This window comes from Giraffa tippelskirchi, chromosome 1, assembly GCF_054371585.1.
Source record: "Giraffa tippelskirchi isolate mGirTip1 chromosome 1, T2T-mGirTip1v1.2.pri, whole genome shotgun sequence".
Lineage (NCBI taxonomy): Eukaryota > Metazoa > Chordata > Mammalia > Artiodactyla > Giraffidae > Giraffa > Giraffa tippelskirchi.
This window is the reverse complement of record NC_137275.1, coordinates 155,701,327-155,845,505: the sequence shown is the minus strand read 5'-3', so window position 1 is coordinate 155,845,505 and position 144,179 is coordinate 155,701,327. Positions and strand designations below refer to the sequence as shown.

The 144,179-nt window shown below is 38.6% G+C and overlaps 1 long non-coding RNA gene across 1 annotated transcript; it reads right to left on the bottom strand.

Annotated features, from left to right (window-relative positions):
- Positions 1–61,469: 61,469 nt before the first annotated feature.
- LOC145510168 (uncharacterized) lies at positions 61,470–114,222 on the bottom strand. Its single transcript, XR_014056849.1, has 4 exons — positions 114,070–114,222; positions 92,172–92,343; positions 62,535–62,686; positions 61,470–61,805 (listed from the first exon to the last, which is right to left on the bottom strand). It is a non-coding gene; the product is annotated as an uncharacterized LOC145510168 (long non-coding RNA).
- Between the last annotated feature and the right edge of the window lie 29,957 nt (positions 114,223–144,179).

Below are 144,179 nucleotides of genomic sequence, written 5' to 3'. Positions count from 1 at the left end.
AGAATCTGAATTGACTTTACATAAGATCATTCTATCTTATGTAATTTCTTTTCAAGTTGATGTTTGCTCCTAGATCTAGCTCACTCCAATTACATTCTTCATTGGTTGTTTGCAAAGGGATAGATTTCTAGTCACTGACAGTAGGATTAAAATTAATGGTATTAGCAAACATATATATGGTTCTTACCATTTACTGGGCATTGTTCTAAGCACTTTAAACATATTAACTTACTCTTATAGCAGTGGATTCTCCATTATTATCTTCAGTATATGAATAAATAGTACCACTACTGGGCTAGCAAGAGGAGTCTGTATCCTGGCCCCTGTATTTTATTAGGCTCTGCTCTGGGCTCTTCTCCAGCTATACTTCTCTATAGGGTCAAGGGTGCATGTTCCACTGGATGGTCAAGAGAAAGCCAAGTGGTAGATGCTTGAGGGAGTCATGGAAGGAGTGGTGTAAATGTGGCATCCTCATTGTGAAGGAAAAGTGTGGTGGATGAAAGGAGTGTGAAGCTACTGGCCAGCTGTCCTGGTGCTACCATGTTCTGATATGATACCCCGAGAATTCTAAATGTGAACTTTGTCTTTCTAGCATGATAGATGATAAAACAGTGTACTAGCTTGAATTAGGATCTTTAAATGGACATATGATAAGCGAGTCTCCATTCATACTCTTTTCCCAGGCTGCACAAATGCTAGAGGTAGGTCTATGAATGAGGAAATGGAGCTTTATTGAAGTTAAATGATACGTCCAGTTTCCCAGTACAAGAAAGCACTAGAGCTGTGATTTGAACACCTTACACTCTGCTATTATTATAGTTGAGTTTAATGAATCTGCTGATGAGATATTGGCAAGACCTTTCACCCTCATTCCTCACCATCGCAAGGAATGGTCCTGTAAGAAGATCAGAAAGAGGCATCATAGCATGGCAGCCATTGTCATACTGCACGCAAGGAGACACATAGTTCCCTAGAGTTGGACTGAGCGGCCAGTGGACAGCAAGAGGCAGGCAGAGTTATAGACTGAATCAACTAGAGGAGAAACACTTTAAGCCACTAGAAAAATCTAGATGTTGGGTAAAATTTGGTTGAGAGAAAGTTAAGAGTTCCATTGCAAGAAAAGAGAAAAATAAGTTAAAAAGTACTGATATTATAGGATATACTTCAGTTTTTAAGTCAAAACCGTAGTCTGATCTTAACTTCTCTATTTGCTGAGTGACTCTGGCAAGTTATTTATGCTGACCAGGCCTTTGTTCTCTCATCTGTAAATATGGAGAAGACAGAAATTCCATGAAAAATTATTAGCACAGTATTTGACATATAGAAGGCACTCTATAAGTGGAGATATGAACATAACAGAAATATTAGTAGTAGTAAAAAATAGAAATAATAATAATGATAATGGCTAATGTTCATACTGTTGTTGTTTAGTCGCTTATTCATGTCAGACTCTTTGCAACCCCATGGACTGTAGCCTGCCAGGCTTCTCTGTCTGTGGAACTTTCCAGGCAAGAATACTGGAGTGAGTTGCCATTTCCTTATCCAGGGATCTTCTCAACCCAGGAATTAAACCCATGTTTCCTGTATTTCAGGCATATTCTTTACTGCTGAGCCACCAGGAAATGTTCATATAGTTTACTAAATTCCAGAAACTCTGCTCCGTACTTTCTATATTTTAGTTCTTTAATCCTTTTGATAAACCAATGAGATAGTTCTATCATTATTAGTCTTCTTTTACAAATGAAGAAACTGAGGCTTCAGGAGACTGAGTAACCTGTACAAGGTCATTGAGAAGATCCAGCTGCAAAGATAAGATCCTAAACCAGTGGTCAGAAAACTTCCAATATAAAGAACCAGATAGTAGAAGTTTATTAGGTTTTGTGAGCCAGACTCTGTCAGAGCTACTGCACTCTGCCTTTGTAGGATGAAAACAGCCATGAATGATATATAAGTAAACATGGCTCTGTTTTGATACAACTTTCTCTATGAAGACTAAAATTAGAATTTCATATATTTTCACATGCCATGATACTATTCTTTTGACATATTTCCCAATCATCAGCTTGTAGGCCATACAGAAACTAGGCAGTGGTCCTGGGCTGGATTTGACTCACAGGCTTCATAACTTGCTCTTTTCTATTCTAAACAAACAGGCCCAGAGCAGGGATGCCCTCTGTTCTTGTCCACGGGAGTTTAGCATATTGTCTATATAGTTCCAGGATCTGCCATAATAAGAAGAGGCAGGAGAAGGGGCAATTGGGGGGAAAATGAAAACCTCGATATTGTAAGGGTTTTTTTCCATATAAAGTCTCATTTTAGTGATGGAGATGCTATTAGGATGGAGAGGTCCTTATTTTATGTATAATTTTATTTATGTATTTATTTTTGGCTGTGCTGATTCTTTGTTGCTGCGTGCAGGCTTTCTCTAGTTGTGGCAAGTGGGGCTACTCTCCAGTTGTGGTACATGGGCTTCTCATTGTGGTGGCTTCTCTTGTGGAGCATGGGCTCTAGGGCATGTGGGCTCAGTAGTTGCCGAGATCAAGCCCATGTCTCCTGTACTGGCAGGCAGACTCTTTACCACTGGGTCACCAGGGAAGCCCCAGGTTGGAGAGGTCTTTTAATGGACATGTTGGTTATGCAAGATGAAGGCGTAGATTTAATGGGGAAAAAATAACTCTTGTGAGCCAGAGTGCTTCTCTTGAGGAGATTGATGCTCAGCCAAGGTGAACAATACAACTTAGCCTAACCTTGTGTTGCTGGGGCCATGGAGGGAAGCAGAGACAACATATATTTTTTAGGTCTGAGTAAACAGTTGATCAACAATAAGAAACTAAGTTTAAAAAGTCTGTTCATCCTTGCTTGTTTTTATTGATGCAAATGAAAACATTCTGATCACCATCAAAGAGACATTCATGAAGTTCTTGCAGCAGGCACTAAGTGTTATGATAGTTTTTCATAATATATAGAGAGCTTTTGTCTATGAAGAGCTCACAGTATCAATAATTCTTCCAAATACTAGGTTAGCACCTCCTTTTCACTGATGTAGATTGAGACCTGTTGCTCATGGGTCCTGTGCTTGTATAAAATTAAGACCTCGATGAGGTGGAGAAGCCTGATTAGTTCTCAGGGTGTGACCATGCCTGTTAAGAGTGGCAGGAGCTGCTAGTGCTGTCCTGTCCCCTCTCCCCACCTGCTTCCTACTTCTCCTCCCACCTGCTGCTGACTGATCATTGTAACCATTGAACTGTGTATGAATGTAGTCACTCTTTGCGTTTTTCTTTTCAAGGTGAAAAAAAATTAAGAATAACAACAGCAAAGAAAATAGAAATGGAAATAGAGGGGAAAAGCATTCTAAATCATCTCCATCCAGTGAGAAGTTTCCTTCAGACCTGGTTTCCAGGGCTTATGCTCAGGGATAAACTTCCAGCCAGGATCTGGACATGTTTAAATAAGCTTCTAAAGTACACCCAGGGTCATTTTCAATAGGGCTCCCCTTGTAGCTCAGTCAGTAAAGAATCTGCCTGCAATGCAGGAGACCTGGCTTCAATTCCTGGGTCAGGAAGATTCCCTGGAGAATGAAATGGCAACCCACTCCAGCATTCTTTCCTGGAGAATCCCCATGGACAGAGGAGCCTGGCAAACTATAGTCCATGGGGTCACAAATGAGCTTCTAAAGTACAACCAGAATCATTTTCAATAGCTTTTCCTTTCGGAGTTTCTGAGAAAGGCCCAGTCCTTCAGTTCAGAAAGAACACGTTATATTTCACATATTACCCTAGAAGTCTCTTGTAGAGAAAAGTTGGTGATTTACTGGAAAACTGCATTATCTAGATCAGAGCCTTTCAGGCTTTGTGATTCTGATTCTAGTGTAGCCATGTTCAGTTCAGTTCAGTTGCTCAGTCGTGTCCAGTTCTTTGCTTAGCCATGTTACACCTCTGTAAATTGTAGATAGTTGATAGTGCTGAAAAGTCATTCTTGCCTAGAGACAAGCAGATTCTACCCACTGACTTCTCTCTCTGACTGAGAAGAGCTAGTTTTGCCCCCATTGGCACATTGCTTTCATTGTGTCTGATCTACAAATGCCTGTGTTCTGTGGACTCTCCTTTGATCTGGTTGCAACATCTGACCAGTTCCCTCATTAAAGAGTTGAATAAAGTCTTTAATACATGTTCATTTTATATCCATGTAAGAGTCATGGGTTTCTCTCTTTCGAAAATTATCCCTGATGCTTTCTTCTAGTTTGCAGATTAGGAATCTTCTCCTGGCAAGCACCTCTGTTACCAGTATCACCTGCCAAGGTGTAGATAAATAGACAGTGTTTGCCTTTCTTATTTCTACAACTTAATCTCACCCTAATACTTACATTAAATTTCATGTTAATGCACTTGGGAACTCTGGGGAGTAGAAAATAATGATGTCTTTCTGGATTGGGGAAATATTTTTAAATAGCCCCAAGGCACAGTGTTCTGCATAGCAGCATAAAGACAGAAGTTGCAGCGTTCCTACAGCACCTCTCCTTCTTTATTACCTCCAGCTAATATGCTTTGCAGAATCAAGATTGGTTCTTCGCTGATAGCATGAAATAAAATGTTCCTTTATTTCGTTCTGCCTATCCCTCTTAAGAATCAGCACATAAATATCACACCTGTTTTGAACTTTTGCAGACTAAAATAATTGACCAAAGAAACAAAGTTTTAGAAAGTGAAAACTGTATACTTCTCTGAGAACATTAATGCAAAATGTTCTTTCTGCTTGACTGACTAGAATGAAGCCTGATGTAGAAAGAGCATAACTCTATTACTCAGTGATGGTTGTTTAGTATAATGTGGTCTCTCCTGAAATAGGTTGAAGAAGCTAATAGAATTAGTTGATTATAATTAGCGTTGATGGGATCGGCAGATGAGGTTGGCACAATAAACCATGTCTTTGAATACGACAGGCTCAGTTGGCTGCTTCTCTGGTCCTGCACTGTGTCAACCTGAGCTTATAGCTGGGCATTCTCTCCAGAGCATGACAGCCCTTCTAAAAGTCACTCACTATGTGCAGTTCCCTGGAATAGCAAGTAAATTGTGTAGTTCTATTTTATTAGGGAATGGAGCCCCCACTTCTGCTTATTTTTCATCAATTAGTAAACATTATATGACCTGCCTGGAACATTCCATGGACAGAGGAGCCTGGCAGGCTACAGTCTTTGGAGTCGCAGAGTCTGACATGACTGAGCATACACACATGCACACATACATGCATACACACACACACACAATGTGACCAGCAGTGTTCGTAAAAGTGCTACAAGGGGTAGAGAAGTATGTATATGCATGACAGCACCTGGCCCCATTGAACCAGCTGGAGAGAGAAAACTAACCAACTTATAGCAGTGAGAAAACAAATTGGTTGTTCATCTGGGATACTGATTTTAAGTACAGTAGCCATGAGTAGAAGAATGATAATGAAAAATTGCCTGAGAGAAAAGGGGAAATATGAGTTAGACAATGCAGGATATGAAAGTTGGATATTCCTGGTAGAGGATACAGGGTGAGCAGAGGCACAAAGGTGAGAATAGCATGGCGTTATGGAATTTAAGGTGAAGTGGATCTGATTGGTATGAAGAATGTAGTGCATGGAATATTAGGAAGCAAGTTTGGGTTGGAGAGGGAAGAAATGAGGATCTCAGATGACCTAGAGAAATGGACAGAGAATTTGGTATCAGAATCAATCTTGGGAATTGGAAGTAGGGAATAACACAGTGAAAATGATGACTTACACAATGATTTGAAAAAGAAAGTTCAAACAGGTAATAAACAAGGTGGACAATGCCTAGGGCCTTGAAAGGGAATAGCATTGTTGGAATAAGAAGAATAGAAAATCTAGTACTATTTCAAAGGAACTAACAATAATACTTTAATTCAATAGAATACGTAATTATTGACTGTATCTCTATACAACTTCTCAGGTGGCTCAAGTGGAAAAGAATCTGTCTGCCAATACAGAGGATTCAGGAGATGCAGGTTTGATCCCTGGGGCAGAAAAATCCCCTGGAGAAAGAAATAGCAACCCACTCCAGTATTCTTGCCTGGGAAATTCCATGGACAGAGGAGCCTGGTGGGCTTCAGTACATGGGATTGCAAAGAGTTGGACATGACTGAGAATGTGCGCACACACATTCCTATACAACAAACTATGAAAAGAATTGCAGGAAACCTTAAGAGGAACAAGGCTGTGTATCATGAGTTTAAAATCTGGAATGGGGTTTGCAGATAGATCGCAATGAGCTCAATACTAAGCAATACGAATCTGTACATACTGCTAAAAAGAGTATTAGGAGTAATCAGAGAGGATACATATGTATTTTAACTGAGGTAATTAGATGAAGTTTCATGAAGATTCACTAAGGCTATGAAAAGAAAAGAGCTGGAAAAGCTAGAAGCATCATGCACACGGCATACTTGGAGTACAATTTAGGAATACCTGCAGAGGCAGAACTAGAGTTTAGGGTATATAGTTCAGGAAGTAGGATGAGGGGATAGAGATAAGACAAAAAGTGTGGAAGTATAAAATTATAGAAGGTCTAAACCTCAAGGAGAAAAATTTAGACTTTATCATGAAGCCAATGAGGGCATCTCAAAAGCTTTTTGAGAAGAGAAATCAACTGATCAAATTGGTGCATGACAATGACTATGCCAAAGCCTTTGACTGTGTGGATCACAACAAACTGTGGAAAATTCTGAAAGACATGGGACTACCAGACCACCTGACCTGCCTCTTGAGAAACCTGTATGCAGGTCAGGAAGGCACAGTTAGAACTGGACATGGAACAACAGACTGGTTCCAAACAAGAAAAGGAGTACGTCAAGGCTGTATATTGTCACCCTGCTTACTTAACTTATATGCAGAGTACATCATGAGAAATGCTGGGCTGGAGGAAGCACAAGCTGGAATCAAGATTTCCAGGAGAAATATCAACCTCAGATATGTAGATGACACCACCCTTACGGCAGAAAGTGAAGAGGAACTGAAAAGCCTCTTGATGAAAGTGAAAGAGGAGAGTGAAAAAGTTGGCTTAGAGCTCAACATTCAGAAAACTAAGATCATGGCATCTGGTCCCATCACTTCATGGGAAATCGATGGGAAAACAGTGGAAACAGTGTCAGACTTTATTTTTCTGGGCTCCAAAATCACTGCAGATGGTGATTGCAGCCATGAAATTAAAAGACGCTTATTCCTTGGAAGGAAAGTTATGATCAACCTAGATAGCATATTAAAAAGCAGAGACATTACTTTGCCAACAAAGGTCCGTCTAGTCAAGGCTATGGTTTTTCCAGTGGTCATGTATGGATGGACTGTGAAGAAAGCTGAGTGCCGAAGAATTGATGCTTTTGAACTGTGGTGTTGGAGAAGACTCTTGAGAGTCCCTTGGACTGCAAGGAGATCCAACCAGTCCATGCTAAAGGAGATCAGTCCTGGTTGTTCATTGGAAGGTCTGATGTTGAAGCTGAAACTCCAGTACTTTGGCCACCTCATACGAAGAGCTGATTCACTGGAAAAGACCCTGATGCTGGGAAGGATTGGGGGCAGGAGGAGAAAGGGACCACAGAGGTTGAGATGGCTGGATGGCATCACCGACTCTATGGACATGAGTTTGGGTAAACTCTGGGAGTTGGTGATGGACAGGGAGGCCTGCCGTGCTGCGATTCATGGGGTCACAAGGAGTCAGACACGACTGAGTGACTGACCTGAACTGAACTGAACTGAATGATATCCTTGACCAGGCATTAACAATGAATTATGGGAAGCTATTGGAGGAGGAATTGGTGATGATGAGGTCAGCTTGAAGTTTGCTGGAAGCTGTGAAAATAATCACAATGAAAGAAACAATTTAGGAATACCTGCAGAGGTAGAACGTTAAAAGCTTGACTATTAATTGGACATAAAATTGATTGGCAATCATTTAACTAAGATTTCTTGTTTATGTAAGTGAGTGAGTGGTAACATCTGAACAGAAATAAGGAATGTGGAATTAAAGCAAGTTTGGGAGGGGCAGTCCTAAGATGGCGGAGGAATAGGACGGGGAGACGACTTTCTCTCCCACAAATTCACCAAAAGAACATTTAGATGCCAAGCAAATTCCACAAAACAACTTGTGAATGCTGGCAGAGGACATCAGACACACAGAAAGGCAGCTCATAGTCTTCGAAAGGAGGTAGGACAAAATATAATAGATAAAAAGTGAGGCAAAAGAGGTAGGGATGGAGATCCATCCTGGGAAGGGAGTCTTAAAAAAAAATAAAGCAAGTTTGGAACATATGAAAATGAAGTTTTATGTGAGCATTCTGTTTGAAATACTAAGAGGGCATTATGTTAATATATAAAAGGAATATAAAATATTTGCTCGGAGTCTAGAGGAAAAGTCAAGAATGTAGTCAAAAGTAAAAGCCAGAGACTCAGTGTTACCACACCTGTGTGCCTGAAACTTATGTTGTTATTGTTCAGTCACTAAGTTGTGTCTGGCTCTTTGCAATACCATGGACTGCAGTACGCCAGGCTCTCTGTCCTCCACTGTCTCCTAGAGTTTGAGTCTCTGGCATTTAATGACATTACTTCAGAATGAGAACATGGAAGAGATGGGGTGTGGATTGGACCAGTACCTTGGGAATAAAAACATTTAATAGACAAAAAAGAGGGGAAATCATTGAAGGAGTTAAGGATTAGGAAGATAACCAAGGATTGTGGCATTCGTAAGGCCAAATGTTAAGATACTTTCTAGAATGAGAGGTTGGTCATATATGCTGAGAAATACCATTGAGTTTAGCATTCAGGAAGCCCATGGTGATCTGAGTGGAGCAGTTGTTTGTTTTTTATAATTGAGATATAGTTGCTTTGCAACATTGTGTTAGGTTCTGCTGTACAATGAAGTGAATCAGTTATATGTATACATATATGCCCTTTTTTTTTGGATTTCCTTTCCGTTTAGGTCACCACAGTGCTACACATCAGGTTTTCATTAGCTATCTATTTTATGCATATTATATGTATCATTCTCAATCTCCAAACTCATCTTATCCCTCCTTCCTCCTCTTTGTGTCTCTGTTTCTGTCTTGCAAACAAGTTCATCTGTACCATTTTTCTAGATTCCGTGTATATGCATTAATATATGATTTTTTTCTCTTTCTTACTTCACTCTGTATGACAGTCTCTGAGTCCATCTATGTCTCTACAAATGATCCAATTTCATTCCTTTCTATCACTGAATAATATTCCATTGGATATATGTACCGTATCTTCTTTATCCACTCATCTGTCAGGACATTAAGGTTGTTTCCATGACCTGGCTATTATAAACAGTGATGCAGTGAACATTGGGTGCATGGTTAGTTGTTTTGTTTTTTTTTTCCCCCTTAATTTTGGTTTTCTTATGTTATATCCCTAGTAGTGGGGTTGCTGGGTCATAATGGAGTACAGGTTCAAGTGATTTTGTGTGGAGGAAAGTCAGATTATACCAGGTGACAAAAAATGGGAAGCAAAGCAAGAAAATCATTGAGGGAACAGTTAGTCTTTCAAAGTGTTTAGCATTGAAAAAGGGAAAGGGGACCATGTCAGCTTGCAGGGGCAAAAGAATTGCCAAGAGGAACTCAAAGTAACTTTGTATGAATGGAGGAATCAATGGAAAACAAAGACTGAAGATAAAGAAGTGATGTGGGGATGATTGATGAAGGAGCAATGTGTAAGAATGCCATGAAAGCAAACTTAAGGGGTTAGCCTAAGGAAGAGGCAAAAACACCTATTCTCCCTCTTAGCCATTGTTTGACTAAGCTCATTTAACTTTTTAACAAGGTTGTTGGACCGTTAGATAAAACTATATAACTTGTGCTTAGGGAGCCAATAGCTCTGTGCTGCCTGTGATCCACAGATTGAACCCAGTTAATTCAGTTTCATGTTTTCTGAGTTGACCCTGTTCCTCAGACTTGGCTCCGGTCCCTCAAATAACAGTCTGTCTGACAGTCTATGGACTGTATGGTTGGCTTTCAATTTTATTTTAGTAACTGGAACCCCTCTGAGATCACTTTGAACTCCATAGTTTTCATGCCAGCCAATTCCCCTTGCTCTGGTTTGCCCAGTAAAGCTCCCCGTGAGCTCACTCTGGGCCTTGTTTGTCTTGGAGTGCACCAGAGACCAGAGAGTCAACACTAGAATGAACAGTTTGAGAACTATTCAAAAGTTCAAGCATTAGCTAGATGCTGCTGCTGCTGCTAAGTCACTTCAGTCGTGTCCGACTCTGTGCGACCCCATAGACAGCAGCCTACCAGGCTCCCCTGTCCCTGGGATTCTCCAGGCAAGAACACTGGAGTGGGTTGCCATTTCCTTCTCCAATACATGAAAGTGAAAAGTGAAAGTGAAGTCGCTCAGTCATGTCCAACTCTTAGCGACCCCATGGACTGCAGCCTACCAGGCTCCTCTGTCCATTGGATTTTCCAGGCAAGAGTTGCCATTGCCTTCTCTGTTAGCTAGATGACCCTTGGGCAAAAAAACTTTCCAAATCTGAAATATTGGTGTTCTTTGGGGAAGAAGATATGCTTAGACGAAAAAGTGCTGATTAGAGGAAGAATTTATCTTTAGTTCTATTAAAATTGATGTGATTATGTAACATCCAGGCACGGATGTCCTTTAGGTAGTTTAAAATAGGGCATCGGTGTCATTGATGCCCAGATAAGCCTTATATATCTTCTCTATTATAAAAATTGACCCTATTAGCCACCTTTAAAATTAATTTACAAATATATATATACATACATACATACATACATATACACACACATACATACATACACATATATATATATATATATATATAACTTAGGGGTTGACTTGCTCCCTTTCTCTCTGTCTTCTATCTCCCTCTCTTTCATATATATATTACATATAATACATATATATGAAATGACATATATATAAGCATATATATGTGTGTGTATGTATGTTGTTGAAGAAGATGTGAATGGAACCAAAGATAATATATACCTACCTGCATGCTTGTATATATGTACATATTCAGTTCAGTTCAGTCGCTCAGTCGTGTCCGACTCTTTGCGACCCCATGAATTGCAGCACGCCAGGCCTCTCTGTCCATCACCAACTCCCGGAGTCTACACAAACCCATGTCCATCGAGTCAGTGATGCCATCCAACCATCTCATCCTCTGTCGTCCCCTTCTCCTCCCGCACCCAATCCTACCCAGCATTAGGGTCTTTTCCAATGAGTCAACCCTTCGCATGAGGTGCCCAAAGTATTGGAGTTTCAGCTTCAACATCAGACCTTCCAATGAACACCCAGGATTGATCTCTTTTAGGATGGATTGATTGGATCTCCTTGCAGTCCAAGGGACTCTCAAGAGTCTTCTCCAACACCACAGTTCAAAAGAATCAATTCTTTGGTGCTCAGCTTTCTTCACCGTCCAACTCTCACATCCATACATGACCACTGGAAAAACCATAGCCTTGACTAGATGGACTTTTGTTGGCAAAGTAATGTCTCTGCTTTTAAATATGCTATCCAGGTTGGCCATAACCTTCCTTCAAAGGAGTAAGCATCTTTTAATTTCATGGCTGCAATCACCATCTGCAGTGATTTTGGAGCCCAAAAAAATAAAGTCTGACACTGTTTCCACTGTTTCCCCATCTATTTGCCATGAAGTGATGGGACCAGATGCCATGATCTTAGTCTTCTGAACGTTGAGCTTCAAGCCAACTTTTTCACTCTCCTCTTTCACCTTCGTCAAGAGGCTCTTTAGTTCTTCTTCACTTTCTGCCATAAGGGTGGTGTCATCCGCATATCTGAGGTTATTGATATTTCTCCCAGCAATCTTGATTCCAGCTTGTGTTTCTTCCAGCCCAGCGTTTCTCATGATGTACTCTGCATATAAGTTAAATAAGCAGGGTGACAATATACATATATATGTATGTAAATATAGATAATACACTTATGTACATATTATAGTATGTAGATAATTACATATTATGTTTAGTGCCATCCTCATCTTCCACAGTGTCTCATTTTTATGTATGTATGTCCCTTTCACTTTTAACCAAATTGACTTACGCTTCCAAAGGATAGGCATTATGTGTTTGCATAATTTTCTCCAAGCAAAGAGTGTTATGAGCTCAGTTAATTATTTCTTCCAATGATGATGAATTGCTTCCAAAATGAGTGTGTAGATTCAGTCTTACTGTACTTCGTTTAAAGAAACAAGATTTCAAATAAGCCGCAGCTTCCTGCAAAGAGCTGTGGTTGAGTGTGTACTGCCTACATCCAGTCTCTAGCAGGGAGACTGAAGCAAAGTACCTTAAAAGGTTGTGGGAGGCTCTTATTACCTTGTAAGACTCAACTTTTCATTGCCAAGAGACTTCATTTAAAAAAAAAAAAACAAAGCCATAGAGCATCCTTGGGCTTTCTGTATTGCTTTCGTTTTCACTTATTGCTATAAGTGTAAGTCATTAGGAAGATTCACTCCACCAAAGGACCATGGAGAATTGACTGAAATAGAGCAAAATCATAGAGTAACCAATGGTTTTCTATTTGTACAAGTGTTGAATTAGCACATCTAAGACGTCTGTGGAAATGAGCAGATTTGATACACTCCTTTAAGGGGAGCATCCAGGAAATCCTTCTGACATGGGAACTACAGATGTGGCCCTATGTTCCCCTCATAAGAAGTTAGCCTTCTGTCAGCGAAATGTAATAATAAGAAAATATGATATCTGGCTATGCTAGATTCACCAGTGCAACTAAAGGACTGTCTGAGCCACTGAGTCTTAAAACAACCTGTTTAATCCCCTTCTAGATAAATATTCTCTGCATGCCAGGTGCCTCCTGCAACAATGGTTACAAGCTTAGCTTCTGCAATTCAACTGCTTTCACACTGCCTGAATTCTACCCTACTCGGGCGCTCACTTGCTGTGTGAATTTGGGCAGGTCGTTTGAGGCTCTCAATCTTTTTTTCTCCTTCTGGAAAATAGTCTGTGGGATTTCTTCTGTTTCCCAGTTCCAGATCCACTGAACTCCTTTCTCCAGTCTTGTATCAACACTGGGCAGTAAACCATCATAGATAGAATGGAAATTTAGTTTATTATCCGAAATGGGACACATGAGAGTGAAAGGAAAGGGGCTATCCGTATCAGAAAAGGGTATATAAACTGATCTGGTTCCCGCAAAACCCAGAAGTATGGTCATCCCTTAAATGGACTGTGAGAGTGGGTTCATTTTCCCTTTGACATTGCATTTCAGCTGGCTGCCAAGAGTATGGAAGAAGAGAAGGGAATGGTGCCAGGGTATTGATTTCCCTGATTTCTCTTTGTGATATTGCCGTCAACTGGCTAAGGCCATTGACAAAGGTCACAGGAGCAATTGGGTGGGTTTGTCCAGGCAGCTATTTCCATGTTCCAGTAACTGCTTCCTTTCCTTGGCCCTGAGGCCTAGGGATGGTTAACTGTGCCTTCTATGAGCATCACTAGGGTACCATTATATTTGTGCTTTCCATACACCATTCCTGTGACTTTGTAAACAGCTCCCTTTATAAATTCTCTTCAGATGATTCCTATTTGAGGATGCTTTATTTATTGCAGGATGCTAACTGATACAAATCCATATAGTATTTGTGCCTACTTCATAAAGTTCCTGATTGAGGTAATCCATGAAACAAAACATCAAGTAAGCATGCAAAATTAGCAAGTATAAATTGCACCTTGCAAGGCATTTTTGTATGCATTATGCCATTTGGCCCCCAGAACATGTATGACAGGAGGATAGCATTTTGTTTCCAGCTAGGAGTTAAGGAAATTGAAACTAATTTAGTTAAATGACTTATCCAAGTGTATGGCTCCAAATAATAGGTTTGATATTTGAACCCAGGACTCTTGAGTCCAAAGCCATGTTCTTCCTACTATGCTACATTGTAGTAATTTAAAACATTACTTTAAAACCAAAAAAGTCTCATCAGGTTGTTCTTCAGATTTCTCAGATGTGAAATACCATCATCAAGCATATGGAATTGCTTTTTAGTTTTAATATTTTAAAAATATCATGATTAACTTATTGGAACAAAAGGAAGGTAAGACGTACAGCAAAGGGGAGAGGGATCTACTGCAGTGATAAACTCCAAATGGCTCCTGCTCCCACTAGCCTTTTCTCATAAATGTGAAATCATGGTGATGTGTGTTGTGATTCTGAGTGATCAACTTGCATACACATACACACATCTCCAAAATGCTTGCCAAGTACTTCTGGAAATCTTCAGAAGGGTGTCTCACAAAGCAGTCCATCAACTAGGATCCCTAAAAAAACCTATTTTCTTCTACCACTACTCTTGTTCCCTCTCCTTGATGTTACTGTCTTCAAAGCAGCTTGGAGAAGTCTTGTCATTGCCCCTGCTGATGGTGCTGTGATCAGAGTGTGTGCCAAGGACACTATGTCCAACTGTTCCAGTGTTTTTAACAGAACAGACAGAAGGGCCTCCTCAGTTTTCTTAACCACACCTGGTCAGCTGGACCTGGACACAGTAATCTCTGTGCTACCATTTTACAAATTCTCAAGAATCCTTCCGTCAGTTTCTGGTCCCTGTCCCTCAAACCACAAGAACTCAGACTCTGTCCAAGAGGTTGTATAAGAAGTGGGCTCCATTCTTTCCCTTCTTTCCCCCTCTCCATTCAACTTCTTATTCCCAGTACTCACTCCATTACACGTACAACACTGAAATCCCTGTGCCTATAAACTGCTGAGTGCAGACCCTGGGCAGACCCCCAGCAGTCCCTGCATCTCAGTTCACAAACACCAAATGCTTTCCTACTGTGGCTGTTATTTTAGGTTCATTATTTTGGAGTGGGCAAAAAGCAACTACTCCTGAAACATAAAATCTCCCCAAGCAGCTCTTACTAGCAGAAAAAAAAAATGTAGCATAGTGAAGGGTCTCATCTCTCTGAGGATCAACTTGCCCATCTTCCCCCAAATACCAAGTGGTATTGATGGACTCCCTGGTGGCTCAGTCGGTAAAGAATTTGCCTGCAGTGCAGGAGACATGGGTTAAATCCCTGATTTGGGAAGATCCCCTGGGGAAGGAAATGGCAACCCATTCCAGTCTTCTTGCCTGGGAAATTCCATGGACAGAGCCTGGCAGTAGCAGTCCATGGGGTCACAAGAGTCGGACATGACTTAGCAACTAAACCACTATTGATGGGCTGAGAGGACAAAATAAGAATTTAGAAACTATATTCCCACTATACTCCTCTTGTTTGTTGACTTGATGTATAGCTTGGGACAAGTTGTTTAACCTCACTATGTCTTTGATTCCTTATCTGGAAGCAAAAAAGAACTAAAAATAGTCTCCTCACAGGGGAGTTATGTGGATTCACTAATTAATGATCTGAAAGTTCCATATAAATGCTAGGTAGTCTTACTATTCTTGCAGCAGGAGACTACCACTGTGTGCTCAGTGGTGGGTACTGCACGTTACTCATTCCTCCCTGGATGTCTCTGTTGACCTCTTCTGAACCACAGTTCAGTTCAGTTCAGTCGCTCAGTCATGTCCAGCTCTTTGCGACCCCATGGACTACAGCACACCAGGCTTCCCTGTCCATCAGCAACTCCCATAGCACAGCCTGCTCTCAAACTCCCAGAGTGGGTCTCTGCCACCCATGGCCTCAGGAGCAGTGTGAAATTCAAACTTCATGTCAACTCTTTCAAATATATCCACTGTCAGAAAGCAAAGTGTCAGCTATTCCATCTGACATGGACTGCCACTTGAGAGCAGCCTATTGGAATATCACTAGGCTTTTTATCCATTCCTAGAGAACTGCACTCCTCTGAGATAATTCCAAGGAAATAGGCTGGTTTGCTATCCGTTCCCAAATATGTTGCTGACATGTATACAGTGTAGACACACATGCATACCCCCAAGATACTTACACAGAATTCCCACGCCTGACAATACTTGTATGTGGAAAGTCATAGTTAGTCCAAAAAACCAGAAACTCCTAACACCATTCTTATTTAGATTGGAGACGTATATCACACAGTTCTTTTAGCAATTTATATTTTGCTTGGACTACTTTTAAAGATTGCTTGCTTTCCTTGGGCACATATTAGCTGTCAGGTGGCCAGCCTTCCCATTTCTGTCTGTGCTCAACCATTCCTTTTGTCACCTTCCTCAATGTTTTCCCCTCTTTCCCACCATTTTATTCTTCCTTGGAGATCTAGCTCAAGCATCTCCTCTAGAATTCCATTCCTGACTCTCATAGACTTCATATGTCCCACCTTTATGTTGCTTTAACACTGAGTAGTGTTCATTTAGTTTTTAATATTTTCCACCTTATATTGCTATTTGCCTTTTGAAAAATGAATCCCAGATGTTAATAAGGGTCTCTTGGCAGTTTCAGAGCTAAATAATAGCATCAATTTTAAACTTCATTTAACACCTAGTGGAAATTTGAAGCCATCCTCAGGATTTCCTCAAACACCTTTAGGAGTTACATTTCATATGGTCACATCCGACTTCTGGTTTATACTTCTTTTGAAATATTTCAGGTTATAGACCATCTTAATGCCTGAGAGGACTGTCTTTGTTCTGTTTGGGGTATGCATAAATATAAAATTTAGCTCCTTCTCAGTTTCCACAGAGTCTCCCTTCTTCAATGAAAGCATTCATAATGCAGTAATTATTACCAACAAATTGAGAATAATGGAGAAAGGACCCACTTCATGGCAACACAAACAGCTTCAGATTGAATGTGGGAGATCTCTATCCCTTCAGTCATCTTACCTCCAGAGACTTTTAATTGACTGGATCATGCCCCCAGCCTCACACCAGCTGTCTGGGACCTCTCTTTCCCCATCACTTTTTCCTTTCCTTCCTTTTCATAGCAGGACAAACTTTCTCTCAATTTCTCATGCAAAGTACCTAAGTCTTCACTTTGGTTGTTTGGCTTATGAATATTTCTGCCAGTTGGCTCTTACCTTCTATCCTAAAATATCAAGATTTTTCCCCCTAAAGATAGTTACTTTCTAAGGAGAATCTCATGCCAACTGTTAAGATGTCATTATTCCATATTGCCCCACACCTTCTCTATCCAATTATGTTATTAGCTCTTCTAGGCTAGACATCCCATATAATATTTTCATTATTCTTAATGGTCTGCACAACCTAGTTTCTATTAAGGCTGATTGATGGTGGTGATATTTACTGTATGCAAATACAGAAATGAATCTGGTGTGAATCTAATAGAAAAATTAAAAATTTAGGCATGAGGATGATGGTGGTAATGATGATTATATTGGTGGCCATGAACAAGAGAGTCAGGAAATGGGAAAGAAAGTATTTGCTGTTGAGTTAGGAAGACTTGAAGGTTGCCTTGGGTAGATAACCCACTACATGTGTATTTACACATTGATGATTGGAAGTAAATTATCCTTGGTAGTTGATGTATAAAATTATCTCTAAAGTGTTGTGTTTCCCATAATGAAAATCTATGCCAAATATTAGTTAAACAATTCCTTTTTTCTATAAAATTTGCCATTTGACATTATTTTAAAAATTTTACATTTTATATCAATATTTTAAAAGATATTTTAAATGTAGGCATACAATTAAAATTAAAATAGCAAACTCCTACTATCACTTCACTTGAGAAATAAAAGATAAACGGTACATTTGAAGCCTTCCAGGTGCCTTGTTGCTCTTGCTATTGTTCAGTTGCTCAGTTGTGTCTGACTCTTTGCAGCCATATGGACTGGAGCACACCAGGCTTCCCTGTCCTTCACCATCTCCTGGGGTGTGCTCAAACTCATGTCCATTGAGTCCGTGATGCCATCCAAACATCTCATCCTCTGTTGTCCCCTTCTCTTCCTGCCTTCAATCTTTCCCAGCATCAGGGTCTTTTCCAGTGAGTCAACTCTTCACATCAGATGGCCAAATTATTGGAGCTTCAGCTTTAGCATCAGTCCTTCCAATGAATATTCAGGATTGATTTCCTTTAAAAGTGACTGGTTGGATCTCCTTGCCGTCCAAGGGACTCCCAAGAGTCTTCTCCAGCACCACAGTTCGAAAGCATCAATTCTTTGGCCTCAGCCTTTTTTATTGTCCAGCTCTGACATCCATACATGACTACTGGAAAAACCATACCTTTGACTAGACAGACCTTTGTTGGCAAAGTAATGTCTCTACTTTTTAATACACTGTCTAGGTTTTCATTGTTTTTCTTTCAAAGAGCAAGTATCTTTTAATTTCATCGCTGCAGTCACCATCCACAGTGATTTTGGAGCCCAAGAAAAGAAAGTCTGTCACTGTTTCCATTGTTTCCCCATCTATTTGCCATGAAGTGATGGGACTGGATGCCAGGATCTTATTATTTTGAATGTTGAGTTTTAAGTCAGCTTTTTCACTCTCCTCTTTCACTTTCATCAAGAGGCTCTTTAGTTCCTTTTCACTTTCTGCCATAAGGGTGGTGTCATCTGCAAATGGGAGATTATTAATATTTATCCCCACAGTCTTGATCACAGCTTGGGCTTCATCCAGCCTGGCATTTCACATGATGTACTCTGCATATAAGTTAAATAAGCAAGGTGACAATATACAGCTTAGTTGTACTCCTTTCTCAATTTTGAACCAGTCTGTTGTCCCATGTCCAGTTCTAACTGTTGCTTCTTAACCTGCATAGTTTTCTCAGGAGACAGGTAAGGTGGTTCTGGTATTCCCATCTCTCTGAGAATTTTTTGCCTCATCCATACCGTATTCTCTTTTCTTCCCATCAGTGACAGCCTATCTGTGATATTTTCATTTTCTATTTGTGCTTTCTTTCCCAGATTACACTATAGTAAAAATTTGTAACACAGGCCTTTTTGGAGGCAGACTTATGGTTACAAATTCTCAGAGTCTTTATTTAACACCTAGGCCAAGATGGATTTCTAATTGTTTTCCTTTACAGTGAGCAGAATTTTGTTTTAATGGAAAAAGTGAAAGTGTGAGTTGCTCAGTCATGTCTGACTCTGTGACCCCATGTACTATAGTCCACCAGGCTCTTCTCTCCATATAATTTTCCAGGAAGAACGCTGGAGTGGTTAGCCATTCTCTTCTCTAGAGGATCTTCCCAACCCAGGCATCGCACCTGGATCCCCTGCATTTCAGGCAGATTCTTCACCATCTGAGCCACCAGCATACTGGTCTACTCTTTTATTGAAAATAGAACTCTTTGTGGGTTCTGACCTTACAATGAGTTATCCATTCCAACTTCACTCCATGTGTGTGCTGGAAGTCTGCCTTGTCTCATGGGACTGTTGGAGCCATTAAAATACAAGCCCTATAGTTATTCACCCCCTCCATCTTCATCTCCCTTTCTCCCTCCACAGGGAGGCAAAAACTTCATCTTGCATTTATATTTCTGATTTCTAGTTCTCTGTTCATTTCTGGCCTCTGGGATTTTCCCTTACTTTCTTGTGAGTTTAGCTCTAAATTTGAAAAGATGCTTATATCTTCATTTTTAAGTCTTTCATATTATCAGAAATGTAAGTGTCCCTGTAGAATTATCTTATTCAATAGTAACAATTCCGAAGAGAAACAAGTTTGTTTGCCACTTTACCAAGTTACAACCACTAGTGTTCCATACATTTCTCAGCTGCATCAAGCACATTAAGCACTTTCCCATTTCACTTTTCTCTCTACCTAGAACACTATTTCCCAGAAGCTAGAATCTTAGCATATTTTAGGGCTTATTTAGTTTCACTGTTTTCTCAATGCAGAGGCATTTGCTGACCACTCTGTTCAAAGTCATCTATAGTTGGATGTATTTCTATCATCTTATTTTAGTGTCTTTACATTTCCTTATTAGAAATTATCTTTTTATTTTTTCTATGTATTCACTGAATATAATTTCTGCTTTCTATAGTCGGAGATCTTTGAGAGTAGGCCATGACTGTCTGACTCAATAAGATATCATACATGCCTGGAATAGTCATTAGTACATAGGAAGCTTCCAATATATGCTTATCATTTCAGTCAATCAATTTTGAGTGCCTGTAATCTGTACCAGCACTTGGAACTAGCATGATCAAGACCTGCATAGACATCTGTCTTATCCACCATCCTACCTTCGAACCCCCTAAACCACAGTGGCTTTTCAGCCAGAATTGCACATTAGTATTACCTGGGGACTTTTGAAAATCCTCATGCACAGTCTCAACTTCAGACCAGCTAAGTCAGAATCAGAATTGGGTATGGCCTGAACATCAATTTTAAAAAAAATAGTTCTTCAGGTGATTTCCAGGTGCAGCCAAAGTCACCACATCCCTAACAAATGGTGATCTACCCTGAGCTTGCGTGTTCTTGTACTTTAAACTCCAAGAGGGAGGAGTTGTGCCTCTTTTCCTGCACTAGTATGTTTCCAGCGTTTAGAACAGAGCCTGAGAACTGGGGGCACTAAACAATTATTATTGAATGAGTAGAAATCTTCAATAGACTCCAAAAGCAGTACATGAAACTTGCGGAATACTGATCAACAAAAATACCCTCCTTATCCTTTCAAGGGGTATGTTGTCCTCACTTCTGATGTCTCTGTGAAAGTGGTTTCCCTAAGCATACCCCTGGGCTCTCTCCCTGTTTACTCTATAATTGAGGAAGCAGATGGCTTCTCTGATTGAAACACAGAGGGGATGAATAAAAGGCATGATTGGCTCAGCCCTGAAGTTTCTCCTCTTTGAAGTGAGAGCTGGGAGCACAAGGGAATACACATCCCTCCTTCCTCTGGGAGCACCACCCTTGTGAGGAAGCCTCCCTACCTGATGCTGCCTAAAACAGGAACATGCCTAATTCTGAGGTTGGTTTTCACACTGAGAACATCTTTCCAACTGAGCTCAATCCTTAGTAAGTAATGATTTTATCTTTATCTGACACTTCTGTGTTCTTCTTAAAAACCTGAGAACTCAAGTCGGAAAGGAGGATGCTATTTATTAGAATTCCAAATACTTATAATTAAAGTCTTCCATCTAAGTCATTATAATCTATGGTACTTATGATACATTTTGGACATTAAAGAAAAAGCCCACTTCCACCTGATGGCCTCTCTCAAATATTTAATATTTAAAGATGCCTGCCATGACTCACTTTCTGAGTTTTTTCTTTATAAAAATACATTATTCCAGATTCTTCAATAACGTGTACAGGTTTCTCTTACAATGTAGCCTCATCATAAGGCGTTTCAGTTTATTCTTCTCAAACTGTGCTGCCCAGCAATGAATCCTATGTCTCCTTTAATATATGAAATGAAAAAGAGATATTTATTTATTTTTGAGTGAGTCTACTTTTACAAACACCATATTGGAAAAGCCAGATATGTACATCTCCATTTTTTGTGCATTTATGTTTATATGCTTGCTTATTTTCCTAAATAAAGTGGAACGGATCAAACTATTGCCCCATATATAGCTAATAATTCAAAGTGGGTTTTTTATTGTAAATTGAAGGCATTTATGAATCATTCAATTAAACTAGAAAAAAAAAGCATGAGAAATTTTATCAGACCCACATTCATGGGAGCAAATAAAAAATATAAACATATGTTTACAAATTCTCAATACTTTTTAAACTAGGTAAATAGTTGATGATAGGTTCATTGATAGAATATAGATAAATGGTAGATACGCTTAGCCATATTACCTCCAATATCATACATAACTAGTGGCTAGAGGTAAAGAATCTGCCTGAAATGCAGGAGACTCAGTTCAATCCCTGGGTAGGGAAGATGCCCTGAAGAAGGAAATGGCAACCTGGCAACCTACACCAATATTCTTGCCTGGAAATTCCATGGACAGAGCAGCCTGGCAGGCTGTAGTGGAATCACAGAAGAGTCAGACACAACTTCACAAAAACAACAACAATAGTCGATTGTAGATTGATTGATAGATTATAGATAAATGGTAGATATACTTAACCATATTACCTCCAATGTTATACATACATTGTTGTTGTTCAATCTTCCAGTTGTGTCTGACTCTTTGTCACCATGGACTGCAGCACGCCAGGCCTTCCTATTCCTCACCATTTCCTGACATTTGCCCAATTTCATGTCCATTGCATCAGTGATGCCATCTAGCCATCTCATCCTCTGATGCCCTCTTCTCCTTCTTCCCTGAATCTTCCCCAGAATCAGGGACTTTTCCAATGAGTCAGCTGTTCGCATCAGATGGCTGAAATACTGGAGCTTAAGCTTCAGCATCAGTCCTTCCAACAAGTATTCAGGATTGATTTCCCTTAAGATTGACTGGTTTGATCTCCCTGTGGTCCAAGGGACTTTCAGGAGTCTTCTCCAGCACCACTTTTCAAAGGCATCAATTCTTTGGTGTTCTGCCTTCTTTATGGTCCAGCTCTCAACCATGCGTGACAATTAGGAAAACCAAATCCTTGACACTATATGGACCTTTGCTGGCAGAGAATGTTGCTGCCTTTCAACACACTGTCTAGGTTTGTCATAGCTTTCCTGTCAAGAAGCAATCGCCTTCTGATTTCATGGCTGCAGTCACCATCTGCAATGATTTTGGGCCCCAAGAAGAGGAAATCTGTCACTATTTCCACCTTTTCCCCTTCTATTTGCCATGAAGTAATGGGACTGGATACCATGATCTTAGGTTTTTCAATATTTACTTTTAAGCTGACTCTTTCTCCTCCTTCACCCTCATCAAAAGGCTCTTTAGTTCCTCTTCGCTTTCTGCCATTAGAGTGGTATCATCCACATATCTGAACTTGTTGATATTTTTCCTGCCTATCTTGATTCCAGCTTGTAACTCATCCAGCCCAGTATTTCTCATGCTGTGCTCAGCATATAGGTTAAACAAATAGGGTGACAGCAGACAGCCCTGTTGTACGCGTTTCTCAATCTTGAACCTATCAGTTGTTCCATTCAGGGTTCTAACTGTTGCTTCTTGACCCACGTACAGGTTTCTCAGGAGACAGGTAAGATAGTCTGGTATTCTCATGTTTTTAAGAGCTTTTCACAGTTTGTTATGATCCACACAGTGAAAGGCTTTAGCGTCAGAGGTAAATGTTTTTCTGGAATTCCCTTGCTTTCTCTATGATGCAGCGAACGTTGGCAATTTGATCTTTGGTTCCTCCTTTTTCTAAACCCAGCTTGGACATTTGGAAGTTCTTGGTTCTCATAATGCTGAAGCCTAGAGTGAAAGATTTCAAGCATGACATTACTAGCATGGGAGATGAGTGCAATTGTCCAATGGTTAGCACATTCTTTAGTACTACTCTTCTTGGGACCAATGAAGATTGGCCTTTTCCAGTCCTGTGGCCACTGCTGGGTCTTTCAGATTTGCTGACATATTGAATGCAACACCTTAATGGCCTCATCCTTTAGAATTTTGAATAGCTCTACTGGAATTCCATTGTATCCACTAGTTTTATTAACAACAGTGCTTCCTAAGTTCGACTTGACTTCACACTCCCAAATATCTGGTTCTGGGCGACTGTCCACACCATCATAGTAATCCAATTCATTAAAATATTTTTGTATAGTTCTTCCATGTATTCTTCCCATCTCTTTTTGGTCTCTTCAGTGTCTACTAGGTCTCTACCATTTCTGTCCTTCATTGTGCCCATATTTGGGCAAAATAGTCCCTTGATATTTCCAATATTCCTGAAGAGATCTATAATCTTTCTCTTTCTGTTGTTTTCTTCTAGTTTTATGCACTGTTCATTGAAGAAGGCCTTCTTGTCTCTCCGTGCTATTCTTTGGAACTTTGCATTTAGTTGAATGTACCTTTCGCTTTCTCCCTTGCTTTCCTCTTCTCTTCTTTCTTCAGCTATTTGTCAGGCCTCCTCAGATAACCACTTTACCTTCTTGCTTTTCTTTTTCTTCAGGATGGTTTTGTTTGCTGCCTCCTGTATAGTATTACAGACCTCTATCCATAGTTCTTCAGTCGCACTCTTAACTAGATCTAATCCCTTAAATCTATTCATATTCATAATATGATCACACATGCATATCTTCCTATAAAAATTAAATTTGCTGGTTTAGAAATAGAAGCAAGTCCAACTATATGAGATTAGTGAATAGAAGCAAAAGAATAAAGCAACTCAATAATTCTCTGTTTAGAATGAATGCAAAAAAAAAAAAAATATGCAAACACTTATACCCTGCAGCAAAAGATCACTTAAGCAGGGAGAGTCTGACTATCTATTTACTTCATGAGCACTTATCACTGTGAGCCCACAGTTTTTACAGCAGTGCCTGATTAGAATGAGAAAGATTAGCAGAGACAAAAGCAAGGAGCTGATGCTATACTATTATTTAGTGAGTCGTGGGGAAAGGCTCAAGGAAGAAATTTAGTGAGGTATTCATTAAATGTTGATACAACTTAAGTCTTCCTATTCATGAGTACTCCCCTGTATACCTGAAGTAACTGAAATGTGGCAAGCAAAATTATCTTGCTGAAATATACCGCAGTTTCCCAACACGAATTCAACACTGTCCAACAGTGACGAATTGTAGGCCCAGAGAGAAGTATTGCTGAGTCCAGCCATGACATTTCACACAGGAAAGGAATTCACATCTGTTCTTAAATGACAGTAAACCAGAAAGATGGAAGATTTATTCAGAAGCTTCTGCAAATGTTATAGCTGTTAAAGTACGTGAGGAACTAATGGCATTCCTTTCTGTAAGTGTAGACACCAGGCTAGTTATCCCTTCAGCAGGAAAATGAGCTAACAAGCAGTTTATGCTCCCTGAATTGTGTTTTCTAAACATAAAATGAAGGGCCTGAGACTGTGGTGATAGCTCACTTTGAAAGTTCAGCATTTGCTTCCATAAACATCTCTGAGGGCTGGGTGCCAGGACCTGTGCAAGGAGTTTGACATCTCTTACTCAACTTCTTAAAACTATGAGCAGTGCTGAAAATATCTGCAAGTAAAATGGTTCTTCCTAACAAAATAAGATATAGAGACACATGTCATAGTCAACATTAACATGAATGAAAGGTTACATACAGTATTGGAGATGGAGCCCACATTAAGTAAATATACAGTGAAACACACTTTGAAGTAATGTTATAATTTTGATTCAGTTAAAGTAAAAGGGAAAGAAATGAATTAAATTCCTTTTTTCTTCTGCTTCCACATTCTCTTTGTTTCTTTCCTCACTTCCTCCATGCCAATTTTTTCTGGTCTCTATGAAGAGTTATTTCTCTCTGGAAAGAACTTTGATGGATAAACCCTCAGCATTCCTATAGTAGATGAGGTTATGAGAAGGGAAATATGAAGTAGACAATGCATTATGTTCACTCTCTGGATCTGTAAAGTAAACTTCTCTGCCTTTCAGGAATGAGCAGATATACCAAGAGGTCCTAGAGAGACAAGGAGAAACAAGTATCTCATTGCTTTACTCTCTTCCATATTACTATACACCTTTCTTACTGTATCCCTCCTTTTAAAACAATACACTGTCCCCAATTCTTCTCATTTTTTTTAAAGTAGAAGAAACTAATAGATTGAATTTACCCTATATATAAAAAAAATGGTATATATATAGAATATATACTTGTACAATTATATTTTCAGCACACCTATGCAAACAGATTTTCTCTATCATTTATCTTAAAATGCCAAAAATTAAAATCATAAAAGGGTTGTCTACACAATAAAATATTAAGTAGTCATTAATTAAAATAAAAACACATACACTTGTCACATGGCCATGATACATTGTCCAAGCAAAACAGGTTACAAAACAGTATGGAAAATATGATCTTATTTTATGTTTAAGTGTGAAATTTTTGTATCTAATATAATCAGGAAGTATATACATGAAAATATTTTCAGTGATTGCATCTGAGTGATAGGTTTTTAGATCATTTTCATTATCTTCCTTATACTTTTCTGAATTTCTTGTAGGTTTATGATGTATGTTTATATTTATTAAAACACACACAAAAATGGGTGGATCATGAAAAGATTAGACAAGGTCATAATAATTAGCTGAGCAGGAGCTTGAACCCAGGCATGCTGCTCTGAAGCCTCTGGTAGATTCTACTGTAATACAGGTGTATTCAATCTAATCACAAATGCCAAAAAGTGGAAAAAACAAGTATAACAACAATAGAAGCCTGAAGAAAGGAGGGACAGAATTAAGAGGTTTAGTAGCAGAAATAAAAAATAAATTTTCAGTCATTTGCATTTCTCCTTTTGTCGTTGTTGTTGTTGCTAGTCAAAAATAAAAATACCCTAATTGATTGATTCAACAGTTAGTTTCATTTGACAGCTGTTACTTACACAATATCTAAATTATTATAAAAGTACGCCTCTATAGGACAATACAACAGGATTATGCATTCACAGGTGTGTGTGTGTGTGCCTGTGCACTTGTGTAGTTAACATATGGGAAAGCGCATATAGCTAGAGTAGTCACCAGAAAAAGAATATCACAGGTCCATCCTGAAATAACATTTTTTGCTCAGATCTCTAAAAGGAACCCTTTAAATAAATTGCATTCACATTTTATTTCCTTTAGAATCAGAGGGAACAAGTTATACATCTTTCTCAAAGGTGAATCACTGATCATCTTCAAAGACTCAACTGGGGATCCTGGCTGTTATACCAAACTTCATATGTATATGGGGCTTCCCAGGTAGCATAAGTGGTAAAGAATGTGCCTGCCAAAGCAGGAGATACAAGAGACGTGAATTCAATCCCTTTGTTGAGAAGATCCACTGGAGTAGGAAATGGCAACTCACTCCAGTATTCTAGCCTGGAAAATCCCATGGAGATAAGAGCCTGGTGGGCTAGAGTCCAGTATTCTAGCCTGGAAAATCCCATGGAGAAAAGAGCCTGGTGGGCTAGAGTCCATGGGATCGCAGAGTTAGATACAACTGAGTGTGCGCGCACACGCACACACACACGCACGCACACACACACACACACACACACACACACACACATACTCATATATATATTTCTCCCTAAAGTGATTCTTATAGAGACTAAAATCAGAGATCAGCAGAGCAAAATGTGTATGTACAGGTTTTGAACTGTATAGCTTGGAAAGTTTATTAATGTGTGTTAAAGTGTATTAAATGTTTCTAGTTGTGGCTTTTAAAAATGAAGTTAAATATTTATAAGTACAATTGTATCAAAATGGTAACAGACCAATCCCATTTTTCTTCCTAAACATAAAATTTGTCCTGTCTATAATGTCTTTAAGTCTGTTTTGTTTCCAGTCATTCTCAATTGCTTTTACATAGTATTTGCTAAGTTCTTTCAAGTCAGAGCCCATGCAAATGTTCTATGGAGGAGCTATCTACTCCATGTTGGTAAATGTGTTTGGCTTCAACAGTTTCAAAGGGTTGTCAACTAAAAACAAGCCAAGTAGTATCTTTTGGTGAAGAAATGAAATTCTTAACTTTATTATGACCAAAAAAAAATCTTCCTTCTCATACAGAGAGTTATAGATTACAATAGAATTCTATGAATCAAATAGCTTGTGGAGTATCAATAACTATCTGGTGACCAAAAACACAGAAAACTATTTTTAATTTGACATTCATGCAATAAATCTGGAGTCTAAAGATGACTTTATTGTCCTAAAATAAATAAATAAATAAAGATGACTTTATTGTCCTATAAAATAGTTCTTACATATCACCATTTCAGGATTGTTTGTTGTTCAGTCACTAAGTTGTGTCCCACTCTTTGCAACCCCATGGACTGCAGCACACCAGGCTTCCCTGTCCTTCACAATCTCCCAGCATTTTCTCAAACTCATGTCCATTGAGTCCGTGATGCTCTCCAACCATCTCTTCCTCTGTCGCCCCCTTCTTCTCCTGCTCTCAATCTTTCCCAACATCTGAGTCTTTTCCAATGGCTCGTCACATCAAGTGGCCACAGTATTGGAGCTTCAGCATCAGTCCTTCTGGTGAATAATCAGGATTAATTTCATTTAGGATCGACTGGTTTTATCTTCTTGCTGTCCAAGGGACTTTCAGAAGTCTTCTCCAGCACCTCGTTCAAAAGCATCAGTTCTTTCGGACTCAGCCTTCTTTATGGTCCAATTCTCACATCCATACATGACTACTGGAAATACCATGGCTTTGACTATACTGACCATTGTCAGCAAAGTGATGCCTCTGCTTTTTAATACACTGTCTAGGTTTGTCATACCTTTTCTTCAAAGAAGCAAGTGTCTTTTAATTTCATGGCTGTAGTCACCATCCCATCTGCAGTGATTTTGGAGCTCAAGAAAATCTGCCGCTGTCTCCACTTTTTCCCCATCTAGTTGCCATGAAGTGATGGGAATGGATGCCATAATCTTAGTTTTTTGAATGTTGAGTTTTAAGCCAACTTTTTCACTCTCCTCTTTCACTTTCATCGAGATGCTCTTCTCCCAGCAGTCTTGATTCCAGCTTGCGCTTCATCCAGCCCAGCGTTTCTCATGATGTACTCTGCATATAAGTTAAATAAGCAGGATGACAACATACAGCCTTGACATACTCCTTTCTCAATTTTGAACCTGTCCATTGTTCCATGTCCAGTTCTAACTGTTGCTTCTTGACCTGCATACAGGTTTCTCATGGGGCAGGTAAGGTGGTCTGACATTTCCATCTCTTTAAGAATTTTCCATACTTTGTTGTGATCTACACTGTCAAAGGTTTTAATGTAGTCAGTGAAACAGCAGTAAATGTTTTCTGAAATTCCCTTGATTCAGAAATTTATGATATTAAAATATTTCACCAGATAATAACATGCAGACCTGGTAAATCTCCAAGCCATGTTGTCCAATTGGGATATATGAAATATTCAGGAAGAATATATTAGAGAACATAGATACTTTTCATATCGTTGTTATTCTATCTTCATTTTTATAATATTTCATAACATTCATGATGTATTCACCTATTAGATATATTTTTAAAAATAAATGCCAATATATTTGAGTAGCATTTTCAAGGATTTGTATGCCATTCTCTAAGAAAATAAGAATAATCAATAGTAGAAGAAAAGAAACAGTTTAACCATACTAAAAGCCTTAATGTCTAATAGATTTTAAGTCAGTAGAAAAATTATTTGGAAAATAAAACAAGCATATCCATCTGGAAGAAAATCTGTATCAATTCAGGGGAGAGACTTTCTTGAAGTAACTGAATGAAGGAAATGACAAATTGCAATAGTAATAAAAAGTTAAAATTCAGACAGGGGAATCATTATGTTAACTGATTGGCCTTTTTTTTTTTTTTTTTTTTTTTTTAGCAGTTGAAAATTCCTTACCTAATGGAAATGGCATTGTAAGAAAATGTTTATAGAATTTTTTAAAAGTAACATATTTAGTCAATTGTTTTGTCATGCTACATAAACAGTGAAATCAGCATAAACACTATGTGCATGCATGCGTGCTAAGTCGCTTCAGTCATATACAACTGTTTACGCCCCTATGGACTGCAGCCCACCAGGCTCCTCTGTCCATGGGATTCTCCAGGCAAGAACACTGGAGTGGGCTACCATGCCTTTCCCCAGGGAATCTTCCCAACTCAAGGATCAAACCCGCATCTCTTGCGTCTCCTGCATCAGCTGGTAGGTTCTAGCTGGTAGGTTCTTTGCCACTAGTACTACCTGCAAAGTCCATAAACACTATAACAAATTTTAAAACTCCATCAGGATGTTGTAGACATTAACACCACCTCACAAATGTGGCTGAGTTTAATTGTATCTCTCCCTCCGGCCTGCCCCTGAAAGAGTAACTACTTTTCTAAAAGGCAGTTTCTATTGTTGAGAAAAGGAGAGGAAGCAGAGGGAGAGGAGCAATATCCTGCAAGAAAAAAGCAAGTGAAATAGGAGGATCTCTCTAATCATACTAAAAGCCCAGAGAAGAAAGGAAGAGGAATAGGGACATTGTAAAGGATGAGGTCTTGGGTATCAGGGAAGCTAGGGCTTCCCCACTGGCTCAGTGGTAAAGAATCTGCCTGCAGTGCAGAAGTCATGGGACACAGAGGTTCAATCTCTGGGTCAGGAAGATCCCCTGGGGGAGGGCATGGCAACCTACTCCAGTATTCTTGCCTGGAGAATCCCCATGGACAGAGGAGTCTGGTGGGGTATAGTTCATAGGGTTGCCAAGAGTCAGACACAACTGAAGCAACTTAGTACAGCACAGATCAGGGAGCTAAAGATGTGCTTTCGCCCCTAGTCACGTAATCCAGAAAATAACAAAATTAGAAGAGGCAGCAAGCTTGCTTGTACAGTATAAAGTCCTCCACATGGAGAAAGCTGAGGTGAGCCAGCTGACTGGTCAAGGACCTTGCCAGATGGAGGGCCAAACAATTTATTAGAAATATAGATGTAAAATATCAATGTCAGAAACCCAAGCAAATGTCTTTTGGAAGCTCCCCAATAGAGCAGGAATACCCGTTAAGCACACTGTATCCGAACCACCAGGCTTCCCTGGTGGCTCAGGGTAAAGAACCCGCCTGCACTGCAGAAGTGCTAAGTCACTTCAGTCATGTCTGACTCTTTGCGACCCTGTGAGCCATAGCCCGCCAGGCTCCTCTGTCCATGAGATTTTCTAGGCAAGAATACTGGAGTGAGTTGTCATTTCCTCCTGCAGGGGATTGTCCCAACCAAGCGATTGAACCCACATCTCTTAAGTCTCCTGCATTGGCAGGTGGATTCTTTACCACAAACGCTACCTGGGAAGCCCTAAAAATATAGATGTTAGAAACCCAAACAAATCTTTTGGAAACTCCCCAATATAGCAGGAATATTCTAAATACACTGGCTTTAAATGATGAAGCTAAAAAGTCAAATTCTACACTCACATGCTGGCAAGTAGTTTCTCTTTAAGTCAAAGTCTTAGACTCTAACAGCTGAAACCAAGTCATTTTAAAAATACAATAAAATCTGGAGCTATAAAGACTGTGGAAACTTACTTAACAGCATGAGCTAAAGATAACCAGGAATTTGCCACTGGGAACTATTTTATGCTTTTGATGGAGCTGCAGTGTATAGGGTCTAAGGTAATTGATGTACAGAAAGAACAAGCTAATAAATACTGGTTCTAGAATTTCTATGATTTAAGGAGGATAGGAGTGTTAAGTTGATGGATAAGTCCCACAATGCTTTTCTTTTATAAGGTCTGCTAAGCCTAGTTGGCAATCGTATTTCAAATCCATTCATAAGGTCCCTATAGAAGAATAAAAAGCAAGTGTCATGTGTCTGGACACTCACCAACAAACAGAACAAAAGTTGTGTATACATGCTCAGCATTCAGAAATGTGTTAAACTATTGCTTCTGGTGAATCCATTTTGCATGGTTTTTGTATACTTAGAAATTAGACTATTTCTAATCCACTGCTTTACAATATCCTCTAATAAATTCTCTGATAGAAACAGAATAACAACAGGAAGAGCCTCAGACAGGGAATAAGGAGTGAGAATTCAGGGTCTTGATAGTTCATATTTTGGTTCTTGTTTCTTGAATTCTGTTTTTTTTGTGTTAGTTTTTGTTTTAATGAGGAAGTTGATTAAGATAAGTTTGAACATACTATGACTCTGCAATTGAGGATGTAAACTTACTAACAAACTCCCAATCAGATTAGCACTGCATTGGTTAGCTATTTTTGCATAACAAAGCCCTCCAAAAGTCACTGACTTGAAATAATAACCTTCTGTTAATTCTGATGTTTCTAGCAGTCAGCAAGGATGCAATGCTGACCTGGACTGGGCTCAGTGGATCTCTACTTGGCTTGCTTGTGTCCGTGTTCAGGTGGCAGGTCAGCCGGACACTGGGGGTTCTTGGATGCCCCGGCAGGGATAACTTAAATTTAACATGATTTTTTATTTTCTAGCAGACTGTCTCAGGCTAGATCTCATGGTGGGGGTAATGTTCAGAGAGAAAGCTAGATTGAAAGGCTCAATATCTCTTGAGGTATGAACTGGGCAGTGGCCTGCCATGACTTCTGCCACAGTCAAAGCCAGTTAAGGCCCACACTTAGCCTGGCCTTGATCACAGCCCAGGTTCAAGAAGGAGGGGGAAAAGAGCCTCTATGGGAATCTTTAACACAGTCTTTAACAAGAGATGTGAATATGGAGATGGCTGCAAATAGGGTCATTTTTACAATCAATTTGCAAAAACACCATGAAGATGTAAATCCAATCTATAAAGCTATATCAACATTCTTTAAGAAGACTGAGCCACTGATACTCTTCATGAGCATATCTAGGCATAATGGAGAGCTGGTGATTACGGGTAGATATCCTGGAACTGGATTGCTTGGATTTGAAATCTACCACTAGAATTTAGCATCTGTGCAGACCTGAGAAAGTAGTTTATCTTCCACTGCCTAACTAGTCTCATCTATAAAATGAGAATAACAGTACCTTCACAGAGTGTTGGTGCAAGAATTAATATATATAGCTTAGCACACAGTCATTTAATAAATGTATGATATTTTATTAGTTGTATTATTGACAGGAAAATATTAACAAAGATGCTAATTACAAGAATAGGGAAGATCAGTAAATTTCCAGCTGAATTTGCAAATGAACAGGTGAATCAGTAGTTTGTGAAGTAGACTCCAGTACCAAGCACATACCAACCAACTCAGTAGACACGGATTTGAGCAAACTCTGGAAGATAGTGGAAAACAGAGGAGCCTGGAGTGCTGCAGTTCATGGGGTCACAAAGAGTTCGACATGACTTAGCAACTGAACAACAACAAGAAACCAAGGATTTAGACATCTTTAAACTATTTCATTGAAATCATGCTGAATTCTTCTAATTAATAAATCAGCAAAGTATATAAATGCTATGGACTTACTTCACTTTTTAAAAAATAGGATTCTGAATTCACTTTTACATACTTTAAAGAAAGGCTTTATCAGAGCAATCTATAATTATAGCAGCACTCCCCTGATAGGACCAGAGGGACATATTCTAAATCAGGTCTTTCATGAAATTAGAGAGACATGTTCCCATTCTCTTTTTTTTTTTTTCTTCCCCCAAACTTCACTTACAACTCTTTCACCCATTACCCAGTAAAATCATAAAGGAAACATCAAAAGTCCTACAATCTCAAGTTCATGTATCATAAAAAGAACATATTCTACCCACAGGTAGAAAAAGGAGGCAAATCCAAGCTCCTAACCACAGATCACAGGAAGGAAATGTGTATCAAGTACCTATCACTTGAAAGAAGAATGGCAGTTCTTCTATGAGATGAAAATAAAGGAGAAATCGGAAAAAAGAAGGTTGCCAAGTCACCAAAGAAACCAATTATGCTTCCAAGCAGCCAGAACATAAGTATATGCTTGTGGGCCCAGGGCTTAAAAGAAATCAGAGAATGTTTAAAGAAGATCAAGCTTCAGATCTAAAGGAAATCATCTTCTTTGTGTATCCTGCCTGCAGTTTTGATTTTTTTTTTTTTAATCTCAATAGAATTTGCACAAACCGTTTCAATTCATTCTCCTTGCACAGATACAGCATATTTACCAGTGTGCTGACATTCCAGTGGAAGAAGTGAAATTTGATATAAGCCTTTGGTCTCCTTCAGTAGAATAGACTACTGTCACAAACTTTGCTTTTGAACTTCAGAAAGGATGAGGCTAATATTTATTGAGTTCTCAGTATGCAGCAAGAAACTGCAAATGTTTTCATGTATGGTCTGTCACCGAATTCTGATTATAACCTTGCAAAGTATTAACTCCATTTTACAGATGAGAAGACAAGCTCAAGAGGTCCTGTTGCTTGGCCTTGGTCACAGAGCAGGCATTCCACTGGTGCCAAACCAGAATGAGTACTTGCCAATTAATAGGGGAAAATATACAGCAAGTATGCAGGTCACCACTCCCCTCCCACCGCCTTTTATACCCCTTTAGAATACTTCCTGAAAATAGCTGCATTTCACCTCTGCTGTATTCTCCTCCACGTGCACTGCATAAAAGCTTTGGACAGAAAGATCCACCAAAGTTCTCAGATCAGGTACCCAAACAGCATGTGCACATACACACTCAATGAAATTCAGAGGTAGGAAGGAAAGGGGAGCTAAAAATGAAAATCTGCCTGTGGAAGAGATTTGAATATAAATGAAACTTGGTGTGCCTCTTCTGTGCTCATGAACCTATATTTTTCAGAGACCTGTTTTCAGTTACTTATTTACCACCCTGTACTGGGAAGTGCCCATGAAAGGGAAGTGTAGATAGACTGAAATGAGCTCAGTTATTCCTTTATGCACCAGTTACAATGAATTGTCAGCATATGAACTTGAATGACTTATGTGCTCAAATGGAGATGAGCCCATAGATACTAAACTTCCTTTGAAACACAGATATCTTGTAAATTGTTTGATGTATTTCTGTCCTTTAAGGAAGTCTGGATCATTTAGTTCTGGCTACTGCATCTGTGCCTCTGAAAGTAAAGCCTCTGTAGAGAGATTGAGAACTTTATAAGATTTTGGTAGGTAACTAGTGGATTATGAGATGGTCGAGTGTAGGCTACATGTGGATGCAAATGTAACCTTGAATTCACTATTAGGGTCTTTTGTGTTATTTTTCCAAGAAATTTTGGGAAGCCTTGATGCTTCATGAGTAGGATCTATGTACTAAGCATGATGTTAAATGTTCAGCATAAGTGATCTCATATAAATCAATTCTGTGTTTTATTCTCATGTTCACAAGGAGTTGTTCATGAGGTGATTTGAAAAGGGGTGTGTGTTTGTATTTGCTTGCTTGACCTCAAAAACTGAGCTGAGAGCAAAGTAGGGTGGTACTTGTGCTGGTTGAGAAGAACTCTATGACAATAATGTTGTGGGTTGAGTCAATACAGACACTTGAGAGAACAAATACCCCTGCAGCCTTTCTCTTGTTGCTGCTATACATGGAAAATGACAGGAAGCCTTAGGATGCAGTACAAGAAGTTGTTGATGAAGGCAGAGTTGAAGAGTGACCTGGGTTGAGACCGAAGTCAAATAATATATTTATGGTTCAGGTTTTTTATTTCTTATTTCCCTGAACAAGGAATAAATATTGTCCATGTTTGTTGCTTTAAAAACTAACTGGAATTACTTACTGAAGTGAAGATTAGAAATCAGAGGAAATGTTTTTAAAGAAAGATACATTCAAGAGATTCAAGTGAATCTGAGTCTCCCCCCAAACAAGCTGAAGCTAAACAAACTCGTCCACAAAAATCTGAACTTCTGGGTAGTGGGAGACAAAGTAGACCAGGTGACTTGGAAATCAAAGATACATTCAAAGATGCATTCTCATGGGAGGATGAGATGGTTGGATGTCATCACTGACCCAATGGACATGAGTCTGAGCAAGCTTCAGGAGTTGGTGATGGACAGGGAAGCCTGGCGTGCTGCAGTCCATGGGGTCGCAGAGTCAGACACGACTGAGTGACTGAACTGAACTGAACATTCAAGAGAACCTGCTTGTTGAGGGAATCTCAGTTCCAATGTCAGTCTCAGATTGTTTGATTTCTGAGTCACTTGGTCTAGTTTGTGTCCCACTACCCAGAAGATCAGATATTTGTGGAAGAATTTGTTTAGCCTCAGCTTTTTGCGGGGGAGATTCGGATTCACTGCCAGGGTATACCCAGGAAGACATTGCCACTGAACTCATTTCACCAAGCAAACAGAACTGTAGCTCAGACACCACTGTGACTCTTTCAGGCCTCCCCAGTGATAGATAAAAGCCTCATAAGCTAAATATTAGGATTTTCCCAATCAGTCAACACTTGGCTCACGTTAGTGAAAATCTCTCACAATTCAATGATATGCTCATTGGTCAGGAAAAAAGTGTCTGTATTTATTTAATGACTGGTCTCTTCAGCTGGTGTTATTTCTAGATTTCATTTTTGTATTGCATAAACTGCAAGCAATGGTTGTCTGACAAATTTGTTTTCAATCCTGTTCAATGTTAGTGGAGGATATCAAATTGACAGGCTCAGAGAGCAACAGGAGAGTTATCATACCAGACTAAAGTTGCAAATATCCCTTCTGTTTCTGGTCTCCAGAGCTGTAGGTGGCCCTGGTGTTACTGTGGAGAGAAGAATGCACAAGCAAGTTATTTGGGCTACAGGTTGAATGAATATCATTATTTTGGAAAATGAAATTCTTAGGGCTCACTGGATTTCCAGGAAATCTTTAGCTTCATCTCCACCCTTTGTTTTACAAAAGGGTGCTATTAAAAATATTTACTGCCCCAAATATTCTTATATTTCCATTCCATTTCTCTAAATCCTGACAATACTTTAAGGCCTAGATTCTATTTCACCTCTTCTGTGAAGATTTTCCTGAGCATTCCAACCCACAGCAATTGCATCTTCTGGATCCAAACTCCTCTGGCTCTAGGAGGAAAATATATAATAGTGATTAAATCATAGCATAAGCCTGAGTTCCAGCTGTGGTTTGTACTGACCATGTAGTGTTGGGAATGTTACCCCTCACCTATGATCCCTGATTTCCTCACCCATAATTCTAGTCTAGTAATACTTTCCCTCATCAAATGGTGATAAGGATTAAATTAAAAGTGTCATGGGTAAAGACCTGGCCCATAATCTCTCAAGCAATTTGTCATATTCTCTTTTACCTTATTATTTACTATCTATTCCATATGTTTTTTATCTTAAGGAGATTCTAAGCTCCATAAGGATCATGTGTCTTATTTACTTGTGTTTTTATTCTCTACCACCTATTTTAGTGCTAAATAGTCTTAGCTCTCCAGCAGTGTAGACTGATGGCTTGATGTTTTAATTGATGTAAGTGTCTTTGGCAGATAAAAACAGAGCTATGTCCAGAGATAGATGCAGACTAGAAGCAAATGCACTCATTTTGGTTGGTATATGTGGCCATGATATGGTCCATAGAGTGGAGAAAAGAAACACTTCAGCAGTTTTAATGGCTCTTGCCACAACTGCAGCAGAGGGGGAAGTTTTCTAAAGTGAAAACAGGCAGTGCCATAGATGAAATAATATCTAGTATGTGTTAGAGAAGCAGTTTTATGTGCAGATTTTTTCATTTATTCAAATCAATGAAAGCTGAACAAATATCCCTCCCAGAATGCTCATAGTATAAACCTGGGAGTCTCCTGTGATCTAAGGGGATTTGGAGACCAGCAAATTCTCTCAGATTCTAGTGACTAGTGCCAGAGCCTAGAGGAGAGGTGCTTCTGCTAATGTGTAGCTATAAACATGTATTTGAAGTGGTGTCAGGGACTTCCCAGGTGGCCCTTGTGTTAAAAAAAAAAAAACAAAAACCTACCTGGCAATACAGGAGACATAAGATACATAGGTTCGATCCCTGAGTTGGAAAGATCCCCTGGAGAAGGGCATGGCAACTGACTTGAATATTCTTGCCTGGAGAATCCCATGGACAGAGGAGCCTGGCAATTTCAAGACCAACAGATTGCAAGGAGTAAGACATTTGACCCTGTGGCCAGTAGCTAAGGTAGGATCCCTTTGTTATATCTGAGAATATGACTAGCAAAATCATAGTCATGTGGTTGTTTGGTGAAGCACTCTAGGTTGGACACAGACTGACTACTTAACTGGTGCTGAAATGTGGCCAGACCCATACTCAAGCATCATGAGTCACTTAGTCTTATATTCAAACTCTTCGTGATTTTTCTGTCACACCTTATACACTCACACTGAGTGAATACCTCTCCCTACAGCCTTCCAGAGGGATCCCTGTCCTGTGGATCAGCTATATCACATTCACTCATTCCATAAACAAGGCCATGTGCATCTATTAAGAGACAAGCATTATGTTAAGTAATAGAGTTACTTAGGTAAAACACACAGTCCCTGCCCTCCGGTAATAGGTCTAGCAGGCAAGAGTAAAGGCAGTGTGACAAAATGCAATGATAGAGCTATGCATGACACAGTGTGGGAGGAGGACCACTCAGCCACATAGCTGCAGGGAAGAGAGGTCAGAGGAGTCCCCTTAAACACGTCCCTTTGGACTGAGTTTTGTAACTATAGCTCAGGGTGAAACAGGGAAAACAAAATAGCTGGAGAGGGATGCAGGGATCAGATCATGAGCCCTATATTTTGCCATGCTACTGGGAATGGATGTGATACTGTTCTCAGAAATATTAAGGAGGACAAATGGATACACAGTTTGATTTGGATGTTCCATTAAAATACAGGAAAAGCTGGATGGAAATTATGGAGAATGAGATCTGGGAGAAAGAATAAATTTCATTTCACAATGATAACATTGTGGTACCTGGGAAAGTTTCAGATGAAGATATCTAGAGGAAACTTGGATATTGTTCCTGAAATGGGAAGCCAAATATGCAAGTTGGGGAGTCAGTGGTAATTAAAGCCACAGAAGTGTATTAAATCACTCACAGAGAGTGTTTAGGGTGAGAAGAGTAGAGACCGAAATTCTGGGATGAACATTTCAAGAAGAAAATTTGATAGTTAGAAATAGTGGCCAGAGAGTCAGAAAAAGAGTCATGAAAAATGCTGATGGGTTTATGGAGACCAAGGGAGTAGAGAGTTCTCTGAGAGAAAGAAGTGATTAACAGTAACAAATGTCACTTGGCTGGAAATTGACTTTCAGTTTGACATTTTAATCCTCATCACAATTCCCTAATAAAATACTGACTTCCTAATTTGATTGTTGACAGTTGCCTGCCCCACCCTGATTATAATTTCAAATTTCCTATGACTCAATAAGAGAGGCAGAATTTCCAGAGCATAAGCAGGTACTAATTGAACTGCAGTTCCTTTTTAATATGAGAGAGGCCTAGCACCAGTAATAAAGTTAAAGGGGCAGTAAATGAGAGACAAGGTCCAATGTGAAATGGTCCCCGGTTTAGTGTATGTCCTGAAAGTTAGCTCAGCACTTCTTACTGCTGATGGAGAAAAATATTCATAGCACTTTCCGTCTCCCAGATTGCAGATTCCTCATCTCAACACTTAACTGCCCAACAGCTGCTCATTTTGTGCCCAACCCAGGAAGATTTATTTTCAGTGACCATGAAATGTCATACCAACCATGTCTCAAGAGGGTTGGTTCTTTCAGAAAGACTTCCACCTTCGTTTGGCAAACCTGAGAAAATTGCAGTCTCTACCAAAAGTATGTCAGTGTCAGGTTCTAAAGTCTAAAGAAATTAAACAATTTCTATGTTGTGATTTCATTAGTTTCATGCAGAAAGGAAAAAAAGGATACATATTTCCACAATTGCTTTAGAAGCATCTCATAGTATTTTAGCCATATCTCTTGCTATATAACAAACAATATTAAAATTTAGATGGAAGCAATGAATTATTATTTTTCACAATTCAGAGTATTTTCTATGTACATTTGCACTCATGTGACTGCCTTCAGCTGCTGAATTGGCTGAGATGGAACATTCACGATGCCCTCACTTACATGTCTGGCATTTAATGCTTGCTATGGGCTCAGGCACCTCTCTTCTCCTCCATATGATCTCTCATTCTTCAGAAAGACAGATCGGCTTCCTTGCATGGCCATCTCAGGGCAGCACCGCAAGAACATGAAGGTGGAAGCTGCAAAGCCTATTAAGGCCTCATTTTGAAAACCACACGGAATCATTTCCACTGCATTTTCTTTTCAAAGCAAGTCACGGGACCACTCAGATTCCAGGTGGGGAAATAGGCTTCATCTTTCCGAGTGTGTGTGTGTGTGTGTGTGTGTGTGTGTGTGTGTGTGTTTAGTACCATTTTTTACCCAATTGCTATTCACCGAAGACACTATAACACAAAAACTAAAAGCAAGTTCTTTGAAATCAGGATGCTTGGGTTTCAATTCCAGCTCCTCCCATCTCTATCAGCTCTACTACTACTTACCTCAGTGCGTTACATGAGTATTTTATGGTATCTTACTTATAGAGTGCCTTAGAAAAATACCTGGTATATTAAAAAGCACTCAGTGATTATTTACTAGTATCTTTATTTACTAGTATCTTAAATGTCTTGCTTTTCTATTCCACATTAAAAGTGTTTTGCTGTCTTACCACAGATTCTTCACATATATAATTTAAATTTCTATCCAGCAGCTTTTTATGTGGCTGTGCCATAATTTTCACAACCATCTCCTGTATAGTATATTTAGTCTAATTCCTATTATTAGCTATTATATACTGAATGCAATGATTTTCTTTTTAGGTATAAAGCTGTTTGCATTTTTCTGGTTATCATAAGGTGTGTGTATTTGTCTGTATGTTTGTGGTTATTTCCATAAGATAGATTCTCAAGGTTGGAAATTCTGGTAATGAATTATCTAAGACTTCTGATTCCTATAGCCAGATTCATTCCTAGATGAGCAGATCAGTTTATGCCCCCACCAATGATATATGAGAGGGTGCACCTCTAAACCCTCAGTTGTGATGCTTTAGTTGTGGCATTATCTCCAGATGGAGCACATGAGAAATCTGAACTACTTCATTTTCTCCTCCCTGTGAAAGCAGATTAAAGCTGAGCAGAAAAGCAGCCCTAGATGCCACTGAAAAAGGTTGGGGAAAATATGTGGGGGATGAGTACAAACATGTCTGGTAAAAATAAAAAAATATAATATCCACATAAAAAAAAATAGTTGCCATCTGTCCTTTCAACAATAAACTAAAAAATATGCACTTAAAGTAATAGCTGAAACTGCTATTTTTGTTTGGTGGCTAGTTTGATTTTCTTTAGTGATATTGTCTAAACAATGAGAGGTGGAGATGCTAAACATCAGAATTTCCACAGGAGCCAAAATGTCCAGTTACAACCGTCTGCAAAGCAAAATAGGATAATAGGTGGATGTGACATGTACAGATAATCTTGTCTCCCATCATTAGATGGATGACTCCAACACAATGACAATAAGTCCTTATCTTCAAATCATATTTTAATAGAACACATTTGCTATACTCATGAACATGAATAGACTCTTGGTAGTGCAGGTTATTTTAATGGACACATCACTTTAAGCTAAACTTTCTCCATCTGTTCAGCTCTCTAACTACCAATGCATAAAGTGCATAATTCACAATTACATCATAAAAATAAGATCTACATTATATCAACTTGTGTCAAAGCTTTTTAATCTATGCTATTTGGCATCTGTTGCCATATTAATATTTGCTCCCTTCCAACAAATCAGAGACAAATGCACCACTTCTCAATTAGGAAAATCTGAAAAAATTACATGTTTGCAAGAGAAAAGGGAATTCTTTATCATACCATTTCCTTTTATAATCATGCCTTATTTTTCAGTATTACTTACTTTCTCCTATAATCAGTTGGTCCTACAGGCTCCAACCCCTTTCTGAGTTGGTCTTTCATAGGTTTCATTGGCGGAGAAGGCAATGACAACCCACTCCAGTACTCTTGCCTGGAAAATCCCATGGACGGAGGATCCTGGTGGGCTGCAGTCCATGGGGTTGCTAAGAGTTGGACACGACTGAGCGACTTCACTTTCACTTTTCACTTTCACGCATTGGAGAAGGAAATGGCAACCCACTCTAGTGTTCTTGCCTGGAGAATCCCAGGGGCGGGGTAGCCTGGTGGGCTGCCGTCTGTGGGGTCACACAGAGTCGGACACGACTGAAGAGACTTAGCAGCAGCAGAGCTTTCATTGGAGAGCAAAGCTAATTTAGTCACAAAAAAACAAATTTTTCACATATGACAATACTAAAGTTGTTTCTTAGCTCACTTTAAGAATGTAAATGATATAATTGATATATATTGAGAAAAATAATTATAATTATATACATCTATAATTTTGAAAAAAATGTTATTCTCTCAGTTGTGTCTGACTTTTTTCAACCTCATGGACTGTAGACCATCAGGCTCCTCTGTCCATTGAATTCTCTAGGCAAGAATACTGGAGTGGGTAATCATTCCCTTCTCCAGGAGTTATTCCTGACTGAGGGATCGAACCTGGGTGTCCTGCATTCTAGGCAGATTCTTTACCATCTGAGCCATCAGGGAAGCCATATATATATATGTATGTTTTCTTATTTAAGGGCAGATTGGATTAATCTGGGTATCTGTCAGATAGAAAACCATAGAAGGAGACTAAAAAGAGAAGAAGAATAAGAGAATGGTCAATTGGCCAGCCCATCCACTTGCTTCCCCCAGTCCCTCTCCCACCTTAGGGTCTGTGATGTGCAGAATTTGCCAAAGACCATATCCCTGGCTGCCCTGCAGCCTTTCTCTGGGATCCTACCTACTTAACTATTATTCTTGCTTAGCTTTGACCTATGTGCAGTTCTGCAATTTTTACAATTGCTGGTATCTGTTTGCCTTCGGATATCTGGTTCCTTGAAGGACAGGGTACTTACAGTTCCCTTTGTGTAGTGTCACTGTTGTGACCCACATACCTGTAGGTTTAAAAAATAAGTCCTTGTTTCTGGTGACAATCATGTAAACATGGACAAAGAGTTGTGCTTCTGAGTGCTTCAGAGGGCAGAAAGAACTCCCAATTCAAGGAAGCCAGAAGGCTTTCCATTTGCTACAGATTAAAAGATATCACTCAAACAACTAAGGCTAGAGAATGCTGATTTTGATTCTGGCTCCCACACTAGAGTGAAAACACTGTTAAATTTGCTTTATTAATTATGAATGAATCACTCAGGAGAGAATAGTATCATGTTGATGTAGGGAGTATCCCATCAATCAGACATGCAGTGGCTAGTGTATCTTTCCCTTTATACCTGTCTCCTAAGTACTTATCAACTCATGCCATGAAGTTTTCTTTACATTTCTGTCTTTCCAGTTAGAATGGTGAACCATCAGTGCAGTGTTATTGGTTTAACTGTGTCTGTTCCATCAGTGCTATTGCTAATGTATTTATTGTGCTAAGTAACTTCAGTTGTGTCCAACTCTTTGAGACATGGACTGTAGCCCACCAGGATCCTCTGTCCTTGGGATTCTCCAAGAAAGAATACTGGAGTGGGTGGTCGTGCTTTCCTCTAGGGATTGAACACACATCTTTCATGTCCCCTGCATTGACAAGCAAGTTCTTTACCACTAGTGCCACCTGGGAAGTCCAGTTTATTTATTAGATAGTGTTTAGCAGGGAATGAAAATGAAGTGAATTTTCAGTGTCTCCTTATCTTTCATAGCATTATGCTTTACAAGGTAAGGGAATTTTGTTTTTAATATTGATTATATTACATTTAGTTCTACTGATTCCTATAATGTTTGTTCTGGATACTCATTGTTCTTTATTCTATTTTTTAGAAAAAGTTTTGGAAAAAACAAAAACAAAAGACCCTATAATTCATTGCATGCGTTTTACTTTTAACATAGTGACTGACAAAGCTATGAAAGACCTTTCCCCAAGTCCTTTCTTAGATCCAGACTGATTCCCAAGCAACTCCAACAGGTGACCTCAGACTTTCTTTTCCCATTGCTGTGAGAGTTTTCAGAATCTTATTTTTCTTAAATCTCAGTTGTGGATATACAATGTGTTGTCAACAGTAATGGAGATTACACTTAAAGGTTACAATCTAAGAAATTTCTGATTGTAAATTTAATATAAATTGCAAAATGTCATCTTATCTTCTATGGTAAACCAAAGGTTGACTCTCCTTCCATAACTACTGGGCATTTTGATTCATAGATTGTACCAGTAATGACAAACTGGGTCCCAGTTCCAAAAAAAAAAAAATAGAATTGTTTGGTAAAATACTATCACAAGTTTGATGTCTGCCTATAGAAAGATTAATGTAGCCTTGAATCAAAATGAAATAGCCATGAAATAAAAGACGCTTGCTCCTTGGAAGAAAAGTTATGACCAACCTAAACAGCATATTAAAAAGCAGAGACATTACTTTGCCAGCAAAGGTCCATCTAGTTAAAGCTATGGTTCCTCCAATAGTCGTGTATGGATGTGAGAGTTGGACTATAAAGAAAGCTGAGCGCCAAAGATATGATGCTTTTGAACTGTGGTGCTGGAGAAGACTCTTGAGAGCCCCTTGGACTGTGAAGAGATCCAAACAGGCAATCCTAAAGGAAATCAATCCTGAATATTCATTGGAAGGACTGATGCTGAAGCTGAAACTCCAATACTTTGGCCACCTGATGTGAAGAACTGACTGATTGGAAAAGACCCTGATCCAGGGAAAGATTGAAGGAGGGAGGAGAAGGGGATGACAGAGAATGAGATGGTTGGATGGCATCACTGACTGGATGGACATGAGTTTGAGTAAGCTCCAGGAGTTGGTGATGGACAGGGAAGCCTGGTGTACTGCATTCCATGGGGTTGCAAAGAGTCAGACATGACCGAGCAACTGAGCTGAACTGAACTTGAACCAAAAACTACTATTACAAGCAATGGGTTTGATTCCTTTCTTGGAAACTTTTGCCAGGTACCCAATTTTGTGGAAATTTACCTCAGACCACTCCAGCTGGCATTTCGGTTTCAACACCATGGCCACAACCCAATTTCTGCTATCACCCACTATATCCTCAAACACATTTTCTGTTTAAACATAAATATTTGCTGTTTCTAATTATATTCTAGGTTAAATTTGCTTCTCTTTGCTCATGCTGTTCCCTCTGAACATCTCTTTAGTCCTTTCTTCCTCTCTTGCATCCCTAATCTCCATCTCTCAGACTCCATCCATCTTTCCAAACCCTATTCAAATATCTGTCCTTGAGGACTTCCTCCCCATGAACATAATCTCCTCACTTATCCCATGGGGATCTTTATACTGGAATAAATTTTTATTCTCTCAATTAGTAAGTCCCTTGACTATTGAGACCATGCTTCTAAGCATTCTAAATTTGCAGCTCTCAATATGGCACCTAGCCCATAATAGGTACTAGAGAAATCTTTATTGGGTAGACTGAACCTCTGAAAGGGTAGGATCACATATTGGAGGTCTTTGAAACTTCAGAATCTAGCATTGTGTTAGCTCAAAACTTGTGCTCAGGAAACATTGGTTAAATGAATTGAATCATAGAAAACTGATGCAGATATACTACTTGCCCTTTTCAAAAACACCGGAGTAAAAGACATGAGGATCTTTTTTCTTTTAATTGTGTGGTGCCTTTAAAAAGAATCCTTGCCATCAGGGAAGGTTAGCAGTGTCACTCAGCACAGAACAGAGTGATCATATCAATATTAATAAGCTCAGTGAAGTGCCACTGGCTTCAGTGCAATTTTGACACTCTGCAACCTGACTAATAAAAAAAAGCTAATTCTAAAAATAATTTACCTCCCGGAGACCTTAAAATGGATTTTACTAATGAAGAAGGGGAAAAAAAAACTAGCATAGATCTTTGCTTTTTGATAGGTGAATCAAGTGTTATAATGGACCATAAGTCTAAAATGGCATATCCTAAGTTGCCAACATCTCTTTGTAGAGGACTTTTTGCATATTTTTCATGCATGTTTACAAAATGAACTATTTTATCAGCTAATTAAGAGATAGAAGGGTGAGGGTGAGGGCAATGGGGAAAGCCAAAGGAATTCAGCTTTGTTTTGATTTAGTCCATTTTAGCTTCATTCAGTAGCAACTATCTTCCAATAAGCAGATTACTGTGTAGACAATGATGAAATGGCATATGTATAACAAAAATGTAAGACTCTTAACAGACATGAAGATAGCTTTTTTTAATTCACAGTCTCTTTATGATTAAAGTAAAATCAGAATAACCTCCTGCTGCATGAATGGCTAGTGAGGGAAAGGAAGATTTTACTCCTCAAGGCTTGTTTGGCTAGCAACCAGGCCAGGTAGAATCATATGAAGCTATATTCTACCTTTACTTGCTAGATTGTTTGAAGATTGCTCCTGGGAATTTTTCTGGTCTGCTGTGTGTGTGTTTGAAAGAGAGACAGGCAGAGGCAGAATGATAATAGACAAGCAGAGACACAGAGAGATTGAGAGAGAGAAAGAAAGAGAATACTTTTTGAGCTGCTTTCTTATTCACATCAATCAGTTAAGCAATTCCAGATCAGCTTCTAGATAAATAAATAGGCATAACTGGAAATATTTAAGGATGATGGAACTTCCATTCATCCTGCATATTTTAATCCTGTATCTTCCTTACGATATGGTATTGAACCAGATTCTTTAAAATATTTTCTTATTATTCTATTTCTGAATTGAAATTATCCCTTAGCTCTTATGTGTTATGATTCTTTCATCTCATGAAGTTACTAAGCCCCACATCATGCTCTAAAAATATATCTTCTTTATGGAATTGTACAATATTGTCTCTGGAGAGCACTTTGAATATAATAGCATTCCCCCACCACCACCCTTCCTACCTTTTATGCTGAGGAGCCTAAAATCCAGAGGGGTAGAATTCTCAAGGCTTCAGAAAGTTGGTAAAACTCCATAAATAAGAATCTAAATCCCTGTCTAGTTCTTTGTTTTCTCTTTTGCTTTGATGTACTTTTTTTCTTTACCACTTTGGCTCTAAATCAAAGAAGGAAATCTAAATATTTAAGTAAAGATATAAATATGCCCTATATTTCCAGAAGACTTCCAAGAACTTTATTCATTCATTCTTTTCACATATTTAATAAAAAATTATTGACTACCTGCTTGCTAGATACCAAGGATAGAAAAGACTGTACAACAGATTCTATTTTCCCTATTTAAAGTTTATTTAAAAATACATACTTGTATGTTCATATATGTAATACACATTATCTGACTCATAGTAAGCAAGGGAAAGACTAAGGAACATTTCTGCATGCTAAAAAGTTATTAGTGTCTCTGCTATCCATGTCTGACTCTTGAAGGTATATGGTATGTTCCATGGTTAGTTTCTTAGTTGGATAACCACCAACTCTGTCCACCAAGAAGGGACAGCCAATTAGAGTCCAGAAGGTTGATAATTCAGCATATATGTGCTTCCTTCTCACTGGCACACCTTCCCATTATGTCCTCTGTGCCTTAATAATTAAGTATATTTCCCCATCCACCTTGCAGCTTTGTGCTTATCTGACATCAGCATAAACAGACTATTTTCAGCTCCTGGTTGAGGAGTTCACTAATGGAGGCACAAACACCTGTACAGAGTCATGAAAAGCCTGCTTTCAAATCCATGATTCATTTCCTCTGCAAGGAAACATGTTAGACTCAGTGAATGCCCCTGCTGTTAAATTAACTTCTGACCCTTTCTACATTCTTCCCAATGACTCTTGGAAAGTTTCAGATTTCTTCAATGAAATCAATAGTTTGAGAATGAAATCACATCACCATGGGCCATCTTTGAAAACTCTCTTGAGGTCAGACACAGCCTGGGCCATCCAACCCCTCATGACTTTTCCATCTAAAACCACAATGTTGAGCTGGCTTTGGCAGCATTCTGCCTGAGCCCTGTATTGAATATGCTTCTTTTCTGATCTGCTTTTAATTTACCTTGTTTTTTGTTCTGCCTTCTGCTCTACTGGGAACAGATGGGTGTTTATTGTGCCACTAGATGTATCACTAATCGCTTGACTATGAGCTTCTGGAACTTGGTCAGTTGTTTCTTCTCCATAAAATGTCATTTGCTTTCTCCATTGTGTGTATCAATGTGTCCAAAACTTTCACAACCGCGTGGACATGCTTAAAAACAATTAGATACTTGGAAAAATTGGTCTATAGTCAAGAAAATTAAAGGTGACTAGGTTCCTCACTGAAATGGTTTCTGAGGGAGGGAAGCATCTTATCCAGTACTAGGAAGAAGAGGGAAGGTTTGGCCCAATTCTTCCACACACAGGGATTTTGATTCATTTTGATGTTGATCTGCAAAGCATGCATAAAATCATGGCCTCTTCTTGTTGTCCTCTTCTCACTGATGACATTTAACCACCTTTGATTCAAATTATTTCCCAGCCTCCTGGAAGCCTACTGAAAATGATATTTGTTTTGTAGCCCTTGTGCTGTTCCTATGTATCCAGTGATCATTTCCATTAATAATGGGTGTCGGTCCATTTATGAATTTATCACATCAGATTGAGGAATGCATTCAGATAAAATCTCATGGCTTACACATTTCCCTGATAAAATATTCATGACATGAAGGTTTCACCTTTATAAATCATGGCTACTCCATTGATTTTTTTTTTCTTTCACATTTTTCAAACAAGCCCGTAAATTTTTTTAAATGTGCATCAGGGAAAACAATATGAATGAATAGATGGATGTACTTTTCAATTACATGTGCTTCTGATTTTACTACTGCCTTCAGCTTATATTAGAAGAATGGAATACCACATTGGAAGGGGATCTTTTTCCAAACCTAATGGATATGGAGGCTGATTTCTTAATTTAAAGAAAAAAAGGTTGTCTATCATGATGGCTTAATTAGAACTGGAAGTATTCATATAAATTGAAAACTTTTGGTTACTTTGAGTCTGGAATGAAGAGTATAATTTTTGAATGTGTATGCATCTTATTTACCATTGACCTTTGGTTAGGGGTACCAACCCTCTGTGCAGTTGAAAATTTGAGTATAATTTCTGGTTGGATCTTTGTATCTATAGTTCCTGTGCATTTACAGTTCCTTCATAAACTCAGTTCCACATCTGCAATTCAGCCAACCTCAGATCATAATCATGTAGTACTGTAGTATTTACTATTGAAAAAAAAAACTGCGTGTAAGTAGACCCATGAGGTTCACATCCATGTTGTTTAAGGATCCATTATATTGGCATGCATGTTTATTGTCTTTCTTCTTTTTAATCCTAATGAGATATGGCATATGTGAATAAATAGGGAAGTTAAATGTTTCAGTTACTGCTGCATAACAAATCACTCTAAAACTTTGTGACAAAACCACAACAATTTATTAGTCATTTTGTTAGTTGATATATTCAACTCGGTAGTTCTTTTACTTGTTGTTAAGTAAACTAGGGTTACTTCCTGGGATTCATTCACTCGTATGGTCCATGTGACCAGCTACTCGTAGCATTGTGGTCTCTTGCATGCTGGTCTGGAGTTTTTAACATGGCAACTGACTTCTAACAGAAGGAAGCAAGGACTGTCAGTCTTCTTAAGGTCTGACCTCAGAAGTCCCAAATATCATTTTTACCACACTCTTTTGGTTACAAGTCAGAGTTTCCACCTAGATAAAGAGGAGGGAAAATATACTCTATTTCTTGATGGATAGAAAGGAATGCTTGTATGAGGAAGGCTAGATTGCTGTTGGCTATCTTTTGACCCTACTACAGAAAGTGAGCTATACTGTACACATGCACAGGGTACAGATAATGAGTGTAATGAAACTTTGCTCTATTTATAAAAGAAATGAAAGAGTCTATGCTGGTGATTGTGCATATTCTCTCTAAAGTATCAAGTAAGGTTATATTGCATTAATGTGACTAGCTGAATGCCAGCACTTTGCTTTTGCATCCAGAATCAGAAGGAGTAGCATTTAGTTGTGTAGAAAATAAATTCAAAAGCATTTCAGTGTGCAATCAGCTTCCAAGTACATTAAAAAAATAAAAAAAAATAGGCCACTTTATGATCCAAGAGTTGAAAGAGCTGATAACTGTTAAGTAAGAAAAGTTGGGTTTTAGTAACCCCAGTGTCTACCTTTAGTATCATTACAGCCCTCAGAAGTGTATCACCCTTACTCTCTACAGTTGCCAAACCTCTCCTTTGTTCCTGTTCTCCGTCCTCACCCTCATCGACAAATCGTGTTACAAACTTGTTTTCAGTAAGATGTAAATGACTAACAAGATTGAATATATTACCTCTCCAGAATAATTTGCATTTAACATAAGACCAAGGCTTACTATATGTCTTCTTTTGGTTAGGGTATCAACTTGAAGAAGTAATAATGTACATTCAGGTTTCTGACCTCCAGAAGATGAGTCTAGTATATCTCTAGGTCATTTTGTTTCCTCCTCACCTCAGTTGTCCTTGTTGAGTTCTCAGAGAATGCAAAGTAATGGCAATGACATAAGCAAAATATAATTACAAAAGCAATCTGTTGGAAAAAGAAATGATGATGCTTTCCAAAGTAAAGCACTGTACCATGTAGAGAATTTGGGCACTATCCATTGTTTTAGAGGATCCATGCCATGGTTCCTCACCATTAGCTTTGATATTGGAAGAAAGTAATTTCCAATTTTTTTCTCTTGACCTCCAAACTAACGAAACTCTTTGCTGTACCAAATAATGCTGCCTGGAGGAGTTTTCAGGACCTGTAGTGCTTTGAAATGAATTACAAAGAAGGAGTTGCATATATTATTGCAAGCATTTCTTATTTTTGTTTATAAATGACATTCTTTGATATTTTGGATAAGAAAAAATAGGAAAAGTCAGTCATCATGAATAAATCAACAGAGAGATGATTGAATTGTGTGCTGTCATCTGTTTTTTCTAGCCTTGACAAGCACAGTGTGTGGCTGCCATTAAGAGAAAATGTGTCATGAAACCAGCTATTCTAAGCACCAGTGACTGGCAAACGGAGGATGGAATGGTGGTGTACTCACGGTAGGCTTACTGGTGCTTGGGGGCAAATGGGGAAGTTCAGGGCATGAATTGTGGTCCTGGAGAAACTTGTGTGAATATGAAGAAGTACTGGAAGGACAATAGGCATAACATAAGAGGCAGCAGTGGTAAGTATACAGCTGTTATCTGCACAAACTTGTGATTTTCTCTTTGTTGAAAGTAAATCCATGTCAAACATTGTTCAAGGCAGTTCATATAGATTACTGCACTTAATCCTCACGACAATGCAATAAGTTCAGTATTATTATGCTATTTATGTTACAAATGAGGACTCTAAAAAACATGAATAAGCGAAGTAATTTGCCCAAGTTATACAAATAACATATTGCTGAGGTAGGATTGATTTGAACCCAACAAATCAAACTCTGGAACCCAATATCATATTTTAAGTATAATTTATATACAGTAAGAGGGTTTTGTTTGGTGTAGTATTCTATGAGTTTTGGTACATGTACCCAACCTTGTAACTGCTACCTACTCAAGATGTAGAACAGTTTTATCATCTTCCCTAATCTCCGTATGCATGCCCTTTTCTAATCAGTCCCCTCCCCTTTCCCCAGTCCCTGGGAATCACTGATCTGTCTCTTTTCTTTATAGTTTTCACTTTTCCAGAATGTCATATCAATGGAAAAATAAAGCATGAAGGCTTTTGAGTCTGGCTTCTTTCATGTAGTATAAGGCACTGAGATTCATCCATGTTGTTGAAAAAATCAACAATTCATCCCTTTTTATTGAGAAGTACTGTTCTATTCCATGGATATACCACACTGTGTTTATTCATTCATCCAGTGCTGGATATTTGGGTGGTTTCCAGTTTTTCACATACCAGTATCTTAACCATGATGAAACTCGGCCTTCACTCAATCAAAAATTTTTCCATATTATTATAGCTAATGTCATCAGTGATGTCTTTGTTTAAGGATTCTCTCTTGCATTCCCTGAGAGCTTTTGCCTAGAGCTAGAAGGAAACACCAGATGACTTCTGGTTCAAGTAGTTTCTCAGGGTCAGCTTCTCTCTGATGCAGAAATGCCATTAAATTTTCATTATACTGTCATGCAGTACTTGTCACCTAGCAGTGCTTCAAATTGTATGGAATGAATAGAGAAGAAAATGAATACCAAATAAATTATCTAAATTAATTTTTCTAGCACAGGAGGTAGAGGAGATGGTAGTAAAATTAGGATTGACAATTCAGCCTTGTGTAGAAATACATAGAGTTTAATAAATGGTACATAAAGTAATGAGAAGCATTAGGATCCTATAAATCTACAGATTTATTTCCCTATATTGTAACAACATCATTATTGGAATAGTGGGAAAAAATGTAATGATTGTTGATCTTATTTCATATCAAATGACTATCTTGACTGTATCTTTCCCTGGTTTTAATTTTTTTTTAATGTAACTAACTGGAATTTAGTTGAATTGACCAAATCAGTCACTGCTTTGACACTGATGATTTTCTAAAAAAATTGTTTTCTTATGATAACATAACTTTAGGATATAGTTCTACTCAAGTTAAATTCAGGTTTCAAAAATCCTATTCCTTTTAGTAAGGCAATTTACCTACTAAATTCAATCTACTGTGATTAGAAATAACACTTTGATTAAATTCAACCTTGTGTATAGTTTTCATTGCTCTCCTCCTTTATAATGGATATACATCAACAGAATCAGTGCATTGACAAAGCACAGGCCTTGGAGTCAGGAAAACTTGGTTCCAGTTCTGTGTTCTATTGTTTATGAGCAGTGTGACTCTTGGTTAGTTATAAATCTCTCTGAGCATTATTGTCTTATCTATTAGATGAAGGTAATAGCTTCTGTGTCTTCTGCCCGGGAATATTGTGAGGGTCAAGGGAGATTATGTAGGTAAACACCTCTGTTCTAGGTAATGAGCTAGTGTGTCATCAATGTTTGGGGCCACCGTAGTACTAGTACTAAGATTTACTTTGCAATCGACCTCTTCCTTGACTACAGTTCCATCCACACTCTATTATCTGAGGCACATGGATATTCTGGGCTGTTTAAAATGAGTACAGTTTTTTCAACTGTGAAGCTTAGTAAAGTCATGTGGCAATGATGAGCTTCTTTCTTCTAGTCTGAAAAAAGCCCTCATTTGAGAGCCCATAAAACTGCCGCCCAAGTGATGAGTAGACTCCCTGGAGTGGTAATAAGTTCTGTAGATATTAGTAGAGTTTATTTGTTATTTTTTTGGCTCACTTCTCAATCAGTTTTCTGCATGGCTCACACTCATGGCTGGACATGACTTTCCCTCTCTCCAGATGCCCCACCCCTACTCCTGTCAGGTCAGGTATCCTCTGAAGTCACACCCCACATCCCTCACTCTCCAGCCCATATTACACTGCTTTAGTCTCTCTAAAGCCATGCATAATATGTAGATGGTCATGTGTCTCTCTGTAATTAGGCCTTCATTTTTCATTAAAAAAAATACATTTTGAAGCAATCTTCAATATCTCTTAACTGATTAGCATAAAAGTTCTACAGTATAGTAGGAAAAAGGAAAATATGAAAACGGAGATCTTAAGATGATATATTACTACAAGTATAAGACTCTGTACTAATAGAAATGATTCTTACTGAATATTCCCTCTATAACTTTGACCATTATATCTCTGACAACTCTGACAATAAACAAATTACAGATGAAAGTATGAGAACTTATGAAAAAAATAAAGTAAGGGGCACTGAGGTTGTGAGTGAACTGATGATGACTTTGAAAATATTTTACTTCAAGTAAAATAATACTAAATAAAGAATACTCCAGTGATATTTTATACATTTAAAATTAATACAAATTTGGACTATAATTTCCTACTGCTGTTTTTGTCCACTGGTAACTTTACAAGTTCTTGCCACAACACTTTTTATAAGATACCCATAAATTTGTTTTGCTTGGTTTCAAATAATATGAATAGAGTATATGTGGTAGAGATTAACTCATTCAACTCTGTTCTAATCTCCTTGTGTTATGCCTTATTACAAGACTGCCTTAGAGCCTGAGTCCTGCAACTGTTTGGTTTCCACCAAGCAGATTCACCCATGAGAGAACTGGCATGCAGAAATGATATAGAGGACCTTTGCTAGTGGGTATTGGGTTTTTCAGCAACAGAAGAAGCACTCTAAGTATCCAGTGCATAATTTTATGAGTATTGAGAGTTTGATGGAATATCTATTCTGTTGACATGGCTTGTGGCTGTGATGTTGTGGCTCTGAAGCCAGTTGTTTTCTCAGTAGCTTGTTGGTGCTCAGATCATTGCGTGGTTGGAGCCCACAGTTGAGACAATGGCTTCCTTGTTCCTGAACTTCCTGTTTATCCCTCATCTTTCTTATTGTGTCAATGGTAGCAGCTCTTTTCATAGATCAGTTCTGCAGTGTTGCTTTCAAATTAATTCTTAGAATCTTTGCCTAGAATCTTCCTCAAGCCCTTCTAGAGTTTTTAAGCAACCAATTCAGTGGATTAAATCTTTTCTGTGTTCGAACTTGAATTAAAATGTGTCAGTGTAATTTTTCTCCAGTTTCGATACTTTCTTTTTTAAGGTTTGAAATAATAGACTGTCTTCTCTGGGGTTCTTTAACCCATCCCAAGGGTGCAGAGTAACTTATACCTGAGATGGAAACAGATAGATGCAATCTTTCTATAATGTTTACTTTTATTTCTCAAGTACTGTCCTCAAAGACAGTACTATTTATAATATTTGCTCTGTTCTTCATAACTTTAAGCCAGAGAACACTGAAATTTCACAGAATCGGGGTGGTTGTCCATCTGCCCCTTCTCCATAATTTCGGTCCCCACAATATAAGCAGGCAGCTGTAATAATTCTAAAAGCAAAATCATTCTCAGTGCTTCCACATCGTCCAATTATGCATTGTGGAAACCTCACCTAATTTTCATCCTTTCTTCTTTCTAATCATCCCCAAATCAGGTGGTTTAAGATTAGGGAATACACGAAACTAAATTGTTATAAATCTGGAAAAGCCACTAGAGGTAAATATTTATATACTAGAATGTGGTATGAGTAGCACTATTGTATGGGGAGCATTATTATTATCTTTATAGTTGGATTTTTGATCAAAGTGATCAAAATATATTTGTTTTCATCTTCTGAAGAAAATATCCCAGAAGCACTTGTGAAAATAGTTTTGTAACAATTTAAATTTATCGCAGGCCTCTGTCTTTAAGTCCTAAGAAAAAAGAAAATTAATACATTTTTTTCATTAAATTCTAATTTTACTTGGGAAAAGTTTAAAGAAATATTTGCCTCTCATCTCTTTTATAAATCTCCTTGGATGTCACTGATAAAATGATTACAGTATGTGTCTATTCATTTACAACATGTTTTGGCTACTTGGCCTCAGTTTTAAATAGTCCATTGTTAAGAAAGAGAGGAAAAGAGAGACTAGGAGGACAAGAAGGAAGAAAAGGAAGAGGAGAGGGAAAAGAACTTCTCATTTTCCCAAGAGAGTAAAATAATACTTACAAGCATAGAAGTCACAAGTTGTTGTCTAAAGACTGGTAAAAACATTCCACCTCCAGTCAGTGCCTTTGAGAATATACTTGATGTCTTGTGTTTAGTAGTCTGGCATTTTAAGTGGTACATTGAACCTTATAAAATATATTTAGCAGTTTGTTTTGGATTAACTTGGACTACTTTTTTAATATCTCTTGGATTTGGGAAAAAGGGGATAGGCTGGAAAGAGAGTGGGAGGAAAAGGCAAATACAGACAAAACAAAGTATTCTCTCAGAGGGACGTTGGCCTGGCGTCAGCTACTGGTTCCTATGTAGGGAGCCCATCTTGAAGCATGTGCATAGGTTGATTTTTCTAGTCAGGAAGTTGTCTTCCCTGTAATAGGGCTCCTCCTTGAGTCTCAATGGTTGGTACATCAAATGAAGTCAAGATTTGGCCTAGGATGACAGATGAAGGCAGTATCTTACCCATTCCATCTACATACATCCTTATCTCCTAGAAGTGCTGTGGGATTTTAAGGGGGTGATATTTGCAAAGCATTTTAAACTCCCTAAAAGAAAGTTCAAATCTCTCTAGTAATGAAAATGTTGTTGTTGTAAATCCTGGACTCGACATAGGTATTAAAGTTTCAGCCTCAGCCAGACTGAGGATTTCAGTGTATTTTAGATCCACCATATAAAATACTAACCTTTTTATGAAGGGAGAATGCTGATTGTGTGTGTGTGTGTGTGTGTGTGTGTGTGTGTGTGTGTGTGTATTTTTCAGACATAAGCTTAAACCCAGGGAAAAGATAGGGAGTGAGGGTTGGGGGAGGAACAACTGAATCAAGACAAACAGAAAATATAACTGAAAATAGAATACCATTCAAAACAGAAACAAAAAAGGGTTTTAAGAATTAACCAGGAGTACACAAGCTCTCTGTTGACTGTGGGGAGGGAGGGGGTGCATACTTGCATCTCTGTTAAAGAACATAGAAGAATTGATTAAAAGGAGATGTTGCATACTCCTGAATAGGACAACTTGATATTAATAATATATACTAGGTATGCTAATGAATCTGTAAGTTGCATGTAATTCCAAAAAAAAAAAAGTCAGCTTGATATTTTTTGAGCAATCTAATAGAGATTTATTTAAATGTGAATGGAAGGAAAAAAAGTCATCTTTGAAAATGTAAAGGGGAAACTTGTCCTATCAAAACATATAGCAAAGTCTTCATAGTAAAAATTGTTCATACACTGGTGCAAGAACAGGCAAATAGGTTTCTGGAACAGAATAGAGAGCTTAGTGATAAAATCACATATATAGAAAATTGTAATACGTGATTAAATGGTACCACAAACTAATAGGAAAAGAAAGACTGTCCAGAAAATTGACCATCTCTCTCTTGATAGATGACACATAGAAAGATAAATAAAATAGATATTCTCAAACTAATATAGGACTCTATGATTAAGTATTTAGGATTGTGACTTAAATGCAAAAGAAAATTTAAAGATCATAGAAGATAACATAGGATAATTTTGAAAACAAAATGATTAATTAATCATTCATTACTTAAATTTTACCACACTAAAGTTAGAGATACCGGTTCAATAAAGGACATTAGGAACAAAATTAATATGTAAGTAACAGATTTGAAGTTATTTATACATTTTAAAGTTTATAAGAAATCTTTATAAGAAGTTACTTTACAAGATTTCTTTATAAGGAATTCCTTTATAAGAAATTTTTTCTTTAAATCCTGAAAAATCATCAAGAAAAAGACAAGAACCAAATACAAAAATGTGCAAAAGACATAAACAGGCCATTCACAAAAGAAAAAACTTAGAAGGCTACTGAGCAGACAAAGAGGTAATCTAATTCATCAGTAATTAGATTCACTGAGTTTACCATTTTGGACAATACCAAGCACTAATGGAACTGTGCAGCTTCCCTGGTGGCTCAGACAGTAAAGAATCTGCCCACAATGTAGGAGACCTAGGTTCGATCCCTGGGTCAGAAAAGGGAATGGCAACCCACTTCAGAATTCTTGCCTGGAGGATTCCATGGACAGAGGAGCCTGGCAGGATATAATCCATGGGGTCATAAGGAGTCAGACACAACTAAGCAACTAACACTTTCTAGTGGAACTGTGGGAGTATGGGAACCATCATGTACTGCCACTGAGATGCAGACAGGTTAAGTTCTTCTGTAAACCATTCTAGCCAAAATAAATCAAATATCAGGTAGTATTTCTTACAAATATACCTCCTGGATATATATCAGAAGGAAAAGTGGACAATATGTACAAGGACATTTAAGTGTAGCATTTTTTTAGATAGTAGGGAGTTGGAGGCAATCAAGTTGCTTATAGCTTGGGGACTGAATAAGTAAAACATACTGGATTCACCCAGTGAAATACCATGGAGTACTTAGAAGCAACCAACCAGATGAACCCATAGCAACACACATGGATCTTAAAAAGCCATACTGAGTTAACCAAGGATGTAACCATGAGATTTAGAGGATAATTCCATTTGTATCCATTAAAAATACATAAAATTCATATTGTGTGTATACATATATGTATGTATATATATACATATATATTTTAAAGAATACATATCAAACATTTCTGAATAGTTGCCTGTTGGTTGGCAATGTGGGAAATAGGAACAAGGATTGAAGTTAGCAGGGAAGAAGGGAAGGAAGGAAGAAAAAGAGGAAGGGTAGGAAAACAAACCAGTCCTGGCATAATGATATTTCAGGATTGCTTCAGCTCTGTAGGAAAGACTTAAAGCAAACAAACAGAAACACATACACAACACACACACACACAAAGAAACAACTCTCAAGAAATGTAAAAATCTTGGGCGTTGGTCTTTACTCCTTCCCCTGGGCACTGCCACTGTTTCCCCCTAAGGTTGTCCCACACTCCAGAAGCTCCATTGATTCAACCAAACTCCACAGAGCATGACAAGGAAGAAGGGAACTTTCTCTTCCCAAATGCTCTTTCTTAACCCTGCCTCAGCAAAGAGCATTCCCCTCCAGGCCAATTTGTATCCACCCTCTTTATTCAAACTGGATATTTTCATTTATTTAACTGTGTTTTTTTTCCCTTGGCCAAGTGGTTATGGAGTCAGCCCAGGATAATCCCGGTGGGAGTGTGATTCTAAGGGAGGAAAGCATTTTGATGCCTCATATTCTGCCATAATAAACACTGCATACCACCCTCTCTTACGTTGGTTATGATGAAAAACAGTATACACTCATAGAAACAAAAGGCGATTTTACCACTTGGAGGGTCATCCAAAATGTTGTTTAGAAAGTAAACCTCAGGAGCACATTCTCAGACTTAAGTTTATTTACAACTCCACAGCTATCAATAACAAAGACAATTAAATTAGCTAGGTCAAAAGCCCATTTGAACTGAAGAACTCTATTATAAAATCAAAGTTTGTGGTAAAGTGGTCCTCACCAGCCCTTCTCACATGAAATTGATGGAGAGGCTGTTTGGGTTTGTTAAAATTCAGAAAGGATTAATAGCTTTCATGTTGGAGAATATTACTCAGAAAGAGTGCACAGAGTTTAAAATACTTCACCCACGTAAATAAGCACTGGTTTCATTGTTTTATTTTAGATACTGTGGGTTTTTTTAAAGAATCAATAGATGAGGTGGAGGGATAACTGTCCTCAAAGAAGCATATTCTGACTCCGCTAAGATGGTATGTAATTTGCTCCGTCAAAGCTAGAACAGTCAATAAGTCAAGATGTGGCTTTAGCTGTGTCTCAGAATAAACACTGGATTTCTTCATTAACTGATCAAATACAGAGTTCAAAGGGAACTGCAATGTTCTTTTGTGTGGGGAAAAATAATGGATTATAACAAATATCTCAGGGTTTTGGAGGCCACACTAAGCCCAGAGGTTAGCAAGACATTTTCTTTGTCAACCTCAGATCACCCTGGCATAGCCACAGAAGAGTCTGCATTTCATTAGGCTTATTTCCTGATTTAAGAAAAGAAGATGTGTCTTTATAGTCCAGTAGCCATCAGCGCAGGTTGACAGAACATCATTCCGGGGTTCTGCTTCTCTGAGGTTGATGGTCTGGTTCCCTTCATGTAGATTCCTCCCTTTTTTCCTCCCTCCCTCACTCTCTCCCTCCTTCTTTTCCTCCCCCTTTTTTCTTCCTTCCTTCCTCTCTGCATCCCTCCCTTATATTTCTCCCACAAACCCACTCCCCTCTCCTTCTCCTTTCCTTCCTTTTTCTTTTGTCTCAATTAATACAGCTGACTTTTTGTGGACATTTTCTTGTAATAATAGTTTGACTTCCCAATGAATTAATTAAACATTTACTATATACAACCCACCTTTGGAGGAGTAAATGGCAACCCACTTCAGTATTCTTGCCTGGAAAATCTCGTGGACAGAGAAGCCTGGTGGACTACAGTCCATAGGGTCACAAAGAGTCAGACACAACTGAGCAACTGAGCGATGGAGCACATATGCACACATATCCAACCAAGATCACTCTCCACTTGCCTATTAGAATCTCTACCCAGCTGCGTATTCACCAGTTCCCATACTGGTTCTAATATTATCAGTCTCCTCAAACATACCCCTTTTATATTCTCTATTATTCAGTTTCTATCCACTCACCATCCCAATCTCGAACCATAGAAAATCACCTAGACCGCTCCAATTTTTTCACAATATTTCTCCAGTAGCCCATCTCCATGCCAGAATTGGGTATACTGCATCCATATCCCACCTCCAGCACATTCCATAAAATAGTCATCATTATGATACCTAGTCCATAATGTTCTAGGGATAAAATAAGGCACACCTTGTAAAGCTCATCACACAGTGACTGGCACATAGTAATGACTATAAGTGTGAGCTAGGTTTATTTTCCTCCCAATTGTCTTTTAAATCTTTTTTTTATCCATTTTGCCATTATTGCCTTCAGACTTTTATCATCCCTTACAAAAAAGTAGCTCCCTGCCTGGTCTCTGCTAATCAGAAAATTTCCCATATTGTCCATTCATTGCCTTGCTGCTGATGTTAACTTTTGTAAAGCCTAATACAATATGACCATGTAACTATCTCTAAACTGAAGTAAACATTTTTCATAAAGGCCCATAAGGCACTTTGCACTGGTCCCAGCTAATATCTTCTTCTCTCACTTCTTCCGCAACTAACTCCAGACAAAGAAAACACTGGATAGTCTCAACAACTGCCCATGTTCCTTTGCACTTCCCTGTCACTGCACTTTCTTTTCCCTTTTCCCAGAATGTTTTCCCCTCTTTCCTCACATAACATCCTGTATAATCCAACTGCTTCCATCATCACCTACTTTATGAAGTCTTCTCCAGACTACCTAGAGAAACTGATACATCTTTCTCCATGTTCCTAAAGCCCTTTGCACATACCACTATAACACTGTGTATCACAATTTCAAGGTGGTTGTAAAGACAGGTTTGAAAAAGAAAGGAAAGAAGGCGTTTGTTCTTCGATTTAATAATTCCCTTTTCTTGAGATCCTGTCTCACTGTGTCATGTTCTGCCTCTGAAGGTCTTCTAAATCTCTTTCATTCAATAGTTGTAACATTTCCTCCATGATTCTATCAGGATTTCCAGTGAAGATATTAGGGAGCGATGCTCCTCCATCGTTTGTCACATGCACTCCATTCTGCATTTTAACACCACTCTTATTAGACCTTAGTAAATTGTAGCCTTTATTTATTATATTCAAAATAGAACTGTTCACAAATGGTCAAAGGAATTTGGAAAAGTAAATATTCAGAGTTAAAAAGGAACACATAAATAGAAATCTTTGTGTTATTCACAGAGATTGAAGTAGTTAACTCTTACTCGTTAATAAGAATAGTGTCTATTGTATGTTACTTTAACTTTTCCAAAGTATTTCTATACACATTCAATCTTCTCAACAACTCTCAGTGGTATATAGGGAAAATATTATTATCTCTACTGATGAAGAAATTGAGGCTCAGAGAGGTTAAATGATTTTTCAAGGTTACAGAGCTAGTGAATAGCAAATCCAAGAAACCACATCATATGATTTATAATGTACTATTCTTTCCAGATTTTTTTTCATACCACCATTTATATATTTCTTTTGCTGGATGTCATCCCATTATTAGGGCTTTCATAAGAATTGCATATATTAGTAAAGCTTTTGTTAAAAATTTTAGAGAGCCTTTTAAAAAATGTTTATATATTTTTACATTGGGTTTTATTTCATGATAATAAAAGCACATGCTCATTATAAAACATTTGGAGAATGGAATTCTTTGCAGAGAGCAAAATTAAGTATAATTTTCCCATGTAGTGACAAACATGATTAATATTTTGGTTAATTTCCTTCCAGTCTTTTATTTATGCTTGATTCATCTTTTTCACATTGTTATTGTCATATTTGTGCTCAGTATTTTATTCTCTTCATGAATCTTATCAGGAACATTCATACTTTGAGAAACATGGACTTACAAACATTACTAATGTGTAAAAATATTCTACTTGATGACTCTATTAGAATTTAAAATCTCTTATTTTTGGTAATTTCTATGAGTTTTAGTTTTTCTTTGATCAATGAACTTTATTCTTCCCTTAACTCTTGATCCCACATCCCCAAAGAAGATCAAACTATGTTTTTGATTAATTATGTTTTTTCTTAGTTTAAAACCTATATGTCAAGCTAACAAATTCAAACTTGTAGTTAGTGGATATGGTCGGTGCTCTGTGGTGTTCAGAGCATTTAAATAGGGCTATCACCCCATCCCAGACATGGTTAAGTCAAAATAGTATCAAACCTTTTGTTGATCATTTTCTCAGACCGTAGGACACATCAACAAACCGTGTTCTAGCCATTGGGATTCCTGAAGTACCTGGAAAACATAGCTCAGCTTAGATTTCCCAGACCCATTTTCTAAAATGGCACATATCCTACGAGTCCATAGACATGTGATTATTTAAGTGTCTAGTCTCCCTCTGTTGGCCCTCCACAGATGTGGATATGGTTCAAGTGTTTCTAACATCATAATGAGAGAGAATGAATAACCAAAAAAATCAGCCTAGAAGGGACCTTAGAGAATATCTAGTTCAAGGAATTAGAAGTACATGGTAGTGGGACCACCTGGGTTTGAATCTTAGATTTTTCAATCATTAACTGCTTGACCCGAGACAACTTTAATATCCCTGTGTCTCAATAGTCCAACCTATAAAATGATGATATTAATAGCACCTACTTTTTAGTACTACCCTGAGACTTCAATGTGGTAATCTATGCAAGGCATTTAGAACAGTATGTGACTGATACTAACATTCTGATAAAAATACTAGCTATCATTTTTGTCACTTCATGTTATGAAAGCAGAGATAGATAACCAGGATCAATAACCCAGGTTCAACTATTTTTACATTAAACCAAACTTTTAAAAAAATGTATTGGCCATTTTATAGACATCCTCAGTTTGGATTGGGAAGAAAATGACTATGCTATAGTTTGACAACTTTTGCTTCCTATTTTTTAAACTTGGTATCTGAGCTCTTCCCAGAATTTTAGACCCTTGTATATTACAAAGGAAATTGAATCAATAAATTTCTGATTCACTTACCCTTAACTCATCAAAACATCATTAGAGTTATTTGATGTCTGGGGAAGCCTTACATGTCTCCATGTGCAAAGGTATGCACATCTTCTTCTTCTAAACTGATAAATCTTTTTCAGCCAGCCATAAATAGCAATGAAATGCCAAAAGAAGCAGCTCTAAAATCAAAACGGTTGAAAAACAAATGAGCTTGTTCCATGCAGTTCACATTCTCTCAGTCTAACTTAGTCATCCCTGATGAGCACTTCCATTTCAGACTGCATGAACTTTCTTCCAACTAAAATCTATTGAGTGTCTACTATGTTCCAGGCATTATTCTATCAAAAAAGGAAACATTTAGGCTGTTTTTCAGTTCTAAGATGTTTCTGTGAACATCCTGAGTCGACACTGAGATTCTGCTAATTGAGAAAATGAGGACTTTCAAAGGGAGTTTGAGATAAAGCTGTTCTTCAGTGACTCAGCTTTGATTCTGTGGACGTTGGCCCTGATTCTTGCAGCTAATTTCTCCATGGCTTTGGCCTTGTCAATCACACACAAATTTTGATTCCATCATTTAGTCTTCTACTAGGGCCTCCATCCACTTTCACTTGCTTTACACCACTGGTTCTGGTATCAGTTCAAAATGGCTGATTCTTGTTGATGTATGACAGAAAACCACAAAATTCTGTAAAGCAATTATCCTTCAATTAATTTTTTTTTTAAAAAGAAAAAAAACTGGTACTGCTCTGGGCTCTGACCTATCACTTCTCTGATTCTATCATAGACCACTGCTGGCAGAATGAATATTCCTAGATTCAGTACTCTTACATCTAGAATAGAGACTAGAAAGAAATAACACCAAGCATAGTAAGCAGAATTGCACCAGAAGTAACAAGAGAGAAAGGAAATAAAAGGACTGTCTGGTTTCCCGAAGGAGAATGAGCACAGGAAACCCTCAGAAATTCTTAGAACTTGGTGTTAGTGCTTTGCTCAAGTCTGAAGCAGCCAGCAGTCTAATAGAGTCAAAACAAGGGGTTTATGATTTTTCTTAAGGTTTTAACCAGACTAATTTACCCCCAGAGTGATGTGACCTGAGAAATAACAGGGTTCTTCATAGCTGTGCACCTGGGAATCTTTCATATTCATTCGAAACCTCATTTAGCTTTTCTAAGCCTCAGTTTCTTCAATTGTGAAATTGGGATAAAACTCCTGGGACTTTTTAAATAATTAAATGATTCTTTGCATATAATTCATTTAGAATTTATTAAATATTCAATTAATGTTAGCTACTAATGTTACATTTTATTTGCCTTAGAGTAATAGAATAATAGAGTAATAGAATGCCTAAATGAATCTAAAACAACAAGGGAAACTGTAGCAGAAGAAAATTTATCTATTTTGTATGTAAACAGACTTCAATTCCTTGAATTTTGACTTATTAAGCCATGGAGATAGGTAGGAACAGCCATATTTAACTTCTAAGTAGGCAGAAAACATAAACAAACATATAAATAAATAAATGAAATAAATTAAAATTCTAGGCCAAACCAGGGAGTCTGATTAACAGCAGCATTCAGGCTGAGGTCAGCCTTTCAACCTGGATGGCGCTAAGAAACGCATCTGTGCTAGCAGTGAATTAAAACATCAAGAAAGAGGCAGAACTCAAACAGGCAGTACCTGGTGGAACTGTACTGAAAACCTGACATAAATAAATAACAGCATCTTCTTTTAAAGATTTTGAAATAACCAGCACAGTGTGCCAAGAAAGATAGAAGTTCAGTCTGTGCTCTCTCTCAATGCAAATATAAGCTCACTGTGGCAAGGAGGGCTCCTGTTTAATTGGCCGGGGGGCAGAGGCTTAGGAAGAAGAAAAGGACCTCATCTAGGGTTTTTGTTTCTTATACAACTTCTTTCAAGATGGTGTGAGTTCATAATAAATACTTTAATGATATGTGGGAGATAACAGGCCACCCACTGATCAGTGAATCATAGATTAAAAATAACCAGAGCTGTGGTATAACATTGTAACAGAGGTTCCAAAATGACCTACACTTTTAATGAAAGACGCAGTGAAAGAAATATAGGCATTTGACACTTTTTATTATGAAGATTTTTAGATCCTTCTTCAGGGACTTTTTTTTCTGAGTACGTCAACGAACATATATATATATATATATATATATATATATATGACTTCCCAGGTGGTGCTAATGGTGAAGAACCTGCCAACCAATGCAGGAGACATAAGAGATATGGGTTCTATCCCTAGGTTGGGAAGATACCCTGGAGAAGGGCATAGCATCCCACTCCTGTATTCTTGCCTGCAGAATCCCAGGAACAGAGGAGTCTGGTGGACTACAGTCCATAAGATCGCACAGAGTCAGACATGACTGTAGTGACTTGGCATATATAATAAATATTTTAAAATAGTACAGGCAAATAAAGTTCCTTACTTATCAAAGTAATAAATATTAAATATAGAAAGTGCAGAAATGTGGGATAAAAATCAAGTTGGAGAGAATGTTTAGAAACAAAACCTTCTTTGGTCAGCATTCAGTGTCCAATAGCAGAAAATGTTCTAGATAGTTTAAGCAAATTGGAATACAATATAAAAAATGAAGTACTCACAAAAACCTTGTATAGCCTGGGAAATCAGGCTCAAGGTTTAGCTTCTAGGAACAACTTTCAAAGCAATATCATGGGACTTTCTGATGGAAAAGCAAGTACCTTTGTCACCATTAAGAATCTAGAGAATGATCCAGAAACTAGACAGTTTGAAATCCCCCATCAGACATCTTGTCTCTGGAACTACTCCACCTCTGTTACAATAAACCTGCCACAAACGCCTGACTCCTGCCCTGTATCTCAGCCCCACGTGAGCTCCTAGGCCATCTGCTTCTTCATAAAACCCCTAATCTCATGACTGTGCTACTACAGAAGGAGCAGAAGCAACAGAAGTACAGGAGTGATTTTCCAACTCTGAAATCTCATTTTCCAACTCCGATTGGTGGATCCTAACCTACAACCAGAACTCCAACTGCAAGAGAATCTGCAAAAAATGCTCTAGACTTGCCATATTGAAAGGCACATTAAAAAGATAAGTTAGTTTCGACCTCTGGAGTTTCCTGAGTAAAATCTGAAATTGACCCCTGAACACAGAGGGTGAGAAGAGACTGAAGAAGAAGGCAAGTTATTCCAGATTGGCAGGCGGAAATTTTAATAAGAAAAAGAACTTATGTACAAGACTTGTTTTGCCAACTGTAAGATGAATAGATCTCCACACCCACCCACCAGAATCTTAAAAGTTTACATAGGGTCCTTAATGGGGTTCAGTAATGTATGTATATCACCTAGTCTCAATAACATATTGCTTTCTCAAGTCTGTGTCCTTGAAAAAGGTTCCCACTGTGGAAATAGTAAGCATAGTGTACATTCCAAGAACAGGGGAAAAGCTAAGGGACCTGAGGTTGCCCATGTTGTGCTCAGGGGTCAACCACAGGTCACATCCTCTTAATTTCCTCTTCCAATAAACTATTGGAATGTATACAAAGAGAAGCAATCCACTGGAACAGCCACAGTGCCAGTCCAGACAGAGAAAACAGCAAGAACAAAGCCATGAAGGCATAAAATTACATCTCAGGTTCAGTAATAGACAGTTCTTTCGTGATTTGAACATAGAGTGGATATTGGGGATTGTGGGAAAGTCACAATAAGGAGATTGGATCTGATTATGGAAGCAACTTTCAGACCTACTAAGGACTTTGGGTTTTATCTTAGTAAGCTCATAATTACCATTTTATCTAGTAGGTCCTTCCTTTCGACACTTAGACGCAACCTGCATAAGTTTTGCCACCACTAAATTCTATTATTTACTTGGTAATTTTTCCCTAGAGTGATTTTAAATAGATTCAGTGCTTTTACTTAGCTCTATTCTCAGTGCTGTCTGTGAAATCACAGATTTGATGTACTAGCTATATTTTTTTTTCCTAATACAAATTGCAATAATTGTAAAACTTTTATATTTTTTAGTTCATTTATTTTAATTGGAGACTAATTACTTTACAATATTGTAATGGTTTTTGCCATACATTGATATGAATCAGCCATGGGTGTACATGTGTTCCCCATCCTGAACCCCCCTCCAACTTCCCTCCCCATCCCATCCCTCAGGGTCATCCCAGTGGCACCAGCCCTGAGCACCCTGTCTCATGCATCGAACCTGGACCGGCGATCTGTTTCACATATGATAATATACATGTTTCAATGCTATTCTCTCAGTTCATCCCACCCTCGCCTTCTCCCACAGAGTCCAAAAGACTGTTCTATACATCTGTGTCTCTTTTGCTGTCTCGCTTATAGGGTTATCGTTACCATCTTTCAAGTTCCATATATATGCATTAGTATACTGTATTGGTGTTTTTCTTTCTGACTTACTTCACTCTGTATAATAGGCTCCAGTTTCATCCACCTTATTAAAACTTATTCAAATGTATTATTTTTAATGGCTGAGTAACATTCCATTGTGTATATGTACCACAGCTTTCTTATCCGTTCGTTTGTTGATGGACGTCTAGGTTGCTTCCATGTCCTGGCTAATATAAACAGTGCTGCGGTGAACATTGGGGTACACGTGTCTCTTTCAATTCTGGTTTCCTTGGTGTGTATGCCCAGCAGTGGGATTGCTGGGTCATATGGCAGTTCTATTCCCAGTTTTTTAAGGAATCTCCACACTGTTCTCCATACTGGCTGTACTAGTTTGCATTCCCACCAACAGTGTAAGAGGGTTCCCTTCTCTCCACACCCTCTCCAGCATTTATTGCTTGTAGTCTTTTGGATAGCAGCTATTCTGACCAGCGTGAGATGGTATCTCATTGAGGTTTTGATTTGCATTTCTCTGATAATGAGTGATGTTGAGCATCTTTTCATGTGTTTGTTAGCCATCTGTATGTCTTCTTTGGAGAAATGTCTGTTTAGTTCTTTGGCCCACTTTTTGATTGGGTCGTTTATTTTTCTGGAACTGAGCTGCAGGAGTTGCTTGTATATTTTTGAGATTAATTCTTTGTCAGTTGCTTCGTTTGCTATTATTTTCTCCCATTCTGAAGGCTGTCTTTTCACTTTGCTTATAGTTTGCTTCATTGTGCAAAAGCTTTTAAGTTTTAAAATAATAGAAACAAGAAAGTACACATCACATAAAACATCTCTGGCACCACTAAAGGTTAAGAGTACCATTATTTGGAAAATACAGCTATAGGCAATGAGAAACACTGAGATCTTTATAAATATGAACATAGAAAAATCAGATATGTATTTTAAAACGATACTGACAATGAACGGGATGGATCAGAGGCAAGTTTAAAGTCATGAGTGCACGTAAAAGAGGGATATTATTTGATCAGAGTAATGCCTATAGGAATGAAAAGGAAAAATCAGTTAAAGAGATTTCAGAACTGGAATGCAAGGGATTTTGTAACTGACAGATTTAGGAATTCAGAATGGCAGAAGAGTTTACACTGACTGGAGAGTGGTAGGTTAGGTAACAGTTGACTGTTGAATGGTGGTCCACTAAACAGATCTAGTGAACAACAAAAGACTTGATTTTAGAATATGTATCTGAGAAATCCAATTGTACATTTTGAGTTTTCAGGTGTTTTGGGGATACAACTAGAAATAAATGCCTTGATTGCTATCAGTATGTGTCTAGACTTTAGGAAAAATCTCTTAAGATTTTAAGTTTGTGGAGTCACTGGCCTATATGCATTTAGTTAGTTGGAGTCATGAAAGTAGACCTAAACTTTCAAGGAAAGGTGAGAATTGTGGAGTTTAAATGTAGCATAGAAGAAGAAGAACCAGCAAGAAAGATTGAAGAGCACCTTGGAGAGTGGTCAAGGAAGCCATTGAAGAAGAAAGTTTCAATAAGAAGAAGCCACTGACAAAGTCAAATGTCCAAAAAATGAGACTGCAAGTAGACCATTGGATTTGGTCATTTGGATATTGCTGTTCTGCAGTTGAGTCATTTGCATACAGTTGTCAGATCAGAAGTCATATTTTACTGAGCTGAAAAAGCAGTTGGGTCAGTTACTTGGAGATGGGAGCTTTCTAGCAGGAATTCTCAACTAGAGATGATTTTCCCTTCATCAGACCTTTGGCAATGTCTGGAGACATTTTTGATTGTCACAACTAGGGAAGTGCTACTGTCATCTAGCTGGTAGGTGGAAGTTAAGGATGCTAAACATCCTACAGTGTGCAGGACAGATCACACAGCAAAAATTATCTGGCCCAAAATGTAGGACTTCCAAGATTGAGACATTCTGCTTTAGATAAAGACTTCAAAGTCTGGTTGTGAAGAGAAGAGAAAAGGATGGTGGCTTGTTTTAGTGGAAAAATCAAATGTTTTCTTAGAAGATTTCAACTTAAGAGAAAAGGGAAGAAGAAAATGAGGGAGAGAAAGTGAAGAATAGTTGGTCAAGTAATGTTTGATGGAGTTAAGAGAGAATATATTCCAATGCACAACTGAAGTGTAGAATTTGAACAGCAGAAAGGATTGCCACCACTCCCTTTGCCCTTCTAAGACAGGAAGGAAGGCAAATGACAGGCAGAAATATAGACGCAGATAAGGGGCATATGAGGGAGTATTACAGCAGTTTATGGCTAGGAAGTAGAAAGCTAAATTATCATGAGGAATGGAGAAGAGCACAGAAAAAAATAAACTGAACAGAACTGAAGGAGGATAGTAAAATCTGGAGAAATAAAAGACAAGGACTGCATAAGAGCAAAAGAGAGATATGTGAGTAATTCTTAAGCAGCATTAATGAACAAGTTGAGTTTTGAAATTGCAAATTTGTAAGGGAACTAACTTACAAGGTAATGTGATTTTTCTCAAACAACATTCAGCAACCCAAGAACAGTGTCAGGAAAAACAGATGTTTGGGGGTTTTCAGTATCTGAGACTTCCCAGAAAGGTGCATTCACTAAAGGAAAATTCTGATTAGCTTAAGTATGTTTTGTTGCCTAAACATGTATAAGCACAAACCATTTTTTGTGCTTAAGTATGTGTTTGTGCTTAAATGTTTTTGTAATGATTGTCCGTGCCGCAGATCATGTCTTAAATGTAATTGTGCTGCGTAGTATTGCTCAGTTATGTCCGACTCTTTGTGACCCCATGGACTGCAGTCCGCCAGGCTCCTCTGTCCATGGGGATTCTCCAGGCAAGAATACTGGAGTGGGTTGCCATGCCCTCCTCCAGGGGATATTCCCAACACAGTGTTCAAACCCAGGTCTCCTGAGTTGCAGGCAGATTCTTTACAGTCTGAGCCACCAGGGAAGCCCTAAATGTAATTATACACTGTCAAATATTTAGGTTCTTAAATAATTGTCAATTAAGTTAAAATAATCCACTGAGGTCAGGAATAATATCTTCTGCTAATTATACTTCAATAGTTTTAATCCCTTTTTCTTTTTCTGTCTGTATGGATGCTACATAAATCAGAGATAATTGCATGATGAAGCTGATAATCTAAATTTAGAGTTAAAATATCCCTTTACTGAATACTCTTCTTTGGTTTTGCATTTACTATTTTACATTTACAGTTTTGCACAATCAGAGCCTCAGATTCTTTCCCTACTTCTTCTTTCTTCAATGTGCCTTAATTCTGTATAGCTAATTTGCTCATTTTATTCCCAGTGCTTCATTTGTTCTTTGTCCACAGTCTGTAGGCTCTTTTTGGGTTCGAGTTTTGCATTGCATGACCTTTTAATGATATAGCTCATTTTGTGGTGAGTGTTACATCCTTAAGACATTTGCAAAAACAGCCAACAAACCCTCAGTTGTAATTAGGTCAAATATTTCTAGAAAATTTCTTTTGTTGACTGATTCTATGGATTCATCATGGCCTTTTATTGCCTTTTTTTTTTTTTTTTTTTTCGGGCACACAGATAATTACTTCTATTACCATCCTCAAATAACAATGTTTTTCTTCTCTAGTCTTTGTCTGGAGCTGCCCATTAGCTCACTGACACCAGAGTTTCTAAAATGTTATCTTTGTTCATAATTTATTTATCCCAGAAATTTCAGCTGAGTTGCAGGCATCTGGTTTTCAGCTCAGGTCAGCTGTTTTCTAATCCGGATCTCTTATCTTTTCAGTTAAGCATATTGAAAGTTTAGATGAATTCTAGATTGTATGGAGAGGAGCCAGTTTGGTGGTAGAAGTCCATAAACTGATTGGGAGACCATATTCTTTTTAAGTGCTGATTTAATTCCTAATGATCTGCTCCTCTTCAGTTTTCTTAAACTACGATTAGATACTAGCTAGTTTTATTTGAATGTTTATTTACTGCATTACTATAGACCAGATCTCAGCAAACATACCCTTTGAGTTTTCTTAAATCAGGGAAAAGCTCTTTCTATAAACTCAACTATAAAACAGCTATAGAACATTTCTAATTCTAAAGTGGAATCAAATAAATCTCTTGGTCCACCTCGCCAGTGTAATCAATTGTATTTGGCCACCCTGCAGATAGACTTCCTGTGATCAGACTTACAAAATTATTCAACGGCTGTATATACAAAGTAAAATTCTTATTTTTCAATGGACTTATCTAGAATTCTACTTATTCTTTAAAGATACAGAAACTTTGAAGTATAATTCTTCTTAAAATGTCTCTTGGGATTTACCAGTTACACTGTACATTTGATTTTTTTTTTCCCACTCAGCATATCCTCACTCATAGCCAGGGTAACAGTATCAGTGAATTCACGTGGATATCTACCTTGCCCTATTCAGGCCATACTATTTTCAGGTCACTTAACTCCAGACTTTTGTCCTAATAGATTTAAGCATATCCTCACATCCCTACAACTGGCTATAAGGTGTGACTGGAATGAAAACTTAACCCAGTCAGGCCAATTAGATGCAAAGAGATATTTTTTTGAGTCTTCAGGGAAAGATGTTTCTACTTTGTTCCATAGGATAATAAAAGGGAGACTTTCTTTCTGTTGTGCTAAATAAGTAAGTATAGTGGTTTGTATGGAGCAGATAATCTAGAGACAAATCACATGAATTTAAATCATAGCTACTCTACTTGGACCTTGGGGAAATTATTTAATCTTTCTGTTCCTTAGTATTCTCATGTGTAAAATGGTAATATCAATCTTTCCAATCTATAGAGCTGTTTTTGAGAGTTACATGAGCTAACCCTGAAGCATTGAAAACAGTGTCTGGCATTGGTTACATGAGCTACTCCTGAAACACTGAAAACAGTGCCTGGCACATAGAGAACACGATTAGAGAAAATTTAGTTCTAGGAAGCTTGCAACCATCTTAGTGCAGCCATGCTTAGGAATAGACACAGAGGAGAGATAGAAAGTTGGGACTTCAGTGATAGAATTAACCTTTTTGAAACTGAACCCTGGTCTTTTAAGTTGTATGAGTTGTAAATTATGGCTTTTTGATTAAGTCTGCTGGAGTTATCTTTCTGTTACTCAAAACTGAAATATCCCTAATAAAAGAGTGAAGTGTCACTAGCTTTAATTTTACAAACACCATTAAGCATCTGTTGCCTATCTATATAAAGATAAATAAGGCACAGACACTATCTCACATTCAACACACACTTATTGAGTTCCTATTGTGTTTAAGGCAATGCAGTCATTGAGGGTATCTTTCAGAAACCTAAATAATTATAATGCAAGACAGAATGGTATAACTTATTTGAGAAAGACATAAGCAAGTCACATGGGAAATTCAGAGAAGTCATATATAGTTTGGACTATTCAGTAAGTCTTCTTGAGGCAATACCATTTCTAAGACTCATAAATTAGAATTCATTCTCAGTGTTGTTTGTATCTTCCTCTATTCAGGAACTATTCATTGAGTACCTACTCTGTGCCAGAGCTTGTGCTGAAAGCTAGAGGTAAAATATTGGACAAAATTAGATATGATCCTTGCTCTCCTGGAGCATCAATGGGGTGAAAGTCAAAGAATCAAACAATCACATAGTGACATTACAAATACAACTAGGATAAGTGTTATAAAGAAAGTTCACAGCCTGAATAGACATTTCTCCAAATAGGACATATAGATTGTCAACAGGCACATGAGAAGATGTTCAACATTGCTAGTTATTAGAGAAATGCAAATCAAAACTACAATGAGATATCACCTCACACCAGTCAGAACGGCTATCATCAAAAAATTTAGAAACAACAAATGCTGGAGAGGGTGTGAAAAGAAGGGAACTCTCCTGCACTGTTGTAGGAGTGTAAATTGGTACAGTTACTATGGAGAACAGTATAGAGATTCTTTAAAAAACTAAAAATAAAGCTACCATATGACTCTGCAATCACACTCCTGGGCATATATCCAGAGAAGAACATGACCTGAAAGGATACACACACCTCAGTGTTCATTTCAGCACTGTTTACAATAGCCAAGACATAGAAGTAACCTAAATGTCCATCAACGGAGGGATGGATAAAGAATATGTGGTATATGCATACAATGGAATATTACTTATCCCTGAAAAATGATGAAATAATGTCATTTGCAGCAACATGGATGGGCCTAGAGAGTGTTATATTGAGAGAACTAAGGCAGGCAGAGAAGGAGAAACATCGTATGACACCCCTTGTATGTGAAATCGAAAGAGAAATGATACAAATGAATTTACTTACAAAATAGAAAGAGACTCACAGACTTAGAAGACAAACTTATGGTTGCCAGGGGGAAGAGATAGTTAGGGAGTTGAGAAGGGCATGTACACACTGCTATTTTCAAAATGGATAACCATAATAACCATGTATTATATTACATATGGAATTCTGCTCAATATTCTAGGCCAGACTGGATGGGAGTGGGGTTTGAGGGAGAATGGATACATGTATATGTATGGCTAAATCCCTTTGCTGTTCACCTGAAACTATCACAACATTGTTAATTGGCTGTACCCAAATACAAAATAAAAAGTTTGAAGTTTGGAAAAAAAAAAAAAAAGTCCACAGAAATTGGAGTATTAGACAATATATCAGTATTTATAGTATCAATACCTTCAGGAAAATTATTTCAGTCAGTCTTTTTACAGTAAGGTGGTAAAGCCATCCAGCCAGAATAAGGTCTTTTATTGCAGCATAAGAAAAATCAAGCTCTGGGGACGGGGGGTGGGGGGGCGGAGCAAACACCTGTAATACATTTTCAGTAGAAAATTAATGTCACTTCCAGTTGTGTTGGCCAAATTCCTTGCCTTTCCTTGACAGACTGACAAAGAATGAAAGTCAACCCAATATATGCCTATTGGAGGTAACTTGTGGCTTAACTGGACTCTTTGGTTGAAGTGTTGACATGTGGCAATTTTGTAGAAACAAATGATCATTAGAGAGGGCAAGATAGTCAACACAAATAGGATGCAATTAGCATGTGTCACCACTGGCTTCTGGTAGAAACATCTTAATAGACAACACGTAATAAAGATCAGCATATTGAGACCAGCTCAGTTAATTAGTTCCTGGTTGTTTCTGAGGAAGAAACTAAAGTATTTTAATCTTGTTTTTCCTCTTCTTTCAACAGCTACCCCTTGGGAAGAGTCAGGGTCACTTGTGTTCTCTTTGTCTTCTCACTTCAGTAAGGAAAGCTCTAACATTTGTCCTTACAGTTTTACCTCCTTCTTAGTAAAATAGATTTTGTTTTTACTGCATTTTTCATGCTCAAAGTATCCCAAAGCCATTTACAGTAATGAACTTCAAATCTGGATTGATGGTAGCTCGGTGGGCAATCATGTTAGCCATTACATATTCAAGACTAGCTTACACCCAGCCCTGAAATTAAAATCTACCTCTTCACGAGAAGCAATGTCTCCTGAGAGACTTAGATAATTCTCCTCTTTCTCCCTCCCTCTTTCTCTCTGTCTCTTTCCTTCTCCCCCTCATATCCACTTGCCCAGAACACCTGCACTGGCAATTATCAGATGGAGGTAAAAGGATATGATGTGTATTACCTTCATAGAGACATTTGATGATTAAAGAAATTAATTTGGGAAATAATTGGAGCATCATGGGTGAAAGTCAATACAGAGAACCAGGTGAATGGAGCTTATTGAGTCCAAACATTAGTGCTGCCAACAGGGCTAAACTTGCCTCTCAGAGGCCTACAAATTCAGGGTCACTTCTCTTGAACACTCTCTGCTTCAGTTAGTAACCACTCGTAACTGCTCCAAGAGAACTCTCCAAATCCCCTATCCTACCCTTTTACAACATTCATTTTGTTTACTTATTTACTTGTTTATACCTCTCAGTAGCCTATGAATTCTGTAAGAGCATCAGCCTTATATAACTTGTTCATTGTTGAACTCACAATGTTTGCTACATTCCCTGATTAATAGTAGTTACTCATTAAGTATTAGAAATAAGAATAAAGAAAATGTGGAAGGGAGACTAAAGAAGCAAGAAGTGGAAGATAATGAAGGAGAAGACATAAATGGAGGAGGAAAAAAGGAACAGTTTTATGCACATACTGGAATATGATCTGATTATTCTGATTCACAGTAGTCAGTTTAGAATATTCAACTTATAAAGGACAATTAAACATATCTTCCTAATGCAGGAATGTCTTCTATCACAACTCTCATGAAAAGTCATTCAGCCTTTGCTTAAACCCCACAGTTTATCCAAAATAGCCTTAAATATTTTTGAAAAATCTTGAATATTTTTCTTCAAAATTGCACAACTTCACTTCTGCAGCTTTTTATGTATTTGTCTCATTTTGTACCTTCAGCATCTAACAAAGTAATTTAACTTCTTTTTATACACAGGAGCACCCAGATAATTGAAATGTCTCCCTTTAAAGAATCCTAGATCTATCCTGGTCACTGTTCTAGTCATTGTCTTTGGGGCATCTTCTGGTTTTTCCTGAGTATAGCACCTGTCATTGTCAAGAATATAGTAGATGTACCCTCACCCTGGAGAACATATGGTACTTTTCTCTAGCTGAGCAAGACCTTCTGCTTGTATTTATGTAACTCTCTTCTTTGATTTTTTCTGAGCTTCTAGTTCTCTAAAACTGCATATACTTTTTACTTTAATTTTTGTGAAGCCATAAATTCTATGATCTTTATTTTCAATAGAGGGTGTTTTTGGTTTTTTCTGTATTAAAAAAAAAAACTTTGGAATATTTTGATAATACTCTTGGTGTTTGAATTTATCATTTGAGATTATTGATTTTTTTAAGTCTTGGTTTGATCTCTCATTCATTCAATTCCAATTAATTTTAGAACATGACAGGATATAATAAACAGACTGCTAGACTCTGTGGTAGGCTTTGAAGATACAAAGTTAAATAAGATAAAATATCTGTCACAGAAAAATTATAGGCCACTACACACACACAAAAAAATAAAATCGATGACTTATAGGCTACAGATGAATGCAAGGCATTAAGAAAATATAATCATCTAAGTCAGCTATTGTTGGGAAGACAGTAGGCTTCCTGGAGGAGATGACAGTTGAGATGAATTTTGAAAGATGAATATGAGTTAGCTAGATGAGAAAGAAAGAATAAGGGGATTTCAGGTCAAATGAAAAACTTAGACAACAGTTTGGAAGCATGAAAGCAAATGATGTATTCTCTCATCTACTCTGTTAGTCTTTGTCTCTATGACAAATTTGAAAAACACACTCTAGGTCACCATCTACATTGTTAATGAAATATTTACTATATACTTGGACTAGCTCTTGTATGCCATGGTAAGAAAATAGTCCATGTGCAACAAATTGACATTCAAACAGTTATAAACTATATTTACAGAGCTTACCATCACTAGGTCCCAGACTCTCTAAATCAATATTAAAAGTTTTAGCCCAACAGAAAACATAAGATGTTTTTATTCTCCTAATATCCATGAAGCTGGTAAAAAAATAAATAAATAAATAAAGGGGTAAAGAAGAATAGAGCATAGTTGAACTGTCGGTCTTTACCTTCCTGACACTGGGTCATCCATCTTCTAGTAGTAGGTGAGAGAATTGCCACCAGCTGGAGCTTGTCACATACAGATCACTAAGTCTAGAACTCAAGGTAATATCAGACTGTCCGCCCCGTTTTAATGGGCAAAGCAATGACTTTCACAGAGTTTTAACCTTTTCACTTAGAGTAACACCAGCTCTGATGAAAGCAAACGATAACAAAAGAAAATTTCAATGTCTTGACATAATGAAAATTTATCACTCAAAAGTCTAATAACAGTTCTGAATCAATGGGCAATTTTTTACTTGATGATTCATAGACCCAGGTCCCATCCATAGTTCCACTCATCTTAATAATGTGGCTTCTAAGGTCGTTCTGATTTACAGCAGACTGGTGGAAGGAGAAAGAAGACATAGGAAAGAACATGCTCTTCTTAACCCCTTTGTCTTAGATGTGAAACATATTACTTCTGTTTACAACTCATTGGATAAAATCAGTCATGTGACCTTGCCATGCCCTCTCACTGATCAGCTGTTTCCCTATCCTTTGGAAGGTACAGCTCAAGGTTTGATGTCTTACTTCAGCCCTAAGTTTTGCTAGTTATTTTTGTATATTTTAAACACACTAATAACCAATTAAAACACTTTAAATATTTAAAAATTATCAACTAAGGAGTGTATGAGCCATCTACCCAGCACCTAGCATTATTTCATTACCTCAGAAGAACCTCTGATATAATTATTAACCTATTACCATTAATTAGTTCTCACCAATACACAATTTAAAGTATTACTTCAAAATAATTTGTTAATAATCATTAAGCTCGTGAAAATAATTTCCTGAAAATTTAATCAACCCAGAGGCATATGTTAGTGTCAGAAACAAATCATTTAAAAAACAAAACAAAAACCAGGGTTATTCTAATATTTCCATGAGGTATAGCAACACACACAAAGCTTTCTTCCAAAATTATAGTCAAAATATTTGGCAAAATTATCTAACAAGCTATGCATACATTAACTATATTATCATCCAATGGGTAATTTTCCACATTGTTCTAAAGACAAAGATATCCACTTTGGCAAATACTTTCCTGAAAGGAAGCAACTGTATGTATAAGTTATCTTGATCTGCTTTACTCCTGATCCTATTTTTTTTTAAATAAATTTATTTATTTTAGTTGGGGACTAATTACTTTACAATATTGTAGTAGTTTTTGCCATACATTGACATTCTGGACATTCTGACATTCTGGACAAGTCTAACCCAGCCATGGGTTTGCACTGATCCTATTTTAATACAAGCAAAAAGTGCGTATTATGCTTTTGTGATTTACTGAGTAGGGTTTTACCTATTCTTTCTCCTAGTGAGAATCAAATTTATTCTAAAGTACTCAGGAATTATTTATTGCATTTCAAAAATGATTCTAGAAAGTAAGAAGCTATACTGGTCTGACAGATCCTAGAATCCATCAACCACAGTTCAAGATCATTGGGGATCCCATGAAGCTGTCTTTTAGAAGCTCAATAAGTTGGGACAGCCATGGCTTTCAGATTTCTCATTCTCCGAGTTATTAAGGCATGGTGAGAGAAAGAAAGCATTAGAGAAAAGAAGAAAAAGGATATCATCTATGTATCCTAGGGGTGAGGATATGGTCAACATAATTCCTTGAGTTGTTGTCTACCTAGTATTCGAAGGGTCTATCCTTTGAGGAGAAAATAGTTTTGTTCCTGTTTTATAGATCATCAGAAGAAATGCTTAGTTATCTATTTGAAAAGCCATATTATGAAAAGATGCATTGAATCCTTTTTCTTCTGGGAAACTACCAGGAGAACTAGTCAGTTAAGAATTGAACAGACAGTGTTTCTATGATAGTAACAAAATGGAAAAAGAAATATACATATATATCTTTTTTTTTTATAAATTTATTTATTTTAGTTGGGGGCTAATTACTTTACAATATTGTAATAGTTTTTGCCATACATTGACATGAATCAGCCATGGGTTTACATGTGTTCCCCTTCCTGGACACCCCACATATATGTCTTCTATTCACTGGGCTTATTATAAGATTCTGGAAGTGTAGGGCTAATGTTGGGAAAATGAAAAACTTGGCAAAAGTTGTCTTCTTTTAGCTTCTTTACGTTGATCCCTGATCTTAATCTAGAGTTCTTCTATAGTACTTGAAGTTTGGGTTCTTGAATTATTTAATCTAGAATTTTTCTATCATGAATATTTCTCTAAAAAGTCATGGAAGCAGAAAACTTTGGTTTGGGTCCTTGTGATTTTTAGTGAGACACATCACTTGATTATTAACTTTACTGAACCTTAGATGTCTTGGGCTTCTCTGGTGGTTCAGATGATAAAAGAATCCACTTGCAGTGCAGACGACCTGAGTTTGACCCCTGGGTTGGGAAGATCCCCTGGAGAAGGAAATGGGTATTCTTGCCAGAATAATCCCATGGACAGAGGAGCCTGGCAGGCTCCATGGGGTCGCAAAGAGTTGGACATGAGTGAGCAACTAACACTTTCACTTTCTTTTACTTAAATGCCTCAGCCGCTCAATAGAGATGATAATATCAATCTACCTCACAGGGCTTGTGTAAAACTAAAGATAAGCTATTAGAGAATACATAAGTGTGTTGCCCTTGGGAATATCTCCAGAAATGGGGATATCTTACTTTTTCCATGTAATCTTCAAGTAAGCAAAGAGCCTTCCCTGTGTTTTTCCATGTAATCTTCAAGTAAGCAAAGAGCCTTCCCTGTGTACAGTTACAGTTATGATAATCACTGCAGTTAACACCTTATTTCTGTAGAAACAATCCTTCTTTTTTTATCTTCATGGTTACTACTGCTGATCCTCCAAAATCAGAGGCAAATTAGATCAATGACCAGAGCTTGGAGCTTGGTCATAAAGGACACAATGTGTGGTGCTAGAAGCTGTCATTTCTGAATTGACGCATCATTATCAGTGCTGGGGAAGAAAAACATCACACGACATCTACTGGCACTGATTAAAGCTGATTTTCACCTGAAATGCTCTCTCACATATATTGCACAGTAATGAGTCATGCCCAATTTCAGCCTTTCATTTCTGACAGTCTAAGTACACATCCTTGGATAGGCTCCAGCCGGGCTGACATCTGATATATATAATGAGCAGTGCCATTCTAAATTGCCAATGAATACAAAAGTAAATGTATGCAGAGCCATATGGAACATGTGATTGTACTGGATGCTACAGTACATTGTTGAGCATTACTTAGCAGTGGGAGATGTGTACAGTAAAGGATGGATGACATAATTCTCAGTGTGATGGCAGCTTGAGAGGAAAAGGCAACTTTTGAAATAATGATCGTATAAAAAATGTCCACATGCACTTCCGTAATAGCACCCTGTCCATTCCTCTCATCTGGAACTTATACAAGATGAGAAGAGGATCTCAAGGTGGCTGCCCTTTTGAGTCAGATCTCCTGATATCTAGGCAGTTCCTTCTCTGGGATAAGCACTGGCAAAGTGGTCCCTGCCCCCAAGAATCCTATTCTACAGAAAAGAAGCCACACTTAAAACATATCGTTAGGATAGGATACAGAAAGCATTTTATCAGAAAAATAGACATGATGCCTTGGAAGTGGAGAGGAGAAAGGAATAGAGGGTTTCATGAGGTGGTACGAGACAAGAAGAGAGAGAGATTTACAGAGGAAACAATGGTCAAAGCCTTTGGCCGTGGACTGTTTCAATAGAGAGGCTAGGAAAAGGGGGATTTGTGGCATAGAGCACACCAGATGTAGAGGTAAGGTGGGGTGAAGTCTGGCCTCTTTGCATGGCAGCCAGTGGTTGGATGACTGAACGTGGAGAGCATGTGTGGAAGGAGTGAGAACTGAGCCTGGACAGGAGCCAGGTCACGAACAACAACATTTTGAGAGCTAAAGATAATATATAGTAAATTTAACAGAATTTTGGGGTATTTCCAAAAATTATCAAGCACACAAAAATGCTGGTTAGCCCACAAAAATGTACCTTGGCTAAAATCACATTACCCACTGAGACTTTTTGCCTTTCTAAGTGGTTGCATGTGTCGCTGGAGCCTCGTAGTTCTCAGGGACCCAAAGATATACCTTTGGCAGGGATAGTCCTACTTTTCCTGACACAGAAACCCAGTAAGTGAATGACTCAATAGAATTTCATCAAAGAAAAGTAAGAAGATATCCATCAATCAGGAGGTTGGTTAAATGTGTCAGGTACATTTAAATATGTGACACTAGTGGCCAGTTAAAATGAATGAAGTACTTTTTTACACACTAACTTAGAAAGATGATAAAAACATGCTGTTGAGTTAAAAAGTATATTAAAATCCAATATATACATGTCCATTATTTTATTTGATGACAGGTGAGAGAGAGAACATTGGTTGTCATCAGTAGACATTTTAGAGCTATTAATGGATAAGGAGTTGGGTTGTAGGTGGAGAAGTTGCCTTGTCTCAGTTCTGCTAGGAACAGAGTTTTGGAACAGCTGTGCCAGTCACTTCACTAGCACAATCAAGATCTTCTCGACTGAAGTATGATTATCTTAAGCAGCATTGATGCGCAGTGGTGTGTATGTGTGTGTGTGTGTGTGTGTGTGTATGTGTATGTGTGTGAATGAGAGTGAAAGAGACTTCTTTTAAGTTAGATTGTCACACCAGAGTAAGATCCATATTGCTAGATTCTATTAAAGAGATATGAAATTTAGAGTTTGAAAATTTACCAGCGAATAGAGTGGATGTGGACTTTTAAAAAGGAATAATTCACACAAAGAATGGTAAGATGTGCACCAAAATATTATCATGACTTTTTCCAAAGAGTATACTTGAGTAAGATGGAAATCTCACTTTTGAGTTTGTATATTTTTGTTCTGCTTATTTATTTTACAATGAGCTTATATTATTTTACAATTTTCTAACCTTCCCCCAAGACACAGTAAAACAATTAATATAGAAAGATGAAGCAGGAAAGACAGAGGTGAGATATTCACCAAAAAAAAAAAAAAAAAAACCTGCTTGGAATTCTTTTGAAAATAACACCACAACCAACCATTCAACAAATTGCTTAGCTAATGATTTTTTTTTTTAATTAACTTGATTTAATAATTAGCTAAATTGATCAAACTACCTGACTGTTTTGGATCCTGAGAAAGAAAACCCATATTACTTTTCTCTCCACAGATTTATTTTTTTAAAACCCACGTAGATTTCTTTTAGTCATTTTTCCTTCAATGGATCTTCACTGAGAGAAGACAAAGACTGCTCAGTTTTCAAATTTACATTGCAAAAAGTATTAAGAATAAGGGAACTGAGGTGAGGATGGAATATAGATTCTGATGCCTTGTGAATTACAGTGTTAAAGGTAGAATGGGGGAGATTTCCTGAGTGTTCACCATGAATTAAATTGCTTTATAAATATTTTCCAAGTTAAATCTTCTAGCAAAGTTTGAGGTATACACTTCAGTTACTATTTTAAAACTAAAGAGGGATTGAGAAGTGAATTAAGATGACACCTAGTGAGTGACAGGGGTTTTCAGATTTTAAAATAGGTCTGTCTAGACAGACACACATAGGCACACAGTTTCATCAGTATAAAAACAGTTCTAAAGAGATTCATAGTAACTTTCAGCTTTGCATATCTTAGGAAGGAGAAGCATACCCTTGTAAATAAACAAGCTGAAAAGAACGTGTCCGATCCTATTTGTCACTCGTCTGCCTTAGCCTCTTAGGTGCAATATAAAATAATGTTTTGAACTGTATTAGAATGAACCACTATGTTCAGATATTAATATTGTGGGCATAGATTTTCAGGACAATCCTCTCTCCCTCTCAGAGGCCTCTCAGTCATCGTCAGGCTGCATCCTTAGGGACCCACATTAGATGACCCTAAGTCTTTGCCTCCCTGATTGTCTTGTTTCTTTTGTCTTCTTTTAATAGTTGCAGCCAATTTGGGTTTGAAATGGTTCGGTTCACTGCAGAGATTAAAGAATAATTTTGTTTACTCTTAATTCAAATGAACCCTGGAGCCTAGTTAGTTATCTCAGGCCCAGGGCCTTGCTCCAGGAAAGAAATAGGAGATTGTTTCCAGACTCTGAAAACGATAAAGCACTGATCTTGTGCCCTCCCCACTCTTTCCTTTCTCTCCCTTACTTCTAACCATGAGTAATGGAGGCAGGCTCAGTGGTTAAAACCATTCAATTAGAGTGAAGACATTTCTTGGGAGGAAAGGATTTGAATTTATATGGACAGTAAGGAGGCCAGAAACCCCTCAGGACCCTGGAAACAATAACTGTGGGTTGTACAGAGCATGTTTTCAACAACAAATTGTGGGGCATTAAGAGAGCAGACTAATATTAGAGATTAATGAGATTTCTAATTTCTTTGGCTTCTGAAGAATTGACCCCAAGCATGTCATGGGTTGGGGATGATGCTTAAAAAAGGATTTAGGATCTCAATACATGAGGCAAACATTATATACAGTGAAATACCCTTGAAAATCCCTTTGGAGAATGCCAACTTTGAAACTCCTTTCTCATTTGATACACTGAAGTTCCTTTTCCTTCTAGCTCTTAAGCATGAGCAGACATTATCTTTAGCATTGGAGCAAACTGGAGTGTCTAGACTAGAGCATCAGACGAAGAAGAAGTTGACTTTCATTTGGCATCCATTTTGTATGAAAAACAACATCACATAGAATCCTGGACTTACTCCTCACTCAAACAGGAGCATGATTTCACTCTGAAGGCAGATAGGAAATGAAACCCACTGAGGGAAGGTGTCTCTTTTGGGGCATGGCTCATTGAGTGTAATGACTTGCAGAATGGCCCCTGAACTTACTTTTTACAAACATATTTTGAGAAATTTAAAACATACACCTACATAAAAAGTATAAGAAACCATCATCACCCAGCTAAAACAATCACCAACAGCTTGCCCATGCTATTTAAGTTGGTATTCTAATATGTTTCTTTGGGCAAGTATATACAGGTAATTTTTTAAAAGAATGTAAATGTATGAGTGGTGCAAAAAGTCAACCTGCACTTTAATCATTGAAAAAAAAAAAATAGCTGTGCTGTGATCATATTTGAATCTCCAGCCTGTGGACCAGGCCATACCAATGTTAGTAACACCTATAAATTTTCTACATATGTATAATTTCTTGAAGCTGGGCATAGCCAGGAACCTAAGCTAAATTCCCTTGATGATAAGAACAAAAAAGGAGCATATGCAAAGGGATCTTCCAAAATAATCATCTTTAAATAAAGAGGAAAATTGAAGGCTGATTTCCTCTCCCCTCTTTCCTGACAATACTTACTTCATTCTCTGTTACTAAAAGGAGCACAAAGAATTTTATTTTCCCTCTATCTTTTTATAAGCTGAATTCACAGTATGGATTTGGAGCTAGGGTAGAGATGCCCACCCCTAGAGAAGGAAATGGCAACCCACTCCAGTATTCTTGCCTGTAAAATTCCATGGACAGAAGAGCATGATGGGCTATAGTCCTTAGGGTTGCCAAGAGTCAGGCACACTGAGAAGATGCCCACATCCTCATCTTGAGATTCAACTGGATAATGTCTGAAAAAGATGAGTTATTTCCCTTTCTGAAGTTATCCTAGGCCTCTAATTAATCCAAAGCTACTGGGAGAAAACAGGGTCAAGTAGCTGCTGGTATATCCTATAGAAAATACTTCATAAAACACTAGCAGAATAAGGACTTTGAATTTGAGAACTATTTCAACATTCTAATGGGTTCTGTTCTGAATAGTCAGTGAGATTTTCTCTTGCTTTGTCAGGATGCATTTCTGCCCTTTAAAAATCAGATTCCATTCATCACCATGCTGTACTTTTATAATTTGATTCTGGAATTTTTCTAAAATTTTTAAGTGAGTGTTTTTATAATACTGAAGTTCTGTTTTGAATGGTTTTAACTGTATTACTTAGGCAGACTGAGACAGGGTAGAAATTCTTTACGAGGAGAAAAAGATTATCATTTCAAACTGATAACTTTAAGTGAGTAAGAAAAACATAACAACCATCATAAAAAGGAAATACTCCAAGCAGTCATAGGCAATACATGTAGAAAAGTAACTTCTTCACCATTGCTCAACCTGTAACTTGGTGCTGAATATCCAGACAAATTGATAATGCTGGACTGATAATGCATGGACAGCAAAGATATCCTAGCTCAGTCAGCCGTGTGTATTTTTCTATGTAAAAAATAAACAAAACTCTCCTTTATAACCAGATTCCCAAAACGTTAATTTTTACTGAAATGGAGCAGAATCACCCATCCAAGCTGTTGGATCAAAATGAGAGAATGTTCTTTAGGTTTAGATAATGTAGATACCCAATGGGCAAGGTTTGAATCGAGAAATGCATATCATTATCAGGAAAACAAACAGAAAATACAGCATATGCAACCCCAATACATATAAATTAATTGATCTGTGAATTTTAAATGTGTCCTACTATACCAATGAATTGTGTACTGTCAATAAATTTTGAAAGGCTATCATAATACATAATAAAAACATAAATTTAAATATTTTTCTTCCCCAAGGAGCATGTTGAGCAATCCCCTGGATGAATGTACTTTAGTTTGCTGTTCCCTGGTGTAAAGAATCCCTTTCTGCTCAAAAATAGCACTCTTTCTGGCTTTTTAGACAGTTCCATCATAACCGTATCATTGGGTTAAGAAGCCATTGAAATCTATGGCTCAACAGAAATATCACTATTGAGATAAGTAGAAGTTTAGGCTACTATATTATCTTCATTAATTTGTTTTTCCAGCTAAAAACATACCCCTCTGTACAAGGTAGATCTGTCACAGATATATGGATTTTAAATGGCTGCAACCAAAAAAGTCAGGTTTTGGGGACCTAGTTATTGTATCAGGAGACACTGAACAGCTTCTGCCCTTGGTTCTCATATAAGAGGATGTAAGTGAAGGAGCATGAAAAGCCCACCTGTTGAGGAGCATCAAAACATCTGTGTCTTGCCTGAGCTCAGTCCTTGCCTTTCAGTGCAGCTACCATGATGTCTCTGCATACTGTGGGCATCTCTTCTAGAAAATAGCCAATGTTGCTTCAAGAGTTCCTGATTTTTCACATCAAAGTCCTTTGCCTTCACCTTCCTAAAACCCCCACAGCACCTCCTAATGGCTTTATATGCTGTCATCTCTTCAAGCTCTAGTAGAACCTAATTGACATGGAAAGATTAGAGGATCACATGCCTTCCTCTCTTCAAAGAGATTGTTACATTTTCAGTTCCCTTCTTTCAAAAGGAGTTCAAATGTTTGAGTCTGAATTATTGTAATAGATGGTATAATTTTAGTTCAGTTCTTTTTTCCATCAGGTTAAAAATATCTTTCAAATAATTTTCCTCTCATTGGATTTTCTTAGTCTCAGATTCTCTCAAACCCAAATTTGGAACATTTAAATTGTTGATAGTGTCTCCTTACTATTAATCATAGTCTTTGATATATATTAAATTTGACTTGATTTATTGAGAGATTGATACCAATGACCTTAGAATGAATAAAATTATAATGATATTTAATAGTGAAGTCTGGTTATCATACTAGCTGCATATTAATAGCCTCATAGATTTGATGATGCATTTTGAGCTAAATCAGTATAAAATTTTCTTTTTGTTTTTCTGGATTCTTATCTAAAAACTCTATATAAGTGCCTGTGGCAAGCCAGTAAAACACAGCACCAAAATATCTTAATTGGTGTCCCTTTTAGAGTGGAAGGAACAGGGAATAAGTTGTGAGGGCTCTGGGGACATTCCTAGGGAAACAAAGCCATTTTTTGTTTGTTTGTTTGTTTCAACATTCTCTGTTTAATGACATTAAACATTATTTGGGCACTTAAAGGGTGCTGGGCACTCTGTGGGGAGCTGGGTACAGGGATATATAAGATGTAAAGCTTGCCCTGGAAGGGCTCACATTCTGGCAAGATAGCTACTGGGTCTTAGAGGATGAGTCTACAATATTCCACCCTCAAAAACCAATCATGAGGCTCAGAGTCCTCTTGCCATTGGTCAGTTCAGAAATAGGAGTATGATCTAGTCTTGGCCAGTGAAGCATGAAGGAAACCATCATGGGAAATTCTCTGACATATTTTCTTGCTTTATGTAGTAAACATGGAGAGAGACATTCCTTTTATATTTCCCCTGGATGTTGTAGTATCTGCACATGTCCTTTCTGAAGCTGCTGTATCTCTGGGCTTCCATGCAAACTATTCATTTTCATTTCTGTTTAAACCAGGATTAACTTCCTGTATCTTCTCTGATAAAAGCAGACACAAGATCTTGAAAGTGATCCTCCATTAGCTGTCTACCACCACCTGAAAGAATCAAAGAGTACAAAGAGAGAACAAGAGCAGGTAGATGCGTGCTAGATAACCTATGGTAGGGTGTGTATGGATTCCTTTTGTCCAAGCAAGAGACACACCTAAACAGGATCCTTTCCCATCCCCTCTGTGCCAGGACTTTTTTTGTTTGTTTGTTTTGTTTTTGCTTTTGTTTTTTTAAATGTATTTATTTTTTAATTAAAGGATAATTGCTTTACAGAATTTTGTTGTTTTCTGTCAAACCTCAACATGAATCAGCCATAGGTATACATATATCCCCTCCCTTTTGAACCTCCCTCCCATATCCCTCCCCATCCCACCCCTCTAGGTTGATTCAGAGCCCCTGTTTGAGTTTCCTGAGCCATACAGCGAATTCCCGCTGGCTATCTATTTTGCATATGGTAATTTAAGTTTCCGTGTTACTCTTCCCATACATCTCACCCTCTCCTCCCCTCTCTCAATGTCCATAAGTCTATTCTCTATGTTCCTCCATTCAGTTCATTTCAGTCACTCAGTCATGTCCAACTCTTTGCGACCCCATGAACTGCAGCACGCCAGGCCTCCTTGTCCATCACCAACTCCCTGAGTCCACCCAAACCCATGTCCATTGAGTCAGCGATGCCATCCAGCCATCTTATCCTCTGTCATCCCCTTCTCCTCCTGCCTTCAATGTAGCTAACATTACATTCAATGGTGAAAAACTGAATGTTTTTTCCCTGAGATCCAGAACATGACCCTTCTGCCACTGCTGACAAATATTATAGTGCAAGTTCTAGCCATGACAATAAGGCATGCAAAAGATATAAGAATACCCAGATTGGAATTGAAGAAGTAAAACTATCCCAGTTCACAGATAACATGCTCTTATATACAATAATGTACATAGAAAATTCTTTAGGAATCCACTGTTAAACTTATTAGAACTTATAAAGAAGCTCAACAAGGTTGTAGGGTACAAGAGCAATATCAACTTGCATTTCTATTCCCAATGTGGGTTTGATCCCTGGTCAGGAAGCTAAGATCCCACATGCCACAGGACCAAAACACAAAACAGAAGCAATATTGTAACAAATTCAATAAAGACTTTTAAAATGTTGCACATCAAAAAACTTTTTAAAAAAGAATAAAATACTTAGAATTAAATGTAACATAAAATTTAACATAAAAACCTGAACTCTGGAAACTATAAAACATCAACTGTGTTGAAAGAAGTTAAAATAAATAAAATGTTAGCTTGTGTTTGTGGATTAGAAAATTTAATATTGTTAAGATAGAAGTACTCCTCAGTTTCATCTATAGCTTCAGTGCATTCCCTATCAGAATCTCAGCTAGACTTTTCATCAAAATTAACAAGATGATTCAAAATTGATATGGGAATATGAGGAACCAAGAATAGCCAAGAAATCTTGCAAAAGAAGAATAGAGTAAGAGGACTCATGCTTCTCAATTTTAAAACTTATTGCCAGGCTATGGTAATTAAGACACAGTGACATCTGTATGAGGATAGACCATGGAACAGAATTGAGAGTCCGTATTTAAGACTATTTGTGATCATTTGATTTCACCAATGCTACCAAGATTATTCAGTGAGGAAAAAAAAATCATTTTTCCAACAAATGGTGCTAGAGCAACTGGATATCTGCTTGCAAAACCCCATTATACATGAAAATTAATCCAAAATTAATCATAGACCTATCTGTGAAAGACCTAAAATTATAAAACTTAGAAGAAAACATCAAGTACATCCTCATGAACTCTGGATTAGGCAAAGCCTTCTTAGACACAGCACCAGAAGTGCAAGGGGGAAAAAAAAAAGATGAATTGTACTTCATCAAAATTTTAAATGTTTGAACAAGATGGTGGTGAGGAATTTCCAGCATTTTTTCCCAACCAGAAACATTGTTTTGAACAACCATCCACACACACAAGGTATTTCCACAAAAGCTAAGGATTCCATATATGGGATTACTATATGTGGTAGGAGGATAGATAAGGCATAGTGAAGAGGGTGCAAAAGACAGTTTTACATTATCTCCATCACCCCTCCCTTAAAACCAGACAGCCCAGACTCTCTCCACGCAGGAAGGAAAGTAAAAGCGCCCAATTTCATGATAGACCCCAGCATTAGACTAGCTGTCACAGGCCCAGAAGGCTCCAGTAAGCCCAGGTTCCCAGTCCACTCCAATGCCAGACCAACACGCCCTGGACTTAGATTCCATACTGTCTCACATGAACCCAGGCTCTTGATCTAGCCCGATGTCAGACCAGTTCCTATGGCTCCAGTCTCCAAGCTAGCTCCCACTCATATGGGTTCCCATCCCATCCCAGCACCAGGTTGTCCCTCATAGACCCCACCAACCTCCAGGCTGTGCCCCGTGGTGTCAGGCTTGAGGCTCACTGCCTTACCAAGCCTGCACACTCATTCTCTAAGTCCAGAGACAAAAACAAAACAAAGGAACTATTATTATTTCCTTGTCTTTATACATTCTCTCAGTTCCTACATTTCATACCTTTAGCCATGCTTTCTCCCTAGCTTAGAGAGATTTTCCCTGACTCTGATCTCCATATAGACAAGTCTTATCAATGCTTCAAATGTTAAATGTTACCTATTTCAGGAAGCCTCCAAGCCTGGAGCAGTGACTTTCTCATCTATAAACAACTCCAGGTCTTTATTGCTATCTTTTTTTATAGCATTTTGAGACCATCTGTTATAATTATTTGTCACTCTGTCCTATTCCATTTCTTATATCTTGGTTCCCAGTAATGGATAGAGTAGCTAAGGAATTTTGTTTTGGCCAAGATTGTTGTGTCACTTCTAATGTTCTCTCACTGATCACTCATTTTTATTCTATGAAGGGATATCTTTTGTCATTTTATGTATTTATTCATATTTTCTACCAGTTGTTCTACTGTACCTCTTATTAATTATGCAGTAGCACACAACTGAGCCTTGGGTTTTGACCCAACAAAGGCAACAGTAGAATGGAGCCAGTTGAAATTTCTTTGGGAAGCTTATTTTTGTCTCAACGAATACTGTTGAGGTGAGTGATGGAATATCAAAGAGGAATGGAGGATTGGGAGGAGGAAACAATTCCCCTTGTCCCGTGTCCAAGACTAGAATGAGGAATCACAGGATGGTTTTCATTTGCAGCCTTCTGAACTGAGGAATGAGTTTTAAAGTATTTGCATACATTAGACAGACGCAGGAGAGCTTCCAGCTTCTGGCAGAGTGTCTTCTCAATTAAAATGAATTCAGAGAAAAGCAGACTGTCGGGTGGTGGCATTTGCATTTCAGATTAACCAACAGGCCTATACAAACTCCATCAGCTGGTCAGCTATTGCTGATAGCTTAGGACATCCATGCATTGTCAAAGAGGACTTACTGCAATTAAATACCTCCACACCCTCTCCAACCTAAATTCAAGGCCATGATCTGGATTTATAGTGCAGCTTTAGAACTGGGAATGATTTGGCTTCAAATAAAATATCTAGGTAACTTAAGAAAAATCTTTATTTCTTTCCATTTTACTGTAATATAAAGTTTTCATCCAGCCCCGTGAAACTCAAATCCTTGTACTGATGTGCCAATCCATAGTTCAGAAACCTTGAGTTTTAAAGATTGGAAATGTACTGAGTTAGTTTCCCTGACATTGCAGTTGGTTGCTCACATGCCCACTAGGTTTACTTCCCAAACGTACTGTGAGTTTAAAATCACTTGTGCCCTGTAAATATAATCAGCAAATGCCACTGGGGCATGAAAGAGTCCAGGACAACAAAAACCAGCATGCTGTAAGCTATAGAATTTTATTTCATATGTTTACTCCCTCCCAATGGAGAATGAACTCCCAATTAGAAAAGGTAGACTAACATGAGAATTGTGTCCTATTTCATTTACTCATGGGATGTTTAAATCTATTAAATGCATTTAATCATGGCAGTTGCTGCTGACACATCTTGCACATAATCAGATAAACTAGCTTTCCAAAGTTAGGTACTGACCAAGGACACACTGTACCTTATGGGGTTAGGATTCTGTAATGGAAGACGGAAAGGTGGGTGTCAGTGTCCAACTTTCCACATTTCACTATGTCACTAGTACCATAGGCTTGATTGAGGGGAGATGATGCTTTGGTTTTCTTGCTTATAAAAGTATTCTGGGAAATGACAAACATTCCCAACAAAGAGATAACCAAGGCCTTGATCTTGCTTTCATGGATATAAAATAACCTAGGGATTCTCTATAGCCCTGAGTTCAAGGTTCATTATATTGCCTTGTAAAAAAATATAAATGAAGTTCCAGATCAACAATGCCCAAGCTCAAACCCAAAGCAATCCATTTGGCCAGTTTATTCAAATACCTGGTTAATCTGGTAAGAATAGAGTATGCGGTAAGTTACTTTTCCACAGGCTTCCAAGTGAGGCTGATCATGAGACTGTCTTGGGAAGGTTTATAGCACGTTCAGTTTCCTAGGCTCCACCCCAGCCTTGGAGAATCTGAATGTCCAGAGATGGGGCTGGTGAATTTGCATGTGTAAACATCATTATCAAAAGGTTCTGATTTGCAGCTAGGTCTGAAGACCAAAGAAGAAAACCACTCTTCTTCAGCTGCTGGTCCAAAGATGTTGAGAAATTACTTCAATGTTTTTATATTTCCTTACATTTTAATTAGTTTATTCATTTTATGTTCCTGTGCCAGTAGAATGTATTAAGTAATAAATTCCCTAGCTCAGTAAATTAATTACTGCCCTCTATTCCCTAATAATCCATAATATGTCATTTTGTGACATTTTAAACATACACTTTCATCTGGTTATATTGGAATATTTAAGCATAATTAAAATATGGAATTCTTCTTCCTCAATGAAGAGTTGTTCAATGCTAGATTATTTCATGTTTTTAGAGCATATTTACTTTTTCTTTTCTTTTCTTTTTTTTTAAATTTATTTTAGTTGGGGGCTAATTACTTTACAATATTGTAGTGGTTTTTGCCATACATTGACATGAATCAGCCATGTGTTTACATGTGTTCCCCATCCTGAACCCCCCTCCCACCTCCCTCCCCATCCCATCCCTCTGGGTCATCCCATTGCCCCAGCCCTGAGCATTTGTCTCATGCATCGAACCTGGAATGGTGTTCTGTTTCACATATGATAATATACATGTTTCAATGCTATTCTCTCAGAATATCCCACCCTCACCTTCTCCCTCAGAGTCCATAAGACTGTTCTATGCATCTGTGTCTCTTATTCTGTCTTGCATATAGGGTTATCATTACCGTCTCTCAAATTCCATATATATGCATTAGTATGCTGTATTGGTGTTTTTCTTTCTGGCTTACTTCACTCTGTATAATGGGCTCCAGTTTCATCCATCTCAATAGAACTGATTCAAATATATTCTTTTTAATGGCTGAGTAATATTCCATTGTGTATATGTACCACAGCTTCCTTATCCATTCGTCTGCTGATGGACATCTGGGTTGCATATTTTACAATTGAGGGAGTTATATCCTGGTAAGAGAAAACAAAATGTATGTGATTTTATGTAGTCTTAAGTACAGTAATAGTAATAATAAAGCTGGATAGGGGATAAAAAGTAATAGGAGAGATGGCTGGTTTCAGGAAGTCCTTTCTGAGGTAGAGACATTTCAGATGAGCATCCCAGTGCTTAAAATAGTGTCTGTTATTTTTTTCTGAATCTAAATAAATATGAGTTGATTGATTGACAAAATAGATGAGGCTTCTGGAGAGTCTAGGGTGTGAGCCTATAGGGCAATAATATCTTGGTATGTCCTAGAAGCGGCAAAAAGATCACTGTGGCTGAAGAGGCATCCACAGTGTGAATTAGGTGGCCTGTGATAGGACATAAGCTATGAGAGGTAGATTGGGGTGCAAGGAATTGGGCTTTGTAAGTCATGACAAAGAGTTGGACTTTATTCTATGTACTGATGGGATATTATTGGAAAATTTCAGTCAGAAAGGTGATATGGTTTAATTTATGTTGTTTTTTTTTTTTTAATTTCTTTCTTGGTCTTCATTTTTTATGTTTTTAGAGGTCACTCAGACTGCTGTGAGGTAAATGAATTGTGAGATCCAAAAGCAAAAGCAGAGAGACTAGACGAGAGGCTATTGCAGTTCCTTAGGAGAAGTGGAGGTTACAGACCTGATATTCAGATTTTGGATATATTTTGAAGGTGAAGCAACGCTAAAAGATTGCTTATGGATTGAATACAGAAAGTAAGGGGAAGAGAAAAGTCAGTGACTAGTGTCTATATATTTGGTCTGAGAAACTGAGTAGATGGTTAACCTACTAAGATCAGGAAGGCTAAGCAAAGGCAGGATAAGGAAGGCAGGAAATCAGGAATTGTGTCCTAAACTTGTAAGACTTATAAGTGCACATCAGATTTGTTTCTCTCCCTGCTGTGCTTCCTCAGATAAGGTCCCCTGGCCAAACAATGCTCCTTATCAGAGGGACCAGGGCAGTCTTTTTGTAGCAGGTTTCAGTTCCTGGCAAGGAGTTGTTCCAACTAGCCAATTACAGAATTAATTTATCCACTATGAAATTCCAACTCTAGGATTATTCAAACAAGGCAGTCACATCCTCCTTTGAGAACCAGGGGGCATCTCATCCTCTTGGCACTGCAAAGCCTGCCTCCCACAGCTCCTCAGTGAACCCTCATATGATTCTGCATCATGTTCAGTATAGTCCTCCCCTGAGCTGTGGGTTCATGTGACTGGTAAAATACCATTGATGTCATCTGTCCAGTGTCCAGTGTCATGTGTTCAGCCATTCCCATAAATTTAGGGCAGGAATCCCTCCTTCAAAAATGAAGTGAATAGTAAGCATTTAAAATTGTGATTATCTGTGTGGAAGCTTTAAAAGCTAACATGTGGTTTTTCTCCCTTTCTTTTCATCGTGCATCACGAAGTCCCAGACAGAGGCTGCTCCTTCAGCGTGGGCCTGATTAAAGAGCTGGAACTAGTCCTGGTAGACACTTATAAAAGTGAGAAACAAACCTTAGTTGCTATAAACTCTGAGGTTTTGGAGTTGGTTGTTACCTCTGAATAATTCAAAATAACTCGGCACAACTCAGGATAACTTAGCCTAAGCTAAGTTGAAACAGGCTTGTATGGGGTGCAAAGGACAATGGCAAATAGAGTGCTTGTGTGTACTGGGATACCAAAGAAATGAGGAAGGAAGTTGTCGTGTTTCTGTACCTAATACAGCTATTTTGTATTTATTGATTCTTTTATTTTAATCTCTATCACAACCCTATAAGGACTGAAAATGTTCTCTTATTTTAATTAAGGTTAAAATTTGCGTAGCATCAAATGTTAGGGTAGGATTTCTCAGCACTACTAACATTCCGAGTGGCATAATTCTTTACTTTAGGGGGACTAGGGGAAACAGGCTCTCCTGTGCATTGTAGGATGACCTCTTTCTAGAAGCCCCTCCCTAGTCATGATAATCACAAATGCCTCCAGACATTGCCGAGTGTCTCCTGGGGAACCAGATCAACCCTGATCGAGAACTTCTACCACAGGAGAGTCACAGGCCTGAATTCAAAAGCAAGTCTACTTGGCTCAAGAGTCTATGTCCTTCCTCTTACACTAATGGTATGCAGAAGAGGAAGACTTGGCCATTTCTTGACCTAGCCTGGGACCCACCTGGTCAGTTCAGTAGTTTAGGAAAGGAGACAGATTCTTACTTCCCTCAGCAATGTAGCAGAACTGTCATCTGGCACTAAACAGCACAGCTCACAGTGTGTAAAAGCTCCATATCCTATTACCAAATAGCTGAGCCATTCATCCCCAGTAGAGGATGTTCCTAATAAATCACAGGTCTGAGAGAGAGAGAGTGATGAGCCTGAAGAAGGGTCATGATGAGCCTTTACTGCTATTAAGAAAAATAAAACTGTGGCTAACCACATGGACCATATGGGGAATAAATCAAGGAAACTTAAATATGTACTGGGAAGAATTTCTGAGGCCAGGAAATGCGACACAAGCTTGTTCTTCTGCCAACCTGTTAGAAGACTCATGCTTGACTCACGGCGAACTGTGTCCTATGGCTGGCAGCCAGGAGACTCTGGTGAGGTTGTGGGCATGAAAGGAACAAATGGCCACTGAACAGACTCCTCCCTCCTCAGTAAGGCTTAGAAATAAGGTTTTAGCTAGTTGGGCCTTGGAGAGGCAGGCTGATACTCTGAACATTTCAGTCACTGCAAAATCAAATGGTCAAATCTTCCTCACACTGAGGAGAAGTCATGGGAAGCCAGCAGTCTTTGGAATTGCGGGATGGTGTGTGGTTCTGCTCTGTACAGAAAAGGTGAGATTCAGTTAATCAGTCTAATAAGCTTCTCTTCTTCATGAAGATGACTTCAGTCGGCTGAACTCTGCTCTCCTTGAAGCAAAGACTTATGTGAAAGGAAAACTCCACAGTTCATGAAGACTGAGAGAGAAGATACTGCCGTGTCCACTTGCCTTTTCCATCTCTCCAAGTGCCCACACTCCCATTCTTTTTTTCTCCTTCAACCAGCAAACAAATGTCCCCAAGTAAAATATCACAGGCACACAGACCCCAAGAGGCCACCAGTCACTTGAACTTATTTACGTTTACTAAAATTACCCTGCCTACAATTATTAACCTATAGATTAGAAAAAAAAAAAAAAAAAGAGAGAGAGATCGGAACTGACATTTTCCATTTTTCAGTCTCTTCCTTCAAGTTCCTGAATTCGGTGACCCTCCCTTTAAGGTTCCCACTGTTACTTCACTATAATTCACTTATTTGAAATGTTGGTCAGGGAAGAATTGAATAGAATATGACTTGCTTAATTATTTGCTTTGAAGAATAATTCAGATTCATTATGGCATGTATGTGTTGGGGCATAGGTGGAATCTTACAAATTGAAGTCTAACATGAATCGTAATTTCACCTTTCTAAAAAAAAACAGTCAACATTTTCCTGGGAAATTGTTCAGTACTCAGTGAAGTCCTTTGGATAAACAGATTTAAGACAGATTGACATATAATATAAGGTTCCCACTGCAGCGTCATAGCTGACAGCGAAATTCCAAGGATGCTCAGTGATGTGCTTTTCATAGTTTGCATTTTGGCTAACTGTTATTGCATAGATGTGTGCATACAAATGTACAGAATTTCAGCTATCTCAAGTTCTCTGCTTTGAGGATATGTTTAATCCTCTTTAAGGATAAGTAATTTTTATTATTTTAGAGTCAGTCTCCTATAGTGTAAAAGAGTCCATTAATGTGCATGGCATTTGCTAGGGGTGAGCAATGTGGGCTCCAGGCCATTCTTGGTCAGAAAGGGTTTCCAAAGTAGTGCTTATTGCTTGAGCAGCCTCCTTCCTGGGATAAAAGAAAAACTTTCTTAGGTTTTGGAAATTTATCTTTGTTTAGTGCAATTGCACCAAACATATGGGTCTTTGAAGGATGCCTGAGGATCTAATGTGCTTATCTGAGTGTTGAATATGGATGCATTACATTTCTCTGAGCCCTAGTTTTTAGAGAGTTCATAGCATTTTTTTCCCCTAATAGTTGAGAAGCTTTCTTGAGGGCTTCTTCTACTTGTTTGCTTGATCTTCATTTGGCTTGGTTTTTTGTTCTTTGTTTCAGAGCAACTCCCTCCCCTCCCCTTGAATGTATATCATTTCTTTAAATTTCCTGCCACAACAACTGTTTCAGTAAAAGAAATGAAAAGCAGGAAGGGTCTTGGATTTGTTTCCTTGGATTGGATTCAGTGAGATTGAATGGCTGCACCTAAATCTGTTGATCTGTTGCATCGCATTTTCCCATATCTACATGACAAAAGTTGCTTAAAGAGAATCCATTCCATTGCTTACTGCTTTGGTTTTTTTGTTTTTTGTTTTCTATATTTTAGCAATCTTAATGTCAATTTCAGTTTGGAAGTGTCTGAAACAAATCCATCATATGGAAATCAATCATTAACATAACTTGTTAAAAAATTTTCCATACATAATTCTTTACCTGATTGTTGAATATATGTCAATTTATTTTATTCAAGAACATTTTGCTTATATGAAATGGTGGCAAAATACATTTATAGCAAAAATTTATCCCAAATTCCTTCCTTCTACCTGCTAATTTCTGGAGCAAATTAAAGTGTGAATTTAGGAACTTTCTATGCTATTATTTTCTTTTCCAAATTAAATAAATTCTCATTTTTTACTTCAAATATGGCTCACTCTGCTCATGGGACAAATCTTTCCTCCAGGAAAAGTTCTAAATGACATGTAATGGTGCTATACTGAAGCAGATGCAATCATATTTATATAGTTAGAACAGCTTTTGGTGCAAAAAAGGTGCTGCTCAGTAAACATTTGTTAAATGAGTGAGTTGTAACTGGTAAAATAATGAAGCTTCTCCAGTCATGAGAATAAAATTGAATTTTCTCCAACACTCTTAGGAAATTTTGGACATACAGAAAGGAATAAGTTTGAGGAAGGATGATCAATTCAGAGATCTAACTTATAATAACCCACCACCTTTCCCCTGCCCCTTTCATCATCCTAATTTCAATTTTATCATCATAATCATCTCAGAAAGTCATCTTAAGAGCAAACTCAAGTGGAAATTCAGTGTACATTATCCACTGTGTGTGTGTGCGTGTTCTGTTGCATCCGACTCTTTGCGACCCCATAGGCTATAGCCTGCCAGGCTCCTCTGTCCATAGAATTTTCCAGGCAAAGACACTGGAGTGGGTTGCCATCTTCCTAACCCAAGGATTGAACCCACATCTCCTGCACTGGCAGATGGTTTTTCATTTAAATGATATGAAATGCCATCACTATTCTCTTAATTTATTATGTTAACTTTAATTGCTTATATCAAATAAGCAGAAACAACAAAGTACAGTTGTTTTCAGAGGTTCACTGTGACCTCATTCCCCTTACCTTACTTTTCATACCACAAGCAGGTTAAAGAGGCAAAGACTAATAAAGTTGATATATGATGTGCTATAGATGGGTTTCCCTAGTGGCTCAGACAGTAAAGAATCTGCCTGCAATGTGATTGACCTGGGTTCAATCCTTGGTAAGATCCCCTGAAGGAGGGCATGGCAACCCACTCCAATATTCTTGTCTGAAGAATCCCCATGGACAGAGGATCCTGGCGGGCTACAGTCCATGGGGTTGCAAAGAGTCGGACACAACTGAGTAACTAAGCACAGCACAGTGCTATAAGTTGTTATAGATTTAGTGATTTGCTAATTGTCAAAATGCCTTAACAAATGAAAACTCCCCACCAAAAGTATTCAAGGATGATAACTTCTGCTTCCTGAAAAAATGACACAAAATCATCTGAGCAATTGATCTAGTGCCTAAAAATGGACTAAATTAACCAGTGGAATTTTTTCTTTCTAATTCTAAATTCAGTCAATCACAATAGTCAGCCTTATGACATAATATACCCTTGAATGACTCTTTGATTTAATATTGATTGCAATAATGATTTTCCTAATGAGTCAAAATAGCCTTTACAGCACAAGTAGTTTTATGTATGTTTATCAGGAACAGAACTTGGAAAAAAATTTCGTATCATCATGCTACGTATTGAACACTCTTAGTATGTGTTAACTAAGTGGTAAATGTATTCATTGAAACCCATTAGATGGGATCTTTGTGGGGTTTTTTTGCTGTAAAAGTGAGAAGAGTACTTACTAAAATGACATGGCCTCTGGTTTGTGTGTATACAGATTCAGTCAACAAAAGTTTATCAAGCATCTACTTTGAGCCATTGACTTTTCTATGCATTGCAGGTGTAACAGAACGTAACAAAGTCCTTATTGTCACAGAGCAGATTGTATGGGGCCTTGTGGGCTTTCAGAGGGACTTTTACCATGAGATATGGAAAAATACGGAGGTGTTCAAAGAGGAGTGGTATGAATTTATGTTTAAAAGAATTATCTGCTGTGTTGGAAATAAATACAGAGAAGCAAGGGTGCAGGAAGGAAGACCAGTTAAGAGGCCATTGCACTCATCCAGCCAAAGACAACAGGGGAATAGACTAGAAGGTTCAGTGGACATGAGCAGTGGAATTGAATTCTGAAGAAAGCCAACTAACTGTCGTTGCTGATGAATTGGACATGTGCTTTAAGAGCATACGGAGAAGGCAATGGCAACCCACTCCAGTACTCTTGCCTGGAAAATCCTATGGACAGAGGAGCCTGGTAGGCTACAGCCCATGGGGTCGCAGAGAGTCGGACACGACTGAAGTGACTGAACAGTTGAGCAATTTAAGAGCATAAGAAGAATCAAAGATGAAACAAAGGACTTGGGCCTGAGGAAAAAGAAAAACTGAGTTGCCATTTGCCAAAATGGAGAGTTTGGAAACATGCAGATGTCACTTTTGGACTTGAGATGCTTGTTAGATAGCAAATGTTACACACAACAAAACTTTTCTAGTTTATTCATTCAAATAATATTGGTTCAGTGCCTACTATGAGCTAGGCACTGCACATAGAGTGGAAAACAAAAGTAGACATGTACTCTGACCATGCATTGAGCTTTGGTCTAGGCCAGAAGTCTGTTATTAAACAAGGAATGGTACCAATAAGTGTAAAGTTATAACTGTAAAAAGTGATAGGAATGAAACGTGCATAATACAGATAATGAGACTTTGCTTGGATCAGATTAGAAAAGGCTTTCCTGAAGAAGTGAAGGTTGAGATGAGATTTTAAGAACAACTAAAAGATATCATGTTCTAAATGAAAACATGTTTCTGTGATGAACCACCAATCCTTAATTAAAGCCAGTGTCCAGGATGTGGTAGAAACTCAGGAATTTAGGACAATTGAAGTTCCAAGCAAAGAAAGTAGAAACAAATGGGGAAAGGAATGGTGTGAAAGAAGAACACATAGAATAGGAAATATGAGAAAGAAAAGATATCAAAGTGAAATTTCAGACTTTGCTCCACTTCCAGTTCACTGGAGGGAAATATTCACCCTTAATATAGTGCAGCAAAAAGAACTAATTAGACCATTAACCAAAAGCTGAATGCTGAGTATTTGTGCAAGTAGAATTATAATCACTAAGTCTTAAATTTTACACACCATATTTATTGGCAGTTTGTCTTATATTTCCTTCCCTGTCATCTTTCATTACAAAAGATAGCATTTACATTTTATTTGACATCCTACAAATATAAAACTCTTCACAAGAATTTGCTTCTTTAAAAAATGCCAGAGTAAGCTTGTTTAGTGATTATTATTTTATTGCAACATTTCACTGCCATTTATTGTCTTTGCAAAGTCAAATTCTGATGAGAAATGGGAAAGGAGGAGACTTGAAGAGGATCACCTATCTATAAATTTAAGTCTCTAGTAATGAGTACAGTGAATGATTTTGAAAAATTCCAGGATGAGTGGGAAATTCTGTCAGTCTCTCTATCCTTTGTGTTCCTTTTAACATGAAAAAAGACATGGAAACAGTATTGGATTGTGTGAAAGCATTTACATTATTCTCATGGTTTCTTGCCAACTGCCAACACTGATTCCAGATAACTTCCCAGTGTAAGGGGAAGGTGTAATTGATTCTGTACTCATTGATTATCACCACAAATTTTCAACATCAAGACTGAATTGATTCTGTGAATCCATTGCTTCTGGGCAGAAGCAGAAACAGACTCCATAACATTTGAAACTTTCTGCCAGTTCTGAGCCTCTTTGTCCTCCAGTCTGTTTCTTGCCCTTTACCTACTCTACTCTTTTAACACTGAGAGACTAACCACTACCTCCAACATGGAAAGAAGTCTATTACGTTTATGGCCTGCACTTTTTTAGGATCTAGTCATCCTAGTTATGTATCTGCCAGCCTCCTTCTTCCCTCCCTGGAATCAACTTTAAATAATAAGAAATGGTAAAACATGTACAAACAATATCAGTAAATTAAGACTTCAACTTATGAAATTATTGTTCTGCACTTTCTGTTTTTCTTTATGAATACAGAAAACTCTAGGTCATAGGCCATCTGTTGGTCTTTACTTTGGTGCACCAAGGATAAAATGGGCTCAAGGCTTACATATCTGAGTACCAGGAAAAAAAAAGAGTCAGCTGATATGCCTCAGAGTCTTGAAAGGAGTACCCTGGGGATTAATTTAGCTCAAGTTGAGATTTAATTTAAAGTTTTTCTTCTCTCATTTGACTTTGAAAATATGCAAAGGATAAGTATTACTTTAATGACCATTTACTATTCTATCATTCTTGAGTCTGCTTATTTCACAGCACAAATCAATAATATTTAAACTGAGCTTAAAATACTTTTATGTAAAACCACCAGTCCTAAAATCAAACTCTGGTACAACTACAAAATGTCACACCTTAAGGCTTTTTGTTTTGGGGGTTTTTGTTGTTTTTGTTTATGTTTGCTTTTATCAATGGAGGTTTTTGTTGTGTTACCTTAAAAAAAAAAAAAAAAAGATATGATTGAGGAAAATTTAGACCTATTTCCTCCAAAAATAATTAGAGCACTTTTGTAGACTGTAAGACTATTTTGCATATGACAGACTTTTTTAATTCAAATTTCTTCCATCAGGTATCGTATATGCTCACTCCATTGGTAGTGCTGGCAAAGTCTTATTTTTGAAGTCTCAGGTATGCTAAGCACTCACAGAAGATGGTGCAGAGAATGGGGTCTTGGTTGCATAACAGACATAAGAGACACTTAGAAAGCCACATCTCAAGGAGCAACTTCCAGAAATAAGTTGGTGGATAATTAATTTAGCTATGAGTTCAGTCAGCTACTTCAGTTCCAATTCTTAGCATTCCAAGGGCATTTTGGCATAGTCTTAAAGATTTTTCAATGGTGAAGGATTCGTGTCTAATCATTACCTCATTACCAATGACCAAAACAAGCTTGGATAATCAGTCTGATCCTCAGTTTTATACAGATAACTTCAAAACTAAAACCAAGGGTCTAGGAGTTGATACCAGAAGGAAGAAATAATGCGTGGGCTGTTCCACACAAGAAAGTCTAATTTAGTGGTAAACTATAAGTTGATAATGGTAAAGGTGGAACATATCCTCTGAAAGGCTCCTTTAACTGACCTTGTGATTGGTTTCTTTAAATAGAAATACTTAACATTATATGTGGCAAGGATGAGGAAGAAGATCATCTCCATTTAAAAGAAGAAAGATTCTGAAAGTTAGATTCTGAATGCTTGTGTTTTTATGGTATTTGTTACCTGACTCTTTTTCTCTTTGAGTAATTAAACTAATATTACTTACCTTAATTCTCCCTCATGGTGATCACAGAAAAGAATATATGAATTTATTTACTGGGAGATTCAAGGTTTATCTTAGTATTGCTAAATATTACTAAGAAGAACACTTATCACAGTATTTATACTGATATCTGAATTGGAAGCTTGAGCCTGCCCCTAAAGGGGAGGCTGCCCTTGTCTGCCCTTGGGTGCAGACAATGCAGGAAGATCATGTGATATGATCTAAAGGTTGACAGAATATCAGAACCACACCTTGAAAGAATATCAGAACCGCATCACTAATGAACAGTCTTAACCACCCAGATAAATGATGGACTTTTCTCTCTCTTACCTGCATGGTACTCTTATTATATACTGTCCATTTAACACACGTGACAACCTGCTTAATATTCCTGTTTATCTGCATTCCTCATTTTTCCAGCTACAAAATAAATTCCTCCAGTGCCAGAACTGTATCTTACCCAACTCTATCCAATATTGGGTTTTTAACAGGCTCAACTCTTATTTTCACAACTTATGTTTGTTACCCAAGTTACAAGTCTGAATTTGATTTTTGTTCAGGTAAAAACCAGATGACTGAGTGGCTGTAGGGACTAAATAAAATCATGTGAAAGGAAAAACACTTTATAAGCTAATGTACAGATGATAGTTAATATTAGTGAGTCTTGATGGATAGTTCATTAATCTAAGGGACAGAAGGAGATAATCTCAAAGGACGTGTTTGTGACACAGAGAGCAGAGCTTTGGGCATGAGACTGACAATTTGACATGTAGCATCTGCACTAAATGCCACACCCCTGCCCTTTGATTTGACAGTATTTCAACTCTAAACTGAAGCTTTGTGTTGGCAGCAAAACCTACTCCTGCTGCTACAGCTGGAATGGAAAGAAGTCAGTTTCCATTGCGTTCATAATTGGCATGAAAGAGCTCACTCTGTTATTTCTTATGCCAAAATGATGCCAGAACTGAGGGTAGCAACCAAATTAAAGGTATTTCATAATTTACAGAGATTCTTTTGGCCTGGTTGGTTCTCCACTGGTAGATTATTTTGTTTTTACTGGTTAAAACTTATTATTAGCCAAAGTAGCTTGGGATAGTCCCAACTGTGCCGTTTTTTCAGAAAGTCTCCCTGGTCCAGCCTCCCCACAAAGCCTCTCAGAGGCTGAGAGAGGCCCGGTTACTTCTACTTTTTGAGTATGTGATGACATAATAATGTTGGGCTTCCTGGGTGGTGCTAGTGGTAAAGAACCCACTTACCAATGCAGGAGACATAAGAGACATGGGTCCAATCCATGAATTGGGAAGATACCCTGGAAGAGGGCATGGCAACCCACTAATACATCACAACCCAAGTATTCTTGCCTGGAGAATCCCATGGACAGAGGAGCCTGGAGGGGTACCGTCCAGAGGGTTGCAAAGAGTTGGACATGATTGAAGTGACTTAACGTGCAATAGTTTTGTTGTTCAATCTCTCAGTCACGTACAGCTCTTTGTGACTCCATGAACTGCAGCCTGCCAGGCTTTCCTGTCCATCACCAGCTCCTGGAGCCTGCTCAAACTCATGGCCATTGAGTCGGTGATGCCATCCAACCATCTCATCCTCTGTCGTTCTCCTGCCTTCAATCTTTCCCAACATCAGAGTCTTTTCTAAAGAGTCAGCTCTTTGCATCAAGTTTCCAAAGTATTTGAGCTTCAGCTTCAGCATCAGTCCTTCGAATGAATATTCAGGACTGATTTCCTTTAGGATTGACTGGTTTGATCTCCTTACAGTCCGAGGGACTCTCAAGAGTCTTCTCCAATACTGCAGTTCAAAAGCATCAGTTCTTCGGCACTCAACCTTCTTTCTGGTATAACTCTCACATCCACACATGACTACTGAAAAAACCTTAGCATGACTATATGGACCTTTTTTGGCAAAGTAATGTCTCTGCTTTTTAATATGCTGTCTAGGTTTGTCATAGCTTTTCTTTAAAGGAGCAAGCATCTTTTAATTTCATGGCTGCAGTCACCATCTGCAGTGATTTTGGAGCCAAGAAAAATAAAGTCAGCCACTGTTTCCATTGTTTCCCCATCTATTTGCCATGAAGCAGTGGGGTTGGATGCCATCATCTTAGTTTTTTGAATGTTGAGTTTTAAGCCATCTTTTTCACTCTCCTCTTTCACTTTCATCAAGAGGCTCTTTAGTTCCTCTTAGCTTTCTGCCATAATGGTAGTATCCTCTGCATATTTGAGGTTACTGATATTTATCCCAGCAATATAGATTTTTCTTGTGCTTCATCCAACCCAGCATTTTGCATGATGTACTCTGCATGTAAGTTAAATAAGCAGGGTGACAATATACAGCTTTGACGTACTCCTTTCCCAATTTGGAACCAGTCCATTGTTCCATGTACTGTTCTAACTGTTGACCTGCAAACATGTTTCTCAGGAGACAGGTAAGGTGGTTTGGTATTCCCATCTCTTGAAGAATTTTCCACAGTTTGTTGTGATCCACACAAAGGCTTTGGTGTAATCAATGAAGAGAAGAAGATGTTTTTTTCTGAATTTCTCTTGCTTTTTCTATAATCTAATAGGTGTTGGCAATTTGATCTCTGGTTCCTCTGACTTTTCTAAATCCTGCTTGAATACCTGGAAGTTCTTGGTTCACATACTATTGAAGCCTAGCTTGGAGAATTTTGAGCATTACTTTGCTAGCGTGTGAAATGAGTACAATTGTGCAGTAGTTGGAACATTGTTTGGTATTGCCTTTTTTTGGGATTGGAATGAACACTGACCTTTTCCAGTCCTGTGGCCACTGCTGAGTTTTTCAAATTCGCTGGTATATTGAGTGCTACACCTTCACAGCATCATCTTTTAGGATTTGAAATAGCTCAACTGGAATTCCATCACCTCTACTAGCTTTTTTCGTAGTGATGCTTCCTACAGCCCACTTGACTTTGCACTCTGGGTTGTCTGGCTCTAGGTGAGTGACCACACCATTGTGGTTATCTGCATCAGTCTGTGTATACTTGCCATCTCTTCCTAATATCTTCTGCTTCTGTTAGGTCCATATCGTTTCTGTCCTTTATTGTGCCCATCTTTGCATGAGATGTTCCCTTGCATCTCTAATTTTCTTGAAGAGATCTCTAGTCTTTCCCATTCTATTGTTTTCCTCTATTTCTTTTCATTGTTGACTGAGGAAGGCTTTCCTACCTTTCCCTGCTATTCTTTGGAACTCTGCATTCAGATGGGTATATCTTTCCTTTTCTCCTTTGTCTTTAGCTTCTCTTCTTTTCTCAGCTATCTGTAAGGCCTCCTTACACAACCATTTTGCCTTTTGCATTTCTTTTTCTTGGGGCCGCATGCAGTACTAAAGCATGCAATACTAATGTATAATGATTTTAAAAATGAGGAAATGCAAGCAGGATTACAAAATTATAGTATTTTTAAAGTTTATATTTAATAAATCAGTTTTTTTTTTTTTTTTTACCACAAGGTATTATGAGGCTATTCAGTTGTTATTTATTAGGTAATTGTGGGATTTACTTTTTAACCCTTGCTAGTCATTTGTTTAAGAAAGCTTATGTTACATTTTATAGCCAATGACATGAGAAAGCAAGTAAGCCTGGCAGTTTATCTCACTTTTTAAAAAGAACACAGGAAAGAGACATTTCACTTTCTGCCTTTAAATACTGCTTTCAACATTCAGCTATCTTGAAGTCTTCATGTAATCCAGCTTAAGGGAAAGGCCATCCATCCCTGAAGATGGTAGAGAGGAAAGACAAAAGGACATTTGTCCTTCATAATGTTATTGAACCACTGAATTTTCCAGCTCTACCAGATGCTTTCTGTTGTTACTTAGTCTCATTGCAGTCTTTCTCTGGTCTTTTCTTATAGTTGGTGGTGGAGGGAGGTAGTGTGAGAACCCTGGAAACAGCATTTTCTGGACACGCTTGCCAGCTGGGTGCTGATAGCTTCTGTCAGTTGCAAGTCACTTGCACAGATCTAGATGGAGGGAAGAAGGAAGACTGAAGTAATTCTTTATGTTTTTGGCTCTAGCATCAAGTGTGGTGAGAGACTGCAGTTAACTGTTGTCTCTTATACCAGCAACAGCAGGTAAATGCAGGTGCCTGGGGGATGCTGAAGTGTCCAAGAGACCACAGGCTCCTGGCCTCTGTCTCAGCAGTGGCAGTGTTGGGTCCAGCAGCCTTACCTGCACAAACACTCAGGAGGTTATCCTTTGGTTTCTCTAGGTCTTTCAATACCTTAGTGCCCGATTCCTTTTATGAAAGTTCCTTGGCTCAAAAACTCTACAGTGATTTATATTTTCCTGTCTAGACTCTGATTGGGTTCTATCATCTAGGGAACTGCTTTCCTATCCGACTCGTTATAAGAAATAGTGGATTACTCTTACTGTTAGGATACTTTTAGCTTCAATTGAGTAGTTGTTAGTGATGCTCAGTTTGGGACAGACAGTGGGTAGGGGAAAGGGAATTTGTTGAGCCACTACTCAATGCCAAGCTTAGTGGAAAGTGTTTAATATATGTTATCTTATGTTTTTAATAGAATAATTTTATGTTATTTGCCATACACAATCCATGTTCTTCTCCTGTATAACCTTCTTAAGGATGTAGACTGTCTATTTATCTGTATTTGTCATTCACCATTCCTTGAAAAGGACTTGCCCAGAGCAGATTCAGTTTATTTGGAGATTTTCCTGAAGTCAAACCAAAGGCTGGATGCATATTTCTTGTTCTCCTCTGTTTTGAAAAACTTGATGTTTCTTTTCGCATCTTCCAGGTTCACCAGTAGTCAAAGCAAATTAACAGCTACAACCCTGCCTAAGCCCATGTGAAATAAATGTCTGTGAAGTCTTTTATCTGTAAGTTATTTTGACATAAGCAATGTCTATTTTTTGAGGCAAAAACTGAAAATCTACTTATCAAATTCTGAACTGCTGAACCAGCCTCAACACAACTGATGGCTCTTTAAACAACCCAGCTTTCCCTTTAATGGTCCTCATTAAACACTCTCTGTGCTTTCCAAGAGTTCCAAATGAATGAAGTAAAGCTGACTAGCGTATTGGCCAATTTCCCTTTGGACAGTTTCTCCCTCCCCACCCTCTCCACACTTGCCAAATCCCACCAGGCAGCCTGCTGTGGCAGAAACCTGGTTACCAGGGAGGTGTGGGTGATGAGTTATAAACAGTTATAAGTCAACAGAGGAGAAATGTGAATGCTTCAGAAAATCAGCCATCTGGCCTTGGAATGAGAACGCAAGGAAGATTCAGAAGGGAAATCAAGAAAGGAGAGAAGAAAGGCACTGCTGGGGCTCGGGGTTGGGGGGTGGGTGGGTACAGGCTCAGGGAGAAGGGGTTCTAATGTGATTCCGGTCTGCTCTTAGATGAAGGGGAGGCAGGCCATGCTGAGCAGAAAGGCTGGGGTGGGAAGTGAACTGGCAGAGCCAGCTTTCTGGCTAAGCTGCTTAAGGAGGATATTAGTGAAGATTCTGACATTGGGAGGGAGTCTGTGCAGAGGGCTTTGAGCTTGAAATTGGCTCATTTTGCTACCTGAGAACTGGAGAGATTCAAATAAAAGCCTAAATTAATTGAAATGAATGTTTGTTACGGAAAATGCAGAAAATTAGAAAGAGAACAGTAGTCTCATCACTTAATTTTCTGTCATCCCACCTCCCAAACATAACCGTCATTAAGATACATGCCCTTCCATGGCTTTTCTCGGCCAGCTCTTGCATTATGTAATCATAATGATGCTATTTGTACACCTTTGCAATTCTATTGCTTTCACCTCGTGTAGTTTGGGAATCATTTCCCCATTTTTTCATATCGTGATTTGTATTATTATAATTATGCATAGTATGACATCAAATATGTGCAGTTCCTAATGCATCTGATTTGTGTACGGACTCAGTCATTCAGTCGTGTCGAACTCTTTGCAACCCAATGGACTATAGCTGGCCAGGCTGCTCTGTCCATGGACTCTCCAAGCAAGAAGACTGGAATTGGTTGCCAGGGGGTCTTCCCAACCCAGGGATCAAACCCAGGTCTCCTGCATTGCAGATTCTTTACCACTGAGCCACTGGGGAAGCCCAACTACCTGTAGTTATATGTTGATATTGTTGTAAATAATGCTACCATGTATATCTAAATGTAAAGTTTATTTGTTGTTCCAGATTATTTCCTTAGGCTAGCGATACGAATACACTGATTGCATTAATACGCAAGTGTATTTTTGTCTGTTGACACATTAGATTGATGTTTAATTCTGATAAACTTCTACATACCTTTACAGATAAAATATTTTCTTCATTATCATTTCAGGAACATATCATTCTTCACCTGCCCTCTTCTTCCTAGCATAGTGTAGAATACTGTAAAAGTTCTACATCTGTTGCCCCAAGAAGAGTAAGTATATAGATTATAGTCTGTGTCACTTGAGTGTGCATCTAAAACCAACAGGCTTTCACAGTGAATAATGATTTTTCTGTCCCCAGCCCCAATAGGCACACTTTCAATAGTTATTCATTATTATAGGACTGAATGGTTTGTGTTGAATATGCCACTGAAACACTTGTAAGAGATCTCTAAGAAGACCAACCCTACACCCACAGGTAGCTGCCACCAAGTGAATAGTAGTGATTTGCAGGTACCTTTAGGTAAGCATTCCTGAATAACAGAAAGGATGAATTAACAGATGTTATTGACTGAATGTTTGTGCCCCTATTTATATGTTGAAGCCTTAATTCCCTATGCGATTGTATTTGAATGTAGTGGATAATTAGGTTTAGATGAGGTCATGAGGGTGGAACCCCATTAGGAGATTAAGCCCTTCTAGGTAGAGGAAGAGACCAGGCTTTTTTTTTTTTTTTTTTCCCCATGTGAGGACAGAGCAAGAAAGCAGCCACCCACAAACCAGGCAGAGGGCTCTCAGTTCAGTTCAGTCACTCAGTTGTGTCCGACTCTTTGCGACCCCATGGACTGCAGCATGCCAGGCTTCCCTGTCTATCACCAACTCCCAGAGCTCCTTTTACTAACTCTCAATTACCTCACATCACTTCCCTTAGTAAGTAGTCTAAGCATATCCTTCAAAGTCAATAGCTGTAATGATTTTGCTTAATATTATAGGAGTAATTCAACAAGAAAATTTCATCTTTTCCCTTCCTCATTTCTGTACTTTTCACATTCTAGGGGTCTTGCTACTTTGAAGAGTGTCATAGAGTTGGGGAGTTTTCATGTGTGCTGAGTTGCTTCAGTCATATCCAACTCTTTGCATTTCAATGGACCATAGCCTGCCAGACTCCTTGGTCCATGGGATTCTCCAGGCGAGAATACTGGAGTTTTCATAGTAGCCAGTTTTAATCGCTTAGTTTATCTATGGGGAGATTGTGGCATGACTAAAGAAAGGGACTTACTTAATTCATTACTATAAGGTAAAAATCTACCTCTGATTCCTCAGCCCACTCCATCACATCCCCCTTAGTACATAAAGGAACATATTACTAAAAAAAAAAAAAAAAAAGAAAGAAAGAAAGAAAAGGAACCATATTACTTATACTAAATTTCTTTCTCCTCCCTCCATTCTTCTGCCTATTGAATGCTTATTAAAAAGAAAGTAATCATATAGATTTTTTAAAAATAAAGAGGTCACTAATTCAAAGAAAACTGCCCTTAATAACTTATATTCCCTACAAAGTTACACGTGAGAGAAAATAGTTCTAACTAAATTACCACTTATAGTGTACATTGTTGTCGTTGTTCAGTCATTCAGTCGTGTCCAACTCTGTGACCCTGTGGACTGCAGCACACCAGGCTTCCCTGTCCTTTACTGTCTTCCTGAGTTTGCTCAAACTCATGTCCATTGAATTGGTGATGCCATCCAACCATCTCATCCTATGTCACCCCCTTCTCTTGCCCTCAATCTTTCCCAACATCAGGGTCTTTTCCAATGAGTAGAAAATTATAGCCTAAAGTCTATTCGTCTTAAGTTGAACGCAATTCTTTCAAATTGTTGGATCCAAGTCTCAATGAAACCAGCATTAGATATACATAAGAAACCAAAATTTGTTTCATGTAAAGCAAGTGTTTTAATCAATAAATACATTAATGATGAGATATTGTCAAATACCACAAAAGTTGTACAATAGGCTAGTTCTTTACTTAACAATGAAACAATTTTAATTATTGTGTTTCTGTGAGAAAATACATATGAGGAGGAGAACGTCCTTGTGAAGTCTCTTATTAACCCAGTTTTAACAAGAAGTGCAAAATGGAAGGTAATCAGCCTTTGTGCATAGCATTATAATGATGGTAATCGAAACCATGCAATCACTTGGATATTTTGCTCTCTATAACTAGCTCTGAATAATCAGTGATTTTCAATGGTAGCAAAGTGGCTATTTCAGATTGCAACACTAGCAAAGCATTGTGATGTTTACATTTAACCAGATATAGTCTCTTTTGATGGTATTTAGAAGGAACAAAATTTCAAAGAGGGGGAAGAAAACAAGGGTTGTTTTTAATATTACAGTTTAGTTGAGCATTTGGATCAGAATTGTAAAAATACATTATTGCTTGCTTGGTTTTGCCAAATTACTTTTTAATAACATTATTTTAAGAATAAGAAAGTCCTCAAATGTTAATTTGGTCACTCCACATTCCCCATTATGTGGCTGAAAACGTATTTATTGCAAGACACAGATTGGAAGGAGCATAGGATTTTCAGTCTCTTTCAGTGTAGGGTGGTATAGTGTAGTATCATTTCATCATTTCAGAAGAACAATGTACTCATGGTATTCACATTCATTTATAACACAGTTTATGTCACCCCCTGCCTGCTGTATCAGACATTCTTTACCTAAGGTACAGGTGGATAGACCCCAGAGATTTGAGAGGAGCAACCATTTGTCATGGATGGAGATAAAAGTAGTTTTATGGATCTCCATGCTGTCCAAAGGACTCTAGAGAGTCTTTTCCAGTGCCACAATTTGAAAGCGTCAATCCTTTCATGCTCAGCCTTCTTTATTGTCCAACTTTCATATCTATACATGACTACTAGAAAAACCATAGCTTTGACTATATGGACCTTTGTTGGCAAAGTGATATCTCTGCTTTTTAATATGCTGTCTAGGTTTGTCATAGCTTTCCTTCCAAGGAGCAGGTGTCTTTTCTCTTTATGATAGGATTCACCAAATTCTCAAAGTAATATGAAAAGCTGAATTGTGCTACAGACCCCTGACCTTGATAAGGCTTTTTTTTTTTTTCCCCAGAGTCTTTCTATTTCTTTGAGCTCTACATCCAAGGTGTTTAAAAGTCACGTCTTCCTCTCTGGGCTATCCCTAGGCCCCTGATGCAGCACTATAGGCAAAACTGGTCTTTCAAAAAAAATATTGACTTTCTAAAGATTAAACAAACATTTAATTTTTCTTACTGGAAAATTACTGAAATGATCCCAAAATATATAAAATCTTCTCCTAAAATTCCAACTGCCACTATCAGATTTTTTAATCACCTCTACCTTGCAAAAATAGGAAAACCATATTTGAAGAAAGATTAGCTGGCATATTTTTAGAGAGTTTCAGATGGATTGTGGACAAAGAGGTGAAAAAACATTGGAGACTTCGAATGATCTCAATGGAAAGAACAGTGATGAGAGAAGCTTCTGGGACTATAGAAAGAAAAATAATTAAAAAGGACTCAGGAAACTTTCCTATTGCATTATGTATCTGTCTACATATCAGTAAGTGAAGCTGAGTAATAAACAAAGGGACCTGGAAATTGTGAAGCAGAAGACTTTCCTTGAGAATTCTCACACTAAATAGGAGATTCTCAGGTCCAGGGATCCAGCAAAATGGGGAATCATATAGAAATGCTGAGGTTCAGGTCAATACCAAGAGAATGAAGAGGTTTACTGCTCCTTACTGGGCTATAAATAGGTGTGTAAGATGTCGAACAAGAAACTTGGGGTCAAAAAAAATGAGAATGAAAACAAGTTTAAAGAGTGATTGTAAAGGACCAAACAGATCCTAAAAACATCTAGAAGTTCTGAGATTTTAAAAATCTGCTTTATTTAACTCAGTGTTTATATGCAATGTTTCATAAATAAGATTTAGATGTATTTCTTAAGTGATGTCATTAATATTCCATGAAACTAATATATGTAGAATATGCCTTGGGGATAGAATATATCCCCAAAATGTGCTTTGAAGGATTTGACTTATTTGACTTATAAACTGACTTAGCAGAAGCAATTTAATGGCCAAGAAGGCAAGCCCTGGAATCAGAATGTCTGAATTACAGACAGCTCTCAAACTTAATTCTAACGTGACTTTGGACTTCATTCTGTACCTCTATTTTTGCATCGATAAAATGAGGTTCATAATAGCATTTTTCTCATAATGTCATTATAAAGGTTAAAGGCATAAAACCTGAAAAAAAGCACTTAGCATAACGCCAGGACCATGGTAAATTCTAGATAAATATCAGTTATCATTGTCATCATCATTATCATCTTCATTACCATTAGTGAAGTAGCTTAGTTTAAAAAAAAAAAAAATCAGGGAAGAATAATACATTGATTAGGATTGTTAGGTAGTTAGAATAGGAAAATGGAATCCAGAATGCTGGTGGCTAAAAGACCAGGAATGGAAAAACCCACGAAAATAGAACAAAGGAAAGTCTTAGGACTGTCGTGAGGACCTCAGGTAGAACAAACAGCACTCGTGCCTAGCCCAATTCACAAAAGGCAGGCACAGGGGGAGAAAAAAACATTTAAAAAGGAGCAAAAGGGCTGGGGGTCTCTCTCCTGTGTGCGCGTGCTCACTCTCTCCCACTCTGTTCTCTCCCGCACACTCACTCGCACTCTCTCTTTTCTCTTCGCGTCTTTTGGGTCGCCATGCCCTCATGCCTGGAGGATGTATTTTCCTTTATTTTCTAAATAAAACTGAGCTGTAACACGGAACTGTAACACTGTCCAAGAGCTGTGACCACCGAGGGCTTTAACGTCCATTGCTTCAAATCTTTGTTGTGACGAGACAGAACCGAGGAAATTACACACTCCCCTGACAGGATAGACCAGGATTTTCTTATGGAGACAACATCCTGTTTCCAGTGGTTTAAATATGTACCACCAGGAGAAGTCTATAGTCATTCAGGGACTCAGGTTGTTGGAAGTTTTATTTTGTCACATGTTTCCATGATTGTTGACCCAGAAAAAGAGAACATGGAGAATCACACAGAGTAATTATAGTTTCTAACCAAAAGTGACATAAGTTCTTCAGTTCTCATTTAATTGGCCAAGGACACTTCCCTTCCTTATTTATTTATTTATTTATTTTTTACTACCTATTGATACCTTAGTACCTATATTGCTCCTCACTTGACTGCCCATCACATTTGTTTCATGCAGTACTTTTGACCATTTTTTAAAAAAATTAATAGAAGACTTAATGAATGCTATCCCTTCTAACTTTATAAATCTAAGACCATGAGATCTCTAAAGACTTTTCTAAGCCAAAATACTATGATTATAAATCTTTCCATTTTGTACTTTAGCCCATAATGTACTGAAAGGTTGTTGCTGAACCACGAAAGATGCCAGGATTCTTGGCCTCCAGGGGAGAAGAATTCAATCTGGGGCCAGTGAGAAGGCTTGATCACTCAGAGCTTTTGTGTAATAAAGTTTCATTAAAATATAAAAGAGATAGAGAAAGCTTCTGACATAGACATCAGCAGGGGGCAGAAAGAGTGCCCCCTGCTAGTCTTTAGCCGGATGTTATATAGCTACTAGCAGTCTGCTAATTAGAGAAAGAAAATGTCTCAAAACTCAGAGAATGGCACCAGGCCCCTCCACCACTCATTGGCACAAGGTGAGTTGTCCCCAGCCATAAAATGATTGACATGAATTTTGAAGAAAGGCAGATGTCCAAGCAAATACAAGTCTCATTAACATAGCTTAAGAGAACATTTGCATGAGTAAAACATACCGGTTTGTCAAGTTGGTTCTGAGCCTTAGGTACTTGAAGACAGAGTCTAGGGTAAATACATAGTTCCTTAACATAGCTTAAGACAAACATTTTGATAAGAAAAATGCATTGGTTAGTTCAAAGTTTGAGAAAAGTTAAGTTCAGGTGGAGCCAGGTGTTGTCATGGCAACACAGAATTTTAAGAGAAATCTCCTTTTAAATTTATATAGTTCAGTTCAGTTCAGTCGCTCAGTCGTGTCCGCTCAGTCGTGTCCGACTCTCTGCGACCCCATGAATTGCAGCACGCCAGGCCTCCCTGTCCATCACCAACTCCCGGAGACTACCCAAACCCACGTTCATCGAGTCGGTGATGCGATCCAACCATCTCATCCTCTGTCATCCCCTTCTCCTCCCGCCCCCAATCCTACCCAGCATTAGGGTCTTTTCCAATCAGTCAACCCTTCACATGAGGTGGCCAAAGTATTGGAGTTTCAGCTTCAACATCAGACCTTCCAATGAACACCCAGGATTGATCTCTTTTAGGATGGATTGATTGGATCTCCTTGCAGTCCAAGGGACTCTCAAGAGTCTTCTCCAACACCACAGTTCAAAAGCATCAATTCTTCGGCGCTCAGCTTTCTTCACCGTCCAACTCTCACATCCATACATGACCGCTGGAAAAACCATAGCCTTGACTAGACGGACTTTTGTTGGCAAAGTAATGTCTCTGCTTTTAAATATGCCATCTAGGTTGGCCATAACCTTCCTTCCAAGGAGTAAGTGTCTTTTAATTTCATGGCTGCAGTCACCATCAGCAGTGATTCTGGAGCCCAAAAAAGTAAAGTCTGACACTGTTTCCACTGTTTCCCCATCTATTTCCCATGGAGTGATGGGACCGGATGCTATGATCTTAGTTTTCTGAATGTTGAGCTTTAAGCCAACTTTTTCACTCTCCTCCTTCACCTTCATCAAGAGGCTCTTCAGTTCTTCTTCACTCTCTGCCATAAGGGTGGTGTGATCCGCGTATCTGAGGTTATTGATATTTCTCCTGGCAATCTTGACTCCAGCTTGTGTTTCTTCCAGCCCAGCATTTCTCATGATGTGCTCTGCATATAAGTTAAATAAGCAGGGTGACAATATACAGCCTTGATGTACTCCTTTTCCTATTTGGAACCAGTCTGTTGTTCCATGTCCAGTTCTAACTGTTGCTTCCTGACCTTCATACAGGTTTCTCAAGAGACAGGTCAGATGGTCTGCTATTCACATCTCTTTCAGAATTTTCCACAGATTATTGTGATCCACACAGTCAAAGGCTTTGGCATAGTCAATAAAGCAGAAATAGATGTTTTTCTTGAACTCTCTTGCTTTTTCAATGATCCAGCGGATATTGGTAATTTGATCTCTGGTTCCTCTGCCTTTTCTAAAACCAGCTTGAACATCTGGAAGTTCATGGTTCACGTATTGCTGAAGCCTGGCTTGGAGAATTTTGAGCATTACTTTACTAGCATGTGAGATGAGTGCAATTGTGCGGTAGTTTGAGCATTCTTTGGCATTGCCTTTCTTTGGGATTGGAACGAAAACACCTTTTCCAGTCCTGTGGCCACTGCTGAGTTTTCCAGATTTGCTGGCATATCGAGGGCAGCACTTTCACAGCATCACCTTTGAGGATTTGAAATAGCTCAACTGGAATTCCATCACCTCCACTAGCTTTGTTCGTAGTGATGCTTTCTAAGGCCCACTTGACTTCAGATTCCAGGATGTCTGGCTCTAGGTGAGTGATCACACCATCGTGATTATCTGTGTCGTGAAGATCTTTTTTGTACAGTTCTTCTGTGTATTCTTGCCACCTCTTCTTTATATCTTCTGCTTCTGTTAGGTCCATACCATTTCTGTCCTTTATCGAGCCTATCTTTGCATGAAATGTTCCTTTGGTATCTCTAATTTTCTTGAAGAGATCTCTAGTCTTTCCCAATCTGTTGTTTTCCTCTATTTCTTTGCACTGATCGCTGAGGAAGGCTTTCTTATCTCTCCTTGCTATTCTTTGGAACTCTGCATTCAGATGGGAATATCTTTCCTTTTCTCCTTTGCTTTTCGCTTCTCTTCTCTTCCCAGCTATCTGTAAGGCCTCCTTAGACATCCATTTTGCTTTTTTGCATTTCTTTTCCATGGGGATTTTCTTGATCCCTGTCTCCTGTACAATGTCACGAACCTCTGTCCATAGTTCATCAGGCACTCTGTCTATCAGGTCTAGTCCCTTAAATCTATTTGTCACTTCCACTGTATACTCATAAGGGATTTGATCTAGGTCATACCTGAATGGTCTAGTGGTTTTTCCTACTTTCTTCAATTTAAGTCTGACTTTGGCAATAAGCAGTTCATGATCTGAGCTACAGTCTGCTCCTGGTCTTGTTTTTGCTGACTGTATAGAGCTTCTCCATCTTTGGCTGCAAAGACTAGAATCAATCTGATTTCGGTGTTGACCATCTGGTGATGTCCACGTGTAGAGTCTTCTCTTGTGTTGTTGGAATAGGGTGTTTGCTATGACCAGTGCATTCTCTTGGCAAAACTCTATTAGCCTTTGCCCTGCTTCATTCTGTACTCCAAGGCCAAACTTGCCTGTTACATCAGGTGTTTCTTGACTTCCTACTTTTGCATTCCAGTCCCCTATAATGAAAAGGACATCTTTTTTGGGTGTTAGTTCTAGAAGGTCTTGTAGGTCTTCATAGAACCGTTCAACTTCAGCTTCTTTGGTGTTACTGGTCAAGGCGTAGACTTGGATTACCGTGATATTGAATGGTTTGCCTTGGAAACGAACAGAGATCATTCTGTCGTTTTTGAGATTGCATCCAAGTACTGCATTTTGGACTCTTCTGTTGACCATGATGGCTACTCCATTTCTTCTAAGGGATTTTTGCCCACAGTAGTAGATATAATAGAGAAGGGCAAAAAAATCTAGCACTTGTAGTTTGTTTCCTCCTGTCACTTAAGAGAGGAAAAAATGTCTGACACTTGCAGCCTATTTCCTCCATTTGGAGATCCCTGGCCTTCCTGCCTGTTACCCTTTCAGTACCCCCCTGTTTATTTACAGAATGACCATTAGGGTCAACTTCCAATTTTTAATAACAGCGGATAGAAAAGATGGTGTACTGAAGAAAAAGGCTGGGGTATAAAGCCAAAAAGTTTCAAAAAACAAAGAATAAATTATTTTAAATTAAAACAAGCTAAACTGGAACAATATGAGTGAATGGCCAAAAATCCCAGCAAGTTCTCTTGACCCCAGAAAACATATAAAATCACATGTTTCAGAGTTTCTCACAGTATCTAACAGTTTTTCTAAATGACTGATTCACATTGGGGTGCTTATTAAAAATGCAAATTCCTAAGACTCTACATCAGATCTGCTGAATTTTTATCAAAGTGTCTGACCATATTATGTATTCCCTTAAATAGCAGCTATTTTTACTTTTAGTAGGTAAAAATATTAAATATGTCATTTAAAAAAGAAAACTCATGGCAGAACCATCCCTGTCTCCAAGGCAATATGAAGATAGCTATAGGGGCTTCCCCAATGGCTCAATAAGGAAAGAATCTGCCTGCAATGCAGGAGACGCAGGAGACTCAGATTTGATATCTGAGTTGGGAAGTTCCCCGGAGGAGGAAACGGCAACCCTTGCAGTATTCTTGCCTGGGAAATCCCATATGGACAGAGAAGCCTGGTGGGCTACAGTCCATGGGGCAGAAGAGTAGTACATGGCTGAGCACGAGCAAATAGCAGAAGCTCAGGTGTGAAACCTCCAGTGAGGGTGGCAGTGAGGGTGATGAGAGAAGAATCTTGATAATACTAGTAGAAAAGAGGAAGAATAAAGCAGTGAACTTTATTTCAAATTTTTGAGCCTGGATGAGTGACAAGCAGGGGATGATTACATTTTCAAAGGAATGGTGCAGGCAACAAATGTTACAAAAGGTCAAAAAGTTGGAGGAGCCATGTGGCCAACCCAGAGCATTTGGACCAGCCTTAGGAAAGAGACATATGGGAACATTGTCTCATAGACAAAAATGTAATTTGTGATAAATATGATATGGGATTGGGGGGAATGTAAGGACAAGTTGAAAATAACCTTGAAATTTCCAGGCAGTGTGACAAGGATGGATGGTGTTTGATTTGAAAGAGAGAAAAAAAAAAAAGGAATTGGATAAACTTTATTTTTCTAGTGGTGGACATGTTACTTCAAATCAACTTCAGACTCTGATATAAAAGAGGCATATGCTATAGTTTAGTATTCAAAGCCAGATTTTAATGTTGCACACAGGTGGTTATTTGAATTCAGGACACCCCAGCTAGCTCAGAGTGCTGCTACATGTTCCATGACACTTCCCTTTCCTCCTCCTTGGCCTCTTTGACTTAATATCCAGCTCTGCTCCATGATTCACTTGGGTTTTTCAGACAAATCCCTCCTGACAAACCCACAAATCTTTCCAGACTTAGTGTGAAGAAGTCATGGAGCTGAACTAACTTCCCAGTTCTTGTTTTGACTTTGAGGTTGGTCTTTCAGGTGTGTAGGAAAAAGACTTCATAAGCAAGAAGGTTAAAAATCATAGAGAAAGATGTCTGGAAGGGAAGCTGGCTCTGCCACAGGGGCCCAGAGAGCTGTTCACACCCACGTGAATGACAACTGCAGGTCTCTGAGAGTTCCTGGGGGGAGGCACACAGCAGAAAGCACACAGCTTGATTTACAGATGCCAATTTGAGCTTACAGCCTGGTATGTATTTTGATTTGAGAACTCAGCAAATTGGATGAGAAAGTAATAAATGGAAGATGAATATGAAACAAAAAACAGCCTGTTTGCAATAAACTGTCACCTATCTTTGGAGAGGCAAGTTTTTTAAGAGGTGAAGTGTGGTTGAATTTGGAAGTTAGAAATCTGAATAAGTTTGCCTGTGGTGCTACAGGGCCATTACGGTTTGGGAAAAAATAGCCCTAAGAATGGAGGGATTCTACATCTGTCTTATTCTGACTTTGATTCTTTTCTTGAAAAACTGCTATCAAGCAAAAGCCTCACCTCTAGACAGGGTTTGGGGTCGTGTCAAGCAGCCAGGTGTACCCTCGAGGAAAAAAGGAAGTGACAGCTGGAGAATCCTGCCTCAGAAATTCCCAGTAGCATTAATGAGGAGGTCAGCCTCATACCTCCTGCAAGAAGGCAGGCTTCCTCCTCCCATCAGGTGTTTTGTCCATAAGGCTAGAGAAATGTCTTTGATAAAATTCAAAGAGCCTGAAGAATTATCATAAAAAAGATCAGTTCAAACATTTTCCTGAACATAAGACCTGCTATGGGAGTGTATTGTAGAAATGTATGTGAAGTCAAGTGGGCCTTAGAAAGCATCACTACGAACAAAGCTAGTGGAGGTGATAGAATTCCAGTTGAGCTATTTCAAATCCTGAAAGATGACGCTGTGAAAATGCTGCACTCAATATGCCAGCAAATACGGAAAACTCAGCAGTGGCCACAGGACTGGAAAAGGTCAGTTTTCATTCCAATCCCAAAGAAAGGCAATGCCAAAGAATGCTCAAACTACCACACAATTGCACTCATCTCACACGCTAGTAAAGATGACATCACCTTTATGGCAGAAAGTGAAGAGGAACTAAAGGGCCTCTTGATGAAAGTGAAAGTGGAGAGTGAAAAAATTGGCTTAAAGCTCAACATTCAGAAACCTAAGATCATGGCATCTGGTCCCATCACTTCATGGCAAATAGATGGGGAAACAGTGAAAACAGTGGCTGACTTTATTTTGCAGGGCTCCAAAATCACTGCAGATGTTGATTGTAGCCATGAAATTAAAAGATGCTTACTCCTTGGAAGGAAAGTTATGACCAACCTAGACAGCATATGGAGAAGGCAATGGCACCCCACTCCAGTACTCTTGCCTGGAGAATCCCATGGACAGAGGAGCCTGGTGGGCTGCAGTCCATGGGGTCGCTAAGAGTCGGACAACTGAGCGACTTCACTTTCACTTTTCCCTTTCATGTACTGGAGAAGGAAATGGCAACCCACTCCAGTATTCTTGCCTGGAGAATCCCAGGGACAGCGGAGCCTGGTGGGCTGCCGTCTGTAGGGTCACACAGAGTCGGACATGACTGAAGTGACTTAGCAGGCAGACAGCATATTGAAAAGCAGAGGCATTACTTTGTCAACAAAGGTCCATCTAGTCAAAGCTATGGTTTTTCCAGTGGTCGTGTATGGATGTGAGAGTTGGGACTATAAAGAAAGCTGAGCGCCGAAGAATTGAAGCTTTTGAACTGTGGTGTTGGAGAAGACTATTGAGAGTCCCTTGGACTGCAAGGAGATCCAACCAGTCCATCCTAAAGGAAATCAGTCCTGGGTGTTCATTGGAAGGACTGATGTTGAAGCTGAAACTCGAGTATTTTGGCCACCTGATGCGAAGAGCTCACTTATTTGAAAAGACCCTGATAGTGAAAAAGATTGAGGGCAGGAGGGGAAGGGGATGACAGAGGATGAGATGGCTCGATGGCATCACCGACTCAATAGACATGTGTTTGGGTAAACTCCAGGAGCTGGTGATGCACAGGGAGGCCTGGCGTGCTGCGGTTCATGGGGTCGCAAAGAGCTGGACATGACTAAGCGACTGGACTGAAGTGAATTGTGCCTCAAAGTGTGGGATAAACCTACCTGCCATTTCAGCCTCACTGTGAGAACCCTAATGTTTCCTCATGTTTCCTATTCCTTTTTCTATATTATAATTAGGCATATTTCTTTTACAGTTCTTAACTTTGACTACTGGTCTCCTTTCCCATCTCCTTACACCTATCTTCTAGCATTTTTGACTATTCACTCCCTCACTTAGAAACCTCTTTCACCCATGTTTCTCAGTCCTAGGATACCTACGGCTCAATTCTCTTCAGTTCCTCAAGTGGGAACTTACATTCTCCAGGGCCCCAAGTCCCATGGAGCTGAAGAGCAGGCAGGTCTGAATCCAGAGCATTGGGAAACCTGTAAGAGAATTGTTTATTGAGGAGATCTAGGGGCAACGATCAGACCACATACATGGAAAGCACTACATAACCAAAGGCAACAAAAACCCCATTTAGATTGTTGCTCTCAGAGATCACAGTTTTAATTACTCATGAATTGCTTTTCAGTGAGCCACTGATCAGCGTTTTGCCTGAATGTCCCACAGAAAGTCAGCCTATAAAGACTTTTTACAGAGAAATCTCTGCCTCTGAAACTAAATTGACAATTACTTCCCTGGGCTGTTTAATGTGGCCTGCTATTGTTATGCTAATGTAGGCCCTGTTAATACTGAGGTGACTTTATACAATGCCAGGATGTGTGGGAGCAGCATTCTATAAACCAATTAATAATATTTTCTGGAGTGGAGAAATCATCAATCTATTTGGCAACTAAGCGACCTTAAATGTGTCATGGACTAATGAAAGATGAATAGTGGGAGGTAGAACTTGGAGGAAAAAATGAGCCATTTGAGCATCAGTAGTTACCCACCAATCCTGTAAGGAAATTAACTCTTCTTCAAGAAAATTATGTGGTCGGGTAGATCTCCTTAACTATCCAAGTAAAAGGGATTCCTGGCCAGTTGATTCCAGACTTATTTCCAATGAAGCAGCAGGAATATCCCCCTATGAAAGATGGATGCAGGGCTATTTTTAGACTTCACCACCCTCTGAAATATATTTAAATGCATCCACATTCTCATTACATACATACTTTGGGGTAAAGATTTTGAAAAAGAAACATTTATTTGCTTTCAAAAATATGTGACTACAGGTCACTCTTTTAATTTATCATTGACTATAACTTCTCAGAAGTCATCATATTTTCTATGATCCTGCCAATTGTATTCAACCATGTCAAAACATAATAATGAGTTAAGCTAACATAATGTTTCATTTTGTAGACATGGAAAAAAAATCTAAGAATTTTAATTGTGCTATTATATTTTCATATTTAGAGCCAAATTTTTTCCCTCAGTATTTAACCATTTTAGTAAGACCCTGAGAAGGTCATAGCCCCAGGCATTGTATCTGTGGAGGCAATAGACTGAATGGCCCTGGATGAGTGCCCTGGTTTCTTTTAGCTTGATGACTAGCCATTATGATTTTCTGTTGTATTAAATCGCTCCTATTTAATGTTTTCCAAATAACCTTCTGGTTGTAACTTGACCACTCAAAAACTTTCCTACACAAAGAAAATATGCTGAGCAATCAAGTCCAATATTGCAAATAGCAAATGGGTGTGCATATAAATAATTACTATTCATAAATTTATTGAATGACTACAAATAATGAATTAATCACAACTATACATTTTGTTCACTTTCTTTTTCTCTTTGGAGTATATATGTCTTTATCAGAACTTTATGAAGACATTTGAAAAAAAGGAAGAGAATAAAGGGCAGAAATAAAGATTAGAGAAATAGAAAAACAGAATGCAGTGTAGTCAAGTGGCTCAGCCCTAGATTTTTAGAGAGAGATTTAAGAGTTATACTTCTAGATCCTCCTTTAAATTTTATTACTACCTTGGGCAAGTTTTAATGCATCTGAACTTTGGTTTCATTATCTACAAAATGGAACTAAAAATAGTACCCATTTCAGAGAATTCTTGTAAAAATTAAAAGACGCAGTATACTAAGAAGGCCTTGCAAGTAATGAATATTCAATAAATGTTAATTCTTATGAAATCTGCTTGAAAATTTAATCTGAATTTGGATCTCCTGAGCCTTACCACTGAATGTTCCTGGGACCCCAGTGGAGGTTCAAAATAAATCAACAAGTTTGTCCAAGATGTTAAGATGCAGTGCAATCTATGAAGAGGAAAAGTAAAATTTTAGGACCTGGTCAGTTTTTGAATTTTCTAGTACTCCGGTACTTCACCTTGTTTCTGTTGCTTTGAAGTTAAAACATTTTAAGGCATTTTCTTTCACACTCTTGAAAATAAAAATATTAAACAAAGGAGGAAAAAAACAGCCTTCATGGCAGATATTCTAGGGGTCACTGAATCTTCCAAATTGCCAAGTTGTGGGACAGCTTCTCCATAACCCAATACAGAACAGATTTTCAGTCCAGAATTCACAGCATTTCCTTTCATGTCCTTCATTAACTGATTTTTGCATGATAGCAACTCTAGTTTCATTTCTCTTTTTTCTCTTTTGGCCAATATCTTATCTGGCAGGATTATCAGTTAAATATTCATTGGTCATATTAGAATTCAGCCAAATGCCTTCCTATTTAAAATGTCTGGGTGAATATAGTGATCATTTGTCAGTGTCCCTTCTGAATTGTTAGTGAGACAGACTTGCACACATTATTTGAGACAGAAAATGAATAGTTTCAGTTGCTATGGTTACAGCTAGGGTATGGGGTAGTTGTTTACAAGTGATCTTTGTTTTTTAGACTCTTCGCCTGTGCACATGGTGTACATCTACATATGCATGCACACATGTGCTTGTATATTGAAATCCTAGGTTTTCTGGAAAAATACCCACTTCAAATATTCTGTCCCAAGGTCTCCATTCATTCCCCTACTGTTAGATTTTTCATCATGATTTTCTCTTCAGCAGTTATGATTTCACATACATCACAAAAATGATATCACAAATGAATTAGGACCACTGTCCTCACATGCTCTGAGAGTTAACAGATTTTTGCTGATACTGAAAATTTGTTTTTCAATATTACGCTTTATTTCCTTATTCTTAGAGTTATCTGTTTAAACAACAGAATAATGTCCAAAAGGAACTTGAAAAGACCAGTTAAACAGTTTAACATTTTGCTACATTCCTTAAGCCAGGCAGAGTCCTCCACTGCAAGCAACAAAAACTGAGTCTGGCAGATTACGGAGAAAAAGGACTTCATTAAAAATAGGAGCTCCCTCAGACACACAGAAAGGGTAGGAAATCAGGCTCAATCCTAAACTTCCAGGAACCCAACCCTAAATCACTCCACAGAATCAGTGTGTGTTTAAAAAAAACAAAACTAAACCTGCCTCCCTCATGTTGCAGATGCTCTGTTTTGTATCTCTGCCCCTTGAGTACCAGGAACTCAATTTGACCTCATCTACCACCGTCTGCACTCCAAAGCCACATTTCTACAAGAGGGAGGCAGCCAAGGTAGTCACAGCTGATGCCATTTTTACCAGGAAATGGATCCTGTTCTTCATGCTGATCACTTCTTATTTTAAGTCTCATGAGAGTGTATCTAATTGGAGAAGGAGCTGGATCATTTTACTGTACCCTAACTGGGAAGGGAGGCTGGGAGTTGAATTAGTTGCCTGCCTTTTACCTGGAGGAGGCAGGACTCCAAAGCAAACAAAGAAACAAAAACAACAAAGGAAAAAAGCAAAAACTTCAAAAGAGTGTAGGGCTTTAAAAAATGCTGAAAGGCAGGAAAACCTAACAAATGACCTTTATAAATACAATCTGATGTGTATGTAATGGTTTTCAGTTAAAAATAGTCAATTAAGTCAGCCAGTTAATTAAGGCAAACAAGAAAGAAATTCTCCATGTTTCTCTCTAAGGCCAATTCTTCTCCTTGTGTACCATGTCCATCCCCTCTCACCTCCTCAAGAGCACTGCTCTAAAAGCACATTAGAAATGTTACTCTTTCTGCCAGATTATTCTCAACAGAATATAAGCATATTGTTATTCCTCTCATCTTAAGAATAGACAAATACCTTTCTATCTTGCACCCCCCCTTTTCTTTCAGTTACCACCCTCTAACTACTGCCCCATTCTGATATGTTTTGCAGCAAACTACAAAATAGAGCTGTTCATATTTGTGGTTGCCCATTCATTTTGTCCATTCTCTCTTTAACTCACTCCGATCATACTTTGATGTCTACCACTCTACTCCCATTGCTAAATCCAAAAGGTGACCAATTCTCATTCCTCTTTATACTTAAACTACAGATCATTCTCTTCTCAAATAACATATTAATTTGGCTTTCAGTTCATCACACTTTTTTTCCAACTCACTGGTCACATTTTTAGTTTCCCTTTCCAGTTCTTTTAATACCCTAAGGTTTAACTGTTGAAGTCCTTAGGGCTTCTCTCTTCTCTGTACATAGACTCTCTCACACAGCCTTATAGATGTGTTTATGTAAATGCTGTCTGCACGTTGTGTGTGTGTTCAGTCACTCAGTCATGTCTGACTCTTTGTGACCCCATGGACTGTAACCTACCAGGCCCCTATGTCCATGAAATTTTCTAGGCAAGAATACTGGAATGGGTTGCATTTTCTTCTCCAGGGGATCTTCCTGACCCAGGGATCAAACCTGCGTCTCTTGCTTCTCCTGAATTACCAGGTGAATTCTTTACCACTAGTGCCACCTGGGAAGCCCATTGTACACTGAAGATTCCTAAATTTGTAGCTCCAGAATTTTCTCTTCTTTATGCCCTATTCATATATACACCAATCACATGACATCTCTCTAAGAAGTGTAATATATATTCAAATGTATATGACCAGGGGAAAAAAGCGTCTTGATTTCTACCTTACATATTTTCTCTTTCTGCATCTTAGAAAATTCAACCAAGTGTTTAGGTCAAAAAAGTTCAAGCCATTTTTTATTCCTCTTTTTTCTTCACACTCTCCCATTGATTCTATATCACTATTTATTCATAGATATTAATAGGTGTTTAGAATTCAAACTTTTCTCAACTTCATTGTTGCTACCATGTCAAACACACCATCACTGTTCACATTTATTAGTGCAATAACCTCTTGGCTTACCTTTCTGCTCCCATCTTTGTAATCCTACAATCTGTTTTTCATACAGCAATGTGAATGGTCCTTTAGAAATATAATTACTTTATCACTACTTAAAATTCTTATCATGTTCATAATAACCATGCAAGTCTTTGCCTTCAAGGACAAGTCTTAGATGATCTGACTTTCAATCTTGAGACCACATCTGCAAACATTGCTCCTCCCACACTCACTTTCCTCTAGTTGCATTACTTAAAAGGGCAAAGGGGGAATTACACATGAAAACAAACAACAATTAGGATAGACTGTGATAAGTGTAAGAGTAATGGTTCAAACCCATTATTTGGTAAAAACTGGTAGGAGAATCAAAGAAGTGATCACAGAGTAGTTGACATGTGAGCTGTGCTATAGGAATGGATACAATATTGAAAAGCAGAGATGAGAAGATGGAAGGCATGGTAGTGTTAAACAACCTAGGAAAAAACTGAACATCTACTATATGCAAAAGACTATGCCATAAAAGATAAAGAGTACAGATAGGAGAGCTTATGTAAAATTGGAATATATGTTCTTGAAGTTCTAGGAATCATGAGTGTTCTTAATGCAGGTAGACCATTGGCTACTACACCTACATAGAAGAAAGCCACATGCTACCTAGTAGATACTGATGTCAATGCATATCTAATGTAAATGCGTAGCTACTCTTTTCTCCCTTTTTCTTCTATCTTTCCCTAGTACTAAGTGAATCAAATCAAGTTTTAAATGGTTGTATTAATGAATGCATATCTACTGTGTGCCAAGCACATGTAAGTACTGGGATACCAATAATCTTAGGATGAAATTTTATGAAATGAAACTACTTTTAATATTCTCAGTCTAGTTGCTTATCTAGGGTAATAGATTTAAGATAATTACAGAAATATAAAATGTAGGGGAAAGGACTTTTTAGGGGTAAAAAAGATTCCTAGCACTTCTTGTCCTCTGCAAGCACTTGCTCACTGATGTTACCCTACAAGTGTCTTAATTTTTAAGTGTCTTACACTTGATAACTTCTTACTCTATCACTACTGCAAGTGTTTCTTTCATAGAGATCCATGAATATATTCACTCCATCAATGTGTTTTTGCAAACAGAGTTTTTAAAACAATGGACATTAATTATATGTTTATGGATTGTTGAGCCCCAATTATGAAACCAAGAGTTACAATAGACGCCATACTCCAAACACAGAGAAAGAGAGAGAAACTTTGGTATGTTTTCCAAAATTTCAAAAGCATATACTCAGTTTTTAAGGGATCAGTAAATATTTTCTTGTCTGTTGTAGCAGTGAAGGAAGAAGTTAATACTCCTTTTTATTTGGTGCTTATTCTGTGTCAGACACTAGACTGAACATTTCATATGTGCAAGCCTAATTAATCTTTCAACAGCCCAGATTATAAAAGTGATGCCCAAACAGTGATGTGCCCCCCACGTAATCCATCTAGAAAGTAGCTGACAAAGCGGCTGTATGTGTGAATGCCAGTGGAAGCAGTATGATTCTGGTGCCCTTCTAGACCCTCAGTGATTCACGTGAGTCAGGTTTTTACTATGTGAAGGCAGGGAGATAAAAGGTGGCTTGGAACCCACTGCAATCAAAGCCCCTTCCCTGCATGCTGGTTAGTGGAAGAGAAACGAGAGAAGACGTGGGAAGAAAGGTGGGGAAGTCCTGCTGTCATCTGGGGAGGAAGGAGGAAGCACCTTCCCCCAGGCAGTCCCATCCTCTGACTCTTCTTTAGTGGCAGCCTGGGAGAGGGCAGAGCCTGGGGTCCAGCAGAGCACTTAATACTTTATGTAAAGGGAGATCTTTTTTAAGGGGTCAAAAGAAAGAGCTCATACATCACTTAAGGCAAAAACTTCTTGCCACTGATGTCTTTCACCAAATAAAATTTTATATTAATACATTCTTTTGAAATTTCAAATTTGTTTTCTGATAGGGGATGTATAGGGGCACAAATAGTCCTCAGTTTATTCTGCTGCATTCTTATAAAACACCTCTTATCTAGTGTTTGGTATAGAAGAGGCTGAATTGCCAAATGCCCTGATTTGGGAAATGCCTAATTGACATGAGATTGATTATCTATCTTTCAAAGAACTTTTTCACGCAAGGAGATAGGGAATAAGAAAAAACGTAGCACAAGTTAAATCAGCAAATATCTTTCTTAAATTATAAAGATAAAATTAGCATAATCTCTCTTTAAATTAAAATTCTGATCCCCACCCTGCCCCTACCCCATCCATCCTTATTGTGTCTGTAGCTTCATTTATTTCTGGGTTTGGCAGTCAGTTATGGCAAATGGCAGATAGAGAGAATCTGCCATTTTCCACTGTGCCCACTGTGGGGAGTAATGATGGCTGTGCTCTTGGTCCCCAGTGGAAGTACCCTTGATCAATGTCAATGTAGCGATCTTTTCCTTCCCAGGGAAGAGGCGATACTCTGAACTTACCACTTTGATCATTAATACTTAACAAGACCTTCTCTTCCTTTACCAAGGACTGCCCTGGGGACCATTCACTAAGCTTAGTGATGGAGAAAGAAATTAACCTTTTGTAGAGTAACTAGCAGGTCCATTAGAGAATTCATTATGCAGTCTGACCAGTGAAGGAGTCTCTACAGTCTCTGGCAAACAAGTTGCTTAATTCAATATTTGAGGTGATAACGTGTATTCTCACATCTGTAGTTGAATTAACTATATCATGCCCCAGATGACACCTGGACAGAATGCTGGAGGGTCTCCAAACTGATCCATAGTGACCAGTCTCAATGCACAAACCAAATTCAAGGGCTCCAAATGAGTGCTTAGTGTTAAGTGCCATGGAGAATGCACAGATGAGTAATACCTGGCAGAAGTGCCCTCTTTCTCCCATGACAGCCTTCATAATAAATAACAATGCTCTGAATGAATTGTTCCTCCCACACACTAACACTTGTGGACCAGGCATTCCCATGGAAGTATCCAATAATGTGGAAAGAAGTACAGACTTTCCTCAAGCTCTTTACAGGCTTAGAAAAGCTTAAATCCTGTCCCTGGCATGACAAACAAATGATTTTTTTGATTAAGTAATTCAGCCATAGCCCTAGTCAGTTCTGGGAGGAAGAAAGGGTGGAAAGAAAACTAGCAGATATCAAATATCTATCTTGTACTGGACTTCACAGAGATAATTTATTTGATAAATACTTTAATCCAGTAAGTTGCATATTATCACCCTCATGTTATAAAAGAAAGGGCTGAGAGGGCTCAGGAGGTTAAAATGGCTTGTTTAAGCTCACACCTCAGAAAACTGAGGGTGCTAGGAGTCAGAGTCACAGTCTTGTTTTGTCAATGTTTTTCTACTTGATTTTCAAAAGAATCTAATTAGGTGTGAAGAAGCACTTTAAAGGTATTCAGTGTAAACATAGAAGGGAGCAACAGAGGATGAGATAGTTGGATGGCATCACCAACTCAATGGACATGAGTTTGAGCAAAATCCAGGAGATGGTGAAGGACAGGGAAGCCTGGTGTGCTGCAGTCCATGGGGTTGCAAATAGTGGAGCACAACTCAGCGACTGAACAGTAATGATGTAAACAGATATTTGTATTCCTTTAGAAAAGGTTTCATAAGAAGTTGCACTTCTTAGTGGAGCCAGAAGTTTGACTTGTTACCTAGAAATTAATCCTATTCCACCAACCAGACCTAAAATCTATTAGTCTCTTTACTTCTGAAAGAAGCATGGTTCTTATATGGTGACATGTACAAAACATGAGAGTGTTCAACCTTCCTAGTTGTTGTTGTTGTTTTTTAATTTGGTTTTATTAAAATAATATATGTGCCAGGTTTCAAAGTCAAGCAGTGCTACAAGTCTTATAACAAAGTTCCTGTCCCAGCCATATCTGCTATTCAGAGGAGCCACTTCTTAACTCTTTGGGCTCTTCTGCTGTTCACCTTCATGTTGCTATATAGTGATTTACTGCTGTATTATTTGATTGTTTTATTTTAGACATTATCTATTGAGCATGATGTGAATATTTAGGTTTCTAACACTTCATATGCACACATACAGGCACTTCCACTCCTCCTAAATTTATATTAATTTATTTAGGAGAAATTACTGAGGTATAATAAGTCTTCTACACTTTCCACCTCCTGGTTGCTCCATGGCTGCAGTGAAATGAACTTGGGAAAACTCTGGGAGATGGTGAGGGACAGGGAGGCCTGGCGTGCTGCAGATGGATACGACTGGGCAACTGAACAACAACAACTAAATACTCAGCTCTGTTCTAGGCAATGTGATGACAAAGCTAGCCAAAATAAACCAAGCCCTTGCCTTCATTGGGCTTATGTTCTAATAAGAGAGACCAAAGCAACCAAGGGATTTGATTTAGGTCATACCTGAATGGTGTAGTGGTTTTCTCCACTTTCTTCAATTTCAATCTGAATTTGGCAATAAGGAGTTCATGATCTGAGCCACAGTCAGCTCCCAGTGTTGTTTTTGCTGACTGTATAGAGCTTCTCCATCTTTGGCTGAAAGGATATGATCAATCTGATTTTGATGTCGACCATCTGGTGATGTCCATGTGTAGAGTCTTCTCTTGTGTTGTTGGAAGAGGGTGTTTGCTATGACCAGTGCGTTCTCTTGGCAGAACTCTATTAGCCTTTGCCTTGCTTCATTCTGTACTCCAAGGCCAAATTTGCCTGTTACACCAGGTGTTTCTTGACTTCCTACCTTTGCATTCCAGTCCCCTATAATGAAAAGGACATCTTTTTTGGGTGTTAGTTCTAGAAGGTCTTGTAGGTCTTCATAGAACTGTTCAACTTCAGCTTCTTCAGTGTTACTGGTCGGGGCATAGACTTGGATTACCGTGATATTGAATGGTTTGCCTTGGAAACGAACAGAGATCATTCTGTCGTTTTTGAGATTGCATCCAAGGACTGCATTTTGGACTCTTTTGTTGACTATAATGGCTACTCCATTTCTTCTAAGGGATTCCTGCCCACAGTAGTAGATATAATGGTCATCTGAGTTAAATTCACGCATTCCAGTCCATCTTAGTTCACTGATTCCTAGAATGTCAACGTTCACTCTTGCCATCTCCTGTTTGACCGCTTCCAATTTGCCTTGATTCATGGACCTAACATTCCAGGTTCCCATGCAATATTGCTCTTTACAGCATCGAACCTTGCTTCTATCACCAGTCCCATCCACAACTTGGTGTTGTTTTTGAATTGGCTCCATCCCTTCATTCTTTCTGGAGTTATTTCTCCACTGATCTCCAGTAGCATATTGGGCACCTACCGACCTGGGAATTCATCTTTCAGTGTACTATCTTTTTGCCTTTTCATACAGTTCAGGGGGTTTCAAGGCAAGAATACTGAAGTGGTTTGCCATTCCCTTCTCCAGTGGACCACATTCTGTCAGCCCTCTCCACCATGACCTGTCTGTCTTGGGTGGCCCCACACCGCATGGCTTAATTTCATTGAGTTAGACAAGACTGTGGTCCATGTGATCAGATTGGCTAGTTGTCTATGATTGTAGTTTCAGTCTGTCTACCCTCTGATCCCCTCTCACAGTGCCTACCGTCTTGCTTGGGTTTCTCTTACCTTAGACATAGGGTCACTCTTCACGGCTGCTCCAGCAAAGTGCAGCCACTGCCCCTTACCTCGGACACGGGGTAGCACCTCTCGGCCATGCTTGCTTGTGTGCCATGGCAGTCGCCGCGCTTGTGTGCCGTCGCAGAAATGGTAGGGGCCTAACAGAAGCAGAAGATATTAAGAAGAGGTGGCAAGAATACATAGAAGAACTGTACAAAAAAGATCTGCATGACCCAGATTATCACAATGGTGTGATCACTCACCTAGAGCCAGACATCCTGGAATGTGAAGTCAAGTGGGCCTTAGAAAGCATCACTACAAACAAAGCTAATGGAGGTGATGGAATTCCAGTTGAGCTATTTCAAATCCTGAAAGATGATGCTGTGAAAGTGCTGCACTCAATATGCCAGCAAATCTGGAAAACTCAGCAGTGGCCACAGGACTGGAAAAGGTCAGTTTTCATTCCAATCCCAAAGAAAGGCAATGGCAAAGAATGCTCAAACTACCACACAATTGCACTCATCTCACATGCTAGGGAAGTAATGCTCAAAATTCTCCAAGCCAGGCTTCAGCAATACGTGAACCGTGAACTTCCAGATGTTCAAGCTGGTTTTAGAAAAGGCAGAGGAACCAGAGATCAAATTGCTAATATCCGCTGGATCATCAAAAAAGTAAGAGAGTTCCAGAAATACATCTATTTCTGCTTTATTGACTATGCCAAAGCCTTTGACTTTGTGGATCACAATAAACTGTGGAAAATTCTGAAAGAGATGGGCATACCAGACCACCTGACCTGCCTCTTGAGAAACCTGTATGCAGGTCAGGAAGCAACAGTTAGAACTGGACGTGGAAATAGGAAAAGGAATACATCCAGGCTGTATATTGTCACCCTGCTTATTTAACTTGTATGCAGAGGACATCATGAGAAACGCTGGGCTGGAGGAAGCACAAGCTGGAATCAAGATTGCCAGGGGAAATATCAATAACCTCAGATATGCAGATGATACCACCCTTATGGCAGAGGGTGAAGAAGAACTAAAGAGCCTCTTGATGAAAGTGAAAGAGGAGAGTGAAAAAGTTGGCTTAAAGCTCAGCATTCGGAACACTAAGATCATGGCATCCGGTCCCATCACTTCATGGCAGATAAATGGGGAAACAGTGGAAACAGTGGCTGACTGTATTTTTCTGGGCTCCAAAATCACTGTAGATGGTGATTGCAGCCATGAAATTAAAAGATGCTTACTCCTTGGAAGGAAAGTTATGACCTACCTAGACAGCATATTGAAAAGCAGACACATTACTTTGCCATCAAAGTTTCATCTTGTCAAGGCTATGGTTTTTCCAATGGTCACGTATGGATGTGAAAGTTGGACTGTGAAGAAAGCTGAGTGCCGAAGAATTGATGCTTTTGAACTGTGGTGTTGGAGAAGACTCTTGAGAGTCCCTTGGACTGCAAGGAGATCCAACCAGTCCATCCTAACGTAGATCAGTCCTGGGTTCATTGGAAGGACTGATGTTGAAGCTGAAACACCAATACTTTGGCCATCTGATGTGAAGAGCTGACTCATTTGAAAAGACTCTGATGCTGGGAAAGATTGAGGGCAGGAGGAGAAGGGGACGACAGAAGATGAGATGGTTGGATGGCATCACTGACTCAATGGACATGGGTTTGGGTAGACTCTGGGAGTTGGTGATGGACAGGGAATCCTGGCTTGCTCCAGTTCATGGGGCCGCAAAGAGTAGGACACAACTGAGCGAATGAACTGAACTGAACTGAAATCAACCAAGTACTGATATACACCATCAGGGAGATAATAGCTTGGTGGGGTAGGCAGGAGTCAGGGAGGGCGGGAGTAGGGTTAAGTGTAGATAATAGAGGACCAGAAGTGTTGGTTTCAATAAGATTATTTTGTTTGAGTCAAATAGGTCAGTATTTACCTTATTTTGGCTATGTAAGTTTATTTTACATGTGCGTGCATGCTCAGTCACTTCAGTCATGTCTGTCTCTTTGTGACCCCATGGACTGTAGCCCACCAGGCTCCTCTGTATGTGGGATTCTCCAGGCAAGAATACTGGAGTTGATTGCCATTCCTTCCTCCAGGGAATCTTCCCAACCCAGGGATTGATCCTATGTCGCTTAAGTCCCCTGCATTGACAGGTGGGTTCTTTACCACTAGCACCCTGTATTATGATTACATTTCATTTCTTGTAAAATTTCCTTTGTCTCTGGAATTAATCATTGCTTTGGCAAGTGGACTGGGTGCAGTGTTGGTTTGCCTCTCTTTCTATCACTAAATCATTGACAGAGTCTCTTTCAGTTTGTAAAATGAATCTTACAAGGCTCAGGCAAGGTAAGAAGCCTACCAGTTCCACCGCTCACCCACATTCTCCACCTCCTGGTTGCTCTGTGGCTGTCCTCTGTCACCTCTCCTTCTCCATCACCCTGAGAAATCCCTTTGCCTCTCTTAGAGCCCCCTTACTTGATCCATATCTTCCTCTTCCTTAGATAAGATTCTCCTTTTGATGGAGTATATCTCCAGCAGTTTCCTGGGAAAAAGTGCTTTCAAAGTACATTATTTATGAAGCTTTGCTTGGAAACATCTTTATTCCATCCTCACAATTGAATATTAATTTGTGTAGGTAGAGTATCTTAAATTGAAAAATGTTCTCCTTTAGAATTTTAAAGACATTACTCTGTTATCTTTCAGCTTCCAATGTTGCGCTTGAAAAAGTCAAATACCGTATTGAATTTTTAATCCATTCTATGTAAACTGAGTTTTTTTTTTTTTCTTTATCAGACTTTGAGGCTGGTTTCTTGATGGCTAGTTCTACAGTCTTGGAACAGGATCCTTGGTGAAGACATAGGTTCAGGTTCAGGTTCTAGGCCCTCAAAATCTGAAGTTCTTGTCCTTTGAATCATTTTTTGATCATTTCCTTCTTCCTATCACCTACTTATTTTTCTAGAATAGCTGTTAGTCAGCCATTGGACTGCCTTAGTTGATTCTCTAAATTCCTTCTTGTCTTTCCTCTCTTTGCTTTGTTTGCCTTTTGGAAAATTTTCCTGATTTTATATTTCAGCTCTTGAGTTGAATGTTCTCATCTTTTTAAGTAGAAAATTTCAGTTTTATAGCAAAGTTGAAAGATTTTTACAGCAAAAACCCTCTTGTATTTAAATTTAAATTTCTAGTATTGTAATTTTTTTTAATTATCAGTGTATTTTTGTAGTATGTTAATTATTTCTACATATAACATCCTGATAGTATTTCATAGATGTAGCATTTTCTCATACCTTTCTAAGGCTTTGTTTTTAAGTTTTACTTCGCTCCTTTTCTGTTTCCTCAAGGCTACTTCTATTTTTCTCTTTGCTTTCAGCTTTTTCCTGAAGCATTTCTTTCAAATGTCTGGTGAAACTTGGCTATTTGTTCACATTAAGAGTAAAGAATAGCTGAACAGTTTTAGCACTTTTTCTTTCTTCTGGAAATCATCCAAAAGAAGCAATAAGAATGGAAAATATTGAAAAATCCACTTTTAGTAAAATTAGTAGACAGACTCCAAAATATTTTCAAAGCCAAAAATAGATGATTTTGCACTAAAGCCCCTCAAGGCTAAGTAGAAACAAGCTGAGAAGAAATTTCACTGGAAATAAAATAAAACATCAAAACCAGTCTCAGAAATTGCCCCCCCACACACACAAAAAATTACTGTTTCCTGATGGTGGGCAGAATACTCTTTCGATTGAAGGAAAACATATAACCTAAAAATTGGGAGTTAAGTTTTATTTGGATTGACTGTAGCTCAGGAGACAGCCTCTCAGATAATTCTGAGGAAACGCTCCAAAGAGGTAAGGGAGAAGCCAGGATATATAGAAGTTCTTTGCTAGAAAACAACAACAACAAAAACCAAATGTAGTTGAACATCAAACGATTACTGCCAGTCACAGAAAACAGACATCTTGAGGTAATGATTTTAGTGCTTTTCTATGTATGGGAAGATGCAAGGATCTGGGTTCATTGAAATTATTCCTTAAATATACATCTTAATTATATAGAGACAAGATCCAAAGCACAGAATGATTCCTGTTTTTCTCCACCCTGAATTCCCCTGATGGCAAACCATTGATGGGAAGCTGCAATGGCTAACAGCTTGATCCTTGGAGAACTGGGATGTTGGGCAACGTTCTTTGTTTACTGCAATGGCAGACAACAACCCCTGTCCACAGTGCTGAGGGAGTCAAAACCGTTCCTTGATCTCTGGAGGATGTGGAGGTTAGGAAGAGCAAGGTGAGACAGAAGCCCCCTCCTTAATTCATATATTTGAGAAGCAGAGGAGGCAGGGCTACTTGAAGTATCATAGAAAAATGATATTTGAAGGAATCAGAATACCTACTGAGAGCTTTTTGTTTTGAAAACCTGCTAGCATGGAGGGATACTGCCTTGGTTCTTCTATACTCTTACAAGTTACCGGTTTGGGAAACCCAGCTCACTCAAAGACATATATGTATCCAATCAAATTAATATATAACAATATATATTCAATACATACATAGACATACAGGTAAATCATCTTTCTATCTGAACATGCACATACACAAGATACTATACACAGAAAAAGAGGAAAAACAAAATTTATTAATAATAAGGTATAGTCCCTTAAAATGTTGCCATGGAAAAGCTGAAAATGCTAAACGTCCTGGACCAATGTGAAGCAACACTCCTTGCTATAGTTATTCTGTGGAATCAAAGTTTCTTTAAGATTAGCTCTCCCTAGACTTGACTGAGGCAGAGAATGGGACAGAGGATAGTGGCAAGCTCTTTTGGCCACAGATTTACAGTCTTGATCTCCAATCAACTTGCCAATACTAAAAACTGATATTTTGATCTCCATCTGTCACTATCTTCTGTCTTACTTATTTAACTTGTATGCAGAAGGAAGTGCTACTTATTGGGTTCTTCAAATATGTAACTAAATAAAAAAAAAAAATAAGATTTAGTGTGTTCTGTAATAGTGTTGGAGGAATGCCGCAGTGAGTCGTAATCTTACTGCTAATGATATGAATGAGGTGGGACTCTGGTTAAGCATGTCACTGCTCTGGTCTGCATCCTGTTCCACAGAATTAGATGCTGAGACCCTCTTTGGTCCTATAGCATATAGAGCAGGATACTAGTAACACATCAGCCACCAGTACCCTGAAACAGGTTGCCTGGCCCAATGGATTCTTTTATTCTATATCTAAGGAGGGAGGTTAAGGAGACATGGACACTGCATACCATTCCTTCTCTCTTTGTTCGGTGAACCCAAGTACATATGTATTTTTCACTTATACTGACTTCTGTGTGTGGGTTTATGAAGATAGATGAAATGAAAATTATTTACTACTGAATTCTTAAGAGTAGAGATGAGGATTATTTACTATGAATTCCCCAAAAGTCAGTATAGACACTGGTATTGTAGGAAGAACAAGAAAAAAGATTTTTGGAATTATTTTGATAATCATCTTCATCTTTGGGAGAAAAGTTAAAATTTGTTTTATTTTTAATTACTTATGGATGAAATATCATATTCTTTTTTAGTGTTTATAGCCTGGAAAGATCTTAATCCAGCTAGACTATGTTTTCCAATCCTTAATTTCTCTAATCAAACCAGGGACCCACTTTAATAGTTTGACAGTTCTGTTTCTGATAATGAATGTGGAATAACAACATTATGATTTGTATATTCCAAACCTGTGAGTGAGCTAGTGAGACTCAGCATTCCTAAGTCAAGAATCAGTTTCTAAGTGAGAACCTGAAAGCCAGACCAGACCCTAGACCATCAATGATATCACCAAAGTAAAAATTGATGAAGACCCAAAACCTAGGTAATAAAAATTATTCTAGTATTTTAAAAGGCTTCCACACTGGAAGGGCATTACATCAATTATTGATTAACCTTTCATAGGTAAATGTACAGGCTTTATCAGACCATGGACTGTGGGGTTCAGATTGCAGATCCTCTGGAAGAATCCCAAAGGATAAGTAAGAGGAGTTTTTTTAAAAAAAACATAGATATCTGATCTCCACTTTCAGAGATCCTAAATTCACTGGTTCAAGGAAGGGTCACCTATTCGTGTTAAGTTACCAGATTCTATTAATAATTAGCACCCTTGGTTGGAACCTTAGAACTCAGCAGAGATAGGTTTTGGCTGCGGTGCCTGGGTCACTAGGGAACAGAGTGAAGGGCGTGTGTCAGTTGAGTTTCATCATCCTCCACCACAGCACAGACACCCTGAGCACACACTTGAATAACGAGTGCAGCAGGACAAGGCATGACCTCCCTCTTAGACTCAAGACCTATAACCTGAGGCATGGCTACACCTGTGATGTAATATGTTCTGATCCAGCAGTCCCTGTAACTCCATAACAACCCCAAGGGGTAGAAATGGAGGCTTTGAGTCACTTGTCCAAATTTATTCCAGTAAGTGGCACCCCTGGCTTTACCAGCCAGATGTGTCTGATCCCAGAGTCCAAGCTTAGTCTTTTATAAAAAAGGCATGGGAATCCTCTACCAGGTAAACCTTCCCAGCATCTTTTCAGAAGACAAACTGAGTAGGTAATAGAACTTTCTGAGTCATAGACAGTCCATCATGCCCCCAGGCCCAGTGCCACTCTCTGCTGAGACTCAGGGTCCAGTCCAGTCTTCCAGGAGAAACCATCCACATTCTTGGAATTATCCTGGGCTAGTGATCTCCCCTCTCCCAGCATGAACCAGGACAACCTGCCATGGGATTAAGCTGGAAAGTCCTGGGCTTGAGGGGACTTGGCCGCTACCTGTTTTCTTAATGCCCAGCTATAAGCAACAGAGTTTATAGTTGCAGATGAATTTTTCCCCTTATTGCAAATGGTTTTGATTTAATAATAACATTTTCCAAGCTATTGGCCCATAATGAGGATTATTGCCTCTGGGCATTTAACACAGGAAAAAGAAATGGGCCTGCTTCACCGTGTAAATAGCTGCCACAAAGCCTGTAGTAAAAGGGCTGGAGTGACAGTTTTATGACAGCAACACTGTCTGGGCAACTGTTAAGAGGCAGGCTGGTAAGTCTCACTCTTTTGTTTAGCCAGGGCTCAACCAAGTCTCCATGGATGATTTTGCTGGGAACTGACTCTCAAAAGCCAAAACCCACTTTATTTTAGGGCTCTCAGCAGAGCCTGTACAGAACTGGTGAATTTGCAGACTGAATCAGAAGTGACTGTGCCAAGGCAAAGACAGGAGATGAAAGGGTCTTGGGTGCAGAGGAATTTGAAGGAGGCAACATCGAATTTTGGAGATGAAGGGAAATGACAAAACTGAATGCCAGATGCAAAGCTAGGGACTGTTCTGCTGTGACCTCTTTTAATCCTTAGATCAGCTAAGTCTCTATTGTAGATGCTGCTGTTATGCCTGTTCTGTGAGGAAACTGGTACCTTCTCAGATGCAGAAGAGCGTTTCTCAGGACACAAGAAGAATTGTGGAAGCAGAGCATGGATTCCAGTGCAGGTCTGCCTGGCCCAGAAGCCCAAGTGAATCCTGGCTCTCCACTTGCGGGAAGGGTAGCCTCAAGCACTCACCTGAAGCTTTCTGCTCTCCCACGTTAGCAACTGCCCTTTCTGAACCCTAAAGTTTTCTTCGCCTTCCCACCTCAAAGGCCAGGGGCTAGTTTCCCAGGCGTCTCAACTAGGGCTTCTATCCAGGTGGGTTTGCTGTCAGTCATCTGCTCCCTGGTGAGAGCGTGTCAGTGGTTTCTGTACCCTGGAGGTGCTGGAAGCCTAGACATTCTTTAGTTCTTTGTGACATGAGCTCTTTCTAAGACCTAATGTTTATAGCTTCCTTTACAGAATGGAATTGAACAGCAGGGAAGTGTTTGGGAAGACAAGACACATTTCCCAGAGTTGCCTGGACTTTCTAGGGGAGAGCTTCCAGCTGCTTAAACTTGACTCTGGTGACTAGCATCAGAGTCACCTTTTCTGGAGGTGACTTTTCTGGAGTAGCTGTGGTAGAGTAGTTGGGATTTGACCAGTGTTCTGTTCAAAAGGCATAATTTCCCCCAACCCCATGTTCTCTGTCTTCTTCACACACAGATTCTTTTTTTTTTTTTTTTAATAAATTTATTTATTTTAGTTGGGGGCTAATTACTTTACAATATTGTAGTAGTTTTTGCCATACATTGACATGAATCAGCCATGGGTTTACATGTGTTCCTCATCCTGAACCCCCCTCTCACCTCCCTCCCCATCCCATCCCTCTGGGTCATCCCATTGCCCCAGCCCTGAGCATTTGTCTCATGCATCGAACATGGAATGGTGTTCTGTTTCATATATGATAATATACATGTTTCAATGCTATTGTCCCAGAACGTCCCGCCCTCACCTTCTCTCTCAGAGTCCATAAGACTGTTCTATACATCTGTGTCTCTTATTCTGTCTCGCATATAGGGTTATCATTATCATCTTTCAAATTCCATATATATGCATTAGTATACTGTATTGTTGTTTTTCTTTCTGGCTTACTTCACTCTGTATAATGGGCTCCAGTTTCATCCATCTCAATAGAACCAATTCAAATGTATTTTTTTAATGGCTGAGTAATATTCCATTGTGTATGTGTACCACAGCTTCCTTATCCATTCGTCTGCTGATGGACATCTAGATTGCTTCCATGTCCTGGCTATTGTAAACAGTGCTGCGATGAACATTGGGGTACACGTGTCTCTTTCAATTCTGGTTTCCTCGGTGTATATGCCCAGCAGTGGGATTGCTGGGTCATATGGCAGTTCTATTCCCAGTTTTTTAAGGAATCTCCACACTGTTCTCCATAGTGGCTGTACTAGTTTGCATTCCCACCAACAGTGTAAGAGGGTTCCCTTTTCTCCACACCCTCTCCAGCATTTATTGCTTGTAGACTTTTGGATAGCAGCCATTCTGACTGGTGTGAAATGGTACCTCATTGTGGTTTTGATTTGCATTTCTCTGATAATGAGTGATGTTGAGCATCTTTTCATGTGTTTGTTAGCCATCTGTATGTCTTCTTTGGAGAAATGTCTGTTTAGTTCTTTGGCCCATTTTTTGATTGGGTCGTTTATTTTTCTGGAATTCAGCTGCAGGAGTTGCTTGTATATTTTTGAGATTAATTGTTTGTTGCTTCGTTTGCTACTATTTTCTCCCATTCTGAAGGCTGTCTTTTCACCTTTCTTATAGTTTCCTTTGTTGTGCAAAAGCTTTTAATTTTAATTAAGTCCCATTTGTTTATTTTTGCTTTTATTTCCAATATTCTGGGAGGTGGGTCATGGAGGATCCTGCTGTGATTTATGTCGGAGAGTGTTTTGCCTGTGTTTTCCTCTAGGAGTTTTATAGTTTCTGGTCTTATGTTTAGATCTTTGATCCATTTTGAGTTTATTTTTGTGTATGGTGTTAGGAAGTGTTCTAGTTTCATTCTTTTACAAGTGGTTGACCAGTTTTCCCAGCAACACTTGTTAAAGAGATTGTCTTTTCTCCATTGTATATTCTTGCCTCCTTTGTCGAAGATAAGGTGTCCATAGGTGCGTGGGTTTATCTCTGGGCTTTCTATTTTGTTCCGTTGATCTATATTTCTATCTTTGTGCCAGTACCATACTGTCTTGATGACTGTGGCTTTGTAGTAGAGCCTGAAGTCAGGCAAGTTGATTCCTCCAGTTCCGTTCTTCTTTGTCAAGATTGCTTTGGCTATTCGAGGTTTCTTATATTTCCATACAAATTGTGAAATGATTTGTTCTAGTTCTGTGAAAATTACCATTGGTAGCTTGATAGGGATTGCATTGAATCTATAGATTGCTTTGGGTAGTATACTCATTTTCTCTATATTAATTCTTCCAATCCATGAACACGGTATATTTCTCCATCTGTTTGTGTCCTCTTTGATTTCTTTCATCAGTGTTTTATAGTTTTCTATTATAAGTCTTTTGTTTCTTTAGGTAGATATATTCCTAAGTATTTTATTCTTTTTGTTGCAATGGTGAATGGTATTGTTTCCTTAATTTCTCTTTCTGTTTTCTCATTATTGGAGTATAGGAATGCAAGGGATTTCTACACACACAGACTCTTTGTCCAGGATTGTTCCTGTCATTGGAGCTCAGCAGTCTGTGGGCTCTAATCTACTTGGTGGTTCCTGAAGTGGTTTTGAAGTGCCATTTTCTATTTGGAAAGAGAAATTCAAAAGGCCCTGAGTGTTACCTTACAAAAGAGTGTCCCATCTGAGCTTGGTCACAGTAACTGAAAGTGACGTCTATGCAACCTGTAATAGACAAATATGTTGAAGCTTTCTTTCTTTTCTTTCCCTCCTTTGTTGAGCTTCAATTTTGTGAATGTTTTTGGAGAGTAGGGCTTCCCCAGTGGCTCAGCAGTAAAGAATCTGCCTGAAATGCAGGAGACACAGGTTCAATCCCTGGGTCAGGAATATCCCCTGGAAAAGGAAATGTTACCTTGCTTCAGTATTTTTACCTGGGAAATCCCATGGACAGAGGAGCCTGGCAGGCTACAGTCCTTAGGGTTGCAAAGGGTCAAACACGACTGAACACACAGACTTTTTATTTATAGGGGTAATGCCACCCTTCCAAGTACAAAATTTTGCAGACTGTACAGTCACCTAGCACCCTTCTAGGGCCCAAACTTTCTGGCCTGAAGCTCCAGCAGGAGTGCTGCCCAGTGGGTCCAAGCTGAGGTGTGGATAGGATACTTGTCTGAGTGTCCAGGATTGTGAGGAGTTAGAGGAAAAAGATCAGGTATGTCCTGGGTGTGTTGGGGCCTCATTTCAAGCAGGTGAAGCCATCATCAGGTCCAGGAGAGAAGAAAGGAAAGTGGTAAAGGAAGTTGGTCAGAACCCAAAGATGAAGGGAAAGAACTGCTGGATGCTGTAATAGAATAATAAATGAAGAGTATTAGCAGGGAGCATCTAGAACAATCCCCTTACATAGAATATGGAACTTTTTCTTTTGCATCAGTCGTGAGATGTGTGTGTGTGTGCACGTCTGTGTATGCATGTGTGTGCACATCTGTGTATGCATGTGTGTGGACACACACAGGTGCCAGTGAATAGGCAGAGGTTTAGGATGAACAAATAGTAACCATCTTAAATCCAGCTTCAAACAGTCAATCTCACATCCAGCTTCACAGAAGAAGGGCAAGGTTTTCAGTATTATGTCACAAACTGAACAGGGAATGGAATCTGTGGCCGGGGCTGAGGTAGGGAAGGAGGAGGTAAGGAATTTGCACACGGGGTGCACACAGGGCCCCCACCTCAGGGTCCTTACTTCTAGTGCCCAGGTACAAAGGGGGATCTAAAGAGCTACAACTGCCATGAAGCCATCCTGTGCACAATTGATCAGAGGAGAGAGAAAGATGCCTTTTGGAGGAAGCCTGAGTATAACCTGACAGGAGGCCTCTGGAGTCTAAGGCTCACAGGGAAAAGGGAGGAAACACAAGGCCCTGCTGTAACAACAGCTCAACTGGGAAGGAGCTCAGCACACAATTACTCAAATGTCCCAAAGGCTAGAGAGGTCTGGAGAAACAAGGGACACATGTCAGAATCTTACTCTTGACCTTCAAATCCCTTCCCAAATCGACTTATCTTCTATCTCTGAAATTCCCCTTTATCAATCACCTTCTCCTATTACATTAAATTGTCAGGATTGCAGGCAAATGATTGTACTTTGCCCCATTTTCTCTTATTCTGCTGTGATTGTTTCTCTTTCATAGGCCTTAATCTTCTTCATGTAACCTTGATGTCAGCTGGGGCCCTTTCTCGCCTAGATTTCTAGAATGTTTGATTCAGTCCCAGGAATCACAGACTCCACAGTCCACCCTCAGATGTCTGGTGAGTCCCCAGGTCTAAAGCCCTGTGGGCTGATGAAGAGCATTGATAAGGAAGGATCAAAAGAAACTCCCTTCTTGCCAGGCCTTAAATCAATTAGTTGGCTCTTTTCTTAAAGGCATGAACAAATGTTTTAGATCTCTGAGACAGACTCAGTCAAAGGGTTTTTCCAACAAAGTTCTTTTCATTTTTGACTCGAGAATATCAAGTAATAATAAGTTATTTCCCATCCTGATTTGTCAGGTTTCTGCTAGGGAGGTTTCTGTCTTTGTTTCAAATATTCAAACAGTTGGGGCTTATCTGCCCTGTGTTAGTAGAAGCAGACAAAAAGATTTCAGTGACAGCAAAGTCATGAACCATATATAATTAGCACTTTCAAACACTGACATTTTCCAGTCCTGTGGTCACTGCTGAGTTTTTCAAATACACTGGCATATTGAGTGCAGCATTTTAACAGCATCATCTTTTAGGATTTGATTAAGGAAGAGTTTTCAGATGTTTAAGGTTCAAGGTTCTTGGCCTCTGAGGCAAGATTGTCCAGGCCCTTGGCTTCATTGTCTTGGGCATTGTACATATTGACTCTAATTCTTTTATTTTCAACCTGGGATGAGAAACTTAGGACATTCATGAATTTCCACAAGAAATATTTTCACATGACAGAGAACATGGCCTTCTGCCTCCTTCTAATCCCATCCCCTTCCTGTTATAATCCTCCCATTTTTCCTCTTTTCTTCCTATATGAATTTCTGTGTGGGAACTCTCACCTCTTCCGTTTCTATTATGAAAGGTATTTGAGCTTGCCCGAGCTTCTGGCATCAGTTCTGGTGCCCAATCCCTCAAGATCCGAAGTAGAAGCCATAATCTTATACTTAATGTTACCCATCCTCCGTCAAGGGCATGATGAGTTAGCACTAGAAATATCTG